The sequence below is a fragment of the Dermacentor silvarum genome, chromosome 5, assembly GCF_013339745.2.
Source record: "Dermacentor silvarum isolate Dsil-2018 chromosome 5, BIME_Dsil_1.4, whole genome shotgun sequence".
Taxonomy (NCBI): Eukaryota; Metazoa; Arthropoda; class Arachnida; order Ixodida; family Ixodidae; genus Dermacentor; species Dermacentor silvarum.
In genome coordinates this window covers 67,258,929-67,378,582 of record NC_051158.1, presented here as the reverse complement: position 1 = coordinate 67,378,582, position 119,654 = coordinate 67,258,929, and the positions used below count along the sequence as shown (strand labels likewise).

Genomic DNA, 119,654 nt, shown 5'->3' with positions numbered 1-119,654 from the left:
GCTTTCTGTGGCACCGTACCAGGCATTGCACCGTCAAGATCAATATAGGTCCCTAGATAAAAGAAGTTTACAAGGTAGCGACACTCTTTGTTCTTTGTGCGTCCTCCTAACTCTTGTGCTTACTCTCTCTCTTCTAGTTCATTCGAACCTGTGATTGGTGCATTGCTTGCACGTGATGTTCTAAATGGCTATATAGAGGTGATATTTGATATAATGCAGAAGGTTCGAAGCTAGTAGGCATGCGCCAATGATCTGGTCAGATTTTTGCCGGAAGAAAAGGCGTAGTCTAGGCAAGACAGCGGACGCTGTTTTAGAGGGTACCACGGCAGCTGGCATAAAAGTGCACATGGCGCGGTATTAATCTGCATGAGAAGCTCGTTCCAGCCTTGTGGAAGCTACTGGCGCCTCGGACAACGAGAAAGGTGAACACATCAAAATGTTTTCGTCCGCGTTTTGTCGCCCGCTACTGACGCCTATAGCGTCTTAAGTGTCCGCAACGTCCGTCGTTGCTCAACAATACGCAAATAGGCATGGTAGCAGACACACGAATTATATTCGCCTTGCGCAATCACCTACCTGCGTTGTCATACATACCTCGCATCCTTTGCTCTGCTAAACACCGCTTATGAGACAGGAGGAGGAGAGAAAGAGAAGGCAGGGATGTTAACCAGAAATGCGTCTGGTTGGCTACCCTACTCTGGGGGACGGGAAAGAGGGAATAGAGACACAGTATACTATACTCCACTGAAGGCAAGTTCTTGCAGCGAAGATGTATATGGCTAAGTTCTGTGAATGTTTCACGTGCGTAAGCAAAAAGGGGGACCGATCCTGGGGAGAGTTCAGAAAGGGTCCAAGCGCAATGGGAAATACACCTGTAGAGTCTGGGTGCGGGGCTCCGCCACCTGTAGCGCGCCCTTGAACTAACCTTATAACACCTGGTACTGGCACAAGGGTACGGATCTTGGGCTGTGATAGGATCTTAGCCCAAAAGGCATACCTGCGTCACCCATGTATACGTTCACACCGCCCTCTCTTTGTCGGCGTTCCAAGCGCGTGCCTGTCTAGTTTCTTTTCCTTCCGCTCTCCCGTGGTGGCGGTGCCGTTAAAACGTCACGCTTGTCTTTTCTCCGGCCTCGGGGCGGCGGTTGCATTCTCGTCTCTGTTCCTGCCATCGCACTTCGTAGGCGCGTTGCTTCTCGTGCGTCCGAACTATACGCGAATATGATGCAATTATTATAAACATTTGGAGGACGCTTAAGCTTCGCCTTTAAGAGTGGAACGCGATAGCATCCAAAGATCCCTGAATGCTTGTCAGGCTTCCCTTCAACTGCAGCTTTTTTTCTCCACTTTCGCCTCTGCGCGCCGCTGCGGTTTTACGCTCCCTACTGCCGAGGAGGCAAGTGCGCCATCTGGATGGTGTTTTTGTAAGAAACGTACCTGGGCGCGCCGCTGTAGGAATGGCAGAAATGCTGGAAAATGGGGTTTGTGTTTGAGTTTCCTCGTAACATAATTATCTTTTCTGGTATATCCGAAGAACAGTCCGACGCTATCATGTCTGTAGGTTGTGATTAAGTCGAACTTTACGATTTTTCTGACAGATTTTACTTTGACAAATTCAATTAGTTCACAACGCCTCTGCGCCACGCCGAGGGCCTGCGTGGTCGGGGTAGATCGGGATGATTAACTGGGGCGCGGACGCCGGCGCCAACGCCGGATTTTCTGCGCCACGGGGCCCTTAATGCTATCGCGTTCATAATAGAAGAGGTAATGCGAGAGTGTGTGTGCGTACCTAACGTCTCGACGACCGCCGATCAGAACCATAAATGTGGTTCTACCTTTGTTCAAAATTCTGTGTCAACTCTGTGTCGAGTACTGAGCAGCTACGCTGGTCATCCGGCATCACAGACTGGAATGTCGGACGATGTTTAATGCAATGAGTATCATGTACTTATCTCCATTGCTCTTCTTTGTACTTTCTAAGCACATCATGGGCCATGTCTTCAATCCTTCGGTCGTTTTCTCTCTCCACTCCTTGTTCTGCGGCTTCAGCCCGGTGCCGTATTCACAAATTTAGGTTTCGTCGACCTTGACGACCGTCTACAACAATCCATCGCTGCCATCTGAAGTTCTCCAATTATTGCAACAGTCTTTTTCTCGCAACTTTTGTTCAGGTATCGGCAGTTTCGGCACCGTCAAGGCGGAAACCTTTATAATTTGCAAATTTTCAGCCAAAATTCGGTGGACAGACGACTTTCCCAAACCAAGTATTTCTGCTATCACTCTAGCAATCATTCTGTGATCACGTGGTTGAGGGGCGTCCTGATCTTTGTCGTCAGCGGGGTCGTTACAACCTTGTCAACAACCATAAAGGCAAAAAAAAAACATAAAGCCATAAAGGCGTTCGGACCCTTCAGATGCAATTTTCTCGTAAACTGTCTTTACTTTGCACGAAACAAACGTTACGAAGTTTCTGCTATGGTATTTAAACAGTCCACGTCGACTTAGTACTTGTCTTTAGTGTCCCTTTCACAAAGAAGCTTCAGAAGAAGTTAACGACCGTGCAACGAGCAATGGAACGAAAATTGTTAGGCGTAAAGTTAAGAGACTGGCAGACAGCGGTGTGAATTAGAAAGCAAACAGGAGGAGCCGAAATGCTAGTTGCAGATGCGTGAGGCAGTATTAGGGCTTCATCAGGAGGTTTAAAAAAAGTAAACCTCCTTGGGCTTCATAATGGGTACCAAGGCAAGAGAAGTGCACTCGAGGTCGGCAAAGAGTTAGGTGATGTGATGACTTGGAATAACTTGGAATCAGCTAACTTAAGACAAGGGTAATTGTAGATCGGTGGGAGAGGCCTTCGTCTTGCAGTGGGCATAATAAACATACGCTGATGACGATCAATAATTTGAGAAAACATTTTCCAGAGCTAACTTGCCAATTTATTTGAGCGACAAATAGTTTATTTCTACCCTTACGTGACGCGTAACGATGTATGAGGTCTGTCTCAAAAGTTCATGCAGTGATTGCGCAAAAAAGTGGGAGACTCAAACAGGGAAAAGTACGGTTGATTGTAGCAATGGCAGCCAGAGCAAAAAGATAACAAAAAAACCAGCCAACCAATGAAACAAAGCAAACAAAGAAGGACGCAAACAATCAAGCGGCAGTTTCCCTGTCATAAGTATGAAAGGTCATTATTTTAACTACAAATCTCCACTTCTCTAGAAGAATCATAGCCGTTTCATCTACGTACATAAAAAACTTAGTCTTTACACCAAATTATGCCACATATTTTCTTAATTTGCATGGCTGCAACGTATTTTGAAAGTTGCACTGAAAAATATTATTTAGAGAACCAGTCCTAGGATGGGGTTTGCTTGTGACAACATGAAGGCATGATGTTCAAGGGTTTGTCTCCAAGGACAGTGCTTGTTGACCTTCAGCGTCGAATCAAAAAGTCGCCGCCCCTATTGTATTTCAGCCAAATTACGGCTGTAAATGGGAAGTCAACATATCCATTACCAGCGGTGAACCTGTCTTGAACCGGCCCGGTCTTATCTGCCGGTAGCTCCGCGTCACAGCGCTGCTAGCAGTCAGTTGTTGAAGATGGCGGTTGGGCTTCACACGACCACGGCGTACGAGCAACGTAGTGTGATTCGTTTTCTATGAAGCAAGGGACGAACCGCTGTCTAGCTTTGAGAAGTGTGAGGTGGTGGGGTTGTGAATTCGCACAAGGCTGTGAAGCCAAGACAGCAGTCCGACGGTTGTTCCTGAGTCAGCCGGGCGAATCATACCACAGGGGCATCGTATTTAGTGCTGTGGTGGGAGAAATGTCTGAACCGGTGAGGGGACTTTGTGGAAAAATAGTGTAAGGCACGTATAATATAGTACGCCCTATTTCAAAAAAACACCGCATATCCACGGGGTGAATGATGATGAGTGGGCGAAGCTCCGGAGGGAATCATTGGTAAACCGTGAATCTTCCGTGTAATTCGCCCAGTCTCGCCGCACTAAATCGAACAATTGACTTCCACCAATGACACGCGCCATATGTGACGTCATTCCTATTTTATAACAGCGCCCTTCATTATAATTGCACCATCTCCCGCTTAAGGGGACGCTAGCACAAACGCGTTAGAAACGTGCAGTGCTCTCTAGTAAGGGGGAGAGGCCACAGCGTCTTACGCAGCCGTTTACACATGCCGGAACGTGCACCGCGTTTGCCGACGCCATCACATGACTGCTGAGAGAGTATAACCCCCGTATTCATAAACGCTCCTCGACTTGAACTCGACTTGCCACCGCCTTCAACGCGTTTCGAACGCGCTGCCCAAGGCGGTGGCAAGTCAAGTTCAAGTCGAGGAGCGTTTATGAATACGGTAAGGCGGAGAGGCCACAGCGTCTTACACCAGCTTCTTACACGGGCCGTAACGCGCTAGCACAAACGCGTTAGAAACGCGCAGTCTTTCGTTAATGTTGGGTATTTATTGTCATCGTGGTGCGTGTGTCCATGTGCGCGTCGTGGCGTAGTGGTTAGCGCCGCGCGTTCGGAAGCGAGGGGTCCCTGGTTCGATTCCGCGCTACGAAGGCAACTTTCGGAATTTTAGGAGCGAAGCTCCTTATAGCGGCACCCGTTCGTCCCCGTCGTAGTAGGTAGCCACGTCTAGTTTTATGAATTGGTCAATAGATGGCGTTGTGTGTCCGTATATGTATGTATACCCACATATACATATATATGTATACGTATAGTATAACCGGAAGCCGACTTCCGCTTCCGTTTCCTCTTCCGGTTCCGATTCCGCTTCCGGTTCCGGAAGCCAGCTTCCGGCTTCCGGAGAACGCTTCCGGCGTTTTATGAAAAAAAACCGAAAGTTGTGTCCGTAGCGCGGAATCGAGCCAGGGACCCCTCGCTTCCGAACGCGCGGCGCTAACCACTACGCCACGAAGCGCACGTAGACAAACGCACCACGATGGCAATAAATACCCAACATTAACGAAAGGCCGCGTTTCTAGCGCGTTTCTAACGCGTTTGTGCTAGCGCGTTACGGCCCGTGTAAGAAGCTGGTGTAAGACGCTGTGGCCTCTCCGCCTTACCTTCAACGCGTTTCGAACGCGCTGCCCAAGGCGGTGGCAAGTCAAGTTCAAGTCGAGGAGCGTTTATGAATACGGGGGGTATATTCTCAGCAGTCATGTGATGGCGTCGGCAAACGCGGTGCACGTTCCGGCATGTGTAAATGGCTGCGTAAGACGCTGCGGCCGCTCCCCCTTACTAGAGAGTACTGCACGTTTCTAACGCGTTTGTGCTAGCGTCCCCTTAAGCGGGAGATCCGATGATTCCCTCCGGAGCTTCGCCCACTCATCATCATTCACCCCGTGGATATGCTGTGATTTTTTTAGGGGCGAAGCTCCTTAGTGTGTGGGTCTGTCCCTCCTCTGTAGTATGTAGTAGTAGTAGTCGTAGTGGTCGTCGTCGTAGTAGTAGGTAGCCACGTCTACTTTTATGAGAAAAAAAAAATTCCGAAAGCTGTGTCCGTAGCGGAATCGAACCAGGGACCCCTCGCTTTCGAACGCGCGGCGCTAACCACTACGCCACGAAGCGCACATGGACACACGCACCACAATGGCAATAAATACCCAACATTAACGAAAGACTGCGCGTTTCTAACGCGTTTGTGCTAGCGCTTTACGCCCCGTGTAAGAAGCTGGTGTAAGACGCTGTGGCCTCTCCGCCTTACCCCCGTATTCATAAACGCTGATGGCGTCGGCAAACGCGGTGCACGTTCCGGCATGTGTAAACGGCTGCGTAAGACGCTGTGGCCTCTCCCCCTTACTAGAGAGACGCTGGTTTCACTGCTATGACGCTGGGGCGCACTGGGGTGCGCTGTACACGCGCTGGAGTTCGCTGGCTCGTACTGGAGACTGCGCTGGTTTCGTTTGTGCCGCACTGCCGGAGTATAGGCGCTGTTGAATATTAAATGCTTGATACAAATTTATGGGCATCTCTTGTCCAAAAAACAGACTCCTGTCCTAAATATAGCGCTATAAGTTGGGATCATAAATGTCTATTTCGTGTCGGCGGTGTTGCAGCTTGGAATAAATGTGCGTGATCGATGCTAGCCCATGCATATGCGACACTTCAGATCACTTTCGCTGTGTACATTTGCTTTTGACTGTGCGGATAGCTGTATCCGTGAACGAAATTATGCAAACGCAGATAACGCGTCGTTTTCTAGTAGTTTGTACGCAATCGATGACTGCGAGTTGTCGCAGTGTTGTACAGTCGACACGAAACCGAGCAGCCGTTCAGACGCGTTCGAACGGACCTCAGAAAGCCTGCCGCTGATTGATATTATCGCACCGACAACAAAGCTGCGGTGATTCGTGTGCTTCCACTTTCCCTGCTGTACTAAAGATAATAGTCAAAAGGTTCTGAAGCTCAAATGCAAACATTTTCGCATTCGCCCGGTACCCACACCGAGATCGTTCGCTTCAACCAAAGGTTAAGCCTACCGTACGTACCCGCCGATTTCCTCTACACTCTATCGGTCTGTCTGGGCTGAGGAATCAACAATTCTAACGAGGATAAATCACTCGGTAGTTCACCTTTCCCGTCGGTGTTTTAGGGGCGAAGCTCCTTAGGGTGTGGGTCTGTCCCTCCTCTGTAGTTGTAGTAGTCGTCGTAGTAGGTAGCCACGTCTACTTTTATGAGAGAAAAAATTCCGAGAGTTGTGGCCGTAGCGGAATCGAACCAGGGACCCCTCGCTTTCGAACGCGCGGCGCTAACCACTACGCCACGAAGCGCACATGGACAGACGCACCACGATGGCAATAAATACCCAACATTAACGAAAGACTGCGCGTTTCTAACGCGTTTGTGCTAGCGCGTTACGGCCCGTGCAAGAAGCTGGTGTAAGACGCTGTGGCCTCTCCGCCTTACCCCCGTATTCATAAACGCTGATGGCGTCGGCAAACGCGGTGCACGTTCCGGCATGTGTAAACGGCTGCGTAAGACGCTGTGGCCTCTTCCCCTTAGAGTACTGCACGTTTCTAACGCGTTTGTGCTAGCGTCCCCGTAAGCGGAGATGGTGCAATTATAATGAAGGGCGCTGTTATAAAATAGGAATGACGTCACATATGGCGCGTGTCATTGGTGGAAGTCAATCGTTCGATTTAGTGCGGCGAGACTGGGCGAATTACACGGAAGATTCACGGTTTACCGATGATTCCCTCCGGAGCTTCGCCCACTCATCATCATTCACCCCGTGGATATGCGGTGTTTTTTTTTTAAACAGACCATTCTTTCGTGTGTACAGTGTCAGCATAATAAGCGATGAGCGCCGATATGCCGTGTTATAAACATACCTATATGTGCTGTCGCCGAAGGCTGTCAGCCGCATTAACCGACCGCTTTTCTTACGGAGATAAGCGCCTAAACATACGTGTCGATTGAAAAGCATTGTCGAGCTATGGAAATGTTGCATTACCTTTGCGCGAAGAATAAGAAACGGCTGTCAAAATCGGCAGTAACGGCCCGTACAACATTCCGGGTCGGCGGTTCATTTAAGACTTTTTTCGTAGTTAAAATACCAATCGCAAAAGCAAATCAGTGTTGCAGCACTTCCAGGCATACTATGCAATACGGACAACAACTTTTTTGTTCTGATAGAGGCGTAAGTTTTAGTTGAAGGCGATATCGCATCTGCCATGTCTGCGCGAGACGTTTGTGCAAAGCTACAACTGTGTCTGCGCGTTGACATGGCAAAATATCAACCGGCAATCACGGATCGGCGTGGCGTAGTGGTACGATGCTGGGATTGGGATCTGTAGGGCCGAGGTTGGAATCCTCGCAAAATTTTTTTTTGTTTTACTTTTTTTTCTTTATTTTATTGCATTACAACGTTCTCTGTTTCTTTCTGTATTCGAAAAAATATATAAGGTAGCCAGGCACCACGTATTTCTCGCTCTAGAGCTGCATTTCGCACCAGTACCCCGCACCCAGCGCCTCCCAGTCGTCCCAGTATTCAGCGCGCGACACTGGGCCCATAATCAGGCATGGCACTGGGCACTGGATACTGGGTTTTGCAATAGGGCGTATATTTGTAATTAACTGTAAGTACCTTATTTTGGCTAATAAAAGATAGGGGCAAATGCTATCTCATTCCCCCTCGTAGAAGGCCTAGCCCAAAATTTCATGCAGTAATTGGGCGAGTGTGTAGCGCTGCCACGCTCTCCGATTGAAAGAACGCGGTTGACCTCTCGTACTGGCCGGTCTGTTGCGCTATTTCTGTGAAGCCAGTTTTATTGCGATAGCAATTATATGGACACTCAAAAGTAGATTTCTGCCGTCGGCGTCGCCGTCGTCGTCGCCGTCGCCGTGAGGTTCCGTATGACGTCAATGGAGATGAAATCGTCGCCGCGCGCCGAACGCTGTATGTGCGAGTGAAAAGGGCGCGAGGGGCGCGCGCTTTCACGGGGAGTGAACGCACGGCGGAGAACAAACGCGCGTTCTGCGCCGTGCTCCCTTAAGCGCTGCAGAAGTAGGCGTCTCTTTCCTCCTTTACAATCACCATATATGTAGAGCAAACGCGCCTTCTTCCGACGCGCGAGAGGCCATGGGGGAGGAGGGGGAGGGAAGGGGAGGGAAGGGAGGCGACGTTTAGCTGCGGCACCAAGTGCCTATTTATATCAGAGGCTCCGGCAACAGTCACCAATGCCTCATGCATTTTGAGCGAACGCGGGCAAAACGCCGACGGCGTCGACAACAGTTCTGCGTGTTGCCGGTGCTGCTGCATGTCCAAGTTTATACAGCTGATAAAGCTAATATCATTACTCCGTATAGCTCTCTACAAATTTGCTATCGCAATTGATGCTTCGCCTTTCAGGTGAAACTGCGACAACTTTTTTTAGTCTTAGTCTAAATGGAGATCGACGAACAGACTACATAATAGCAAAGTCAATTTTTAAATGCGCAAGCATTTCTATGGTTACCCAACGAGAAAACTGTCCGAGCGTCTGTCCGTCCTTCGCGTATGGCGATCGCTTTCAAGTTCGCCAGCTGTGGAAGAAGACAACGACGAACGCGCGAGCGCAATCAGGCATGTACTAGGCACACCTAAATACACCTAAATCTAAGTGAATGCAAGAAAAAACGTGAGAGATTTTTGCATGCCGCCTCGATCGAAAGGCGACCGCAGATGTTGGAATTTGAACCGGCAACCTCGAGCTCAGCAACGCAACATCATAGCCACACCGCTACCGCGGTGGGTTTACTTTTACAGCGTAAGCTGTTATGAGCTCATTCCAATAGCTGTTTCGGTTCGCGATGATGCCGCCGCCGCCCCCGCCGCGTAACCGCTATCGCTATAAATGAGAAAAAAAATCACAGCATATCCACGGGGTGAATGATGATGAGTGGGCGAAGCTCCGGAGAGAATCATCGGATCTCCCGCTTAAGGGGACGCTAGCACAAACGCGTTAGAAACGTGCAGTACTCTCTAGTAAGGGGGAGCGGCCACAGCGTCTTACGCAGCCATTTACACATGCCGGAACGTGCACCGCGTTTGCCGACGCCATCACATGACTGCTGAGAGAGTATACCCCCCGTATTCTAAACGCTCCTCGACTTGAACTTGACTTGCCACCGCCTTGGGCAGCGCGTTCGAAACGCGTTGAAGGTAAGGCGGAGAGGCCACAGCGTCATACACCAGCTTCTTACACGTGCCGTAACGCGCTAGCACAAACGCGTTAGAAACGCGCTAGAAACGCGGCCTTTCGTTAATGTTGGGTATTTATTGCCATCGTGGTGCGTGTGCCTATGTGCGCTTCGTGGCGTAGTGGTTAGCGCCGCACGTTCGGAAGCGAGGGGTCCCTGGTTCAATTCCGCGCTACGGACACAACTTTCGGAATTTTTTTTTCATAAAACGCCGGAAGCGTTCTCCGGAAGCCAGAAGCTGGCTTCCGGAACCGGAAGCGGAATCGGAACCGGAAGTGGAAACGGAAGCGGAAGTCGGCTTCCGGTTATACTATACGTATACATATATATGTATATGTGGGTATACATACATATACGGACACACAACGCCATCTATTGAGCAATTTATAAAACTAGACGTGGCTACCTACTACGACGGGGACGAATGGGTGCCGCTATAAGGAGCTTCGCCCCTAAAAAGTACCCGGTCTCCGCCGGAATCGAGCCCAGGACAGCTGCGCGCGAGTCGGATACTTTACCACTGATCCACGCAAGCGCTTGTGATAGCGGAAAAAAAACCCTATAAATGCAGACGCTGACGATCCGAGCCTCCGCCAGTGTGGTGGCGCCATCTAGTTAACGTGCCTGCAAACGCAACGTGCGCAGCTCGCCATCGACGCCCGGCGGACAGTTCAGATCGTTCTCATCAAAACGAGACGAAGAGAATTTCTCGTGAAGACCCTGGTGCGCGTGGTGCCGAAATTGGAGCTACTCTTGAGCCGCTCCACCAGCTTACGCTGTGACTGTGCTGCGTGTGCCGCGCAGGCCTGTGACCTTCTTTTTTTTTAGTTCTCCTTCGGTCCCCCTTCCCCAGTGCAGGGTAACGAACCGGGGACAGCCTGAATACAAATATAAATTATGTGATCTTACTTCCCAGAACCACGGTCTGATTATGACGCACGCCGTAGTGGGGCACTCCGGATTAATTTGGACCACGTGGGGTTATTTTACGTGCACTTGAATCTAAGTACACGCCTACACGGGCGTTTTCTAAATTTCCCCGCAATGCGGCCGCCGTGGCCGGGATTTGTTCCCGGAATCTCTTGCTTAGCAGCCAAACACCATAACCACTCAGCAACAACGGTTTTTTTTTTATTATTGACTCAGTAACAACGGTGAGTGACAGCCTGCTTAACCGTCATGCTTTGCCTTATCGACTTTTTTCCTCGCTGTCTCTCTCCCCCTTCATTGCGTTTAGTACAGGTTTCTTATCCTACGATAATAAGTCCTATCAGTTCTCACTTCTAGTTGGAGGTTTACTACATTAGGTATTGTGCAGAAACAAAGTTACAGTGACGTTCCACTTGGTGAACGCGGGTTACGCGCAAGCGTATTAATGCCGCGAATACTACGCACAGCGACCACCGCGGGGTCGAAGCACAAACGGAAAGGGCGCGAACGCTACGTTTATCTCGACGGTGCGGCGCCTCGTGTGCCACATGGAAAGCGCATATTACTACACATGCAAAGAGACGCCGCGAACATGCACAGCGAACACCGCGGGGTCGAAGCACGAACGGAAAGGGCGCGAATGCGGCGATTCTCTTCGCCACCTCCAGGCGCCTTTCTCCTCCGGCCCTCGTTTCCCTCGCGGCGACAAACACAATCTCACCGATTTGACAGACATTTCAGCTTGCGCGTAAAAATTCGACAGACACACTAAATACCGCTGTTACACGTACACTACTGATCGCGATCGGGGCCGATCTGGATTGAGCTTGGTACGGATCGGGTGTTGCTACACGGTCATTTGCGATCGCGATCTTGCGGAATCCGGATCCGGGCGATCGACATCCGAGAATCGCGATCAGGCCCCTCGATCGCAATCGCAGGCTGACATCGGCGCCCTCTAGAGCAGTATTCTGAAAAACGCTAAAAACAAAAAAGTGAAGACAGCTCAATAAAGAACGTTTAAAAACCTTTATATGAGCAGTAGTAGTTGTAAACTTGAAATCTTATGCAAATTTAACCACATTTTGCAGAACTGAATTTGTAGCCAAGGCATTATGCACTTCTGGGAGTTGCCGACGACCAGCGGACGATAATAACTCGATTCGGATCGTTGGCCCGTGTAGCAGCGACCACTGCTGATCTCGATCGAGAAATCCGATCCGGATCGGCCCCGATCGCGATCAGAAGTGTACGTGTGACACCGGTATAAGACTGCTTACCGTGTGGAAATGCGAAAGCATTATAGTCGCTTTGGGTGAAATGTTTTCGATTCATGTATTCGACATGCACGTGCCCATTGACACGCGCGCTAGGCCGCACCTTTAGTCAGCCAGATGGCTACGACGTGACGTGTGCAATGACGCAGGAACTAGGCGCACCTTAAATTTAGTCAGCCAGAACCGCGGAGCCACCGTGCCATCGGGGAAGCGTGCTCGTCGAGCAGCCCGGAGGTCAGGATTCGATTCCCAGCCAGACCGGAATGTACCAAATTTTCATCTTAGAAGTCATTAGTTTACTCCGTTTACAGAAACCTCCCTGAGAAATGTGACGTCAATCCGAGCAATTTTTACTTGTTTTTACCCTTTGCGCCGTCAGCCATTTTTTTTTTTTTTTGGTACGATCACTCGGTCACGCCGCCGCCGACGACGACGACGACGATTACAGCAAAACACAATCACACGCTCAGGACGATGCGCAAATAGTTATATTCACCCTCAAAAGCAGCCCCAACTTCTCATCAATACTACGAAACGCTCCTCACCCGCAGTCCGAAACAATCAGCAAAATTTGGAGGTCGCTTAAACTTCTCTTTAAGAGTGTAACGCGATAGCATTCAAAGATCCTTGGCTGCTTATCAGGTTCCCGGCAACTGAATTATGTTTTCTCATATATTTAAATTACCATGCGACGCTATCACGTCTGTAGGTTGTGGTTAAGTCGTACTTTGCGATTTTTCTCACGGATTTTACTTTCAGAAATTCAATTTTGTTCACTAACGCCTTGCGCCACGCGGAGGGCCTGCGCGGTCGGGGTGGTTCGGGATGATTGTTTCCGCCAACGACGCCGACGCGCCGACGCCGGATTTTCTGCGGTACGGGGCTCTTAATTAACGCTATCGCGATTAATTTTACGTACAACAGCCGCGCGGTTTATCTCAGTGCCAGTGGCCATCTCGTATTCCGGGCATGGCCTTCCTTCCGTTTTGGGCTCGGCCGCGCGCGCCTTCCGTAACGGGCACCGGCTCAAAGCGGATGACACAACAATTCGGGTCGGCTCATTACGACGCGTGGGCGAACCGGTTACGCGCATACGCACACGTCCGTCGTGCGCAGCCAAACGCGGTTACGAGCGGCCACGAGCCGCATTGTTCTCGGATCGTTCCAATTTGCCCAAGAAGGGAGGGTGGGGAGAAGAGGAAGGAACGTCGGCACGGATCCAGCGGACCGCCGCTTGGCCGCTATGTTTAGCCAATAGGCCACACACACAATGGTTGTGGAAGTGGACACCGTCGCTGACAGGGTTGGCTTGTTGGTTCTTCATTGAGTCTAACTGTGGGGGAGTCACGACTTTCTGAAGCACAGCAGAAGGCACAGTCGAACCAAAGATGGAACGAGGCGTTAACGCTCAGTCACACTAGATCGACAAGACACCGATTTTGGTCTGCTGACTGTTGGCGGCAGCGTGTTCCTTCCTTGAAGCCGTTGACCACAGCGCTTTCCGTCCTGTAAACTGCTGTCGCCAACAGTCGGCAGACCAAAATCGGTTTCGTGTCAGCCTAGTGTGAATGAGCCTTTAGAAACAAAAGGACCCGCGTTGAGTTTGGTTTGCATTTGGAAAGGTCAAGCGCGTGCGTTGTTGACTTAACAACTATCCCCTTGGAGCAGTGTTAAAATGGAACACCCCAATCGCTTTCAAGAAGTCGTCCCTCACAAAAGTTTACAGTCTGGATAAATGATCACCGGGAAAAGCTTCATTATAAACACGCCACATCGGAAGCCAAAGGTCACGCGTCGTCGCTGGTTTAAAATAGATCTGGTGTTCCCTCTCATATGACAAGTGCAACCCGTGTTCGTGTACAATTCACAATCGCGTTGACCTAACCGTGTGAATTAGCTTCCTTCTGGCTCGACGGCGAATTCGTCATTAGCCCTTCGTGATAGTACATAATTTTTGGGGCGCTTACTTGATATGCCATAGCCACGATGCCTTCAGCTCATCTACATCCGTTAAAATGGTCTGATCGCGGCCCTTCAATATGGAGAAGCCTTATCAACGCTATCTGAAACTTTCCGTATGGTGAAAGTGAATAACAAACCTATCTGAAGGACTCCTAGAGCAAGAGACATTTCAGTCCTGCTTAGAGACATTTCAGTCCCCTTTCGTTAAGATTAATTTGACCGCCTTCAAAGCGATGCCAACCGCGTACATTCGGCTTCCCAAAGGCCAGCTAGTGACTTAGTTATAACGGGTGGGCATGCAAACTTATAAATGCATTTTTTTGTCGGAATACTAAAAACACCACTCTCAAAACTACATTATATCCGACATAATTCTTCGTTATAGCCGAGCATAATCTTTCGTTGCGTTTATTAATAACCCTTCGCGTAAAACAAGTATACATGTATGCACGAAACGAATTCCTTTAAATTATTATATTTGCTCGTTCCAGACATTTTATTTTGTATTGAGAATGATTCAACGATGATAGTATTGTCTGCTCCCGTGCGCAAAGCGACCGTGGCGTCGTCTATAGATGGAACTGAAAGGCTCGAAACTGCATTAATGTTGGTTGGATCCCTTGGTGTACCCCTCCTCGAATATCTCCCTATAGCGTTACATGGTGTTGTGTCATATCAAAAACGTAATGAACGCGATCGACTACAATTTCGGAGAGCTTGTAACTTCAGTTTGCCGTAAAAAAAAGTAACTCCCATTTAACGCGATATCATCACGCGATCCTATCGTTCTATTATTATCTGTCGACATCTGCACGATTTCCATTTCATACCTGATATTCTTCTGTGAGTTTTTATGACATTACGATCTACTGCGGTTGTGACAACCTCATTTGATGTGAAACAGCGCTTCCCAGTTTTACCAGATGAGCGGAGAACGAACGACAAAGCGCGAACGAACAAGAAAGAGATAATTGGAGTTCGCAGGAAGAGGCCTTCGGCCTGCAGTGGACATAAATGATGATGATGATGATCCATAAGCGCCACCTGTTGCTTTCGTCAGAGCAGCCGGCACCAATCTATGACGTGAGTATCAAAGCCAGCGCCCGCGTCACTGTCTCATCTCTTTTTCTCTGCCAACGCGCTGGACCAACATCACCTAGATAGCAGAAGGCCTGTTCACTCCGATTACCTGTTCCGACTGCCATAGAATCTAATGGGGATGCTCCAACACCACCTAGATAGCACAAGGCCTACGCACTCCGATCCATGGCGTCGTGCTACTTGGACCGACTGCCATAGAATCTAATGGGGATGCTCCCGAGTAAGCAACAGTAATTTTGACGTCACCGCTTTCATCACACCAGCCTTGGAAATGGAAATTTCGGGCCAGGTAGCATGATGTCATAGATCGGAGTGCGTAGGCCTTGTGCTATCTAGGTGGTGTTGGATGGTCCCGAGTAAGCAGCGGTGATTTTTACGTCACCGCTTTCGTCACACCAGCCTTGGCAATGGAAAGTTTGGTCCAGGAAGCATGACGTCATGGATCAGAATGAACGGGCCTTGTGCTAGCTATAGGTGGTGATGGTTGGACAACAAGCGCAGTTCCTTCGCGCGTGGCACATTTGGGAGCACCGCGATAGTGACGCGTAAATGCGTTATAGTCACGTGGGTATTTTCATATTTCACGGGCTCTCTGTATGACTCGGACAGAAAAAATAATTGCGTAATGGGGGACGAACTTATGCACCACTCATTCAGACGTTTCCTAGAACACTCTACAATTTTATTATTGGACATTCGTCTTTAAATATAAGACTTATGAAATTATATTGTTCGATGTTCGCTATTACGCATCTAAAGAGACGAAAAACAGTACTGTGATTTGCTTTGTATTGCTTTAGACCTGCCAAGTCTCCCAAATTGTTAGTAAAGTATTCGTAATATAAGAGAAAGAGCCTCACAATTTGGGTTGGTTCTATTATGTTATGAATATTGGGTCATACTGCGTCGCAACACTACAAAAAAATCACGCAAGAAAAAAAAAACACTTATGCCACTTTCATCGCCTTCTTGTGGCCGTGCAAGATGCAATATGCCAGAGGGGCAATTGCCTCGGGCAAGTTTATTCCGTACGTAATACCTAAAGCATGCGAGATTGGCGACGACAATGTCGTTAAACAAGTCTCTGATCTAAAGAACAATGTGTTGCTCGCAAACTCTCTACTGTATCAAGGTTGCTGCTGCTTGTGTGCGGCATCTAAATTTAATCATCGTTAATTAACAGCGTATGCATCGCACAAAATATGGGTGTCTTCAGCGGACGTTTTGTGTTCCGGGCACGTTGTTTAACATACGTGCTACAACACTGAGACACTGCATAACGCTAAAAGACGTCTTCATAAATAAATAGAACATAAGTAGAATTAGGATGATGGTTGTGATGATGACTATTAATATTGGGAAAATTGTCGTCTACCCGCACATAGCACACAGCCACGAAGGAAACCGCTGCGGAGTTCCGAGAAAGAAAAATTCGCTGTTAAAGAAAAATTCGTCCTGGCCCGGGGATCCAACCCAGGACCAACACCTTTTCGGAGCGGTCGCTCTACCATTTCTAGTAACCAGGAGGCTGGCAGGTCGAATTTTTTTTTTCCATCGACGGCTCGACGGAAACCAACATATGACTACATGAGGCACGCCGCGTAGTGAGGTGACTGCGGATTATTTTTAGGTGCGAAGCACCTTATGCGCCCGGGCTGTCGGCGTCTCCTGTCGTCGTCGTCGTAGTCACGGTAATCAAGCAGCTCGTGCTCGCGCTCGTCGTCGTCGTCTTCCACAGCTGGCTGCGTTGCAGCTCATCATTCCAGCGTAGAATTTCACTTCTCTTCTGTCGTCGTAATGCGGAGGCCGCGTTTACGGGGTTACGATCCATTGCTCAAGGCAGTATGAGCCCATTACCGGTGCACCACTGCACACTTCGCACCTCCCCAGGTTTCACGTCAGTGGAGCTGCATTTCACTCAGTGGGTCATTTGACACTTACGCATGAGATTTAATTCACCGCTCTAACCGAGCCTACGACTTTTTCGACACGCCTGGGGTGCTTTAACGTGCACCCAACGCGCGGTGCACGGGCGTTTTCGAATTTCACCCTCATCGAAATGGGGCCACCGCGGCCGGGATTTGATCCCGTACCCTAGGGCTTAGCAGTCGAGTGCCAAAGCCACTATGCGCCGCCACCACTGCGGGTAAGCTCGACGGAAGGTTGTGTACTTCATTATTAGCCATTTGAACCAAAATTATCGCGCTCGTAACAATGCAAATACAGGTTCCTATTCTTACGGGGACGCTAATTCTTACTCTCACTACGATAAAGATGCATTCGTTCTCTGTAAGTCGTGACACGAAGCAACCTACCATGTTAAAGCGGCTTTGTTCAGAGCGGCGCATCTAATTTTGAACCCGAGTGGCACTGTTTTCCGTCTATACTTGCTACCTACCTTCGCTCTTGAGAAATGACTGTATACACTTTCAAGCAGGGTGCAAACAGAAAAATATGTCGGGTTCTTTTCGGGTTCGGGTTCTGGCTTCGAGTATATTTTTCGGTTCGGTTCAGGTTCAGCTCACCAGCAATAAAATGTAATGACTCGAATCAGTTTGAACCGGTTCGTACGGGTTCATTGCGGTTAGGAATGTAAGAGAATTGCAAGTTTCAGGAAACAAGGTTTTCTAGCCTCACGCGCAAGTTTATTTTAGCGAAAGATACTTGGTTTCTAACCATTACGTAACGCGGCCCCGTGTAAGAGCTCCGTCTCAAAAGTTCATGCAACGAGTCAGGAAAAAAATACGGTTTGTGGCAGCAGCTGCAGCAAAAACAGAAGAGGTAAGAAACCAAAGAAGCAGACAAAGAAGCCAAAAAACAAACAAGCATACAATCAAGCGAGGCAGCAAGCAAGCCAGCAATTTGCAGTCTATCGTAAGTGGAATAGACCACGATTTTGAGTACAAATCTAAGCTTTCGAAAAAAAAATTAGAAGAGTTCGGTGTATTTAGCTGAAAGGCTTACTTTATGCGCCGAATACTTTAATGTGCCTTTCTTAATTTGCAAGGCCTCGACGCATCCTAAATGTTACATTGACGAGTATTACTTAGAAAAGTAGTCCGTGTACGTGGTTTCCTTGAGACAGCATTCAGGCATGAGAGCCAAATCCTTGGCTCCGATTGCAATGACGTCGTGGTATATAATGGACTGTCACTTAATCATACGCAATAGAGGATGACGGCGAAAGCACGCGCACTCACGAGACATTCATTGAATTACTTGACATTATCATTCGAATGCGTTGTTATACTTCTTATTAGTTGTTTTCTCCCGCCAAAGGTCGTCGGTTCTAGTGCCTCAATTAACTCCTAATAAACTGTACCTTAATTATTTCGCCTTAACAATAGAGGTGGTGGGTTCGAGTGCCCTAATTGACGCTACTTGAATTACTAGTGCTTTAACTTCGCCATAATTAACACCAAAGGTGGTGGGTTCGACTCCCACCAAAGGTCGAAGGTTCGCCTCCCACCGAAGGTCGGGGGCTCGAGTGCCTGAATTAACTCTATCCTAATTAACTTCGCTTTTTTTGGCATGACAAGTGGCATCGAAGCCAGCTGCGGAAGCAGACGAACGCGCGAGCAGTGGCCCAAGCGCGTCTCTGTGACCACATGACTTTTATTGCGATAGCAATTATATGGACACTCCAAAGCAGATTTCTGCCGTCGGCGTCGCCGTCGCCGTGAGGTTCCGTATGACGTCAACGGCGACGAAATCGTCGCCGCGCTCCGGGCGCTCTATGTGCGAGTGAAAGGGAGCGAGGGACGCTCGCTTTCACAGGGAGCGAACGCACGTCGGAGAGCAAACGCGCGTTCTGCGCCGTGCTCCCTGAAGGGCTGCAGAATTAAGCGTCTCTTTCCTCCTTTCCATATATACAGAGCAAACGCAACTTTTTCCGTCGCGCGAAAGGCTGTGGGGGGACGGGAGGGAGGTAGGGGAGGCGACGTGTAGCTGCGGCACCAAATACGTATTTATATAAAAACGCCGCGCGCGTTCGGTGCGAACGCGTGCAAAACGCTGACGGCGTCGACAAACGTTCTGCGCGTTGCTGCTGCTGCATGTCCAAGTTTATACCGCTGACAAAACTCCTATCCTTACTCCGTATAGCTCTCTACTAATTTGCTATCGCAATTGGTGCTTCGCCTTTCGGGTGAAACTGCGACAAATTTTTTGTACCTTACGCGTAGCCAACGCGTTTTCGCTCAATGACTTTGAAGGTCGACGGAACGATGAGACGTATAGGGCTTTCGCCTTAATAATTGTCTCTTTTTCACATGTTGACCCATAGCAGCTCCCTATTATCGTCTTTTATCAAATCTACCGTTTTCGCGTCTGGACGACCAATTCAAAACCGGACCTTTCTTTGCCGGAATTAACCTGTTTTTACGTTCTCCTCTTAATTGTCCTTGCTATTAATGAATGGAATAACCTACCAGGAGACATTGCCTGTATCACCGACCATGACGAGTCCACTCACAAATTAGAGACATCTTGGAGCGTGAACGCGGATCTGTATATGTAGCATTTTTTACCGACAAAGTTATATCATTATGTGAAAATCTGCATGTTGTTTGTATTGCCTATACTGGTCATTGTGCATTCTTCATTGACATGAATGTTCAGCCTAGCTAGCTGATTCAATGTTCTGGTTTCTCTTTTACTTAGAGCATTGTGTCCTTTTAATAGTTTGTATACGTTCCTGCTAGATTTTTTTTGTATACCTTGCCTTAGTGTATTGATTTCATGTATTCGAACTACTACCCCCCACCCTTTCCCCTATGTAATGCCCTCAGGCCCTTAGGGCACATGAATAAATAAAATAATGCGAAAGCAATATATGCCCCATGACGCAGAAAATCCGGCGTCCGTCCGACGTTAACATCCGATGGTACTAAAATTGCCGCGCGACCGGCCGTTCGAGGCACTTTGCGTGTGTTCGCAGGCATCTTTCATCCTCGGAAAAACACTGTTATGTAGCATGTATTGAGCAACGGAAAGCTGTATCGGGAATTAGTCGCTCTACAATTTTCTCATTGAAATTTTGCATCTAATTTTAATAATTGAGAAGTTGATTATTTATTAAGACGAATTACCTAATAAAGCGGAATGCAAAAAATAATCTGAGTATCTGAGCGACGGCAAACAACATTACCTTGGTTCTGTCCAGCTACGTAGCATTTGCATATTTTTAATGTTTGGCTAAAGTTAAGTAAATCACCCTGTATATAAGATCACAACAAGCCAACAATCATTAGACATGAAGGACAACGTGATAGAAATTATTTTGTAGTTCTTAATTGAATTAAGTATATGATTAATTAATGGAAATGCAATTGTGTGAATAAAACACTGGCCGCAGGTGGGATACGAACCCACGCTATCGCATTACTCGTGCGATGCTCTTACCAAATGAGCTATTTGCGGCGCCGTTTTCCCATCCACTTTCTATTTATTTATTTATTTATTTATTTATTTATTTATTTATTTATTTATTTATTTATTTATTTATTTATGATACCTCAAAATTCCCAGAAGGGGTCATTACTTGAGGGGATAATTAGATCTGTCTCCTAGATCTAACTCTGCGAGTGTTAGCCAGCGCCACCACTATCGCCCATGGCAGTGAACATCCTATCTATACTGCAGGCGTCACGTAGTACGTGAACTTTTTGGGTGAAGGCGACCGGTCAATAAACCCACACATGCTACCTGAAGGCATCAAAGCTGCTGGGTTCGATACCCTCGCTATGTAACGCAAGAGAAGAAAGGAAGCCAAGCGGCCCGGTATTTATTAGTCCAGTCATGACAAGCCAACAATGACACGAATGACAGCAATTTGTACACCAATATAGTATCTCTCTCTCTCTTCCTCTCCATAATCACCTTCGCTCCCCAAGAATCAAAAGTTTAAAAAAAACTGTGTCGGAAAGTACAATTCAGTGGCGATTTAGCGGTAAAATGCGAGAGAAAGACGTTAGCATTACGTCGCACCTTCTTGAGGTCCCGGATGTATGATTTAAATTAAACCGCGTTCACCACATTGAAAAGTGCTGCTCAGAAGCTCACTCTACACACGCCCTGCTTCTTCGAGGGAAGTTCGGGAATAGCAGCCTGCGAGCGCACAAAAGAACGCGTTTCACATCTGTTCGCGTCCGCTGATTCGTAAGCGGCTTCCAGCGGTCTTGGCGAGCGTGGCGGACTTATGCGGGACCAGACTCTAAAAGGACGCATATATGCGGCCCACCGCTTGTCGTTCTTATGTCGGTAAAATGCAACCGTGATCTGGTGAATTTCTATGCGAGTCCCAGTGGTGCCAATATGGTTCCGGTCGCTAAAAGTTGAACACAACTTTTAGTCCCCAACCTGCCAATGAGCTTCAGCATAACTTTGAACTGGAATAAAGTTGAACTGGAACGGCAGATTATCCTTCTGAAATGCGCACGGTTTTGTTCGGTGCCAAAATGTGACTTACAAGTAGAGGAATCCGCGAGTGAAGGCCAAGCTTCCCTTCTTTAATTTATCTCGCATCGGCATTGAGGTGTCGTCACGAATTTCACCGCCCTCAGCGAATCATAAGGTGCACCAACACGTCACCGGCTGCTATGCGGCGTGGAACGGCAACAAAACAATTGTGGTAGTCATGTAGTCATGTGTGTGTATTAGCGCACAGCTTGTCTGTACGTAAGATCAGTATGTTTGTAAGCGAACGGGCGTACAGGCAGAATGAGCAAATGACAAATGTTGACACTGCGCCTCTTCGTCGCTCTTCGCATTCTTGAACGACAATCTTTACAAAAAAACTTTCTCTTACCCTGACGCCTCTACTATTCTTGCCTGCTAAGGAAATTCACTCCAGTAGGTAAAACTTATTGTGGACAGCGGACTCATAGACTGCTTCTGAGCGACAGTTTGTGTTTTGTGTTTGAGTACCAGTTTGCCGTTAAGGCCTTCTTTTTATTGAGTTTATGCGCAAGTTTGGAGGCCACTCGTATTTTCTGTGACTTGTGTTGAACTTTCCCAATGTAATGAAGGGATTGCACCGAATAAACGTATAGTGTTTCCGATGCTGAGGCCCGAGGTGACACGACATGTGCTGATTTCATGTGTATTTGATTTATGTTTCATAATGTATGCACTATTCGTTGCTTTTCGTTTTGTATTTTTAATTGTTTTTTTTCCTTGTGTGTTTCCGTAGCCGAGTAGTGTTTGCAATTAGGAGATAGCTGGCCCTTAGAAGGCTTCTCTTCTAAATTTCCTTCGTTTCCGTTTTCCTTTTCTTTTTCTTTTTTTTTTTTTTTTTTTTTTGCTCGCTAAGGATGTGACAACAACGCCACTGCATGCTTGTGACGTCACGCTCTACAGCTTCTCTATTCCTCGGTCTATATACAAAAAATTATGGGGAGACATTAAGAAAATATAAAGGTCTCGCCTGTGCCACCGAGGTATAACAGGCTGCTCAATATACACAACGATCGTATGCTCGTTCTGAAGCTCCGGGAGAGAACGGAAGCATCACAGCGCGCGCTAACGAGAACGCGGTGACGTACACACACCGCCACATTTATCTCTCTCGACGTCACAGGATGTCATGTCCGGCAGACGACGCCTACTGGAATAGCGCCCTCGCTGGACAGGTCGGGAATAGCAGCCTGCAAGCACACGGAACAACGCGTTTCGCATCCATTCGCCTCCGCTGATGCGTAAGCGACTTCCGGCGGGCTTGGCGGACTTGTACGATACTCTCTATAAGGAGGCGCAGATATGCTGTTCACCGCTTGTCGTTGTTATGTCGGAAGCAAGCAGCGCAGCTGTCTCATTGTACCACACTGCTCGTTATTGGTGGCTCTCTTCTTCTACCGAAGGGTCCTTTGTTCCCGAACAAGGCTCGGGGCTACTCGGGCGACGACTCGTTCTTTGCTCGGGCGCGGCCCCTCCTCTCGGCTTCCGAATCATTATTGGGCGGCGACGTTTGTGTTGTAATGAAGACGTCCTTCCCGTGACCGGAAACAAAAGGGAGTGTTTGTGTACGTGACCGAATACTGTACGTAGGCCATGTAGCAGCTGGAAGTGGTCGGCTAGCTCTTCTTCCGGCGTGAAGAGACAGGTCCGCTGGCGGACGCTAGGAAAAAACAATCGTAGTCGTGGCACCCCCCCCCCCCCCCCCCCCCAATCGGTGAATTAACATGAGGTTGTGATTTCGACCGGTTTCCGGGGGGCGAGGCACCCGTGTTGCCTTGAGTCACAGGTCTACTGCGACGAGGTGATGCTCTGGGAAATCTGCGGCGAAATAAAACAAAACATCTAAAGCACGCCCATTCGACGCAAAGTTGGAATCCGAATGACGCGAAGCTTGTTTGAGATAGCGAAGTAGCAGCGGTAGCGCATGACTCGATCACAACCTCGTCGCCTGTAGCTGTTAGCTGTTTCATTTACGAGGACGAAGGCGATGTGTGCTTGTCGAGTGAGGAAATGTTGACGAGTGGTCTATGCACAGAAAAGTGCGACACATGTACCATTACATTTAAGGCTTCGTACACCTTGTTGGGCCACGCTTCCACTTATGTTCTGGGTGGTTAGCAAAAAAAAAATTCCAGCAGAACCCATCTCACGATGAATGTCGATGCTGACGCGATTAGTATTGAAGCAGTATTAGTATTGAAGTATGTTGCGGCACACCGACAGACCAACGCCGAAACGTGAATGCAGCCGGACTACTTTCCCGTTCGTATCACTGCGCGCGCTTGCGCCATCTACCGGTGCCTCCGCGAAGTTTATTCGGGAGGGCTCGATTCCGTCGAGAACCGGACAAACTTTACGAGTTTTCTTTTTTTTTTTGGCACTGAATGAAGTTTTCTGTTAAAGCAAAGCTTTCTTTGGGCTTGACGTTTGACGTCATTTCCTCGCCTAGTAGAAAATAAGTTTGGGCTACTTGGTATGATGTACGTGGTACGAAGCGACTGGAACGACACAACGCACGGAAAGAGGAACAGACAGGACGAGCGCCGAATTACAACTGTACGTTCACTTGGGACACAATAATTCTTAGATTGGATGCCTCTGACGTTGTTGGTGTTTTCTACAGGCCTCCAAACAGTAATCTTCCTTCTCTTCTAGCCAGTTTTATAACCATAGGTTTCTGAACTAGCTGAAAAGTACAGCGAGCCGCCAGACATTGTAGGTGACGGGAACATTGACCCTCGAGGTGTAAATCAACACTATAGATTTTGCACGTTTAATACGGCCTTTCAACTTCTGTAGCTTGATTACTTCTACAGCACGGGTAACCAGTACATCTGCCACGTAGGTTGATCGCGCACTAACTAATCGGGATGCTGGTGTAAAGGCTGGTGTAAAGGCTGGAGTTTACGACCAACGCATCTCAGACCACTTTTCACGGTTCGTGGTTACTGACAGGAAACAGGAAGTGAAAGGCCATAGATGCAAGTCTATAAGTAGAAGTAATTATGCAAAACTAAGAAATATAATTCTACGCGCTAATTTCAAAGCCTTATATCATAAAATAGCGCCGATGACATCTGTTTAAACCTCATCGACAGTCTTGCACGAGCGATAGCTGATAGTAGTTATATAATTCCAGCTTACTCTCGTAAAACCACGATTTGTCCTATGTTGATGCAGGAAATACTGGAAATGATAAAAAGAAAGAGCTACAGGTATAACAAACGGCCACACAACAAGACAATTCAGTATTATTTAGGACAATTTAAATTGCTTCGAAACAAGACTCTAGCTCTTACGAGGGTTCGAAAAAGGCAGTATTACTCCAACCTTATTACGTATATGCCCTGCAATACCTTGAAACTTTGGGACATTATAAAAGAGGTTACAGGTGGTCTTAGTGGGCAAAATGTGCTCCGTGATCAGGTTGGTCAAGGTAATGTGGAAATTTTTAACGCATACTTCACCAACGCAGGCGACGGCTTAGCAAAAAGCTTTCCGTGCCGTACTCGTCAGTTAGGCCTCGAGAGCCCGGTGGTGAATTGCTTTGTTTTGTTTCTTTCTGTGTTTTTCAGTATCCAGTTAGACGGAATTATAAAGGTTGTAAGCAACATGTCAACTAATAAGGCACGAATACTACATAGATGGTATCACCATGAGAATAATCAAAGAGAACCCTGATATTCTGAGACCAATACTTGGCGGCATTTAACCTTTCTTTAAATAAGTCGCTCTTAGAACGGCACAGAGCTATCGCCAAGCTCAAGTTTCTTTTATTGCTTCACACGTCTGGTCTGCCTTTTTCATGGTAGACCAGACATAGTCATAATCACCACTTCGCGCGTAGTATAGCCTTTTCAAAAACTATTTTTTTCCGCGAACCATCCGCGAATGCCACGCACAGCCTTCGGATGCTTTTTCGGAACGTGGCATTCCTCATTTTGAAAAACACATGTATCGTTCTGTGTAAAATGTATGGTTGGTAACGCGATACTCTGTCATGTACTCTGACAGCTTTTAAGCGTACACTCTTAATTGTGCTTGCTTTTTCTTCGTGCGCACTGGATTTATTTTAGTCTTGTAACTTTGGCTTCCAACTATTGTCAATCACGCTTTTTTTCGTGCTTATTATTTGCGCAAATACTTTGCTTTATTTCCAGACACTTTTGTTCACTATGTTCATTTTTCGACCATCCTGGTTGGTCTTCGGACTGCAGTATCTGCTAAATTCCCGGCCATGAGCTCCAAGATCGGAGAACGCACCGTCCAATCACGAAGGCCATGCATAATGACGGAAGTGGCGCGACTACGACGGCGTAACAGAATGGACGGACGGATGGACGGACGAACCGACACAGCGAGCCCATTTTCGAGCTTTTAACTCCTATCGCAGGAAAAGTGACGACAGGCGCCGAAGTAACGAGTGAAAGCTTATAGTATATGCAGCAGCACCTGAACATGGGCTGCTAAGTGCGTAGTACAGTGACAGATAAAAATTTAACGAAAGGGCTGTGGTGCAATGTAAGTGTAAGGAAACACAAGAGGAACAGGACAGGACACCAGTATCTGCTGGCCTCCTATCCGGTCACTCCTGTGTTTCCTGTGACTTACTTTGCGCCACAAATCTTTCATTAAAGCTATGCACCAACTTGCCCAACATTATACTCTGCTAACAGATAAGCAGCTGAAGCTATATAGTTAGCAGTGCAGCCGCCATTCTCAAAGATTAAGAGGAAGCTGAAAGTAAACACAACGTTGTCACCTTGTCATTTTTGGTGATTTGGTTAACGCACGGAAACCATCACTAAGAACATAATTACACTGTTCAATGCTTGGGTAATAGCGCTGCTCTCTCTTCCCTGCGTCGACTCGTCTTTCTCTTCAGCGCGGTTTCAAAAACGCCTCTCCTGAAGCTGTTAGCTGGACAAACACAATAGGACAAACAGGGCGGCCAGCGCATCCGATCGTCAGCGCCCTCCCTCTCTAACGACCGCGGAACGGTAGCTTCACGCTTCAACGGGCACCGCGAACGGCCTGTGCGAGATTCGCTTGCAAACGAATGGTGCGTGAGAAGAACTACGGTCAATTGTTCCAGACCAAGACGGGCATCTTAGCGCTCTCCTTCTTATAAGTGGTCTCCGATAACAAAGCGGTCTTTAAGGTGAACGATTGGGGCGGCTCGTTCCGCGTACGCTTTAAACACAATGGGGGGGCGAGCCGCAGCTAAATACAGACTGTGAGAACTAAAAGTAACCCCCCACCCCCATCTTCACGGTGTGGCAAAAGGAGTTACGAAACTGTCGCCACCACGTGAGGCGTCTCGTGTGGAGATGGCGGTAACGTTTTCCTCGCACGTCGATGCCCATTCTAAGCTTTACGAGATTGCTGATGCACCTGCCTCTTTCGGTGAACACAGGCCAGTCTCGCAACGCTCGTAGCGCATGCGCTGTCCTTCCGCAAGCGTCGTAACGCCTGGTGTCCTCGCCAGTCATGGTACGCTCGCTGTGGACCCCTTTGATAAACAGCAAGGTTATTCTTCATCGTTATTTAGGTATTTATTCGTGCAAATTGCGTGCAGCACCTAACGAAAGGCGTTATTGCAATCGCCGTCATCGTCGTCGTGCGTTATCCTATTTTAAGTAAACTTCAGGACGAACGCCTCTCTGATATGATCCTCAATTACGTAACCCTGTCCTGCATAAGCCGACTAAATACTATGTCATGGTGAGGTTAAAGATTTCAAAGGATCTTCTCCAAGCAAGAGAGAGCTACACAGGAAGATGGAGACATGAAGTGTTCATAGGTGGTGGAACCTCCAGCTGGATCCGACGCTTCGTCAACGTTCTTTTATATAAACCTCGTAGCACGAGTGGAGTTTTAGCAGCGGCACTGGTTGCAGCCTTCCGCAAATTTAGGAATTCTTGAATATAAAAGAGTTTATTCAAATAAATGTGGCCAATGTTTGGTCTCACATATTCTCTGCGCATTCCCTTCAATCATTTTCAATGTTAACTCCGAAGCACATGGATGGTGAATGGGGTTTGTTGGAACTGATCCCTGATAACTACCCGCCGTGGTTGCTCAGTGGCTATGGTGTTGAGCTGCTGAGCACGAGGTCGCAGGATCGAATCCCGGCCACAGCGGCCGCATTTCGATGGGGGCGAAATGCGAAAACACCCGTGTACTTAGATTTAGGTGCACGTTAAAATTTCCGGAGTCCCCCACTACGGCGTGCCTCATAATCAGATCGTGGTTTTGGCACGTAAAACCCCATAAAAAAAATATCCCTGATAACTGCGCACGCCGAAACGAAGGCACAGAAAGATCGAGAATAACGACGACAAGCGCTGTCTTGCAAATGAAACAATTTCAGTTTACAGACAGCGCTTGTCGCCGTCTTTCTCACTTTTTGTGCCTTCGTTTCGCCGCGCTCAGCTATCATAGTTAACTAGGAAGTGATTGCCCAAAATATTCATCCCGGCCACGACGTTTTTCAAAGCATGCTGAACTTCGTGGAAGTGGTGTAATCCAGTCCTTGCCGTCAGCTTTCGCGATAAATTTACAGAAATTTTATCGTGCACGGTGCGGTCGTCCAAGACGATGAAAAGCCCAGCCGTGAAGTGCGTTTCGAATAACCGCGAGCTGACGTGAAAGTCCGCGATGCAGCACGGGCAACATGCCAACATATATCACACATTCACCTCTGTGCATGGGCCAAGAAAAGTAGTTTTCACTATTAAAAAACATGAGGAGATGATAGCTACTTTGTGTACGTACACGAGAAATGCTGCTTTTTACAAAGTATTTTGTTATTCGCATAGGATCAGCCGATAACGCCTTGTGTGATTGGTGACTGTATAGTCGCGAGGAGGCCTTTCAACACGTTCTGTGCGACTTTCCTCGCTACAATTTACAGAGACGATCACTCGCAATCGCGCTAACGCGCTTTGATCAAAGACCGTTATCAAAGCCAATCATTTTAGAATGCCGACCTCATAAGCCATCGCAACTGAGAGCGATAAAGACACGGTTACACTTTTTGAGGCCTGCACAAATGGCTGTAGCCTGAATTGGTGTTCGTATAGTGCTACAAGTGGTACTGTGCTTACTGTAATATAGTCTACCGTGATAGTGACCGGCTGTGAGTGCGTCTGTACTTCCTGTTTCTCTCTCTCTCTCTCCATTTGCTTATCTCTTTATATTACCCTCCCCCGTCTCCTGGTGTAGGGTAGCAAACCGTATTTTCCATTCTGATCAACCTCCCTGCCTTCGCCCTTTCTTCTGTCTCTCTCGCGCTAAATAATCGTGGTATTCAAACAGAAAATGGGCTTTTCAAGTTCGTATCACACCAGTAAAGAATAATAAACTATTTAAAATGAAAAAGCAATTATATGCCTGGACTGTCTTCACGCCGGGAGAATAAAAGCCGGCAAATAGTGCGCATACGTATAATAGGCGGTGTCCGCTGACTGCTCGCTGTCAAAAACTCTCGCGCGCAGGCAAATCTCTGCGAAAACAATAGACCGCTCGTCACTCCTTGAGGCAGGAATAACTACTTGTTCAACTCCATTTTTCGTCACTTAGTCCTCACAAAAATAAAATGTCAGCGTACCTTTTGTTTCAGGAGCCAAACAGTTGCAGCAAAAACTGGTGCCGCGTGATCGAAGCCTAGATAGCAGTGAGAGGCCTAGTGAGAAGATAGTGAGAAGCCTAGAAGCCTTCAAAGAGCATAGGTATAGAACAGCCTTTTCCAGGCAAAATTTACCTTTTGAAATACGAGTTGAATGCGTCACGAAAGACATGCAAAAATCGACGTTTGTGGTACCGAAACACAAGAACGTAAGCTCCGCCATTACCGCTTGCCGGAAATGACGCGAAACTGGGAACGTTCAGAACAAAGCGTGGGCGCCTGGGCATGGCCTCGAAGATTGGGCGGAGCGCTTCAAATCTCGGAGGCAATGCTCCGGGGTCCGCTTCATATTCACCAACCACCGGCTGCACGCTTCGTCTGCGAAGGCGCTATTTAAAGGCTGCTAATAAAAATTATTGACAATTACGAGCCCTGCATCTTTCCAAGGATTGTTTAAACTTAGCCTTGAGTGAGTGAAACTACTTTAATCGGTCCACAATAGACGCGAGTAAACTCAACGTCACCTGGCTAGGCCCACTCGGGGACCATCAGGTCAAATCTGCACGGCACTCTCGCGGGCCCTCTGGACTGCCAGGATTTGAGAGGTCTGATCCTGGGCCTTAATAAGCTTCATCATTTCCTCTTGGGTGAAAGGGGGACCGGCAGACGCGCATCCCCACAGGACATGCTCGAAGTACGCATAACCACCACACATGGGGCAGTCCGGGCTTGGTAAAATTTCAGTGGTTGGCATGTCGCGGATTTGCACCAGGACACTGGCACGCTGCTTAAGCGATACAACATTGAAATGAAGACCTGCACTAAGTTTCTTTCCCAGCTATCAAAACTAACCCTAAACTGTCATAAATTATGATAATAAAAACTATGAGAGATGGCATGTTGCGCATACACGAGCTAACTATATACGGACACCAGCTGCTGTCTTATGTGCTCCCAACATTCCTGAACTCATTGGGGCGGCAAACGGTAATGTATTTTTTATTTGTTATGTTATTTTTTTCTGCGGTATCTTTTGCAGCTTTGAATTTGTGCTCAATTTGCTTTTATGCTTGGTGTGTTTGCCGTGTCACTGTTATTTGATGTGAAGCAAGGGAGCGTGTTTTGTGCATTATAGTTTGTTTGGTCAAGCTGTACAGCTGTTACCGGTACTTAATTACACTGGCTAACCTCCTTGTCTTTCTTTCCCTTTCTTTCTCTCTCTGCACAGCTGTTAATTTCCTTTTTTTTTTTCTTTTGCATGCATTATCTGTAGACCTATTGAGAATTTTGTTTTTCTTTTTGTATGTTTGATTAGTGCGGCCTATTTGTTTTTAAATTGTTTCGAAGTTGTTTTAGGAATGCTTTTTAATGCAATTATGCGCATCTGTTCTATGGAGCACAAACTCAGTCAGGCTATTTCTTATATGGCTTTTTGTCCGTGATCCTGACATTGTAATGATTGTACACACAGTGTCGAATAAAGATTTGATTTGACTAGTCTCTGTCGCGCATTTATAACGAGGTCACCATCACGAGTAAACATCTAAGTGACGGAATACCCCACAGTAAGCCTCGTACGTGTTTCGGAATGCACACAGACTAATTGGTTAAAGGCATATGGAAACTGACGACTGTGGCCATCAGCTATGGACAGCAAAACTAACTAATAAATGTCACTTTTTTTGGTGCCCCAGAAATAAACAAAATGAGATTAATGAACAATGAGACGCTGACTTTTTTAGCTAGTGATAGGCGATGACACATCAAAGCGAACTTCGAATTTATTGTCGATTATTGTCAATCAACTCCCGCATACTGATGTCCAGAGTTTCACGCGGACTATTGGAACTGGTTTGATTCAAGAACCCTGGCACTGGGACACAAGTGAGTAACCCCTCGTCATGACTAAATCGCTTTTATCGAAATATCGCGTTATTCGAAGTTTGGCGCGGTCCCGACTGCAGTACATGAATCTTGCACCGGATTAGTCGATGTACAGTGGTACCGAACTCCGCTTAGTACGAAGTGCGAAATGGGGAATGCGAACGTACGGGATCACTAGGTGCAGCATACACGAGGACACTTCCTGTTTCCTAAGGCCAGCGTATGGATGCACAGAGCACTGCGAAAGCCGCTCAGCCACGTAGTGGCGAATCCTTGGAACTATAACACGTCATGATTATGACTGACAGGCGATGCAGCTGCTCACGCGGACCAACATTCAGCCACAGTTCATTAAAGCCGCTATCCGGTGCGGCTTTGATTCGGTATATATGTTTAAGAGTTGCCGAGCTATTGGAATGCACATCCTGCAGCGTTACTGTGGCTCTTTGACAGCGATCCGCTCTTGATAATTTACCGGTTGTAACGAAGGCCATTTCCTGCCCTTATGACTTCCTTATAACGAGGGTTTATTTATCCTCGGAACAAAGCGCCAACAAACAAGGAACCTACGTATTTTGCCTGCTTTACTAAGTCCCTAAAAGCGTCCTAAAATTGCCCTCCAACGTCAGCCGTAGGGGCTGACGTTGGAGGGCAATTTTTTGTCTGTTCGCGCTCTGTTATTAAGATGAACGCATACCAACTTGCTCCAGTTTCGGTTCTTTCACAGATGGTCTACTGTGCGTCAACATACGAATCAGTCCAACGCTTCGTCAAAATATCGGATCGCCCATGTCAGCGCGGCCGTCAGTCTGCACTTCTGCTGACAAATGATTCATTCAACCTTCGTAAACAAGAAAAAGAAAGAAAAAGAGAAAAAAGAAAGTCGGCGAAAGAGGGAAAGTTAACGCAAGCCAGCCGGCCGGCGGCAAACGTGACCCGACAGTTTGCATAAGAGAGACGCATGCACGTGCAAAAAACTCCCTGTGTGGTCGCCCTGGCGTCGACAGAAACGCAAGGCCGACAGGGTGGTGCGCTTGCAGACGACAATTTTCAATGCAACGTGTCACCGCGTTGTTGTCGTCTGCGAAACCCGCCGCTATACGCAGACGGCTGGCGTCGCTTTTGTTGGATGCGGCCTCTGCAGCCGCTGCAGCCACCGTTGCGAACGGCAATTTTCAAATTCTTGTCTCAGTTGCGCGCGCGCGCGCAGTTTCGTAACTACCACCCCGCCCTTGTGCCTCTTTCAACGCGTGCGAAAAACCCTTTCTCTCGCAGCGTTCATTTCATTGTGCTCGCGAGTCCAGCGTGCCGACTATACCCGTAACCAGCGCCGCGCCCTCACGCGGCTTCACCCGCACTTACAATGAGATGCAATTTGCATTCAATTACGGGCTTGCGTGCCAACGCGCGCATGCGTCTGCTGCGGGCTTTGTTACTAGACCACTGCTGTGCACACAAAACACCTATATGTGCCTGTACCAGGATGAAAAACAGGTCGCACGTACCTGATGGAGCGTGTTTTAGTTACACTGACGACGTGATAGAGTGATTTAAAATCTCGAACAACGACCTTTATCGCAAAGGACGAATGCGCTTGGAGACCGCTGGGTATACTGCTGTCTTAATAAGCAAAGATAAGGCTGTTCAGGGAGCCATGACTACTCTCGTTTCGCCTTCTAAATTAAACCATGTTGACTCGCACTTGACTTAGCAGAGTATGCCTTCGTTATATCAGGCTAAATAGAGTGGTGGGGGCGTTGCGAGCAAGCGCAGCATGAACGATTAACTGATACATACAGAAAGTGTAATAAGAAAGTAAGTCCGTTTCGACTGCAGGCAGCAGCTGTGCTACAAGTGGGCTCCTGTAAGCGAGGTCAGCCGCCAATACGTGGTATCACAATTCAATCATCTTAGTGGTGTCATTGTCAACAAGCGTTTCTGCTTGCTGCCTCCGTTGGAATGCAGCCGCCGGGGAAGTGAATCGAACCAGCTACCTCCCGGCCAGCAGGGGCAGTGCTTTATAGTCACTACGGTGGGTGTGGTTTGGAATTCCATGCACCAGATGGCATAATAACATTCACGGAGAGGAGCGGAGCAGCTTTGGGCAATCATTTCGAAGTAGGTTCGATACGCCTGCACTTGGTGCAGGCGTATCGATTATATGGTGCACCATATAATCGTGCACCATATAATCGTGCACCATATATCGTGCACCACCGACTATAAGTGCACCAGCTGCTGCTGGTGCACTTATAGCCATTTGCTTCACAAGGCGGCGCGTGGTCATTCGTTTCGCACCGTGCAGGTTTCGAAGAGGGTGAGTTCACGGCGTTCCTGCACTCGTGGGAGGTGGTGCACGGTTGATAACCTAAGAATTACAACGATCCACCCGCAAAAACGCAGTGGACCTGCTCTACAGCTTTGAAAGAAAGCTGAACCAATTGGAATCTGCTAACAGATTAATGCCTTTGGTCGGCTAATATAAGTTCTAAGTTCATTCGAAAAGGAAAGCTAGTTGTTTCAAGCTGAAATATTACCTCTGGCTGAGCAGTACGTGACATCGGGATGCCCTATAAAATGTGCCAAGACGTTCAGGTTTCATCCTGAAACCAGTGACACAGAGACCGATCTGTCCGGAGGAAACAGTCGTTTCTGATGTGTTACAAAGTCAGAGTCAAGCAGACACCGTTTACTAATTTGTTTGCTCATCTGTTTTGCTTATATCAAGGACAATGTAATTGATGTGCGATACGTTCTATTGAACTCTACGTTCATACTACAGTTGTCACGTGCCTACGGTTGAATAAATTTCTTGTCATCTATGCAGAGTTTATATTAGTTGGACAGTGTACATATAACTTTGTAATTATTAGCTTGTAACCAACGGCACTGCACGAGCAACAAGTGGTACGGAACTAACGCAAACAAGTTCGCGAAAAAGAGGGTTAGTCGAATGGACCACTGCATGGCATGGATGTGGCGTAAGAAGCTTGTGGGGACTAATTATACTATGTTTCTTTACTTTTTCCGTGGGCTTAGGTTAATGTTATTTGCGTATGATCAAGTTGACTCATATACGGCGCTGCGCCGTATACGAAGACATCAAGAACGTTCCGCGCTAGATTAAAATATTTGAAATTAGAATGACAGATATCCTTTTAACAGACCTTACCTTCCGAGTATTCTTCGTAATGAATTTTGAACAGAGCACCAAAGCACGAGGACCGAAGAAGAGGACGCACGTCCGCCTTGACCTGTCCGTCTGTATTTGTCCTTTGTCGGGCTGTTCGAAATCCAACATGATCCACCAACAAGTCCAAATTCTATTGCTATTCCTCGTAGTTCGTGGGCTACTATTGGAAATATTAGCGGCGTTTCCTACAAGCCTATCTTTTTCTGATTTTTTTTTTTTGCAAGGGTAAGTAGTATATTGTACAGCAAAACAAAATGGTAATTTAAATGTGAGATACATAAACAGTGTTACCAGGCATAGGATAATTACCCTACGTGCATAATTTCTTTTTCTACGCGAAAGTGTTTTATGCCGGGCTCCAGCTAAAATTGGACAGCTACACTATAGTTCACTATATATCGTTAAACGTACTTACGTCACGGAATCAATATCGCGCTAGTTTCCTACCATCAGCGAGATATGGCGCGACTTTGTCTTTACTAACGTTCGAAAATGTCATTCTGTGCTTAAAATCAGACACCGTATCGTGGTAAGAAGTTAGCCAAAGGTCGGTAGGCCGATTGGCCTTGGAGGCCCACGGTAATACCACAAATGAGGGAGTGCAGGGAGACTTGGGTTGGGCCTGTTCTGAAGTCGGAGAAGCGCAGAACAAAATTAGTTTTGAAGAAAGACTCAGAAACGTGGATGAAAATAAATGGGCGGCTAAAGTGCACAAATATCTCTACCTCACGAGCGTGGACACAAAATGGAGGAAGAGGTCAAGAAAGTTGGCAACCAGATGCAGGACAATTGAAAGTTTAAGTAGACAACCAGGAGTCATCAAACAGAATGCGAAAGAAACAGAGACAATGAATTGGATGCAAAGAATGGAAACAAAGAAGACCATGGAGATTCACAAAAATGGTAAGAGAAACAAATTAGAAAGGGAAATCTGTACAATGACACAAAGGGCAGCCGTGCCTTGCTATTTGAGGCCTGAGCTGGTTGCCTAAGGGCAAAAGCATAACGGAAAAAATATTCGCAACAGGTTGAGGTACCTGAGTGCCTCATCCATAAGTATTCACCTAGCGAGACCCGTAGATAACGTACACCTTCCAGAATGCGCTGGGATTTCAAGCGGATGGAAGCACTAACCGGTCAGCAGTCGCGATAACCAAGTGTCGTTTGAAGTATTGGTGGAAAAAAAGCAGGGAAGAGATTGATAGGACTGGATCCGTTACAGGCATTGATAACTATACACAATGTAGGCATATAGTATATGTTTTAAGGAAGAGAGAAATTAAATATTGGGGAGACATGACAAAAACGCTAGACGGGTAAATATCTATAGATTCCTTGATTAGCTCAAGCAGGGTATCGGTGACTATTTGTCGCCGCCCCGTTTCGAAAGGGATGTCAGTAAATAATTATCATCATAAGCCTAAAGTGGGACAGTTGGAGAACGCCACCAGATGGTGTTGTCCGCGCATCATAGCAGACCTGATTAAATCAAGCAGGCTAGGTGACTATTTGTCACCGCCCCGTTTTAAAGGGAATGCCATTAAATCATCATCATATTCGATCTGCACCATCATCATATCCGCCCTATGCAAAGGGCCCAGCCGCATTTGATCATCGTCATCACCATCATCACCATCATCATCATCCGCGCTCCCACGTCCGCGGAGGCGCGGGCGTTGGGTGCGCATCGCGTTTTAGCTTGATAAAAGCGTTCCATGCGTTAACGACGCAGTTTCTGCGCATACGGAATAACCGTCGCGTCTGATATACCTATGAAGGTCTGGTATTAGCGGCGAGAAGTTGGAGTGGCGCCCTCTACGAGTGGCGTCACGGCCAGGACGGCGCTCGCTCGGCTGCTGCGCGCGCTCGTTTCCTTCGTGCATGCTTGGGGTATTGGTGGCTCGAGCCGTACTTATTGAAGGATATGCTGGCTTCTTTTTACTGTCATGCCTGAACGGCAGTTTTTTCTTCAAAACCGCGAGTCGTGAAAATTTGCGGTGTGGATATCGCAAGCTATGTAGCATTGAAGGGGTCTATTGGTTTGGAGTGCGTATATGGGCAGTGTCTATTCATAAACTTTGCGCAAAAAGAATGTCTGCAATTTCAACACACGAAGTTGTGTATGATGATTAACATTTCCTCAGTGCTTAGCTATAAGAGACATTGTATTTTGCAAGGAAGAAAAAGCTTGGTATTAGTATTTGATGTCAATATTAGAAATGCGTGTCAGAAGGAACTGCACAGCAAATCTTTTATGGTGATTCTTATTACTATGGTGAGTTGCTCTAGTCAAATATGGCTACTTTATTAATGCGTAAAAGAAGAGTTAGGTGCGCATTTTGCATGAAAACGCTTGCTAATACTTTCACTGTTCTTCAAACACGCAATGGGCACCCGGAAAACGCATTGCTCATGGCTGTTAACACGACGGAGCTTCACGTGTATTATGTATATACTTCACGGATACCATAACAGCAATCACCTGAAAGAACAGTTTCGTGGTTAAGATCGAGATCGAACGCGAGAAAATCTTTCATAGTGACCCTCAGTTGCCTTTATCGACATCATGGCACAGCCCTTACGCAACTAAATCTACCGACTGTGGTTATGGCGAGGCATGCATTATTCGCGAAACCCATCAGTTCACTACAACTTCGAATTGAAACCATGAAGCAGTTCTTTAAGCGCCAATTGCAATGCCTAAGGAATACTCGAGGCTATACAGCGCAGCTTAGGCTGCGCTGAAGAGGAAAATTCAAACGCCTTCTGCCTCACCCTGTCTCTATCCTGCGTTGTCCAACTACACAAACTGAGAACTATTCGCTTCGCGAGTACATAAAAGAAAACCTCACATACCCGCCTCATAGAGAAGACACCACAAGCCTTAAATGAATTCACTTGATTTTTGACCTCCACAGAGGAATAATGATATCTTCAATAAGCATCATACTGCTAATGAATGAGGCTTCGGCTTCTTTCTAGCGGCAGCGATACGGTCCAAAAGGCATATTTCACTAAAATATTTGGGCCGAGGAGCCTGTGTCAGTTCGCCAAACAGATTTGTGATGTCTGTTTCTCAAGGAACAAGCAGCAGTAAATTGTCACAAGTGAGTTGAACATGTAACACGGAACAGTGAATAAATATTGGTAAATTCCTTTGCGTATTCTTCAAATAGCTGTAAGCCTCAATTAGCTTTACTTCAAATTACCGCCAGTTGAAATTAACTGGTGAGGAACGGCCTAATTTTGCGAAGCAGTTAAAGCAACAAGTGGGGCTGGTTAAATGTAAACTGCACTGTCAGGTACTCGTGTTACTCCCGTGCGTTTCTGTGAAGAAATGAAAAATTAGATACTATACCATGACCTACTCGTCATAAGCAAACGCGTTTTAATGGGCTAAAATCACGGTAAATGTAGCAGTCATATGTAGAAGACATAGTGACATGCTCGTTGCACCACTACAGGTATGGTGTCCTAACTGTATTCTGTTTATGATTTTATGCTTTTATTACTGACGTGCTATTTATGCTTCGTTATTATTCCCTCAATCTGGAAAGTCTAGATCCGCGCATAAAAAACACGCAACGGGCTGGTCTGAGCTCCTTCGGCTGGCACTGCAGCGTTGCCCTTAAGAAATAAATGGCCGTCTCGGAAATAAGCTGTTTGAACAAGTTTGCGCGAATGAAGACGTCGTAAAATGTATTCGAGATGACCGTCATAAGTATACAAGCACAGAGAACGACAGCGAACAAACGGAAACATTGCAGAAGGCGCCCGGACAGCGCCCGAACGGCAGCAGACGACAGGCGCGAGTCCGTGCCGTGACGTCACGAGAGCGGTGCTCGCAGCGCCCCTGTAGGTCGTTCTCGGGGCTAATAGCTTTCGGAGGGCTATTTAAGTGCGCAGCAGCACTGGCCTCGTGTGCATGCTATCGCTGTCATTGCTCCATCCTTCGAGCAATACTGTAATTAATAACAAAAGTCGGTGCGCAGTTGTGGACTTGTATTTGTGAATGTGCAACGAAGCTGCCCACTGCTTCTTAGAATACACGTTTAACTTCCGTGTTATGACCAATTCCTCTGAACGAGGGAAAAACCTTTTTTTTTTACATTTTCGGCGCTCGCTAGGGCCTTCGAGTCATTTTTCGTCCAAATGTTATTTTGTTTATTTTGCGTTCCTTATTCATCCAAGTTCCGGCAAAATATCTGCCTAAAAAATCCACCGCAATGTGCCAACTCTATGTACAATCTTCATATTAGTGCAAAAACGTCGCGCTCACACGAAACCAAATTATTTCGTTATATAAACCGCGCGGATACGATTATTGGCACCAACATACAATCTACGTGTGCATTCTTTTTTTTTTTAATTGTTGCGAACAGCCTTGCATATGTTTGCGTCGCTTGCTGGCGCACGAAACGAAAAAAAAACTCGCAGGTCTTCACGCTTCACTCGTGACTCCGATCTAATAGCATTATGAGATCCTATCATTTAATGACTATCTATATCGCTGTCGGCACGACTTCTCCGACCTCATCGCCATCTGTGTGAATGGGACATTACGATCCAATTTTGCTGTCTACGAATCTGCAACGTCACCTATTGCCAACGTAAGCACAACGGCATAAAGACTATTTTTTTTTTCTTGTTCTTAAACGCGGTACATATACCCCACAGATATGGTGCACATCTCACCCTCGCATGCTTTCCCTCACCTCTTCATACAGCACGCGGCCGCGATTTTATCGCGCTTGACTTTATGCAGAACCGCAAGGCTACGTCGACGCCGATGGCGGGAATTCGCCTGGCATGTCCATATAATTGTCATTGCAATAAAAGCAACGTCATAATACCCCGTCGTGTCCGAATTTGTCTAAGAGGAGCACCATTTTCTTTTTTTTTTTTATTTTCGATCGCAGCTTGCAGCACAGAGCGCCCAATTTTACTATTGATCATCCTCCAGAATGTACGATCGTAACGCAAAGCAATTTGCAGTTTTGAAGGGGCTATGTCAAGAGCCCCACACCTATCACAAACAAATTCAACGCGGCCTTGACTTTGAGAAAACATAGTCAGGGTCAGTGCTGTGATCCCTTTGGTTGTTAGCACACTCTGTTCTCAGTCTGTCCCTGTTCAGTATTCCTGCAAAGTGCCAGAAACGGCCGAAGTGGTGGTTTTTTCCTTTTTTTTTTTTTCCTAGAAGGTCTTTATTGTGATATGACACTTTTGATGTATTTTATAAACAATCCGTGTTGTGTGTGACTTTCGCTAGCTGGCTTCAAGATTGCGAATTCGAACTGTTACTTGTCTGAAGGGCTGCGTTTCTCGGCCATTTACAGTGGCCCAGTCATTGCGACTAATTTGTGATTGATTCATTATAGACCAGAGACCAGCAAAAACGCGAGAGAGAGAAATAGGGCGGGTCCCGTGACGTATTCGTCACGCAATCGTCCGGCTCCTTTCGTGTGTCCTAAATTGCAGAAAAAAAAAAAAACATGTCTTTCAGCAAGCACCAACTTGGCCAACGAACAGTTCTGTACACGGGGCAAGTGGAAAGAGTCTATATGTTGATGGTGACGCTGGCCTCCTGAAACATGAGTTCGCGGCACTTCAAATATTTATATGTCTGCTATTATTAATCTAATTTGACATAATCTTGCGGTAGGACGCTCCTTAGAGGGCACGTAACAACTTCCAGCGTATAAGCAAAATTTGCTATGTGTCCTAGCATATAGTCCTTTAAAGCTTTTTCTGGTCACGAAACTCCCGTCTCAGTTTAATATAGAGCCAGCGCCTGCCGCTAGGGGCGCGGTAGTTAAAGAAAGGCCACCCAGCCGAGCGGCCGCGGCGGGCGGCGGCGGTATTTTTCTTCTCTGGTCACGTTGCTGCCGGAAGCCCAGCTTCGTTTCCATTTTATTTACATTCTATTTTGTCGTAGCAGTTACAGTATCCAAACTTGAACATCTGAGAGTGTTTTCTAACCGAAATCAAGTCAAGTACAAAAAGTAAACAATCTCAAAGTCAGCTGGCGGCTCCGTGTGTCAGCAGACAACGCGCATAGAATTCTTCTTACTGAGAAATCTGTCTTTAGTATTGAGGGACTATGGTCCTAGTGAGGGGCCCTTCAAAGCAACGCAGATGCTTCGAAAGATGCCGTAGTAGATTGCGCCGGAATAATTTAGACCATCCGAGGCTCTTCAAGGCCCATCCGAAGTTTGCTAAACGAGCGCGTTTGCATTCCATCGTCATCGGAATGCGGCCGCCGCCGCCGCTAGGAATCGAAACCATGACTTTCCAGCCTCGTGCTCACCAGTATAACGGCCGTAGCCACCACTCAGGCTGGGGCGCGTGTTGGTTACGTTTCCTTAGTCCATGCAATGTGCAAAATTTTACAGAATGACACTAGCCCGCACAAATCCTGTGTTCTTTTTGAACTTTTTAAGCGAGCAAAACGCTGCTGAAAGAGCTGCCGTGGTGCGGCAGTGCGGCAAGCCGCACCGGCCACGTCGCGAGCAGACGACAAATGCGAAACCAGCGAAACGACATGACATGGCGTCACACAAGAGGCGTTGCAGCGCAATGTTCTGCCATGCTAAAAACAAGCTGCCTATATAAAATAAAATTAATAAATCAAATTTTATAACGTTTAGAATGGTAATATTGCAGTAATTCTTCGTTTTTATGTCAAAAACAAATGTTTAAAGACTCGAACTTGTTTTACGCACTAGAGGACGCCACGCCAGCAGCAAACATGGCTGCCTCCATTCAAAAATCAAAACGGCGTGCAGTTCCGCGTGTGCATTCCCGGTAGTGGTTTATTTGCCTATATTTATGATCTCAAATAGTCTCCAGTGAGTTGGGGGACCATGGCTAAGCGCAAGAGAGGCAGGAATACTCGGAGTGCGGCCAGCAAGGTCAAGAATGGCGCCGTTACCGAAGACAGAGACATTTCCGATGCTGTCGAACATCCGTCACCAAGCGAAGAGACCTTAGCAGAAGGTAAGACGGCGGATGACTCGATCGGCGAAACCGACAGAAACAGCGTCGTCGAAGACGAGAGAAATTCGGACGCACCCGAGCGATCGCGAATCGTTCAACAAACCGTGGCGAAGCGCAAGCGTGCGGATCTGTCGGCCAGCGAAATCAAGAAAAATGCCGCGTTGATCCTCGAAGACAGAAAGAACATCAACCTCCTCATCGACATCGTCGACTGTCTGTCTTCCGACTCCGAGGACGTCGTGGTCGCTGCCGCCCAAGCGGCCAACAAGGTGTTCTGTCACTTCCTCAAAACGAGCACGGCCCTGTACGAGAGCGAAGCCGAAAAACCCGCCGAATCGCAAAACGCGCTCGAAAAGTTCAACTCATGGCTTCGGCAGCGGTACGCCGACGCGTGGCGCCGCATCGTCGCGATGCTGTCAGACGCCTCGTCCTCCGGCCGCATTCAGAGCCTTGCGCTCCAGGTCGCCATGAAGTGGATCGAGGTGGAGACCGTGCACAAGAAGCAGGGAGAACACCACGTCCCCAGCGCCAAAGTGGCGGACGTCGTCGAAGCGCTGCTCGACCCCGAGCGCGACATGAAGAGCGTCATCTCCAGGTTCAACCAGTTCCTCGACCTGGCCGACGTCAAGACGTACGCGCTCCGGGCGCTGGGCAAAGTGGCTCGGACCTGGAGGAAGATAGACGCCCAGGCGGCTACGAAACAAGATGGCGACGAGGACAAGGCGACGTCGAAAGAGGAAGAAGACGAGGAGGTGAAAGAGTCTTCATCGTCTGCGACGACGAAGAAACCGGAGATGACCGATCGATACCTGTCGAACCTCTATAACCTGCTCCTGGGTTTCGACATGACGGCGGAACCGCACAAGTCGGGAGAGCCCATTCCCGTTTTGGGGGGCGAGAGTGTTAACTACGTCATCAACCGCGAGCAAGAGGTCAAGCGCCTGTCGGCGGTGTGGATCACCTTCTTGCGACAGAAGCTTCCCATGAAGCTGTACCGGGAGCTGCTCATCCTGCTCCCCGACAAAGTGGTGCCATACATGCACAACCCTCTCCTGGTCACCGACTTCTTCATCGAGTCGTACAACCGCGGCGGCTCCTACAGTCTGCTGGCCCTTAACGGCCTCTTCTTGCTCATCCACCGGTACCACCTGGACTACCCCAACTTCTACGAGAAGCTGTACGCCCTGCTGGAGCCGGGCGTCTTCTACGAGAAGTACCGGGCCCGGTTCTTCTTCCTCACCGACCTGTTCCTGTCGTCGTCTCACCTTCCGGCGTATCTCGTCGCCTCGTTCGCCAAGAGGCTGGCTCGCATGGCCCTGGCGGCTCCCCCTTACGCCCTTCTCTATGTCATCCCGTTCATCGGCAACCTCCTGATAAGGCACCGCAGTCTGGTCACCATGATCAACGACTCTTCGGACCGGGACGTTTCCATAGACCCGTACGACGCGCAGCAGACGGACCCGAGCAAATCGCAGGCTGTAGACAGCTCCCTCTGGGAGCTGAAGACGCTGCAGAGTCATTGGTACCCGACGGTGGCCAAGAAGGCAAAGTTCATCGACGACAACCTGCCACGAATGGAGTGGGACTTCTCCGAACGACTCGAGGAGGGATATGCGGAGATGATGAAGCGCGCCAAGTCTGCCAAGCACAAGGAGGCGCCGACGAACTTCCACAAGGTTGAAGGACTCTTGAAGCAAAAGGAAGAGCTTCTGAGCGAGCTGTGGACATTGGAGTGAGGACGATCCTTAGGTTTTCACGAACTTGGCATGATGAAGACCATTCCATTGTGCGTAGATAACAATGTGGGCACAGTGTGTGTGCTCAGCATCTGTTCTCACGTGTGTCCTTGAAGAGGTGTTGTGCCTGCAGGCCATCGCTGTGCCTTTTCATTCTGGGTGACCATGGATGTCTTAAACATTGTTTGGAGTTCTGTAATTTTTCGCTCTTCCAGCAACTCATATACATCCACATTATCAGGACGTCTGCTGTACCTACTCAGCTACAAAGTGCTTGCATTAAAAAAATTACAGGAAAAAATTCCAGAATTACAGAATTGCTTGCGCTAAAAATACACTCAGGAAACTGGGTATGAAAGTACTCAATTACGTCATGTTTGTAAAAATTCTCCAAACATTATTAGTAGGCTACAAAGAGCTGTAACTTGCTCAGTCATGCTGGCACATTTTGAATTTAGTATGGATAGTTGCTGAAATACTGCAACAGTGTCACAGTTCACCTAAGGTTATTGCATATGGGAGCAGCAACACAGGTAAATTTCCTTGCTAAGCAATAACATCGACTGATCATTTTCTAGTGCTCCAGTGGCACTACGAAGGTGTGGTAATATCATTGAAGTTTCTTTGCTAGAGCAAGTTTGATAGCCATTATTGGTGTCTACTTATTTTCAAAACAAAGCTTGCTTTCTGGCGTGCGTAAACTTAGTGATGAAGATGAAGTTGCACTGACTGGCCAAGGTCAAACGCGAGAAAGTAGAGACATTTTAAAAAGAGCCTGTACTGGGGGTCCTTGGTCAAATCAATTTTCATCAAGCACTTGATTTAACCTTTGTAGTACTGTGAAACCAAACTCAAAGAACCGGTCGAAAATACCATAAGCATGTGGCTTATTGCATCTGAGATCAATTGTCGTTGGTACTATAGCTGATAAAATTTATGCAAAATATTGTTTATTCTCCTATTTCGAATATGATTTTTTTTGTTTCTAAGCATCTCATCCGTTAATTTTTTCTGTGCTCCCTGGAAGCAGGAAAAGTAGGATCTCTTGTGCAAGATTTGAACTTCATACCAGGCTGTGGGAAAGTGTTATAAAATAACCTATATTGCTGCTGGTAGACAAATAATTGCAAATAATTCTTTAAACTTTTTTTCATCTTTACCATTTAATATAGGCATTTTAATCTCGTCCTATCGTTATCGAGAACATTGGTGATTAGTTTCCTAAAATGCATTTGACCAGAATTGCTGCAAATTACAATAAAGCCTACATACTTGCATTCTACACATCCTTGTACAAACGAAAGCAGGTGGCAACGCCCCTTCGAAGTTCCCACACTAGCTCCTCATGATGACATGGATTCACATGGTGCCTGCTGCGGGATAATTAACGTTTCGTCGATAAAAAGTTCAACATTCCACTATTGAGGAACTAAACACTCAACATAAGGAGTCTTGAGAATTTTTTCGGCACAGAAACGCAACATGCAACCCGGATATACCAGTGCTGTGGTTTGCGCACAAAATTCAAGAAAGGAACTGTGCCCTTCCATTTTCCCCACTAACAACCAACATTTCCTCGCCATATAAATGAAAACAGTCCTGAAAGAATAGCTTCACGCTTCTAAACTGGTTTAATGCTACTCTTTACTATCCCTTTAAAGAATTACCTTAGACAAAAATGCTGGCAAGCGTCGGAGCATCCCAAGTTTCCTGTGCTGCTTGTTTCTTCGAACCAGTTTCGGTAGCAGTATACGGGAGGTGGATGTGTCACAATCATAGATCAGCATACTCACTCGCGAATACACTTGCTTTACTCGCTCTAAGCTCATTTCGCAGGTGGGAATGAGTGCTAGTGAGCTTCAGTGGATGTGAAGAGGAGCGACATGAGTTTGAACGAAAGTCGCTGACGTGAGTTTGAGTGGGTGACGGTCAGCAAGCGTGAGTAGACATGAATATGCGAGTGACAGGGTGCCAGTAAGTGTCAATGGAGGCAACTGCGTTCGCGAGTGAATCTTGGTGAGCATAGGTAGGAACGTGAGTTAGCGCCAGCGAGTGCACATGGCCTACAAAATTATTGGTGAGCGAATATCCACTTATTCTGCCGACCTATGTTCACAACGTCACGAGACACTGGCTTGATCCTGTGACTGCTGCTGCTGCTGCAACATGCAAGCGCACCCAGAAGAAACACATCCGGCGCTCCATTTAATTATGAGCAAGCATCATACCGAGCCTTATCTCTACACAATGCCAGAAAAATTTGCTTGTTAGTGTCAAACTAAAATATTTCTTAAACATTTCCTAACCTTCACATTTCATAGGTATCATCTTTTTACTTGCGAGAAACATGTGGCAGAATTTCCAGAATTTCAAAAATGTGTTTCAGTACTCCTTCAAGTAGTGCACTTCTCGTTTCTGTGCTACACACTAGGACCGCAAGAAAATTGCCTTCTGTTTCGTGTTGTGGAAACACAGGCTATTGAAGGACCCCTCACCAGGTGTGGGCATTGCGAAGAGACGAGCACAGTGCGTAGATCATGCAGTAATGATGAAGCATCATGACAGGTAATCATGCAGCAAACTGTTACACCGATGTATGCCACGCACACTGCCGAAAATTCTGAAAAAAGCTTGCGCAGTTTTCTCCTTGAAGGAGCAGCATTGGCCATGAGCAGAACGACGTCACGTGCAAAAGCGCTTCTACCTCACGCACAGTGCGTGTACTGCAAAAATTACCAGCAGCAGCGAGAGCTCGGTGATTCACATGACATGCAGTGTGTGCGGAATTGCCTCTGGAAATATGCTATGCAGCATTAAAAGGAGGGGGGAGGTCGGGGGTGAGGGTTATGAAAATGGAGGCGAGTCCTTGGCTCCAATGCAAGAGAAACGTTGCCGTCAGGTGCTGGGTGAGCTCGCCTCATTGCATGATGGCCTCCCAATTGTATTTTGTTTGCTTTTACGTCGGCTACTACTGAAGTTTTTCTCAAAGAAACTTTCGAAGATGTACGCGAATCCAAGCAACTCATACACAAAGGGAAGATGTAATAGGGAGAGAGAGACGGAGAAAGAAAACATTTATTTCTGTTTGGGTGGGCATTCTTGCACCCTTCAGAATTCCCAGAGGTTTGATTTGTCACTGCCTAAAATCTACTCAAAAATTTTAATTATTCACTACTGCTGCCGGTGTCGAGCTGTGTATTCATGGCTTGGTAGGGCTGCGTTGCTGGCAGTTTGCTGGCTCACATTTGATAGCCGACCAGGCTGCTGCTCAAGTATACTTGCTGAAAGTATATATTTCACAGCTTTGCTGTAAAATTCTCTTGGTGCAATGCTCCCTGAACAGGGCCTTCACAACTTCTAGCATATGACCAAAACTTTCAATGGGACCTGGTGAGGGGCACTTGAACCGTTCATATTTTTTTGTTTTAACCAAAAGTGATCTTATTCTGCCTTTGTTTTGTTTTTTTTAATGCGTACTTCCAAACTTCACTCCATCAAAAACCCTTCTGAAGCTTTTTCAACCTATTTGATTAAGATTTTAAGCGAGAAAACCCCACTTTACCTCTTCGCCATGCCGTATATATGTACTTGTGATTTCCGCAAACGATACCAGTATAGATGCTATCGTTCGAAATCTGCCAAATAGTGCAAAATGGCTCGATTCCGAAAACGTGGTCTTTGAGCACCTACGCAGCACCTTTATGTAGTAGAAAAGGGACCGCAATAAACACACTCCTCCAGTGCTGATGAAATGGCTGCCATCTACGTTGCAAAGACGAATACTGAATTATAGTGGCCTTCTAGGCACTGAAAAAGTGCAGTCATCTCTGTAGTAAAACAAAAAATAGGGAAATAACCACAGGTTTCAAACACTGGCACTTTAGCCATCTACATAGTAGAAATATAACTAAGCGGCAGTGCTGAGTTTGTCCAAATCGCTTTGAGAACAGGATTATTGACGTTGACGAGCACACACCAGGATCGTGTTGACGAGCTGAGCTCCTCCAAAAAACTTAAGGGGTTAAAGTGATACTTCAGCTACTCGCTCATCATGTCAGACTGCCTTCTGTAATGTATAAGTTATATGCCATCTTATGAGCACTGTTATGTGGTAACAACTCTGAAGCTTCTCTTGTGTGCATCGCGCTTTGTCTCGTGGAAATTTGGCACCAGTGAATCATGTTCCCCAGTACCTGCGGCTCACTGACCCATACTTCCTGTCTGATACTCTTGCTGAACCCTGAAAAACTATATATTTGTGAAAAGCAGTTTCCTGCGACTCAACTAGCAAGTACTATCTTGGACAAACGTGAAATACGAAAAAGTTAAAGCTAACTACAATCCGTTTGTGTATGCTTGTACGCTCAGCCTGGTGCCTACACCACCTTTGACCCCCAACAGGATACACGGCAGTCCAAACTCACAGATTCAATTTTGCAATTTGTATCTAGCTAACTAGGACAACACTGCAGCAAACAAGATCCATTAGCAAAAAAAAAAAAAAGAGTTGTCCTTATCAGCGCAATACAATCTGTTAAGTATGAACCAGCTAGTTTAGCAGTGTGCATCGTGTAGTCACTAACCACAAGAGAAGTTCTTTACACATTTTCATTCAAATTTCATTTGTCTACAACAGCACATTGTTTGATGGTGTCTTTGCACAATAGAGTTTCTAAATACATACCCTAAAGAGAAATCTGGCACTATAGTCTATGAAAGTTTCTTCTTGAACGGGAATGACGGGAAGTACATGCCTGAACTTCATTGTTTTGGCTTCAAATGACCTTGTGGATTGCTATATTAGCCTTCTTATAGCTCATTCCTCATTAGAAGATCATCTTATGCCAATAATTAGAGTCATTTAACCTATAATTTCTGCCATTTGGCAGGACATTACAAATAAGAATAGTTCACTTGGAATATAAAAAGAAAATCAGCAGGCACGGTGAGAGACTTGCCAAACATTAGCTACATCTAGCGACACACATGGCTAAAACTGCTGAAATTTATTTGTGCTAGAAATCATGCATAAAACATGTTTATCATAAACGAAAAGTATTTAACTGCTCTAAAGGCCTGACTCACAAGGCGCCCATCGTACGTGTCTGTGAGGCTGTACGTGCCTGTTCTACGCATCTCGCGCGGGCAACACGAGTATCTGGCCATGCCAAATATGAGCGTATGCGCCCAAAGTGGCAAGCAGTGCGCCCGACATCACGCGGCCAACATGCAAACTTCCGGCACGGATGCTGAAACAAGTTAGTTTTGGTTTTGAGGATGTGTACTTACAAACTTTGTGTTTCTCAATTTGAAAGCAATTTAGTACCTCTAGTATTGATAAATAGAAAGAAAGCAAAATGAACTTTAGAATAAGCTGTCCTCAAACTCAAACTTTTCCGCTGACGGTGATCTAGCAGCACTGTGCTATGTGCAGTGAAGCATGCATGACAGCTGAATTTATTGCACTCTAGTAATGAAACTCTGTGATACAAGGAAAAACCAAAAGGCTCCAACTAAGCCTTCTATAAGGCAAGTCAGCCACATTGTATCCCCTTCACGTGCTGTGTCCATGCACGTCAAGATAGTGCCTCAAAAGCAAAATCACCGATAAAAATGATATTTAAAGTTCATTGCAAACACCTTGAAGCACTTCCGATTGGACCTTTGCTGCAAGCTTGAATACTATGTGTGGGTGTTTTAGTAAAACGAGTTGAAAGATCTGAGTGCCTGCTCTCAGTATCAGTATGTCATCATGGGACGGGTCCACTTCTTTCATCGTTTTTATACAATGTTTTACATCACGTGTATATTCCAAGTACCTGGACCGGTGCTTTCCAAGTATGCTACACATGAAATAGTTGATGTTCTCACGTGAATCTGACGTTTCTGTTGAGAATTCCCACATGAAGTCCACATCCTGTAAACTTGACAAAACCCGCTAAAGAATTGAAAATTAATATGTCGTGCAGCCGTATGCTTTTCATGATTCTAAAGGTGTAAAAATGTAGGGAAACTTTTAAAGGACAGAATTAAATTGGCACCTGAAGCGGTTATTCAAAGGTAGTCCATGTAGAAGAAGACAAACCGACAGAAATTAAATATTTTATTTCCTAAGTCTGGTTGAGTGATAAAAGCCGCGGAACTCATGTTTAAAAAATTTTGTGACTGAAGTCAACAGGGCCTGTTCAAGGCCAAAAAGTGTTCAATGATGGCAGTGATGATGACAGGGATGATGGCAGTGAAAGATGACTTGGAATGGAAAGAAGGGTCATGTAGTCTGGCGCTGTAAGCTTCAGACACGTCTGCTTCGCTTCTGGCTTGGCACGGCTTGGTTCGTGGACACCCAGCCCTCCTGTGGCTGGGCCACGAGACGGTACAGGTTTCGCGTCTCGGCTTCTAACTGCTCCTTGAAGTCACGCCGCATTCTCTCGAGCACCTGGGATGAGATAAAGGGAAATTCTGTAAGAAAACTAGCAGCACCCTATAGTTTTGCTAGGACTGCGTCTTTTCATTACTGATGACCAGCCAAGGAAACAAGGCTGACAGAAACAACAGATAAATACAGCAAGTGAATGGTGGGCAATTACAGAAAAAAAAGAAACTGACAGACTCCAACAATTCCTCTGGCTGTGAACTCTGGCCAGGGGCTTTAACTACAACCGCATCAACGGCTTGGCAAACTTGTAGAGTACCAATGTCGGGTGGAAACTACTTAAACAGAGCTCAACCACCAATTACTGCTCGTAAATGAAGTGCGTCTCACTTTTGCAAATAAGGTGTCTGTTCACCTATTTGAGCCCTCGAAGAGAGATATGACTAAGTGAAAGATAACTACACCCTTTGTTCCGCTGTTGCAACAGAGAATAAATACAAGGCCGAATTCAGATTGAAGCTGGTGGCTTCGGTGCAGCCATGTTGTCATGTTAGTGACACTAACCACACAAACCCCACAGTGCTAAATTCAAAAGTTAGCATGCTTGTGTAAGCCACAAAACTCATTATAGCTTCTTGCGCATGCGCATTTTCGATTAGCTATATCATAGCATGTGCATGCATTAGTGAGCCATCTGTTGCAATCACTGAAAAAGATTTCATTTTCCTAAACACCACGTGACCTGCTGACCATTTGCTACTGGTTGCTGATTTTTAACATTCCTTGAATGATAAAGCATCACTCTGCAAATGCTCATTTTAGCTATATGGTGTATACATGTACCCTCTATTCCCAAAATAATCTTGAGTTGTGAATAAGTGCTTGTTAACTCTTCCTAGGTCCTTCATATTTTGTGCCTACTGGAGTTCAACAATGAATCATTACCAACTTGCTAAACTTTCAGTTCAGGTTGATGGCCAGTAAACAGAGGGGTTTGTGTATGCTATACAGGCGTGCAAAGTCTCTCCTGCCTTTACAACGAAGCACTCGGGACCTCCAAAAATCCTTCATAACCTCGTAAAGGTCGCACACTTTACCACTTACAACATGGCAGGCTCAGTGGTGGAACAGCCATTTGACAGCCTGATCTTATGCAAGCAAAGAGGTGATTTGAGGCAGTGATAAGCACTTTTTGCACAGTGTCAAGTGTACATCTGTACACCACATGGTCTCGATGTTAACTGATATAGTAAACAAATACGGTATAGACCACTTATAACGTAACCGCTTATAGTGCAGGACCGGATATAGTGCGGTCTTTTCAGACTCCAGTTAATTTTCCCATAGCACTCCATGTATACACATATTGCGTATAGTGCAGTTGCGGGAAACGAAATACCGGTTACAGTGCGGCTGTCTGGGAGTACAGAAGTGCGGAGATGGCGAACGCTCCCCTCAAACGGGTGCCCAAAGAAGTGCTCGAGGAAGAAAGAGGGACGAAGTGGAGCAGAAGGGCACGTGGTGCGAACAAACAACCAGTGAGGCTGAAACCAGAATCTTGAGTGCGAGTCGTGAAATATCACGGCGCGTATAGCGAGCGAGGACCACGAAACTGCTAACGCTTGCCAACGCTCACTTCACGATAACGGCAGTAAACGAAACTTCAGGGAGCGGGCGGCGCCGGCACAGCACGGTGAAGGGCGCACGCGGAGACCATGGAATGTGAGGGAGGAGGGCGGCGGGGAAGCGGACTTCGCCTCAGCAACTCCGCCGCTTTGGTGGCTCCCCTCGCCCTCCCTCGTAGGTCCCTCACTTGCACTGTGCACGCCCGCCGCAGTGCAGGCGCCGCCACTTCAGCCGGCCCGGCGCCAGCTCTCCGAAGTTTCGTTTTCTGCCGTTATCGGGAAGCAGGCGTTTGCCGGTGTGGGCAGTTTCGTTGGCTGGCCTAGGACAGCGCCGCTGCTTCCCTCTGCGCCGTAGCCGCAGCGTGCATGGTCAACACGTGACTAGAAAGTAGAGGAAGCATAAAGGAGAAAGAAGGGTTCACTGCCATTTTCTACGCGTAGCTACGGTAGCGTGGCTGAGACGTCGGCACATACACGCATCTTCCGGCGCAACGCAGAATCGGCGACCTTGCCATTTGAGAGAGAGTGAAATTTCCGCCCCGTTTTTTTTTTTCTTTTTTTTTTTTGTTCGCACGCGAGGCTGAGGGGTCTCTCTTAAGCTTTTACTCTATGGCGGTGCCGGAGCAATGTCGGTCGGAGGCGCCGCCGCGAGAATTATTTAGAATTAACGAGATTCCACTGTAAATTGAATGCAAACGTTCTAGCCGCATTCCTCGACTGTCGCATACACGTGGCGGCTCGGTGCACATGTTTTGCATATGTGCAGGCCTTGAAAATTGTTGCTTTGGTTATAGTGCGGTACTGCTTATAATGCGGATATTCGCGACTCCGGCGGCTTACGTTATAAGCGGTCTACACTGTATAGCAGAGCCTGCTTTAGGCGTATCAACCTGGAATAAGGGATAAAAATTACCAGGCTAGTTTCGTCAATTTTTAATAGAATGCAAAAGGCGATTGCACATTTGCCGTGCTTAAAGCAAGGAAAAACTAAAAAAAAAAAATTTAACATCATGGAACAAGGACACGTAAGGAACGTCAAGGCCATAGGCCATACACAACTACACCAAATTTATACCGAGGACGTCCAGAGATTACTTTCTAACATGCAAAGTCTCTCCTGCGTAACTGTGCGTTGGGTCATGTGAAAGCTGTTTAAATTACAGCCATTGGATATGCTCCTCTGATCATGCTGCCTTGCAGCAAGGAAGGTCCCCACTAAAAGCAAATTATTGGCTGCTGGTTAAACTGCCCTGCCTTCCCCTCTTTTCTTATTTTTCTGCTCCTCCACCTAACCAGGTAGCAGTTGAATACGTATGTTACAAGGTATCTTTAAAGTTTCACTGTCAACAACTATGCTAAACAATGTGTGACCGAACATATTATTCAAAGCTGCTCCATGATCTGACAGCCTCGTTGAACAAGCTCAGCGCCCAGTAGTATGAGGAACAGAGAACTGCAGCGCAAACAGCACAAACAAGACCGCACAGCGGCAGAACATTGGAACCTTCGCCAGAGAGAAATGCAACAAAAGAGTGAAAACAACTAAAAGAGGAGTGATGGCATCAGCTATGGCCACTCGGTTCCCCTCCATGATGATGGTGGTGGTGACGATGTTAGCGTGCTTTAGGTTTTGGTTCCAGTTTTAGTAGTGAGGCAGCTGTTATGCTTCCTTGGCGCAGGCGTGGCGCAACTTTCCACTAAAATGCCATGTTGGAGCACGATGGCGCAAAAGGGCCACTCTTGGAACAATTTGGCGCAGCTGTTCCACCATTGCAGGCCACAAGCACGTTCAGGACACGAAAACCTTTATTTAACATGAATTAAAGTGAGACTAAGTGAATTAAGTCAGTGATTTCTGTGTGCACATTTTGTCTGACAGAATGTGCAACTACAGCCAACCCTATTGCACCAAAGTTCAAAGCATCCTCTGCGGTGAAACGCAGCAGCTATGCAAAGTAAAGCTGCAGATTAGGGAATGCTGCTATCGTCTCTCTTGCCATCAAAGTACTATACTCGGTTCGTTTACAGGATCTATATCAATGTTGCTTTCGGTGACATTCACACTGTTTCTGCCCTAGATGGCTTTGAAGACATCGTCGGTCGTCAGTTACGACTTCATCCTGTCGTCTTCAACTGTGACGTATCTGTCAGCCGTCGCAGCTGCATATGCATCGCAATAAGCAGCATACAAGTTTAGCAATTCCTGGAGCAGTGCAGCAGGACTACTATTGACATCGGCACGATCATCAAGTGCATCGCTAGTGCTGCCGTTAGCACTAGGGCAGAGAGCACCTTGGTGATTTCTGCAGAGGGCAGCGGCAGCACCGCCATGCGTTGTTCATTGTAAAGCAACAAATCAGCTATTGGAGTTGCCTTAACTCCTTCGTTGCACAGGCGAATTTGCTGCAGTGGTCTTCGTTGCAGAGGCATTCAAAATCAATATGAAAGATAGGAATTCTATTAACAATAAATATGAAAGATAGGAATTCTGCCGGGACATATTCAGTCCTTCCTTATACAGGCCATTTTGCTGTAGAGGCATTTGACTGTACTACTCAAGCTGTCCAGCATCTCCCTGGTGAAAATTCTTGGTTCATCTGCAGGCTCTTTATCATTTATATAATTTTATCATCAACCTTCTTAAGCTTCATTTAATCGTTATTCATGGTTAGTTACTGACGGCACAAAGCGCATTTGCAATTTAGCATTGTTCATATGTCACGTATTGCCCCGGCAAGCTGCTAATGGGCCATCAAAATTGACAGGACATCTTTCGCACCCAATTTTGAGGCATCGCACTTGCATCTCTTTCGTATACAATCAATCACACTTTTTCTTTTATCGCTGTTTTCAGTACACGCAGAAGCTCGATAATCTGAGCACACAGCTGCCAGCACTTGTGCCACCGGTGGGCCCTTGGGAAACCGAGCTAATAATGGTACAGTATAGACCACTTATAACGTAACCGCTTATAGTGCAGGACCGGATATAGTGCAGTCTTTTCAGACTCCCGTTAATTTTCCCATAGCACTCCATGTATACACGTATCGCTTATAGTGCAGTTGCGGGAAACGGAATACCGGTTACAGTGCGGCTGCCTGGGAGTACAGAAGTCAGCGGGAGACGGCGAACGCTCCCCTCAAACGGAGTGCTCGAGGAATAGAGAGAGACGAAGTGGAGGAGAAGGGCACGTGGTGCGAACGAACAGCCAGTGAGGCTGAAACCGGAATCTTGAGTGAGAGTCGTGAAATATCACGGCGCGCATAGCGAGCGAGGGCCACAAAACTGCCAGCGCCGGCCAACGCTCGCTTCACGATAACGGCAGTAAACGAAACTTCAGGGAGCGGGCGGCGCCGGCACAGCACGGCGAAGGGCGCACGCGGAGACCGTGGAATGTGAGGGAAGAGGGCGGCAGGGAAGCGGATTTCGCCTCGGCAACTCCGCCGCTTCGGTGGCTCCCCTTGCCCTCCCTCGTAGTTCCCTCACTTTCGACTGTCACCGTGCGCGCCCGCCGCCTGCACGGCTCCAGCCGGCCCGACGCCAGCTCCTAAGTTTCGTTTTCTGCCGGTATCGGGAAGCGGGCGTTTGCCGGCGTGGGCAGTTTCGTTGGCCGGCCTAGGATAGCACCACTGCTTCCCTCTGCGCCGTAGCCGCAGCCAGCTTGCAAGGTCAACACGTGACTAGAAAGTAGAGGAAGCATAAAGGAGAAAGAAGGGTTCACTGCCATTTTCTACGCATGGCTACAGTAGCTGGCTACGGTAGCGTGGATGAGACGTCGGCACGTACACGCATGTTTCGGTGCAACGCAGAATCGGCGACCTTGCCATTTGAGAGAGGGTGAAATTTCCGCCGCATTTTTTTTCTTTCTTTTTTTTTTTTTTTGTTTTGTTCGCGCCCAACATTGAGAGGTCTCTCCTAAGGTTTTATTCTGTGGCGGTGCCGGAGCAATGCCGGTCGGAGGCGCCGCTGCGTGATTTGGATTCGAATTAACGAGATTCGACTGTAAACTGAATGCAAACGTCCTAGCCGCATTCCTCGACTGTCGCATCACGCGTGGCGGCTCGGTGCACATGTTTTGCATATGTGCGAGCCTTGAAAATTGTTGCTTTGGTTATAGCGCGGTACCGCTAATAGCACGGATATTCGCGACTCCAGCAACTTATGTTATAAGCGGTCTACACTGTATACGCTGACGGCGAGAGTAGTTGTGATGCACGGTGACTGCAGTCGGCCCCCCAGCGCTCATCAGTGGCGCAACAAGCGTTGGCCGCCATGCAATTCGAGTGTTGCATTTGAATCGCTTAAAACAGTTAAAAAAATACTTAATATTAGATACTTTAGGGACAATATTGTCATGTTGGACGCAACCTTTATTATAACAATGTTTGAACTACGAGTCTCTCGCAATTAGCTCCCCCCCCCCCCCCCCCCCAAATCAACTCATCGCCAAACTTCAGTACACACTGTCCAAGCAGCCCCTAGGCCAACCTTGGAGGCAAGGTGTTCAGTCACGTCTCACTCACCCTGCTCTGAGCTGCGACTCGCTGCTTCATCTCCACCTTCTCCTTGGCCAGTGACTCCGTGAGCAGAGAAAGCTGCGTCTGGTAGCTGTGGTGTGCGTGACATTACGGGTCAAGGAGGAACTCAACACATCGGCGACACCCTGTGGAGATCCCCAACGATATGCACACCTAACAAATACTTTAATTAATCATATATACAGCATTATTAAGGACAGTCACCGATCTTTGTTCTCGATGCCCACAGAGAACTCCCAGCAGGTTGATCCTGGAGGCGTAAACTCACCGACAACTTTCTCTGCCAATGAAGGGAAAGCTACGGGGACAGAGCTTTTTGCTCGTGTATTACTGCGCCAAGAAGACTGGAGGAGTTTGACAGCGCTTTCGATTTCTCGAAACAAAGACTGAATCAGCGTGGCTTCCACGAGCGACGGTTTCGCATTTGCCCAAATGCAAAAATAACAAGCCGAACAAAGCCATATTTAACACTCAGTAGTGTGATCTGTCTTAATTTGCTGCTGTGAATAAGACGTTTATGTTTTCTCTTCCCCAGCTCAAGCTAACACGTATGGAATATGGTATTTTCTTTAAAGAACTCCCCAACTCGTGTGTTTTTTCACCGTAGCTTTCCCTTCAATGCCATGGAAAGTTGCCCCCAAGTATATAGTGCACCGTACATCTTCTCTTAAGTTTCGATGCGATAGTAATGTTAGATAGCTTGGCAAGAGAATGAGCATTCGGAATGGGCAGTCAACCTTTAGAATCTGAGTAAGGGTGCATTTATCTAAGCCAATCGCTCACAGGGGACCGGGACCATGAAGACTGGTTGGAAAAAATGGGTTGGAAACATGCGGCAGGCATTCCCAAGAAATGACCAGCACCTTACTGCCGTTCTTGAAAAGAAAAGTGTACAAGCCTTGCATTCCACGGGTGCTAACATATGGGGCACAAACTTGGAGGTTAACAAAAAAGTATTTGAAGAAGTTAAGGGCCGTGCAGCGAGCAGTGGAATGAAAAATTTTAGGCATGACATTAAGAGACAGGAAGACAGCAGTGTGGATTAGAAAGCAAAAAGTGGTGGACAATATTCTAGTTGACATTAAGAGAAATGAAATGAAGCTGGGCAGGCCATGTAATGCACGAGGACAGATAACCGGTGGTTTATTATTAGAGTTGCAGAATGGGTGCCAAGGAAAGGGAAGCGCAGTTGATGATGGCATAGAACTACGTGGTGTGATGAAATTAGGAAATCTGCAGGCACAACTTGGAATCAGCTAGCACCAGACAGGGGCAATTAGAGAACGCTGAAAGAGGCCCTAGTCCTGCAGTGGACATAAGGATAGGCTGACTATGATGATGATGAAGTTTCAATGCAACGTAACGTGAGTGACATCGTGTGGAGATCGCCAACAATGCCTACACCTGATAAGCATTCTTAATACGATATCATTGCACAGGACATTTGCCAGCCTTCATTGGTAACATTCACACAAAGCTCCTTGTGGGCCACTCCCGGAGGGAGTGTAATCAAAGGCATGGCTGGGATGATCTCGATTCCAGTGCACGATATGTTTCCTTGAAGGGTTTTAACGCAACAGAGACACCAAGAACTACAAAGTGTGGCGCTTAATCGTGCACCATGCCTGTCAAACTGCAGTTGCCGTGCTGTTTCACACACCCAGTTGCACAATATTTGCACATCTCTATGAATAAATAAATATAAAAGTAATAAACTAACAGGCAAGCAATGATTTCATTGCACCAAGGATACAAGTTTTCAAGTGAAGCCAGGTAGACTTGGTGCCTGTCCTGCTCCCGGACTTGTCGCTCACGCACGGTGGCTTGGATGTCAACAAGGTCCTGCTTCCGTGCACGGATGCTCTCCTTGAATGTTTCTTGCAGCATCTGAAAGACAGACAAGAAACGTGGCAGGCAAGACCAGGCGTCTACTTTTTTAATGCTCTCCCAGAGTGCTCATCCTACGTGAGTCAATACAAATGTTAACAAAATATTAGCACTGCAATCCATAATAGAAAGTTTTAAAGTTTATTAGTCCCCACAAAACGAAGGAGGGAAAGAGACCTCGGAGCAAAAAGCTACAAAGTGTAGCCTGAGAAGGGTCCTCGGGACACTTCTCAGGCTACATGGTGGCAGGTTTCGCGCGCAATCTAGGTGACAATAACCACGGCCGTTCGATAAAAAAAAGGTGCGGCCTGCCGTGTCGGGCGCGTTGCAATGGGAGCGAATGTGACAGCCGTAGTTGCACGGTCGGCCGCTTGGCTGGGCCGAACGGCGCTAGTCATCGGCGATGGAACGCGCTGTCGGCTGGCACGCGCGACGGCGTTCCAAGCGCGTTCCTGACGCATTTGCTATGCCGATGCCAGACAACAGCCCCCGACGTGTGGCGCCGCGGCGGATCACACCGTTTTCGATGCAAGCGGCAGGCCGCACCTTTTTTTTATCCAGCGGCCGTGCAATAACACGTGACGACACAGAAGCACAAAGCGTCTCTTTACGTTTTATTGTCCCCTAGTTTATGTGCAAAGCCTGTCATCATGGGATACAGATACCAACTGTCTCAAAACAAAGAGGGGGGTATTCTGTAAGTGTCCACCTAGTGGACGTATCCATTTCATCTGCTGCTGCAGTTCTGATTGGCTGGGCTGAGGTACATGTGAGAAGGAGACAGGCACCCCCAGCCACTCAGCACTTCAATACCAGACGAAATTGACATGTCCACTAGGTGGACCCTTACAGAATACCCCCCCCCCCCCCCAGTATACCCTGCTTATAACGAACCTCCATATAACGAATTCCTGGATATAACAAAGTTTTTCTATTCCCCGCCGTTACTCCATAGAAGCACATGTATTTGAGACCTCTACGTAACAAAGTGGCAGCGAGAGACCCCCTCCGATATAACGAATTTTCCTCTCCGACAACCTAGAGATTTCGCCCCAAATTTTGTCATTTTTGCGCGAGCAGCAACCGGAAGCACCTTCTCCGTCGTGACAGAATGCAAAGTGGGCACACGTGTGCGTGCGTACGTGTGCAAGGCGGGCCTGCATCCCTCGACCCGGCGATCTTGCCGCCGTGGGCGTGACCTTTCCCCTTCCCTTCATTCAAACCTTATCCTGCCGCTGGCTGCAGCTGGCCTAGCCCGCCAAGCCGGCACTCTCTCCTTTTCCAGTTGATGTTACCGACGCGCTGGTACACGCTGTGATCCATCACACTCGATGAGTGCGGACACGCGCTGTGAAACGCTGGTGGAGAAGCGAGCCAAGTGACCTTCGTGCTGTTGTCTATCGCTTCAACGCAAACTGAGCGCCGAGAACACACAACACGCACAAAGCTACGAGCCGCCGACTGCTAGACTCTGCCCAAACGCAGATCGCTTTCAAGATACGGCCCGCGCGCCGCCGCGCAGGACGCAGTTGATGCCAGAGTACAGTACAACGCCGCCCCGCTATCCCTCCCCCCTCGCTCCCTCGCCGGTGCCTCGAGCGCAACGGAAGAAGGCGCGCTTCCTCCCTGCTTTTCTAGCGTGCGAGAGATTTAGACGCAATCGTCGGCTCCCCTCGCACGTTTTCCCTCGCACATACAGCATACGGCGCGTGGTGACTGCGTTATCGCCCTTGGACTTTATACTGAATATCTATGAGCCAAAACCAATTTGAGGGCAACAACGCATCATAGACACCATTTTTATATAGCAAATAAAGATCTCAAGGGCCATACTTTTGCTGGCGGAAACCGAAAATACGTCATAGTTATCGCCCCAAGCACTTGGGGCGGCCAATGCCATCCTCAAGCTACCAAGCCAAGCAACATGAAAAGTCAAAATGGCCACTCAGGCCGGCGCACAGTTCGCAACGTATGATGCGGGAACGGTCCCACAATTGCGACGCAATAGCGGGGTTACCAATGCATTGGGTTCTATGGGAGCTGTGTCGGGACCGGCCGAAAACGACGTAACAGCCGGGAAAACGTAGCCCCCGGGAACGTAACAGCGGGGTTCTACTGTAACACTATACGATGCTACGACGTCATCGTGGCGCTCGCTCTTCATTTCCGATGCCTTGCGTTTGTGCGAAACGACACACGTCCACGCATCCGGTACCTGGTGTGACATTCGCGCGTTACAATTGAGGGCGCGTTAGAATCAAGTAAACACGGTAAGCGTTTCTTTTCCGAATTTTCGTGCCGAACCTTCATATAACGAAATCCTCTTTATAATGAAGTTTTTCGGGAATTTGTCAATTTCGTTATATCCAGGTTTAACTGTATACCCAATTTAGTCCTGCAAACACACACAAAGCGGTTGACGGAGCAAGGCGTGCTGTCTTGAGGCCACACAACTTTCAGCTACAATCAGTTATTTTCCTGGACTTCTAAAGTGATTGCATGAATTTCTTTGCAAGGGGCTCGTGACGGCCTCTAACGCAGAGAGAAAAACTGTCCAAAGGCAGGAGGAGGACAGTGGTGTTGGCTGCAGATGGATCTAGTCTTGCAAAGGCATGCCGGCACTTGCATGCCTGCCAACCCCTGAACAAAATCATAAAAATCCTGCAGGTACTACGCCCTTTAATGGTCACAATTTTAATGGTCACCACCATAAAAGTAAGGAGGCAGAAACAAATCCTATGTGCTCACAGCCTAGTTTATCCATGTATTCAACAATGAACTGCATACAAAACCACAAACTTTAAAAAAGTTTTGTCATTTTAATGTTGCACAAAAATTTATTCGCTTGTCTTTTCTTTTTCTCGAAATAGGTAACTGACAAATTTATATCTGCCATAAAGAAATTTGGCTCCGGGTGGATGCATTTCTTGAAAAAAAATTACACCATCTTCCCATAGGGGAACCCTGAGTAGTATGCGAAGCAGCCATGGGGTCGACTCAAGTTCCCATTAGTTTTCAGATCAGCCTGTCGCCGCTGCCGTTTCGTGGCAGCGGCTCGAGCCCTCTTCTCCGTGGCGCTGTCCACGGCGCTGACACTGGCGTTGACGCTGGCGCTGTCCGTGGCACTCGTCGCGGCGTTGCGGGAGGAGAATGAGAGGACGAAGTGAATGATGATGAGTGGGCGAAGCACCTGGGGATCATTCGGACAAAACGTCGGAAGCGTTCTCCGGAAGCCGGAAGCTGGCTTCCGGAACTGGAAGCGGAACCGGAAGTGGAACCGGAAGTCTAACCGAAAGTGGAAGTGGAACCGGAAGTGGACACCGCACGGCGGAGGGAGGGAAGGAGTGACATAGCCCCGAGCATAAGGTGCTTCGCATCTAAAAAAAAAAATTTGGCTCTCAAAGTGTCAACTACTGTGGGTCTTAGTGTGCCACAGAGATAAATGTGATGTGATGTAAATATGTCGTGCATCACTAAAGCTGCCAAAAGCGATATACAAGGGGATGAGACACAGCAACGACAGGACGCCTACAACGAGCAGTCCAACTGCATTAATTCTTTCCCTACCGCACCCATTCAGCATTGTTAGACCGCTAACTATGGTTTCAAGCGCCATTTTCGAGACCTTCCGCAGCACTCACAAGTCCACCACGCCATCTAGCTTATAGTATAAGAACTAGTTTCGTTTTCCGTACAGTTAGCTTTCTTTTTGCATGGTGAGGATTTTGAATGGGCTCAAGGGAAGTGGGAGTTTCAAAGCGAAAATGCCCACCCCCACAAACCCTGTGCGTGCTTAGATAAATTGCGAATCTCGCGATTGTGCCGTGTCTGCAGTTGATTTTTTTCGATGGCACGAACAGTAGCAAGTCAGAGGATGTTGCCGTCTTATATGAACTTAATTTAGAGAGCAATGATGCAGGGTGCACCGCAAGTTTGAGCTTTTCCACTATCTCAAGCTATTCCACAACAGCCAGCTAAATTGAATACTACATACCGGAATTCCAAAGAAATGCCAAGTCAGCAAAATTGTGCAAAAGATAACATTTACGGCAAGACTTGCAATGTTCCCCTATGTTTCACATTAAAAAACTGCTTTGCAACATGGCACACACAACTATAGGGCTTTCAGCTAATTTTTTGTAGCGGGAGTATTGTTCAAGATAAAATTTTGATTTCTTCACAGATACTGGCGCTCTGATGGTGATGTATATTCAACAACCTTTATAGCATTTTCTTTTTACAAACAAGTGTATTTTATCAAGTATTGTTAAATTTTACTCTACAATATTGTTTTGGGCAACTAAAATATAATGCTACTGCATACAACTCGCTAATAAAATTTCTATGCCTGGAAAGAACATTTATTCTGGGGGGAGGTATTCTGTAAGAGTCCACCTGGTGGACTGTCCATTTCGGCCGCTGCTGATTGACTGCAGCTGCACGAGCGAAGAGGAGACAGGTGCCCCCAGCCTCCTTCTCGCTCGTACAGCTGAAGCCAATCAGCGACAGCCGAAATGGACAGTCCACCAGGTGGACTCTTACAGAATATCTCCCCTGCTTTCCTTTCGTGTATTGCACACAATTTTGAATTGAATAGTTCTTTCAGAAAAGAAAATCTAGTATAACATTCAAAAGGTCGCCATTTTTCCCAAGGTAGGGAAAGAGTTAAGCGAATGCCACTGATTACCGAGTGGTGGTGTGAAGAAAACTGATGCAAAACAGGAGTAACTGGAAATCGCTGGGCGTGCAGCATTTCGTACAAAATTTACTACAGGAAACTCTGGCAGTGCGACCATTCAGCTACCATGGGAATGATGGATGGCATGCATGAATTTGCCTAACATTTGTGTCCATGGCTTCAGAGCTCTCTCAATTTTCCAGCAAACATATTTTGTCTATACGTATGAAGGCAACGAGTTTCTGAGTGCATGTGTAATCTTTATAAATTGTTACTCTTAGAATATATTGTTCACTGTGGGCAATCTGAATATTCACAATGTCGTTTAAGCCAGAAGAATGAAGATTACACAAATTCGATGTGAGGAGACAGAGGCTGCGTACGCGAACCAAGAGCTCCAAGTGAGGCGAGGCAAGGCACGGTTCTCGGAGGCCACGTGCGGTTGACTGTAGTTGCCAGGGGAAGGACCAGGTGGCGTGAGTGCAGCAGCGAGAGAGAAAGGAAGATGTGCGTGGCACGGAGTGTGTGTGGTGTGTACGGATGGACAGCATGTGGACAGCATTCCCAGCTAGGTTTTAAGGCGAAAGCCTTATATGTCTCATCGTTCAGTTGACCTTCAACGTCCTTGGACGAAAACCGTGTTGTCGACGCAAAATCGTACAAAAATGGCCGACACCACAAAAAGTAAAGACACAATGCCGGGTTGGTGTAGTGACTTACTACACCAACCCGGCATTGCGTCTTACCGTACCTATATGCAAACACTCACGCAACAATTTTGATGGTGTGCGGGTCACCGTCGTCGTAGTCTTCTATGAGTAAGCAAAGTACAAAAACGTGAAGAAATGCTCGGATTGACGTCAGATTTCTCAGTGACTAACTACACCAACCCGAAATCGTGTCTAACCTATATGCAAACACTCACGCAACAATTTTGATGGTGTGCGGGTCACCGTCGTGTATCGTCTTCTATGAGTAAGCGAATTAAGAGGATGAGTAAGGGGGATGACTAAGCGAATTAAGGGGGTCAGTGTTTAGTGCACGGGACTTCGGCTTTTGCCTTCAAATCGTCGTAGGGATAATATAAGAGACCTTGTGAATTTTTTGCTTCCTTCCCCCGTGAGATCCCTACCCATAAGCAGCAGGCTGACTAACCTGCTGCTGCCGATGCTTGTAGTAGAGCCGGCGTGAGCGCATAATCCGGTTGCGCTCATCATGGTGCCGCTTGAGCCGTGCCGCCTGCTGCCGTCGGTCGTTCTCGAAGTGCATCGATGGTCTGGTGCAGTTGCCTTTGTGCTTCGAGCTCATTCTGAAAACAACAAAAATGTTGGGAACATTTCAAAAGCGTGCATTTGCTCACTGGGTAGGCGTCAAGGCAAAATAAGTTCTTTCAAGTGGTTGCACTGACTGCTAGCCTCTCTGAAGAGAAAAAAAAAAATAAAGGAAGGTCTGAAGGTCCCAGCCAGTGCCCATGCATTTCTATAAGCCCAAACTTTCGTTATTTCGATACCAAAAATTTGCCTTCATCAGATAAGCCCCTTAGTGGCAGCTCCGTCTGTCTCGGAGGAGCTTAGTGGACAGTGAATGCACAGATCACACATCATCTCTCTTCGAAAATGCCTATTTTCAGCCCACCCTATGGAAGATTTTCAAGCCATAACTGCAGCTCACAATGCTTGATTACAGTATTTACCCAATTCTAACGTTACCCCCTTTTAAAAAAAGAAAAAAAAATTGGGTTAAGATAGCCTGCGTGGTGCAGTGGGACACAAAACCAAAACAACCTACGTTCGCATGCTTTACCGCATAACATGTACGTACGGCGACAAATCTGACTTCAAAACAAATCGAGTGGCGAAGCTGACTTTATGAAACTGGCGGCCATTGTGCAACAATTTTTCTTGCTAGACAATCGGGTGTGCATCAGATTTCTACTTTGTTTAGGAGCTTTAATCTAATTTCTACGTTAGTTACTACTTTGGACACATAGAAAGCGGGCGCGTGTTTGATTTGGGGGCATGTAGCATTCGGGCAAATACTGCCAAATGAATCGGCGGTTGTTTTGCAGCTCTTTCTGCATCTTGTTTAATTCAACCTGCCGGATAATTCTATCAATTTCGTCGGTCCCATCAGCGTGGAATTAACAGAAGTCAACTGTATTTTTAAAGACTGCCTACAGTCGTCACAGAACCGACTTCAAAGGTCGATGCGTTCGATGTGTTCCACTTTTTAGTTTTTACCAGATACAGCTGATGAAGTCCCAATTGTATGATCCTTCCATAATTCGACCAAAGCATACCTCGAACTAAATTTTCGGTATGTAGCACCTTGGCGCTATTGGCGCAGTTGTACCAGCCACGGATTGTTCAGGGCTTTTTACTCGTTTGCACAACACTGGTGCTGTCTGCTTTACTAGCGTTTCTGAAATATGCAAATAGCATATTCTGTTTAGTTTTTAGGTTCAGTGCTACATTAACGGAATGCTGAAGGCAAATATTAAGTCAAGCTAAACTGATAGATTAGTGCTCGAGAACATCTAAGGTGTCAATATTACCACGAACAGCGCTCTAGTAAATGAGAAATTGAGATAAATTCAGGGCACGATTAGCGACTCCCCCAAGGACATTCAAGTACTAACCCAATGATGAAGGCACTCCTCAATATAATTCTGTCACTAGTACTCAACCACTCGTAATAAAAAGACCATTGTATTGTATTATAAGACGGGAAAAAAAAATGCTACTTGTCCAGTTCTATTTGATTTTTAGAAAGAACAACTCATCGATGTTACCCTTGACAACAACGCAAGCGGTCGAAGGTTTCGTTTTCTACACTCTGCGCCGCCCGCACTTTCGCGTTTCAGTAGTTTCACTATTGCGTAGTGCTGCGCTGGTTTTGCTGGCTTGCGAAACTCATACAAACAGCAAGTAGCAGAGAATGCCACTTCTATGTGATGTCGAGGGATTCCCAAACGGTCCACACCACTTGACCAAGAGCAGCTGCAGTGGCGAATCCAATGCTCTGTCTTGGCTCGGTTTCTCCATGGCCACGCATTTGTGTTTTGAGCAAAAATCCCTTAGCGTCGTCTGTCGGGTGTCGTTTCACTCACCGATGGCGTATGCAATGTCACCACTCCCTGCTCGGGGCGGGTGATTTGAATTGTGCTATAGGTATGCGGACCATTCAGACACGATTTTTTCGTAAACTAAGTCTTTTCCTGGCAGGAGACAAGCGCTGCAAGGTTTCTGAAATGGTATTTTAATAATCCATGTCGACATAGTATTTGCCTTTAGTCTTCGTTTAATTTCTAGCTGCGAGTACATTTACGAATTAGTACTTGATTGTTTGTGTTTGTTGTTACCATTGACAAGCAAGGACGGTTACGTAATCTTCATTTTGCCAACTTGTATTTTTTTTACATACACAGTCGAACATGTTTATAACGAATTTGAGAATTCTGCGGAAAGCAGTCGTTATATCAGTAGTTCGTTATATATGCACTCACCCTTAAAAAAAGCTCTAAAATTAACGGCAATGAAGCTGGTCTCAAAACCAGATTTTCAGTGTCATTTTTGTTCCCGGTACATTCCCGCGCCTCACTGCAAACTTCTATTAGAATCGTCCATCTAAAGAACGAAACGCAGCGTCATATAGCTCTTCCAAAACGGTGCCAGGTTCCAATCTCCTGTCATGTGGAAAGTGTGATCGCAGCCACCAATTTTTATTCAAGTGCTTGAGATATATTTTACGACCAACAGGACATGGCTGTATTCTGCACATGAAAGTGAAGTGTTGTAGTTGGCTGAAAACGTAAACTTCGTAAAACTGCTGCAGCATTCTGCGAAGGTTTCAGACATTGTGGGCTTCGTGTTACGACTGGAAGTCAGCCCCACAAGAGTCGAGAACATTACGTTAACTATGTCGCTTCGGGCGATAAAAAAATTTTAATGTCTGAATGGTAGAACTTCACCGTGAACAGTTATCAGCAATTGGCAATGCGTAAACGAAGCATCGACAAACCGTGATCTTCTGATAACGGTGTAGTAACCGTCGATCCTTTGCAACATTGCGTGGCTGCGGCACGTGGTGCAGCCGCAGCGTTTTCGCCGACTCGGGCCGTGTGAATATCAACAGCAACGCTAGCAATGCTTTAGCAGCCGTTCCCATGCTGGGAGGACATAGATGGTCATTCCAAATCGTTGAAATAGGCGTAATGAAAGCGGTGCCGCACAAACAATTGTGCAAAAACGAGAGTGCCGCCGTCATGGCAGTCGATATCGCACCTGCGCAAGTAGTGCCAGTGCATGCCTCAGCACCATGCTCTGTTTATGCTGTACGCCTCTGCCCCGAAAGCGAGTGACCTTCTCCCACGCTTTCTTTGCAGCTACGTAAATCCGCGCACGGCTGACACTCGCTCATCTTGAAGGCCGGATCATTATCGCAGTTTGTCTGGAGAGTGGCAGGCGCTGCCATGAGCCCGATTTGGTCGCGCTTCCGTGCTTTGGTAATTCGCACGTGCCCTCTTTTTACCATGACCGGATTCGAAGCGTTCGTTGTAAGAGTACGACGATTTTAAAAAATGTTCGCTATATCTGGAAACAGTTTCAATAGGCAGGCTGAGAAAATCGTAAATGCACAGAAATGTGGTCGTTAGAATAGATAGATCGTTATATCTGGGATCGTTATAAGTGGATTAGAATGTACAATGTTTTGGTTACTTTCGCATCAAGGAAAATTACTGTAACCTGCCCACCTTCAGGTAAAACGTCACTTGTTGGGGGTTTTGAGGCACTGTAAATAAATATCTGTGTTCATTCCGTATTGAGGCTCAACTATTCAACTCAGAGCACCTGTAATGTAACTGCTTATAGTGCAGGACTGGATATAATGTGGTCATTCCTGACTCCCGTTCGTCTTCCCATAGAACTCAAACTACTGTGTCTGCATACCACTTACAGTGCAGCCATGCGAGAAAAAATGCCGGTTATAATGCAGTTGCCGAAAAATCCCACAGACAAGCGAGCAGCAAGTGCACTTCTCAACATGGTGCGCCGGTCGAGGGGAGAGTGACGAAGGCGATGGGGAGGGGACGCGGAGAGAGCGAGCAAACAAGGAACGAAGAGAAAAAGAAATGCAGCGACCTTAAAAAGTTGGTCTGCGCAGGGCTTTAGATTCTGCAGTGCACCGTACCATCAGCTAACTCAAACAAAAATAGGGGTATTATTTCGTGCCAACAGACAACCGCCATATTCCTCACCAGGCGACGGGAGCGAGCCAGGTCCCTCTGCAGAGCGTCTATCTTGCTTGCATGCCGCTCTTGAAGCTCCTCATACTTCCGCTGCAGCTGCTCTGCGTCCACAGCTACAACTGAAGCCGATGAGGCCGACTGCACAGCGAACCGCACATGCTGGTCGTGCAAGCGCCGAAGCACGCGCTCAGCGTGCGGAGACATATTGGCATCGGGTGAAGACTCATCTTCTGGGGACACTGAAAAGAGTTCACAGCATTTCTGCTCAAGCAGTTCAGTGCAAATTAGCAAAATTATTGCAGAAAGTGTTTCGGACTTAAACAAAATATATATATATATATTTTTTTTTTTGTTCGCATGTACAAACGAACACTTGGTATTTTGTACTGATCATACAGCATGTTGTCCAGTTCTGTGTTTCCTTGCCAAAGTACCACAAGGAGCCCGTGAATGTGAGAGCGTGTGCCGATAAGTCCAAACTGGGTACACCCAGATATCATGCTCTACACTTCACACGCTCCTGCAGAAAGTGTGCTTTGGGAAAAAAAAGAAGCAGGTTCTCAAACCAAACCAACACCGGAATTCTAGTCGGAACTGAACCCAAACCCGGACCTATATTCTTAGAATGTGCCTGAACACGAATTGAACCTGAATTAAAACTAATAATAACGGATACCAGTTCGGCATGAAATGTTTCAAGCATATAAGGTGCAAACGGGCGCTCAATACATAAGCCAGAATACAGTAGAACCTCGGTGATACGATGCTGTTACATATGATTTCCCAAAGTCAACGTTCGTGATCGAGAACCCAAAAAATGACCCAAAACAGTTACGCTTCTTTTTCACCAATTCATACGTTCCCTCAAAACACGACTTTTTGGCACCATCGCCAAACTGCAATTGTATGACACATTTCCGGCCGCTAGATCCTGTGTAAACAAGAAAAGGCGCAAGGCACGCGCAATTAAGAACAGTAGCTGACCACTGCAGCAGCTTCCCTGCAGTATGCACCCACCCGTCTCATGTGAAAACGCCGGCACTGCTGGCGCACACTAAGTTGCGTATTCCAGTACCAGCAATTTTCCTCCCGGGTCGTTGCATACCACATTCACAGCTATCACTGCCAACCTACTGCAATAAGCATCATCACCTATCTGTTCCACAGCGTGTGTGACGTAGTGCCGTTGTAAGCATACTGCACGCTTTGAACAGGTGATAACTTAAACGCACCACTGCAGAAGGTGAGCGTCATGTTTAGCTCAGCCAGCATCATAAGCATTGTATTCCGGCATTGTCCACCAGCTCAATTTCGTGTTGGTTTCTTAAAGCAAAACGGCAATGTGCAATCGAACGACCACGGTAGCTCAGGAACCACCTGCTCCACACACATTGGTGTCTCATTTTGCAATGATTCGCGCCGAGTGGGCACGTCAAAACTTTCTACCGAAATTCCCCGCTTGAAGAAGCTGCAGACCCAGGCCGAATTCGAGCAGCGCAAACGTAAGCTTGCCACAACAACGCGCGTATCGGGCTGCTTGGTCCACACCAGCTCGGCGCACGTTGGTGTCTTGTACTGCAACGATTCGCACAACGCATCACATTACGTAGATGTCAACTACAGTTAAGTCTGCCAAATTATTCACAAGACTTTGGATCATACGTTCTCCCAGTTGGTAAGTTGTTTCTCAAGTCTTTTTTCCAATAATGAATGAATGAGGTTCTACTGAGTTACTTTTCAGTCAGCGCACCCCACAAGAACATTGTTACCACTCATGAGTTGTGTTATGTGCAGGAATTGAGCTAAACGATAGGTATGTGCTGATACCGCATTTATTTGAATACAAGGCGAGCTTTTTTTCCTGAATTCCTTAGCCTGTCAAAGTCATCCCCGCCTTATACGTGAATTCTGCCTTTAGGTGTGGCTTCACGGCATTGCTAATTTCTCCTTACAGTGTGGCTTTACGGCAGCGCACGTCACTATGCTGTGAAGCCCCACTTAATGGCAAAATTAAATTTGCAGATAACTCGCACTCTGCGTGGTGAAGCTCCTTTCCCCCCTATTTCTTGTTCGCCATTTTGCATTCTGGCTGTGCATTGCTAATTTCTCCTTACAGTGTGGCTTTACAGCAGCGCACGCCATTATGCCGTGAAGCCACACTTTAAAGCAAAACTTGCAGATAACTCGCACTCCCACATGGTGAAGCTCCCTTCCCCCGATTTCTTGGTCGCCATTTTGCGTTCTGGCTGTGTTAGTAATTCAGCATTTCAGGCAATCCCTGCAGAGTCTGCATAATCCGTCGGCTACTCTATGTCGCCTTGTATTAGTGTGCATAATTAAGTTTCTTTTTTTTTCTTGGGTCATCGAACTGAACCCTTGCCTTATATTGTGACTGCCTTATAATCAAATAAGTACGGTAACTATACGGCCACCTCAGCAGAGATGCTTGCACTTCTGAGCTCAGTCATGCCAGTTGCTGTCAAGGTGTGGAAGCTAAGGCCACACCATGCAGATGAAGGCATTCTCACTAATTAACTCCGTCCGCTTCTCACTCATTCTCACTAATTACCCATCCCTTTGTAAACTACACTTTGTAGAGAAAAACGTCACTTCTCTTTTTTATCAAGGTGTCTTTGCCGTTTCTCCCCAGCCAAGGTGTCTTGGCTGATTCACGTACACTCCTGTAACATCAAGCCGAAGCACCGAAGCCATTATCGCAGCGCTGGCAACGAAAGCAGCCACCGCGCATGCGTGTTCAGTGACGCACCGCTTAGACAACGCTGCGTCACTGAACACACATGATCAACTTACACGCTGGGAAACACGTCTACCTCCTCCGTTTCTCCAGTGCCGCTCGTTTCTCAAGCTCCAAGCACAGTTCGTGTCTCCGCAACACGGTGGAGGGGCTTGAGAGAAAAAAAGAGGGGGGAGGGGGTGGGGGAGCCTCGCTAGCGAGTGCTAAGCATTGGCACAATGCGAGAAGTGTATGCCGTGGAAGCGTTCGCTTTCTGGCCATATGACGAAGGTCAAAATGGCCAGACCCAACAACATCAACAAGGTCGTGAGAAGCATGGCAGATCCTCGCCGAATCGAGGGCTGGGTTTGGTTGGTTCAATAACAGTCGAAACTTCTGCTCGGCACTCAGTCAGCCCTTCCTTCCATTCTCCTGTTTCTCTGTAACGTGCTTGCTGTCTGGACTGAGCGTTGATGCTGTTGCTTTACTCGGATGTGATGGCTGTGCACTAGCCATGCTGCCTATCTACGCATGTCGCAATTCCTATCATGGTTGGCACTCATTTTGCATCTGCGAAGCATCGTGTCCTTCAAAATGCTCAGTGTTCAGTGCTACCTTCGAGAACAACGAAGTGAGCCGGACATTCATCGGCGCTTTCTTGCATCGCCGTTAAGTTAGGTATCACGTTACTTTTGACTTTTTCATGCAGAATTCAGGCCACATCCTATATTGCTTGACGAGGCAAACTTGGGAGCATGCCCCACGGCGCCAGCAAGTTATTTATAAAATCGAGCGACAGCAACTATTTCTGTGGTGCTTCTTCCTTTACGTTTTTTTCTTTCAGACAAACTTTATTCTTCGTGAGGTACTTTCAGCTGTGCACTTGATGATCGCACTGCATGCTCATTTTATGCCCATTTTTAGTTTATTTGCGGACATTATGATGCATAGAAAATAAGGTGCTTTGTTGTATGTCTGAGACCAGTTTACATTGTTTTACTTCAAGATTGTCACTTGTAATCCCTGTGTATGTCTTATACTAGTATATTAGACTTAATGATGTCTTTTATTTTTCAATATAGTACTATACTTGAAAAACATTATTTTTTTCTTTTTTTAGTCGTCGCTAATGTCCCAGTCGCGAAATTGCAATGTGCCATTTACGAAGAAAAAAAAAACCTTACGATAATTCCGCTTTGACCATGAGAATTTGTGTGCAAAACATGTGCGCTTAATGTCTTAGAGAACTACCATTTTCTACTAGATGTGAGTGTGTGTGTGTGTGTGTGTGCGTGCGTGCGTGTGTGTTGTGAGTGTGTGTGTGTGTGTGCGTGTGTGTGTGAATACTGAAAATTTCAAACAAGTATTGAATAGTCTCGATTCAACAATTCCCTATTCAAGGTTGTCGAATATTCGTTTTGTTCAAATACTGTGAGGGACTTATGCACAATGTAACCAGTTGAGTAAGCATGCTTCATCTTAGGCAGCATATGAATTCGCTGTTTCGATTTCCACAAATAAATTGATTATTTGAGCAGTCTCATCATGTCTGGATTTCTTCAAAACAATGTGCGGCACTGTAGTATTGTCCTTTCCTCTCTCCATGAGCACTATACACTCTACTACAGTAGACTTTCATTATTAGACTCTGGTTAAATTAATTTTTTTTGTTAATTCAATCCCGACCGAAAGTCCTGGCCAGTGCCCATACATTTCTATGGGCCCAAACTTCCATTATTTCGATCTCGAAATTGGTTTCCCCTGAATAATTCAAACTTGACTAGTCAGCTTCGCCGCAATACAGCTGTGTTATGCGGTGAAGCTTACCAAGATTGAAAAGGGGCCACTATCAAGGGAAAAGTACTCACTTCTTAATTACACAGGCGCACACGCGCTGTCTATCGAAACAGTATGGGCACCTAGGCACCTAACAAGCATACTGGCAGCCATTCAGAGCTGTTTCTGACGTTTCTGTGGCCATTTGAGCCCTCACTTCGCACGCCTTGCATGTCTCGTATCATCACCAGCCTATATTTATATCCACTGCAGGACGAAGACCTCTCATTGCGATCTCCAATTACCCCTGTTTTGCCAAGCTGCTTCCAACTTGTGCCTGCAAATTTCCCAACTTCATCACCCCACCTAGTTTTCTGCCGTCCTCGACTGCGCTTCTCTTCTCTTGGTACCCATACTGTAACTCTAATGGCCCACCGGTTATCCATCCTACGCATCACACGGCCTGCACAGCTCCATTTTTTCCTCTTAATGTCAACTAGAATATCAGCTATCCCCGTTTGCTTTCTGATCTACACCGCTCTCTTCCCGTCTCTTAACGCTAGGCCCAACATTTTTAGTTCCATCGCTCTTTATGTGGTCCTTATTGCTCTCGAGATTCTTTGTTAACGTCCAAGTTTCTGCCCCATACGTTAGCACCGGTAGAACGCAATGATTGTACACTTTCCTTTTCAACGACAGTGGTAAGCTCCCAGTCAGGATTTGGCAATGCCTGCCGTATGCAGAGCTGCTGGTGTAAATTTTCGGCAGCGGCATAAACGTGTTGCTGACGAAAATTTGCACTAAGAGCAAAGTGAAATACACTTAGTCACTGCAATATTAGCTGTGCTTGTCTGACTGAGCTCTGCGCCACCAGGTGGCTGCACCATGCAGGCCGCTCACGTTTACGCCTCCGCTCCTTCGGAAAAATACCCACTCCACCTGCATTTACCCGAATACCGGACACGATAAAACTCTCTAATGTCATCGTGCACGATCATGATCGTACTGCATCACAGTGTATATGTATGAAATAATGTTAACAAGCCCTTTGTTGCCAAACAGGCTATGCGAAACTTTTCATCACGTGTGTTTAGAAATTGCAAAGATTCAATATTTTATTCGACATTAGTTTTTCTCGAGTACAGTGGAATCTCGTTGATATGATCTTCACGGGATCTGGAAAATAAAGTGTATCATCCGAAAATCGTATCATCCAACCAAACCGTATTATCGGGAAAAGAAAAAAAAGATGTATCATCCCGAAAAATGTATTATGCAGAATCGTATCAATTAAGTTTCACTGTACTCGTATTCGATTAGAAAACATTTTCTCGTAATCAGTATGGATGACAATAAAAGGAAACGTGCGAAAAGGGGAGGATGCGACGAGGCACCGCATTCCATGCTGCATACTTTTGCGACGACACTGCCAAAGATGACCGTCTTCATGTGTATGGCTGCTGCATAGCTGTACAACATTAAACTTCATTGATATTCATCTAAAAAAACATAGAATCTCCTGAGGGAGTTTTCTGAATGATGCATAAGCATTTCATAATAACGACGTGGTGTTGAGTGCTCACACTCAATACTGCTGGTACGTAATCATAGCAGTGCTCAACGGCTGTGGTCGTCTTGGCGCCATTAGGGTAAATGCGACAACGCTGCAGCGACACAAACTACCACGGAAGACAGCGCACTGTGAACTGATGAAGCAAGCAAACTACTGCAGGTAGTGACACCAGGTGCGCTGATGACGTTCCGATCCGAAGCCACTGCCTGCTCCACAGTTCTAGCTTCCTAAAGGTGTGCCTAGTGCGTGCATGATTGCACAAGTCCCGTGGTCACAGAGACACGCTCGTGCCACTGCTTGCACGATTGTCGTCGTCTTCTTTCACAGCTAGCGAACTTGAAAGCGATCGTCTTACGCGGAGGACGGACGCTCGGACAGTTTTCTTATTGGGTAACCATATAAATGCTTACGCATTTAAAACATTGCTTCCTGCCTCCTGTGTTTAAAGCTTCCCATTTCTTCCACCTTCTGACAAAGACTGCAAATGCGCCATGCGGACAAGTCGATAGCACTGCACAGCATTTTGCCATATAAGGCGGGATAAAGTTACTGTGCTGAACCGGTTCCCAAACCATTTTAAACTTTTATTTCCTCAAACTGGAATTGAACTGGAACGAAATCGGAGCATGCTTAACCCAAATCGAACCAGCATTTTTTTCGGTTCGACACCCTGGAAAGAACTTACCTTCAGTTTCGGATCGGTGCCGCTTTCTGGAGGTACCACTGCTGCCAGCACGCTTGATGCCACGAACAGAAGGCGAAAGGAGCACTGGAGCAGGAAACAAGAAAAATAATGATGCAACCAAGAAAGAAATGCACAGAAACAGCAACGAGTGGAGCCAAAACACTGATAGAGTGTACACTTAAAAAAAAAAAAGAACAAATGCCAATTACTTCCACACAAATCTTGTGCTGATCTGTCCTAATAACTAATAAATACAGTGTTGTTTCTTTTCATATCCCTGGCTGACATACAAATTTAGAGCCACTTTCAGCAAGTGAACTTCACCACTGGTCACACTGAAAGGATCAGTGTAGCAAATTTAGCAACTGCCCAAATCGGGCACTGCTAACCACTGCGGCTAGTGCAGACGCTGTGCAAATTGTACAGCTGTTGCATTTCAAAGATATAGAAGCTTTGTCCTGAACATACTATTTCATTATTTTAACCCCACGCTAAGGTTTCATCAAGAAAACATTATTTAACCACTATAAGACAAAAGGTAAATTATAGTTGTCAAGTTTCAGACGAATGTGAAGCCAGTCAATCAACACTGTACCAAAACGTGCTGGAGACGGTGTCAGTACAGTCTTCTGTTCAAAAACTGTGCCGTCAAATCTCTGGCATGCTTTTTGGACGTGACAATGATGTGACAGGTGATGGCTCTGTGAATGACGCCTAAGAATGTGGTCCACTCTTAAAAGGACGGTAAGCTAATAGAAATTCGATAGTTCAACATTATGACCAAGAAGTATTTCATATGATGCATCATGCAGGCACCTGCATGCATACAACTGTAACATTCTACAGATAATCACGTTATATCTAGTGTTTTTCGTTTTCGGGTAAAACCTGATTTTACACCCCGAACACGTTTCAGGAGAATCGGGTTAAACCAGATTTCTCCCCGAATTCCAAAAAAAAACCACATGCCAACCTTTTTTTTTACACTGCACAAAGTTTGCGGTGTGCATGCGCTAGCTACCCTGTCTCAGGACAACGAAGTTAGATCCTGTTGGCTTAAGTGATCTCCAGTGACCTATAGTTGAGTGACTCCAGTGACTATTAAACGGAACGTCTCAGACAAAGACGAAAACCAGCTAACGTTAAGAAAATTTTGAGCCTTCTTGGATCCATTCCAGAAGCGTCTGCTGAGCCAGTCATTTGATGACTACCGACCTCTCCATTTCCGTTACGGACTAAAACGACTCTACCACTTGCTACCCCAGGCTGGCAAATGCTGCACTGACATTGCTGTGCCTAGCTAATGGAAGCTGTGATGTTGAGAGAACTTTCTCTCAGCTGAGATACATTCAAAGGTCGGACAGGTCACGGATGGAGACCGACATGTTGCGCATGCAGACGATAACGTATGTTAACAAAGATGGGTAACCAAATCGATGAACAGCTTTTTGTGAATAAAATGTTTAATTTCGTAAAAGTTATCAATGCTCTTTACTGTCATTATTACTTATTAATTTCCAGACAAACACCGAACTTTGGAGTACTTTCTAGATAACCCTGATGTCCCCCGATTACCAGCTTGACACAGATCCACAGTTTTACCACGTTAGCATTAAGGAGCTCACGATACCCTTCGATAAAAAACAAAACAAAAAATGTAATGTAGTAGTACATTTGTAAATTTAACCCCCCCAAAAAAAACGAATTTCAGTATGGTTCCACAAAAAACCTGATTTCTCCCCAATCACTAGCTTGAAATATAGCACCCGATTTTTACCCCCCAAAATTAAAAAAATAGAAAATCCGGAAACAAAGAACTCTAGTTATATCATCTGCAATCGATGGTGAAGTACAAAGACAAAGACAGGTGAAGTACAAAGAACAAAGGCAACGTGCACCTTTCATATGGCACAGCAATTACATTTGTTTGCAGGCTGAATGTCTCATTGACGCCATGTACAGGAACTCATTAAAGGGGCATTAAAGAGAAAAAGAATGACTGAGCTATACTATCAGTAAATTCCTTCTACAAATGCCAAAAAATCCACTCTTATCCTGTGAAATGAAGCTTAAAAGGGGCCATGACAGTCCTCCAACTATTCTCAGTTTATCATTAACTGAGAGTTGAACGGCCAATATATTTATACACGCAAAAAAAAAAAAAAAGACTGGGCTCTAGGCACACATCTTAACTGGGAACTTCAATTTGTCATCACTGCCTCCAAGCCCCTCCCTGACAGCGGGAGTGGGAATTTTTAATTCCCATTCATTTTGCCCATTGTCATTGGCTTGCACGTAGCCACACCTCCGCTACCATCATCCCCTCAGCAGGACAGGTGACAAGAAATGAATACAGAACCAGACAAAAATAATACCTTACGAAATATGACCTCTGCACAATTTTCAGCAGCTGTGCTCCATTTCATACACAGCGGGCAGTGCTACAAAGGCTAGGGAGGCTCCTCTCACTGGTCGCATTTGCGACCAAAAAATAGTGCCCCACATGGAAGAAACTTTCACACTATAGGCATGCGTCGTGTGATTCAACGTAACATTAACAGAGGTAGAACAAGGAATGCCGCTGAGGTAAACGTTTCGACAAGGAGACTTGTTGAAAAGCCTCCTCCTTGAAATGCTGGCTCCAGCGGCATTCCTCTTTCTACCACTGTTGATCGCTTCAAGCCTCCATCTTTCTGTGAGCCACTCTCTTGTTTTGCATGTAACATTAAGGCACACATTTATGCCAGGGACTATCACGTAGTTATTACATGTAAGGCACCATAGATCATAACCTACTTACCACAGAACAAGCAATGTGGCACGTTTCTGCAACCAGCAGTTGCAATGCATCACTTGCACTCACAACCAGAATGTGGCGTGCCCTATACTGGACGCCCGTAAGGGGCACGAATAAATATGTGATCTGACGTAGCCTTACACTCACAAGTTATGGTTGTAATATATGAAGCAGCTATTCCGTAGAAAGCATTGCAGACAGAAAACCTCCCTTGCTTCGATTTTAAAGCTGTCCCCATCCTCACTATCATCCCCGTTAGGCTCGGGATGATGATTATGAACAGCATCTTTTGTTTGATTACCGATCAACACTCTCCTTCATCTTTCTCTTGCTCTGGTGTCGAAACTTTCCCTCTTCGTGCTGCACTCATCAACTGCAACACGAAACAAAAGACTACACTCTTGCCTTACATCTTTTCTATTGCTGACTGCATGTTCAAGGTAATGGCACCGTCCTGAAGGATGTAAACGACAGAGGAAGTAGCAGAAGAACTATACCTGACTTCTTTACCTGACGCGGTCGCTTGCGTAGTGGCCTGTCGTCATCAGCACGCTAGTAAGGAGAAAAGAAAAAAAGGAAACCTCCTTGTAGCGAATTAAACAGTTCTGCTACTCCAATACACTTTGAACTCCCATTCATACCCACCACTCGCAAACATGCACACATAAAATGGGTGTTCTAGCGACACCTGCATCAGATTGGCAAAAGCAGAGGGCTTCAAATGAAATTATTTTCGCTGACCTAAAGCGGCAGTGGCATAGAGCTGAAGTTACAGAAAAATTGCCAATACGCTTCTCAATTATGAAATTATACATATTATACTTTAAATTCATAGCTTTAGCGTACGTACAGAAATACTGCAATTTTAAAAAGCATGTTATGCGAGAATGCAGGGCTGCATGCAGCGGAATAAAACTTGGCTTGCACGTTGATAGCAGCACCGTCTACAGATTAAAACGTTTTCTCACTGTGTTCAAAGTTTATGCAGTGCCCCTTTAAATCAAGTCGAGTCTCCATCATCCTGGGACCTTTTTGGTGATTGATTAATGATTCATGGTGCTTAACATCCCAAACAAAATTTTGATCGCCCAAAGTCATTTAACAGGTGCCTAAATTTGAGTATATACAAGCACTCTCTCATTCCTCCACCAATAAAATGTGGCCACAAATTGACACTCCTAACTTTGTGGTTAGCAGACAACCACAGCCACAAAAAACGACCTAGCCGGTGACCTCTTTGTCAAGCGAGCATGAAGTCTTTCCTGAAATGCATAATTTTAATTAACAGCAGAAGCATGGTGAAGTTAGTAAAGTAAAACTTATGCACCTTAAGCAGCACACAAACGAGAATTATTTAAGTAAAACACAAGAGCTGGTGTCTAAGCCACGTGCCTTGTGTCAATGCCAAGCTTTGATTTTTACAAAAGAACTGACTTTCATTCGATGGCTCCTGAGCTTTTTTTTTTTTTTCCTATCACCTTAGAAGGCCTTTTCTTTATTTGTCCTAAGTTTGCCATTTGTGTACAGTCAGACCTCGATTTAATGAAGTTGTACTTGCATCGAGAAACTTCCGTTATATCGAGAATTTCGTTATATCGAGGTTTCGTTAATTCAATAGAACTAAGATGGGGAAATAAAAATAGTTTGTTACATCAAAAATTTCGTTAAATCGAGGTTCGTTATATCGAGCTTTGACTGTATCAGCACGTTTTTCTAAAGGCAGCACTCACTTTATGGTCTCCCCAAGTTGTCCTCATCCACTGTCATGCTGCTTACATTAAATAATTTTAACTCGAAGTAACAAAAAAGCCACACCTTGTCGGCTTCTGCCAACCGCTGCCTCAGCTCCGCCAGAGTCGCCTTCAGTCTTTCCTCCACGCTGGTGTCGGATTCCGTCGACTCCGAGTCTTCCCGCTTTGGCGTACCACGAAGCCAGTACGGACTTCCCTGCCTCCTACCCTCGAAAGCAGTCTTCGACCTAGAGTAACCCGCGGCACCGTCTGCAAACCTCCTCGCGTCGACATCGTCTAGACCAGATTCCGCCGTCACATCGCTCATCGGGGGAGATGGCGTATCAGTGCTGGGCAGGTTTCGTGGCGGGCACTCGGGATAGGCACGCGACGTAGGACGAACAGCTGCGCTGCGCGCTTTTGCAGCGACGTAGTCGCAGAGAAAGCAGGAGCCCTCACTGTACAGGGTCTCGGAATCCTCCGAGGACGACTCTCGTGGCGTCGAGTGGCTCAGTTGCGCTGCCGTTGGCGCCACAGTGGTGGCAAGCTTTACCTGCGTAAAAGAAAGTAAAGCGCAGGCAACGTTGGAGAGATGCGTGAAAGCGAGCTTGCACCAGAACATCCGGCGTCTGATTCATTCAGCACACAGCACCAGCGGGAGGCGTGGGGAAGTGCACCATGTCCTTCCCTCCTAAAATAGTATCTGCTAAAGCAATAAGTAAAATGCTGTTTCCTGCTGTATTATTATGCAAGAAAACATTTTATCAGAACACGAAGCACTCGTGTCAGGTTGTGAAGCTACATAGTACCAGCGGGCCCGCTGGAGTTGGAGGAAACATGACAAAGTACGCATTCAATGTGCACCGAATTCAATAGCACGTATGTGTTGTCGTCGCTAGTACTATACAAAAGTAAACATTAATTGAAGACGTGTTACCAGGTTAAGTATCTATTTTTCTGGAATTTCATTCTCAGAAAGCTTTATTTATGCAGTTACGACCATGTTTCAGCACAAGTCACACCTGAGACAAGACAAACCACCCATACCCCAGCATTCATATGGTGACACAGTGTTCATTGAGAAACTCGGCTAGACAGTGGCATCAATTTTCCCGTATGAGATAATTAAAAAAACTGTATAACGAAAAAAAAAAGCCAAGTGGCACCTTCCGGACAAACAGTGTGACACAACTCTGGTGACCCTGAAACAAACTACGAAGTCGAGTACAGCTGGCCAGAAAACTTTACGGGACATGGGTTGAATTTATGCCCTGTTAAAGAACAGTGCTTCTAATTTACTTGCTAAAAAGCACAAACCACCAGCCACATGTGCAGGGGCCAAGGCAGCTGTTGCGCTGTTACATAAGATAAAAGAATAAAAAACTGCCGGCAAAGCTGTCTGAATGAAAGCGAGAATAGATACAAGATCAGCATTGAAAAACACGCAACCACAGTGAGCGTAGTGATGAATCAGTGTGAATTAGTATAACAAGTACATACTAATGAAGCTGAAATGAGACACTGGGAGAAATTAAAAAAGACAGGAGAAAGACAACAATCCAAAACCAATGATCGTCACTGTATCTGCTCTCATGAATGCATACATTCAATTCTATACGTAAGTGCATCCATAGTACCAACGTTTACTACCTCAACCGGCATTCAATTTCATTCGGCTCACTGATGGATAACTGTGCAGATAACAAAAGTTACTACAGATCGAGGCTCTTTAAGTTTGAGGCTACGCCACCCACGCTTCACGAGAGTTTGTCTTTTTTGCAACTCCAATGTCCCACAAACTTTTGTGGCCTGCTGTATATAGGCTTGGGAGTGCAATGGACAAAGCAAAAATTGGAGAAGTAAGAAAACGTACGGCGTACGCCCCGTTCCGACGAGGATGCGGGAAGTGACGAGTCCGGTGACGAAAGCGTCGAAGACGTAGACGACGAGGAAGCTCCCTGCAGGTCGAGACACCCAACGAGAATCTCGAGCAGGTCCAACACAACATGGGGGTTGCACGCAACGACATCGCGGCCGTCGATGTGTGGCAGGGACGTCAGCAGCACGCGATCCACGAGTACGTTGAGAGCTGCCTGCACGTTCAGTGCTTCTTCTTCACGAGTCCGCGGGTTTTCGATGAGCCCTGCAAAAATGTTTTGTCATCACAACTTATTGCGCCGGCTTGATTTTGGTAGTGTTTCACCAGTGTTGACTAGGGACCAGGAATCGCTAGAGTGTGAACAGCCTTTTTCAGAATAGTATATAGTTTGGTTTGGTTTCATGAAAGCAGTTATTTTTTCTAGGTTATTTTTTGAAACAGTTACTGTTGCCGCTGCACGTACATAAGCGAAATTTATTGGACCTGTCCTGTTTCTTATCATTATCTGTACTCAAGTGTACATAAAAAAATGTCCAACGATTACGACACTCTCTAATGTGAAATTTGAGCGCATTTGTATACGTGTTTTCATTTCACAATATATTGAGGCAAAGAATTTGAGACCGAAATCACTGCACTGACTGGCAGTGGGCCAGTGCCGTCAGCGCCTCCGCAGAGGGAAGGGCAGTATGGGAACGTTAGCATGATGAGCGGTATTGGAGCCAGCTGTGGAAGACGACGACGACGCACGAGCACATTCAAGCGGTTACGCCGCGGGACGTGGACACTCAAGCCAGGATCGCACGCCTAAGTGCTGCACTTTAAAACGTGCTTTCAGGAGTGATGAAAAATGTGATGTGCCGAGATATGTGTTTTAAGGAGACAAACCTGTTCCTCACACAACCCCCTTGCTCCACTGGTCTTCTATTTGAATATTTGTATAACATCCCAAATGTAGGTCACCTCTGCATAGAACAAACACTGCAGTTTCTAGGAAGGTAATCTAACAATCCAGGTTGACTCAGTGTTTTTTTTTTTCACAGTCCCCCTTTTCTCAACCAGCCAACCTTCGCGGCTTTCAGTGGCGCGTATGCCCACCTGGCACTTCGAGGCCACAGCAGGCCCGGAACAGCATGAGGACCAGCTGATGGGAGAGGGCCGACAGCTTTCCAATCCGAGGGTGGGGCAGCTGGCATTGTACGATGATCTTGTTGACAAGCTCTAGACACGCTGTGTTTTGAAGAATGAGGAAAGAAAGTACAAGAAGAGGTTTCAGAAACTTGGGAAAATAACCATTTTTTTTAATCAATATCTGGAGTTTTGCGTGCCAAAACCAAAATTTGATTATGAAGCACGCCGTAGTGGAGGGGCTCAGGATTAATTTTGACCACCTGAGGTTCTGCAACGCGCACCTAAATCTAAGTACACAAGTTTCTTTTAGCATTTTTGCTCTCATCGAAATGCACCACCACGGCCAATATCAAACCCGCGACCTCGAGTTCAGTAGTGCTACAGCCACTAAGACAATGTGGCGGGTGTGTCAGCAACTTGAAAGCACCAGGTTGAGAAGTACCAATCATTGATGACACTGCCACATGTTGTGGTTCAACTTTGTGCTGGTGTTCGTTTTCACTGCATTATTACGGTTGCCATAGTGTCGCACGGCACGAGACAGTTCTTGAATGTTGTTGGCAATTCTCTAGCAGAGGAGTGCCTGATCAGATTGTGCGCACATCGCGATTAGTGTTTTACATTCTCTAACATATGCGAGCACCAACGACTAGTCGAGAATGTATGCTGAGACATATGAACCGCAGATGAACTCTACTTGCGGGATTAGATTCCAAGACTGACAACTTCGGCTTGTCACTATCGTTGTGATTTGAGTGTGGCCCATCTTTCTCCGCCCAAGTTCGCCCGATAAAGAGCAAGAGGGCAAGAGCACTGATAATAATTGTTTAAAAAGTACCACATACATCCAGACACACTTCTGATTGGACCTCTGCTACCAATGTGCAAACAGTTTTAGTGAAAACGCCTGGATGTTCGCTGTTGGTGATAGTATAATTGTCATTAAAGCAGGTTCACTTCGTTCGTTGTTCTTGACAATGTTTCACAATGGGTGCATTATTCAAGTCACTGGATAGCTGCTTTATTAACACAGTTGACAAATAGCTGTCAATCTTAGATTTTATGTTCCTGTAAGGCATTCTTCTTGCATGGAGTCCACATTCTGTAAGCAGCCCTTTAAAAAGGACCTTAGCAGACGGCACATGCACCAGGTGGTTAGTGTATGTGGTGCAACTCCGAGCACACATTTGAGATAATTAATGCACCACGAGTGCCAGCTAATCTCTGAGGCCATGCTGGTTCTCAATGTTCTAAGTTCCTGTAGTGATTTTCTTCACTTTCGGTGTCAAAAAACATTTACTTTTGCTAGCTTTTCGTAATGCATCCACTCGGATTTCGAATGTAAAATTTTGCGCGGAGGCTGCTATATGTCTACATTATATGAAACTAGGCTTTTTACGCGTCCATAATTTCATTGCAGATGGCCTTTAGGCGCGAATGCTGTTTACTGTTTGAACAATAGAATCCGATCTTGAGAACACACAGGCTTACGAAAAAAGCAATGTGCAGAGGCCAACAAAATGCAACAGTGCGTAGCCACTCGTCTGTTATAACACAGGTTAGCAAAGTGCTTCATTTTTGGAGAAAGTGCGTAAAACAAAGGACAAGCCTTCCAGTGTCGAACCTTGCTCAGGCCAAACAGGCCCCCTGTCTCAACACTACGTATGAGCATAGTAACATTTTAAAATGATCCTGCTTTGTAAACATTGCAGGTGCACTTCGAAGCTGACATAAAATTCTAGTTATTTGATGTAACCATGATCATAGAGCAAAAATAATCACCTGAGGCCTATCATATCCAACTACCGTACTTATTCGAATATGGCTCAACCCGTTTCTTTCAAAAATGCTACCCAAGATGAGCTATCAACTTATATTCATTAACAAAGTTAGCAGAGTTACCAACCTAACAGAGTTCTTCCTTCCCGCCTGTCCTAAAGCCAGTCTGGCTTTGTGCAATGCTGCATAACCAATGCACTCGACAGCACCCGAAGATGACATAGTTTGGGATGGCAAGGACGCCTGCAAAGCATCCGACGAGGACTTCTCTGGCAGTTCTGACAAGGATGCAGCTTGTGGCACCAACTAGCAAGATTTAGTAGCTGAGCTTACGTTAAATAAAGGTCTGTCATGTTCAAAGTTCTTAGTTTTTCTAAAAAGATATGGGTCGACCTATATTAAAATTAGAATTTTTCATTTCTCGGCGAGGTCAATATGTAGGGGTCAGCCTATATTTGTGTTCGAGTTATTTTCGAGTAACTATGGTAGTGTAAGTTAACTTGCACGCTAGCCATGCCTTTCTAGTGCAGCACAACAGTGAATTCAAGCTGTAAGCCACCTGAAGCTTCAACCTGTTTTAGTCATGTTGCTTTCACGGTTTATATGCACTTCCTAAGGGTGATGGAGTGGGAACGACGCCCACGTGACACAGGTGCAGTTTTTGACGCACCACTCCTGTTTTTTTTTTCTTGCAAGTTTCAGTAAATGTTCAGCTGTAGTCCTTTCTATTGTGCACCTTTCACAATATGAACACGGTATTATGGTATGAGGGCTCAATTCCTCATGCAGCAACTAATTGATTATACCATCTTTTAATGCCACCGATTCCAAACATGTGCCAAATGGAGAAGGACCTCAGGCATGCTGAGCAGTACTCCTTCATACATCAGAGAAATCAGAGGTCGTGGTCACCTGGCCTTACAAGCCAGTTACGCAGAGATCAGTCTGCCAAAATCTGAGCACATTAGGTACCAGACAAGATAGTAGGCGAGAGAAGTGGAGAAAGGCACACTGCTATTTGAGAGAAGCGACAGCATAGCAGAACTCAAACATATTCGAGTTATAACCACCGCTTGATCCCACAGATACCTTGCAAAGAATAATAATATAGTCACTCTCGAAACACGCAGAAAACTCGCCTGAGTGAAATTTCTTCACCAGCTACAGCACCGTGGCCTTCAGCTCAAGCACACTGCTTATCTGCGACCGTTGTCAAGGTAGAATACCAGGCATCGGCATTTGCAACTTTTAACTCCTCTATTCGCTAGCACAAATAACTACAAGTGATTTTCTTTCCCAAAACAATAACAGATTGGAATAACTTACCACACAACACATTTTTGTAACACACTGCATGGGCTTCAGTTGGAGAAATTTTTTTTTGGGGGGGGGGGGTAGTACTTTGTTTAGGTGACCACCAGCTGTTCACACACATTTATCTGCCTACCAGCACACGTGTGTGCTTTTATCAGTTTCCACTGAGTGCTATGTATATTAGTACTATGTAGGTATTATGTATTTACCATTAACATGCAGTATAATTGTTTGACTCTGTACAATGCTCCTATTCCTGCTTGGGCCATGCAAAAGTGGCCTGCAGTATTTTCTAAATGAAACAATAAATAAACAACGCTTATCTGGTGCGAATGCAAATAAGTGCAAGGTAAAGAACGAAAGAATGGTCGATGAGGTGCATGCCCGACATTTCGCTCGACAGTCATGGTGCGGCTTGCAACAACCGTAGCAGGCCAACTGACGCATGTGTCAGTGATCTACAATCCCAAACAACCACCACTTCAGATTTTCGTGATCTAGAGAGAAGTTTGGCTCAGCATACCCAACACCGCAAAGCGGTGCACACGTTTCTAACTGTTCACGTTAAAATATAATTAGTGATTCTGTGCACACTAGAGGAACTGAAGTCCCGTATTGTGGTTACGAAGTCAGCAGCCATCTACTAAAGCAAGCAAGAAAGTTTCGTGTCAATTACCCTTCGAGCAGCAGCATAGCCTAAAATATTACGCTAGAGAAGTGAGGTACATTATATTCCGACAGATCCTATGAAGTGAATGATTAGCAGCAACATTTTAGCTAACCCTGGCGTCAACAATTTAATATTAGCTCGCAGGCAATTCGTCTTTGCATTGGGCCCCCAGATAAATGGCGCCGAGATTGGAACCCTCGACTTTAGGCACATCCTTAGGATGCTACAGCCACTCAGCCACCATGACGGGTTGACAAAGAATGAAGTCACGTCATCGCAGACAACAGTACGCCAGCTTATGTCACAGGAGGAAATTTTTGACGTGTCATGCAGAACCAGCGGCTGCAGAGTGGTCATTGAGAAGGTACAGTGTAGTGTTCATGTTGTCGATGTTGGCAGCCTACAAGCCGAAGTCAGAACTCGCTAGTGAATCTGAAGGAAAGGTTTGTCTACACACAAAAACTACGTTGAGCAAATGCTTCACATTTGACCACGGACACAGTACTGCATTCAAAACTAACACTTGCATACAGCTATAATTAGAAATTGGAAGTTAATGGGTGTTCTCAAGACGAAGTGACTTCATTTAACCTTACCATAAGGATCAAAAGAATCGGTTTTATATTTAAGAAAATTGATACCTTGCAGTAAACTTCTAAAACTGTCAGCCATGTCGACTTATGTGCGAGTTATGACGATCGCACTCTTTGAAGGTGGAAGGAACCCGCAATGCGTGCAATCTAAGCAGTGGCCTTTTCTCACTCAATAACGGAAGTGTGGATGGATGGCCGTGATGCACGCATTAAGATGCACGACTTGCGCAAGCGTCTCAGACCGCACAAAACAAAATGGCACATATCACACGACGCAACGTACGGGAGGAAGCCATAACCTTGGCGAACTGGCACGTCAAAAAAATCAATTCCTGGCGTTATCTTCGCATTCCCAGCGTCGCACTGTTTCAAAGTGAAATTAATTTTGAAACGGCGCGCGCTTTCGGAACGCAAAAACACGCCGTCGTTCAATACACCATTCATCACACGGACCGCGTCACAGCTGGCGGGACGGGGAAAATGTCACGGCCAAGCAGTAAACAAACACACATAGGCGTCGTTTGACGACGCTTTCAACGCACCGCCGTAGTAGGACCTCAATAAAAAATGCAAAGAAACCAATCGCACCTCTTTCAGCGTTCAAGTCACTCATACCGCTGAAGCGATCGGCGATGACTGGCGTTCCACTTTGAAGCAATGCCGGGATTGGCGGGAAACTAAGGTGCAGAACAAATTCGCTAGGTCGTCGCTAGCGATTTCAAGCTTCCCTCCACGATCGCTGAGCCATTGCGCGCTGCCGTGGCCTAGTCGACCGCTCCGCCCTCTCGGGCGTTGACGTAATCCCACGCTGCGGTGCTTTTCCACTGCACGTTTCGGCGTCTACGGGCGTTTCCACGTCCCGTACTTCGCTGCAGAGGCGATGTACCCGAGCCGAAACGCGAGTCGTCGACAAAACCGCGACTTTCGAGCTCGTCGGGGCCCCAACACAGCGCACCGACCGCACACGCACAAGGGTCACGCAGGGGCTGGCCTGGCCCGACGCGAGCTTCGCTCGCCGGCCACCGCATACCTGGGCGCTGCATGTCTCCAACTAAAAATAAACCGAAACCATTTTTCCGGTTGCCAAACGGCGCAAATGTTCTGTTTGCCTACGACACGTGAGATATCCACGGCAAGCGGTGACGTCAATCTACGTCACGGCTATGAGAAAACAGGTTGCGCCCTGTTTGCGCCCCCTGAAGAACTGACGACATGCACCGGTTCGGCCAATGGAACGCGCCAAAAAGTATGGTGGCGCCATCTGTCGTTGGGCCATGAAAACCGAGTCGCGCCGCCTGCCTCATTGTTCCCGGAAAGGCCGCAGCCAAGTCACAGAGAAGTGTACGTGTTCAAGCTACACACCATGGCCGAACCGAGCGACACGACTTTAACTTTCTTCACCAAGGCGACGCCGAGTCAATGGAGTTACGTACTGTCCCTGTACAAAGAAGTCCTCAAACAGAAGGCCGCACTGCGCACCAAGAAGGGAGGCCCCGAGGAACTCATCAAGCTCGACGCCTGGCAAGTGGAAAAAAACTTTTTTATTCGCTTTCCTCCCTCCTTGTCGCGATGGTGCCGAGAAAAAAACGCCAGCACCAAGGCCGTCCGGGTGGCAGAGAAAGCTGTTCTTTGTTGGTGAACGCATGTCGAGCGTTTGCGAACCGGCAAACGGTGTCCCAGCGATGTTTTAATTCCCTGCTCGAACAGTAATACGTGTGCGCGTGTCCGATGCCAGAGCGTCGAGAGCCGCGGCTTGTCTTCTATCGAAGCGAGCGAGCGAACGAACGAAACGGCGCCCGCGATCTCGACACGCACGGTTCTGCCCGCCGCGGCTTTTGACAGCGAGCGGACGCCGTTCCGAACCCACTGCTCGCGCGAAACCGTCTCTACTGCTGGCCCGTTCGTCGCGTGCGGCGAACAGCCTCTTGCCCAACGCGCCGCGCTCCGTTTTTATTATATTTTTTTTCTTTCTCCTTAGCGGGCGCTGTGCGCGTTTTGTTTTGTTCAAGTGTGCAGCGGCGGCGGACGGATTGCCCCTGTTCGCCCCCCCCCTCTTTCCTTCGTTCTTCCCCCTTCCCCCCATCTTCGACGGTGTCGTCGTCGACACTTCCTTTCCACCAATCGCTTCCGAATCGCCCCGTCTCAATCCCGCTTTTGTTTTGGGGGCGCAATCCCGCGCGCGCGGCGTTTTCTTGGTTTATTTTCTACTCCCGGCATTGTATGCTCACGCTTATTCCTTTTTCTCGTTTGCCCGCTTCGCTGGCGTCCAGAGCGAGAAGGAAATAACGTGGGTGGCGTGTGAGGCGAGGGAAAGAGGAAACGGGCACGGCCTGCCCGCCTGCCTGCTGCACGGCACATCGATTCGCGTTGGGACTAGACTAGGCCTAGCGAGCAGCAAAGCTGGGTTCACGCGGCCGCCGCAGGGAAAGAAAGAGATCGAGGCTGGGGAAAAAAAAGAAAATGAAAACGGAACCGGCGAAGGGAAAGATTCCCCCGCGCCGGGAACGTGAAAAAGAGGCAGTCAGTAAAGGAAGAAAGAAACCAAAGAAAACGAAAATCGACGCTGCGTGCGTCACGAAAGAGCCGGCAGCGTCTCTCCTTCCCTTTTTTTCCGTCTCTCCCTCGCCTGCCGTCTCTGCTGGCTCGGAACGTTCTCGGCACGGCCGCACGCTGGCAGTGAGCTCGCTCGTTCGCGGGGCCGCCGGTGTTTCGTGCAGCTCGACCCGCCTGGCTGGCTGGTGTGTGCGTGTGGATGATAGCGCGCCTGCCAGCGGGAGGGGGCAAACAGGCGAGGGTGCGTGCAAGTCTGTCGGCGACGGCAGGCGGGCTCGCCGCGTGCGGTGACCGTGGCGGAGAGGGTAACGAGGAGGGGAGGGAGACCGGGCTTGTGACAAGGAAAGAAGCAAAACCGAAGCAACAAAGTCGCAGCAGCGGCGGTGGAGCTGCCGAAGAACGTGAAAAACAGCGCGAGCTGCTAGAAGCGAACGAACCGAGAGCCGCACTCACTCCAAAGAGCGCGCCGAGCGCCGCCTATCCTCTGAAAGCCGAGGCTAGCACGGCCTGAAGCCGGCTTTGCCTGGAGGTTTTTTCGCCACCGCTCGATGCTGCTGCTGCTGCTCTGGCTGCTTCAACATTTTTGTTGTTGGGTGGAAAATTTTTTTCTTTCTCAACATCCGGCGCAGCTGAAGCGAGGCGCTCGCCGCCAGCGAGGAGGGAGAGAGATTTCGCTCCGGGGCTGCTGCCGCGGTGCGAGGTTCGATGGGGACGCTCTCTGTCCTTTTTCTTTCTTTTCTTTTTCTTCTTTCTCATTTTCACCGCCGCGGCCGTCGTTCGCTTTGAGCGGACCGGCGCGCTGTGGTGTTGGGTCGGCGGATAAAAAGCGATTCGCCGCCGGTTCAAGCGAGTACGCCGTCGCTCTCTACTCAGTGGCTCACTGTCTCTCTCCTTTTTTTTTACGTCACATGCTTTCGTTTCTTTTCTGTCATGCCTCTTAATCTCGCTCGGTCCTGTCCACTCGTCGCCCGGTGCGCTGCCTGGCGATTTTCGTTTTCTTTTCGTCGCGCGGGCGAAAAAAATCGCTCGCCGTCCGGCGAATTTTTTTGCGCGCCCGCAGTATTCCTGCGACCAGAAAAAAAAAAAAAAAGACAAGTACGTCGACGCCGCTCTAAGCCTAAAAATGTCGGGATTTGCCGTCTAGCGTTTATTTTTTATTTTCTTGCATTTAGGCGGTACTGTCACACGCGGTCTGCGAATCTGAGGAAAAAATCGATGCGATCGTTTGCTGCGCGCTAACGAACGGATCGTTACGAAATCGAGACCGGTGGAGGAATGCGCTTTCTTTTTGTCAAGAAGGACCCCAGCTTTGCCACTATATGTATTGCTTTTCAATTGGTTGGAAAGGCAGTTAGAAATGATAAATTTGATTTCTGGTGGGGAAAAAAAAAACTGCTGCAGCAGCAGACATTACAGAAGATCGATTGATTCCGAAATATGTTAGCCGGTGTTAGATGTTAGGGTCCTGACGGGAGAATCATCTGGCAAAAGGTCGATCTATCTTAAAACTTCTCATGTAAATAGAGCCTCTGATGTCCAGTTATGAATAGACATCTGTTATGTTTCCTGGGTCTGGTTCGGCAAAACAAACAAACACAGCGTTCAGTAGCTTTGTTCGTTTGTTTGGGAAAGAAAATTCTGGTTTGGTGCGACACGTTTGAACGTATCTGCTACTCGGTACATGCTGTCTTTAACACAGTACTCAATGACCTTCAGTGTCTCCACCGTTTTTGAAGACAATGTCATCTTTGGCGAGTTTAGATCAGTTTGGGGTTTGTGGGATCTGAACACTTCACCACTTTTGTCTCGTCAAATTGGACAACACAATGAAAAGGGCATCAATATGAAGCTTAGCACAAAAAAAAAATGTTACTGTGCAGCCATGACGGAGCAGTAATGACGCGTAATTAGCACGAAAAGGCCGAAATGATACCCAGATGCACTAGTCTAAAGCAGGAACAGGATGTACGGCTTTACTCAGCAATAAATGGTGGCTGATCTCGAAGATAGTGCAGTCTAAGAAAGACAGTAAAGAAAAGTAATGGTGAAGTAAGGGGCCATATATAATCGTAAGATGATACCAAAGCAGGGTAAAGCGGTGTAGCTGAAGATAATGTGACTCAAGAGCGGTTGACATGGATGAAAGAAAGACAAGGAGCCTCTTTTCCCTCCCAAATAACAAAGATGGAAAAACACAGAGCACCAAACCACATGCTACACTGATGCGTCCCAGAAGGCCTTGTCTTTTTTTGATGTCAACCGCTGTTGAGTCGCCTTTTCTCTTATTTGGGAGGTGAAAGTTCAGAAGTGTCTCCAAGGAACTTGGCCAAACAAATGCCTGTGGTCATTCCACCTCATAAAGTGTCTTCTCTGATGAAAATGAATAAGTGTGACCTCCTGATGACTGACATTGTGGATGCGGCCCCGGCGGAAAGACTTCTCTCAGATATTTTAAAGGGACACTAAAGGCAAATACTAAGTCAAGCTAAAGTGGTGGATTAGTGCTCGAGTATCTGCAAGGATGGTATATTGCGAACAGAGCCTTAGTAATTGAGAAATTTAGGTAAATGCAGGCAAGATTAGGGGGGGGGGGGAGAGACTCCCGGGACATTCAGGTGCTTGGCCGATGATGAAGGCACTCCTCATTTAGATTCTGTCACTAATACTCGACCACTCGTTATAAAAACATCATTGTATTGTATTGTACTATAAGACAAAAGAAAATGCTACTTCACCCGTTCTATCTCATTTTTAGAAAAAAGAACTCATTGACATTACACCGTTGACAACGACACGGTCGCTCGAAACTTTTTGTTTTCGCTGACTCTGCGCTGCCCGCACTTTCGCGTTTTAGTAGTTCCGTTATCGCGTAGTGCTGCGCTGGTTTTGCTGGCTCGCGAAACTCTCACAGACTGCAAGTAGCAGAGAATGCCACTTCTGTGTGATGTCGTGGGATGCCCAAACGGTCCACGCCACTTGTCCAAAAGCAGCTGCAGCGCCGCACCATACTGCCATCTATCGGGCGCCGTTTTACTCACCGACAGCAGCAAAGGGCGCTGATGGCGAATGCAACGTCACCACTATCTGTTTGGCATGGCGGGAGGTTTGAATTGCCATAAAGGTATTCAGACCTTTCAGATGCAATTTTCTCGTAAACTAAGTCTTCTTTGTGCGAAACAAGCGTTGAAAGGTTTCTGGAATGGTATTTAAACAGTTCACGTCGACTTAGGATTTGCCTTTAGTGTCCCTTTAACTAACGTTGGCTGATGGGACAGGTGTGCACATTTATGAAAGCTCCTCTGAGCCTATCACACGGAAAGGCAGATGTAGAGGGGGGCTTTAGTGAAAATAAGTGCAAGAGCGAACCATCCTTTCAATATCTAGCATCAATGTACACCGCTCTATATTGTCGTATTCAGAAAGGTGTCGGCAGGATTTGTGTGATTCCCCTGACCTAGAAGCAGTGAAGAATTCAAGTAAATGACAGCTTGAACAACTGGAAAAAGAGGCTTTGGTGCTGGGGGGGGGGTCACATGCAAATAAGTTAGCTCACAATCTTTACGGCGAACTTGGCATTTCAGCAGAAGAGAGAGTTCAAATTAATGCAGCCAAGAAGATGCTAATCAAAATGAGTTTTTGACATCGAGAGAGATCAAGCTCTCTTCCAGGACAGACAGAAGAAGCCGTCAGACGGTCTTGCTAACCAGGAGGCACTTAAAAAAAGGAAAAATTACACTATACTAACATCATAAAGGCGTCGACAGTTATTCCCCATTTATGTAATGCATGTGTAAATCAATATATTTCTATGGTCTGCCAGTTCCTAGATTTAATTATTTTGCTTTTTATAGCATTCTGTATCCAGCTGAAAAGGTTTGGGGCCCTAGATAGTGTTTGCACCTTCTTGTGTAGTGACTCAAAGTATGTGCCACAAAAGCTTCTCCAAAAGGCGTTTCCCTGTTCCACCACTGTAATGTATAATTTAATAGAAACTGAAACCGCGGGAGTCTCGAAAAGTCGGACTCTGTACTTTGCTTGTTTGAGAGTTCCGATTGATAAACGCTGCCAATGTGTTCTCGAAAGAGAGGCAGGGAAAGAGCTATTCAGATAGTAACATGCATCTGTTATTGTTCTTTGTGGCTCACTTCTGTTGTCGACTAATATCTGTGGCAGTTTCCTACAAGAATCGCCAGAGGGCAATGTGGTGCTATTGGCTATGAGAGCTGCAAGCATAGGAATGATCGACAGTGCAAGTGCAGACAAAATTAAGTGGAACACAGGATCTGTGGTTGAACCACATCCCAATGCCCTCTAGCAGCCTCAAGGGGAATCAAGAAGTTATATTACGCATTCACGCAATTCCGGCGATCATAGAAGTTCAATCCCAATTAGCTCTAGCAGGCTCAAGCATGCAGACGCTCTATCTAGCAAGGCTGCTAGAGGGCATTGGGATCCAGTTCGGCCACAGCTCCCATGTTTCAGTTACTTTTGTCCACACCTGTACATTGATTTGCCTAATATTTGTCCTCTGACCTCAAACGGCCTTGTGGCCTTGCGAACCAATTGTTTCCCACTAAATATTGCGTTACACGCAACAATTTGCGGTGATTACGCATGCATGCAGTCTCATTGCCTTCTAAGTTTAGAAGAGTAGGATCTTTTTTCACAATTTGTACCAATAAAGGCAGATACAGTTTAAAAAAACTTGGTGCCCTTCCACTCTGTGAAGGATGACCAGCGAAGCTGTTGTGTGTTCTTCTAAAATGACTAAATTATGTACGACTATATATACCCAATTAAAGCATCAAGACAAAGACACCGTAATCGACCTTAATTCTCTTTCCTCTACCTTAATTTACCTTAATCTACCTTAATTCACCCTAGTCCTACTTAATTCTCCTTCATCCACGTTAATGCACTCTAATCCGCCTTAATCAACCCTTATCCTCCTTAATCAGACCTTATTGGTAGGTAGACTGTGACGTAATGGTCATCCATCTCTGGTTTTGACACTTATGTTAAGGAACCTACATACATAGGGCCTATCTATTGTGGATTCAGTTTGGTCGACGTGACTTTTTCCTACACACCCTGTCGACACATGCACTTTTGATCAGAACCTAGCCATATACAGCTTCGCTGTAATAAAATAAAGCCACAAGCACAAAGATCACGCATATGTACTAACGATCATTCCCTTGCAAGCTTAATTATTGCAGCGCCAGAGCTTCCCCTAGTAATTTTAGTGGGAATCTCTATGCTGACATATTGTTTCTTGGGGCAGTTAAGTACTTCACATTTAGAATTCATTTCACAGGTAATTTACAGTGCATAAATCTTAGCTGTTTTAGTTGTGTGTTGCTAAATCTAGGTGAAATTCTAATTGGCATGGATACTGATATTCTAAATAATTGCTCTTGTTCATGGTAACCTGAAAACCAGCTAATAGCCAATATTTCAGTGCAAGCACAAAGGCACTTTAGTCTTTAGTCGAGTGGCTGTATTTGTTGCAGGCAGTCATGCCACACTGCGTACATCCGCAGTGCATATAAATAAACTGAAAAAAAAAAGTGCGTCAAGTTGTCTTAATGTGATTGAAAGCTTCGAGCGCCGCTTCGGCATTCTCACGCTTAACAATGGCTTAAAAATTCTAGGGCATTTGCGCACAACTTCCCAAGCAAATTATGTGATTGTGTAATCGAACTGAATGAAAATTTGTGTGCACGTCGTGTGTAACAAGGGCCATGTTGTATTTATATGCTGTTAGTGTTTTCCAGCCTTTCTTGTCATTCTTTGCCTTTTGTTGGGAATGGCTGAGGCGCTTGGGGCAAGCAGTGTAAACAAGGAAACTGCACCTGACCTTTTAGTCATTTCGCAACGCTTCTTGCGAGCAGCTGTTGCAGCCGTGATTCCCGTAAAAAATAGAAACTGGTGGGGATATTACCTTTTTTTTTTTCTGCCGTGTTTTGAAGCATTCTGTGTGTAACCTTGTTAGAAGTAGTAAGTGGCTTACAGTTTTTCTTTCTTTTTGTCATATTGCACAGCTGCGTCGCTGTGGCTTGCTAAGAGCAGTGTGTAGCATAAATCTGAAAGTGGCATTTACACCACTTCGTGATTTACGCAGAGGCTCATGCTTTCATTGGTTCATTGTGCACTTTAGTGTTCGTAACCCATGCACTTGCAACTTGTGAAGTGTGCGAATAGATTCTATCTTTTCTTTTTTGTTTCCTATGGCATCGATGTTTGAAAGCAAAAAAAAAAACTGAAAATTCACCTTTGACCTAAATGTTTTGATTGTCTTGTGTTATTAATGAAGTCAAAATCGACATTTCACTTGTTTTGTTCACAACAATCCTTGATATTTGCTTTTGAGTGTGTTGTTAAATGATTGCAATTTGATTGCAATAGGCACAGAATGCAAAAGTGCTTGTGTGCTTAAATTTATATGCTTGTAAAGCAACCCCAAGTGGTCAAAACTCATCACCAACTGCAATATCTCCATAGCTTGTGGTTTGCTTTGCGACATTTAGCCTTGTGATTTGATTTGCATAGTCGCTCTGGTTAATGGAAGCAGTATGTTTAACTTCTCTCATTCCTTTGTTGCAGGTACCAGGAGCAGCTTCCCAAAACCATACAGGCACGCAAAGACAAGCACCTCGTTCATGAAGAGCTTGTTAAAATAATGAAATGGAAACTAATGGTGAGTCTGGCATGCCTGCCAACATTTACAAAATCATCTTAAGGTACCAATTTTCAGAGCTACAGTCTTTAATTTTCATCCAGTTTGTGCGAAGACTGGTTTCAAAAGAACCCAAGTACAGTCGCTGGCTGATTTTTCCAAGCTGGATATCTCAAATCAGCTCGATTATTTGAACTTTATCTACTGCTCCACCCCCTGCACCATTGGAGTAACGTATAACAGCTATTGAAATTTCAGTCACCGTTAAGTGAATATCTCATAAACTTAAAGAATATTTCTGTTTGTTTGCAGAGTATGTCATTTATTCTGCCAGCAACTATAGAGCAAAGTGCTTGTTCACAGCGCCCTCACAGAAAATTCTCTAAATGTTTTTTGTCAATATGCAGTCAATACCTCGAGTAATCAAACAATTTTTAATATTTTCACCAAACATTGGTAGTTTCTGTCCTCAGCTATAATAATTTTCTCACTTTAGGTTTGTTCAATCTCGTGCCCACCAGCTTCCCGAATCGCTGAGTATGTAACACTGTTGAGCAAACCTAAAGTGAACACCTAATCAGTGCAGTCAAACCCGTTTATAAATATCTGCCCTTTTTAAGGATCACATTTGTTGGGTACACTATGGTGAGCCCTGATAACTTACTGATATAACGTACTCTTCACGTTAATATCAGTCATTTTCAGTTTGAGTACATTCAACCACTTAAAACAGCTCACGTAACATTTAAGGGCCTGCCATTAGAACTTTCTTTGACAGAAGATTGCTTGACATGTAATGCTGGTCGCTTTTTCTCCAGTAAAATGTGTGTGAAGGAACTTCCATTTAAATGCCAAAGAGGTGTTTTCTCTGTGTAGTCTGTGCTGTACGGGCATCTACACTCTTAGCAAGAGCGCTCCAGCAGTCCGAGGCGAAGATGGTATTTTTGAGCTGGAAGGGACTATGTTTGTGTACAACTTACCTAGTCACCCAAACCGCGTAAGTTGCACAGTGTCCTGAACCAACAGTTGCTTTGGTATTAGTTGCTTTGTAGCACTGTACTAGAGGGAACTAGGCATGATTGTTGAGATCTGTACATCAGGATGACTGAGGTTCTAATACAACCTGCCTCTTGATGCAAAAGTGTCAGTCGCTGCAGTTTCAGGTCTGAGCTGTCCTGCTCTGCTCTCGATGGCTCACGAACCACCGCCTCTGCTCCGTTACAGAGGGGCAAGTACCGGCCGCAACTGCTGGACCTGGTGCGCATCAACACAGAGCTGGCAGTGAAGTCCACAAGCAAGAAGGCATTCCGCAAGCTGCCCAACCTGTCGGGCGCCATCACAGCACTGACCAACCTGAAGGGCATCGGGCCGGCCACGGCGTCGGCCATCCTCGCGGCGGCCTTCCCTGAGCAGGCGCCCTACATGGCCGACGAGAGCATGCTGAGCACACCGGGCGTTGAGGCCACCGACTACACCCTAGCTGAGTACCTCAACTACGCCGAGCGCATCAAGACCTGCACTGAGCAGCTAGCAGAGAAAGGTCAGTTGTGTGTACCTGGTGTTCTGATGTAACACAGTAGTTGCCAAGGGAAGGCAAACGCAGTACAAGACGCCAGTGAAGTAGGTGGTGTGATGAAGTTGGGAAATTTTGCAGGTATAAGGGCAGTCTCTGCTGGTGCAAAATGGGCAATTGGAAGGCTAAGATTGGGGCTAGTTGGGGTGTACATGTTGAAGTGAACTGTGCTACTGATCAATGCAAAAGATGTACAACACCTGCACAAGCGTGTAATTGAAGAAGCCTTCAACCTGCAATAGACATATATTAGGTCGGCAGTGATAATGACTGTTGTGATAGAACAAAAAGCGATACTTGTAACACTGTGTGAACAGAGACAAGATGGCAGCGTGGATTGGAGAGCGAAAATGAGTGGCTGGTGTGCTAGCTGAGGAATAAGAGGAATTGGAAATGGGGAAGTCATGTAATGTATGGAGCTAGGTTAACGAGTCGCCTATTAAAGTAATAGAATGGTCGCCAAGGAAACGGAATGCAGTCGAGGATGGCAAATGATTAGGTGCAGTGGTAAGCAAATTTTTAGGAATAGGATGACGCAGGACATGCACAACTGAAGATAGCTGTGACAGGCATTTGTTCAGCAGTGGACACAACTAGGCTAATGTAACCGTCATGACCTGGCAGCCAACTGTTGAATTCTACCCAGATGAGACTCGCCAAATAAGTTTTAAACCTGACAATGTTCAAATTAAACGAAGTATTTGTAATGTGCGTTTGGGCCTTTCAGCACTTTCAAGCACAGCCAACTTAAAAGCTGGGTCAATTTGACTGGTAATAACCAGAGACGGTGCCCAATGCTGTCGGCGCAGCGCAGGAGCCCTGCATTGCGCCGGCAACCTCTTGAGGCCGTGAAATGCATGGATGATGCACTGATAATGTGCAGATGGTACCGTATTTGAATAATTCTTGCGTGCCCCCAAATCTAACATGCACCTGAATGTAATATGCGCTCGATTTATAAAAGAAAGATATAGTATGTCCCCACATTCACGGTCAGAAAAAACGAGACAGAATTTTTAAAGGGTAACTTTTCTTTTTTAATGAGCTTTCATACTAAAAGGTGTTTGTTGGCACCGCCATTTGCGTTTCATTTCCCACAGATACCAAGCACACGCGGGCGGGATTCTTAAGTGATCACTTTTAGAGAATCTGATATCACTTTCACGAAATTTTACGTGACTCAGCATCAGATTTGTCGCAATGTGCGGCCGAGTGCGCGGTGACACTCCGCGCAGATAGCTTGGCACAGCGTCTGAAATGTTGGTGGTGGTATACACCAACGTATCCGGTGCTGAGTCGTGCGAAATCTCAAGAAAGGGATATTATCTCTGAAAGTGATTGTAGTCGAGCACAAAATAACTCCACAGCTACCTTCAAGAAAATGTTATCTGCTGCCATCTCATAATAGCAAAGACGCTGCATCAGACAGTTGTTGGCTGTTGCCAACACCACGAACACGGTTTTGGTTTAATATCTGATTGTAACATGCAGACATCTTTCGGTCCCCCTCTCCCCCCCCCCCTCAAAAAAAAAAAGGGAATAGTGCACCTTAGATTCGTGCAAGTACGGTATTGAGGTGATTGCCATTATCAGGCTGCAACTGTATTCAGCTAAGTCTGTGACTAGTGTCCAGTATGCACCATTGAAGTAGTCTTGTGTAATTCACCGCCGTGGTAACTGCATTGTTTTTTAATAGTGTTAAACAGACCATTAGCAGTTGATGCAAGCACCTTGCAGTGTGTGGTGCAAAGCAAACACAATGGGGAGAGTAGTTCGAAAGCAATATTTGGCCTAGGGAGTTACATTGACACTTTCAGCAGTGATCACATTGCTGAATGTGTGAAGTACATTTACACTGTCTATAATGGTATGTGTTCAGATTTTAAGAACGGACGACCTAGAGGTATAGCTGGAAAAGTCATGTATACTCGCCGACCGATTTTTCCGACATGGGCAGGGTTGTAAGATTGTAAAAATAATCAGATAGCCCGAGAAAAAAAACTACGGCATGCTGAATGGCGGCAATTTTGTTTAGGACCCACCTTGTGCAATCTCACACTTTGGTCGCTGTTTTACATTGGTCCTATGTTGTGAGTGGGCAGTACCAGTCCAAACAATTAAGCAGGTGCAAAAATATAATCATCTGGCAACTGCATACCTGTCTTTCTTATGCATTCGACAGCCCCACACCCCTACAGGTGTGCCTGTTTGTCTTGTTGGTCGTGGTGAACATCTTGCTGCACGAAAATGCGAAAGGACAATGAGGGTAAAGCACACAAGTTCTGACATTACTAATGTGCGAAGCCTTCTTGTCCTTCGTTTCATGCTTGAAATTGTTCCGTGTGTGTCCCTACTCTCCCACGAAAAGCCACTCTTGTCTGCAGGGTCAAGGATTGCTTCGTCAGGCTCAAACCCTGCTTTTGCCTTGCTCTCTTCTGCAGACCCCAACAGCACGTGGACACCGCACAAGGTAGAGCTGGTTCTCTGGGCACACTACGTGGCACGGGAGCTGAAGCCATCACTCCTAGATGACCTTTCCAAGTACAAGGAGCCTGTGCCATCCGCCAATGGCAATGGGCCCTCGGCCACCACCACCTCAAGCGACGCAGCAGATGACCACCACAACGTTGCCTCCAATGGCGCAGCCGAGGACGCGCCCTTGTCATCACCGTCGGACTCGCGGTCCAGCGCGGACCTGGGCCAGGTCACGAATGATGAAAGCTGTAGCCAGGACGGGCCAGCGGAAAACAACGGGACGGTGACGACAGAGCGAGCCGGCGAATCAGCAGAAGATGACAGTTCCTCGTCGGCCATCATCGCCACAGATGACGCAGTCGTGCCAGACGTGACGGGGAAAGGCGCGAAGCGGGACCTTGAAGAAGAGGAGGAGGAGTCTGCTGAGAGCGACAAGAAGAAGGCGCGTGCGTGAGACTTCGCCATCGTGCCCCGTCCCACCCACCTCCTCGCCGACACCACCTTTCAATGAAGAGAGAGAGAAAGAGGACTTGTTTATTTCTCACCTCCCACACTTCCCTTTCCCCATGTCACTCTTTACGCTATTTTTTTTTCTTCATTTCGTTTTCTAACTTCTTTCTGACCTCTTTTCACCATTCTTTTTTTCTTTCTGTTAAACTTATCTGTGTAATTGTGATTAGTTTAATTTTTTTCTACTGACTCTGTTTACCGTCTAATTTCCTCCATTACTTCAGTCTTTTCTTTCTTCCTCCCCTCATTCTGGCAAGAAGCTCATGTTCATTTATCCTTTCCTTCGTCCTTCATTCACCCTTGCCCCCCCCCCCCCCCCGCTTTTTTTTTTCCATCACCGCTTTTAGAACTTTTCCTGACCTCGCCATGTGAAACGTTTGGCACAGGCATCAGGATGCCCCACGCAGCCGCTGCCGCCGCGTCTGTTTTTTGCCGGAATGTCAACCCTAGGGACCTTAGTCCTCTGCCCAGGCTCTTCCTTGTTCAGAACTGTCGAGCACTGTGCAGATGGATTTTTTTTCCTTGTTGTATGTCACTACCATCTCGAAGAGTTGGTCAATATAAAAAAAAATGAATTTGGGAAACCAGCAATGCCCTTGGCTCTTTATTACCTCTGGTGCAATGTCTGCAGAACTTGGGGACATGTGTAGTTTCTTACTATGCCTACTAGAGGGAAATGTGATGCTGCTGTCAGAGCCTTTTTTTTTTAAAGGGTACCGTTGCAGTACGAGAATGCTGGGATGTGGAAGGTTCAGCGATATCTTGGAATGTCGCTTGGCTCAAAACACTATTGCCTGCGAAAAGAATGCGTTCTTGGAATCAAGTCTGTAGCAAGTCGTCATTCTACTTACTGCATGTATACTTGCTGACTTGTGGTCTAAGTAAAAGAAGAAAATGAAGACACTTCAAATCGGCACAATGATCACAATCCTCATCCTCGGTACTGCTGGCATTTTATATATTTTATAGTTGCAGGAAGATGGATCAAGATTTCAACTGAGAACTGAGCAACACTGTTTGCAAAAGAGAAAAGCCGTTTTTACAAGGACGAGTCCCCTTTTTTGAAACCTTTGGCTCTGACCTGAGGCTTTTCTTCTTCAACCACTGTTGACAAGTTCTTGTGTAGTCCATCGTGGCCACAGGATGCATCTACGATGTGTGTTGGCTCTCTTGGAAAGATGTCTGTCCAAACCCTCCACATGCCAGCATTCACTTTCATGCATCGAATTGCCGCTTTTGTTGTGTGTGTAACTGTAAGAAACTCTTGGGGAAGAAACTCTTCCACAAAACTTTTCTCTTTTTTTCACATTGATACTACAAGTGCTGCATTCCATTGGGAAAACGGGTAGTTGAAAGTGGGTTGCAGTGCCTTAAACCAAGCGATGTGCCCTAAATCTTGTGGCATTCCGCAGTTTTGCGTAAACGGGAAGGCAGATATCTGCGGCCAGTTATGTTGCTACGCACAAGACGGATGTGACCAAACTTAAAAATCTAGTCGCGTGTAATGGTAGCATGAATAACGTCAATATAACGAAACTGCTTCTAGGCTCTATCTGATCCACGAGAATTGCCTTCTTGTGCTTCCGTTTTGTATCCCCTCATTGTAACTGAAAGTTGCACATGTGAGGTCTGCGTTTGTTGCTTGGCAAACAGGCAGCACGTCGAACTTGGTACAGAGTTGATGCTGTGTTGCCTCATAGGGCTTTTCCCTAGCACTCTTTTGACAGGTGCAGTAAAGTTATTTCCATTTCTACCCTTCTATAAAATTACCCAGATTCATGTACCTGGTGCGGAAGCACTGAAAATGACGGGCCATGAGAGTTGCTAGTTTCCTTCAGATATGCTAGGCTACCTCGGCACTAGTTCCTCAGGTAGCCTTCTTCTGGCTTACTTCGAGGCAACTGGAAGGGCTTGCCACCTGAAAAGCGCACAGTGGTTTCTTACTTAATGCTTTGGCTTACTGTAAAATGGCGCGGGCCGTGCGTCGACTCAGGTCCCTAGGCTGCTGACGGCTTACGGCTGCAGCTCTCCTAGAGCAGCAGTGCGGCATAGAAGCCTGGTCACATGACGTAAATGTCTTGTATCTTGTAATCCGGACCGCCTCGTGTCGGCACGGGCGGCTTGTTCAGGCACGACGTTTTCCTGTTACTCCGGGGTATCCCACACACTAGTTCCCCATATTTCCCTATTTCGATAAAATTGTGGGAGCGTGATCTTGCCTTAGGGCTTTAGTGTTGTTGAAAAGGTCGTTTTTTGTAAGCTGACAGGGAATGAATTGTCCACATTTATTTTTTTCCCTTTCCCAAGACTATTCTCTAGCACACATTTTTACACACTTCCAACTGTTCTTTTGACACTCCTCCCCCCCCCCTCCCAATTTACAAGTGTATTGATAATTGCATTCAGGTTGGAGTGATTACTTTTTTTTTGCTCACTTTTTACAATAAATGAAAAACAGGCAGGAAGTGTGCGTTCTGCATCTTCAGTCTTCCTTTGTCGATCATTGCATCTCATGCAACTCGGCATCCTTCAGTTAGTTTGCACCACATAAGTTGGCCAAATTGCTAGTAGTCCAAACGGGAATAAGCAGCGCACACAACTGGTTTACTCACCATCCAAGGCAGACATACGTCAATGTGCCAGACACACGTGCACCTGCATAAATCCATATTCATGAAGTCCTTATATGCTTATGTGACAAATGTGTTTATGTGTATGGACAAATGATTGCCCGCCCCTATTGTGGGTCCTCCCACCTGTCCGCTCCCTCCCCGGCGCTGACTCGGCACCCTCACGTGACCCTTACCTCGCCGGTAGCCCACGTTGGAAATATGCTATGTACAAAGTGTTTTTTCGCACGTGTGGATTGAGCTACGATACTTGGCATTGTTTGGCAACTGTGAGCAGTCAACAAAGATCCATGATGAAAATGTCAGGGGTGGGACTCCTGCGCCAAACACAGAAAATTGACCGAAATTGCGCCACGCTGTGCCAGAACGGCTTCGGCCGCGAACAGCGAGCGGAATCGTTCTCCGTAAAAGAGTGCAGCCATTTACATAATGCACACTGTGTGGCGGCACTTCCAGCAGAGTTTTTCGTAATTTTCGCGCTTATAACATTGCACTTTTCGGCGCTTCTGCCCGGCGCGCGCGCGGTCACTGCCGAATGTTGCCGCTGCTGTCGGAACGGCTTTTTAGAGTGTACTAGAATACAGGCCGAGCGGCGCGGCGCTCCTTAGCTGAAGTGCAACACCACATAAAGTAGGCTGAGAGCGCTGCGAGCGAACTAGTTATTTCTGAGGCACGTGCTGTAGCGGGTGCAGAGGGCGGGCGTCTGTCTCCCCAAGGGCGGTATAACAAAACAATTTCAATCTGTTTTTATGCCCATAGGGGCGAGGCGTGAGCCATTTTGACCTAGCACGAAGGGCTGCTGGCGGATTTGGAATTAAAAGTCGCAGTATCGCCCGAAAGGCAAAGCATCGATTGTGATAGCAAATTAGTAGACAGCTATAAGAAGCAAGGATAGCAGTTTTATCGGCCGTGTAAACTTGTAAACATGTGTTCACTCAATGAATTAACAAGCATGGTGTCGCGCGCACAAGCAAACATGAACACATCTCACTTGATTGCTGCAGAAACTCGCTGTGAAAACGCTGGAGTGAGCAAGCGTTGCTTTATACATTGAAGCACAAAATTAACTGCAACGCCAATGCATTTCTCCACAAAGTTTGGGAATTATTATCTCGAAACTGGTGTCATCCTCAGAATTAATTCCAAGTGGATCTGCCTTGCGAACTCCACGGCTACAATTTGTAAATTGCAGTATTGGCCATCAGGTAATTAGTCAAAAAACTTAATTAGTGAATTTTTGTTGATTAGTCAATTATGCATTTTAATGTTTTGTTTAAGTAATGTCCGCCTTTTCGAGTAGACCAGATCCTTAACTAGAACTGGGCTATCTGCCACAGGCAACCTTAAATAAATCTTGAAAATGTTCGCCGAAACACCCTGTACAGTGCACGGCGCGCGGCGACGATGTAATCGCTCCCGGGCTTTGTGTGGAACATCACTGCGACGGCGACGGCAGAAATGCGCCTGGAGTGTCCATATGATAGACCTCTCCCTGTTTGCAAACAGCGTGACGTCACTTCGGAGGCCCCTTCCCTCGGCCGCGCCTCCGAAGCGGGCGCTGGCTGGCAAAAAACGTTCATGCGAGCTGTTCCCTGCATAAGAGCGCTGCTTGTAATCAACTGCCGCGATCGTAAGTCCGGCGCATTGCTATTATTGCGAAAGCAATTATATGGACACTTCAACCGGATTTCTGCCGTCGCCGTGAGGTTCCCTATAGATAAAATCTTCGCCGCGCGCCGTATGCCCGAGCGGAAGCGTGCGGGGACGCGCGCTATCACGGAGGGCGAACGCACTCAATCACCCACGCGCAAGCAAGGAAGCGGGAAGCCAGCGCCGGAGGGAGCGCGGCGGGGGGGGGGCTTCTACTCTGCCAACAACCGCGCTCGTCGTTCGCTCGCCCGCACTGTCTCTTATCTCCACACGGCTCTGACCTTTATGCGCCGTGCATTCGCCGCTCAGTTTCCGTTGAAGTGATAGACCGCACGTACCTTCGCCCGCTGCGCGGCGTATGCGCTCGCTGCCAGCGTTTTGACAGTCGTTGGCTGCAGTCATTCAGTGTGATCTATTCATGTTTGTGCGCGCTCACACCACGCTGGTTCATTCAGTTAGTAATAGTCGGGCCACATTTTCCAACGCACGCTACACATGCAATGCTGCCCAGATCGGCAGTGCAGCACTACAGGTGTGCCCCTAATTCGCACGCGCTGCCCACGGTAAGCGCTTCTCATCAACACCACCGTTTCACACGCGCCTTCTCGTGGTCATCGAGTCTCTCTTCATGTCGGTCTACTTACGCCGCAGCACACCTGCTTACTTAATCAGCTCATGTTTACTACAATTCATATTGCTACCAAAGCCGCTCACCTTACTTCGTATGGCATTGCTGTGTTGCTATCGCATTCATTGCTTCGCCCTTAGGGCGAAACTGTGACATTTATTTTTTGAAGTGACAGCATTTACGAACTGTGCTAATGAAGTATAATGGTATAATCGTCCCCGTTTTACCGGTACAACAACGTAGCGTCGTTACCAAGTGGATGGTTTCCCTTTTGTCAGCGTGTGGTGATTTCGTAAAAGTGCGCCTCTTCCGTAGATCAAACATCCACAAAAATGTATTACTCCTCGAAAACGAACATTTTATCACAGATGATGCACATTTTCGCAGTGACAAAGTGATACTTCGCTAAATGACTGGTTTTCGAACACAAATTTGTATTGCATTGTCGTGAATGCACTGATTTGCGCCCTATTTACACTGTAGCTTTAAACGATATACAAGATGAACTTCGTGTACAACTACACGGCGGCTCAGTGGAGCCGTACCAAGTAGCGGCGCCTAAATGCAGATGAGGGAGAAATGCAGAAAAACTTATTACCCTGCTTTAGGAGCATGGCAAAATAACCTAGGCGGACGAAATTAATCTGGAGCCTTTCGTTACACTGTCCCCCATAAGCCGCTGTGCAGCTTAGGGATGTTAAACACCACAATTTAATTTAATTATTAGTCTCGGTCATGTGAATGTACAAAGCAAAATCTTGTATAAGTACATAATCCGTTGCGCGGTAACTTCGCTGTGTCTGCTGCCTCCTTTGCTGCTCTTAACTTTACAAGACCCAACTTTTGCATGTTTATGTGCATCATCACGACATAAATTCCGTGCCATAAAGGTGAATACACCAATAACGAAAAAAGAAAGAAAGAAAGTTCAGTTTTACTTATAACCCGGTGAGACCTGCGTTAAATCACAATAATTTCAGTGGTTTGCGTTTTGGTTTTGCCTCGTGGGTTTGCCTCGTGGTTGAATATGTACACGCAGCTTCTGTAGTGGTCTAAACATCATAGGAGCTCATTTGTAGTCATACCTATCAGTCGATAAATTATGCTCAAACGAAGTGTTTTTTTTTTTGTTTTTTTTTTTTTGCACACAGCGCGGATGGCCCTGAAATACATGCGTTCACTAATCATCGCGGCTCATTCATTCTCACCTGTTCAATAATTACGGGTCCTGAAGTTCTATCGGCGCCTGGTCACTACGACTGGTTTTATTACATTTTATTACACGCAACACGTGTCCACAGTCTCGTAGGCGAGATATATTGCTAATCGCGTGGTACGTACCACACGCGCGCGCACGAACACACACACAAACACACACACAATGTGGTGCGTTTTCCCACGCAAAGGTAAGCCGATATTGTCGCTGTTTTCGCCGCACACTTTACCACAACAAATGTGGCACACTTCCATGGAAAAGCCGATATTATTCATTCCACAATCCATCACAGACCCCCACCACGTGGTTCACGTTCGCAAGTAAAAAAGGTCAGCGCGTCACCACATTTTCATCACTCACTTTACCACGCACCGATGTTCTCCGACAGACATTACTGCTAATCTGGCTGGCAAGAGAATTGTGAAGGTTCAAGTAAAAATACGCACCGTACCCAAGACAGTGGTCACTCCAAAAATTGATTATGGTGTCGGTGAGCAGAGAAAGAGGTGTTACTGAAAAGTATAGCACCGCATTTCGTGGCAACACTGCAGTGAAAGCACTTCATCCGTGGGTATTCCGAATCGTGACCCAATGCACCACTTTGGAGACGAATAGGACATCCACCGGACGTCCAGTTTCGGATATCCGTAGGATGTCGCACATTGGACGAGTTCGGGTATTATTTTGAGGCATACGCCTGAATATTTGTCCCCCAATTGAGGCTTTGTCTCTGAGTTTCCTCGTAACAGAATTACGTTTCTCGCATATGTTCGAATTACAACCCGAAGCTGTCGTGTCTGCAGCTCGTGTGTACGTCGTAATTTACGATTTTTTTTTGACACGATTTACTTTGAAAACTTCAGTTCGATAAGCTACTTGAGCGTGGCAGAATGCCTATGAGCGTGACATAGCCTTGAGCGTGGCAGAATGAGGAGTATGCTGCCATTCCGCACACGTGCGTGCGCGCGTAACGTGAGCACGAAAAAATCACCGCCCCTTCCACACCGTGAAGATGATCGAAAAGCGGAGCTGTGTTAGTTACACCGAGTGTTCTCTGGTCGAAACCTGCCGAGCCGCCGCCAGAGGCATCAGCTGTAGTCACGGACACCACGCGCGTTCGGCAGCAGTTCTAGGCGTTATCCGAAAGGGTGCGCCGCACAGAAACACCTATTATCGCCTCTCCTATACTCGCGCCCAGCGCGGCCTCTCATTGGTCGCCACCTCCGCCAGCGCGGCTCTCGTCCTCTTCTGCTCACATGACCTGCGTAAAGCCGGACAGACGGCGAATGGTCGACTAAGAACAGCTTCTCTGTTAATATATGTCTGTTTTACAGCGTGTGCTGCAAACGTAATACACATTATAGCAGACACTGAAAAATTCTCTGGCATGTATGATGGATGGATGGATGGAAAAACTTTATTTATTGAGGGAGGGGAAAAGGGGAATAAGGAAAGTGGTTGGGTGAAAGGGAGCTGGTGGGTGGGTCCTTAGTCCAGGACACCAGTGATCCTTGCTACCCTCTGCGCCTGGTCCAAGAGGCCCCTTTGGGCCTCCAGCTCCGGCTGGGCGAGGAGGATCTCCCACGGCTCCCTACTGTAGGTAAGGATGTGACGCGAGTTTGCTTCCTGCGGTCTATTCGTGCATTCCCACGTCACATGCGGTAGTGACGGCCATGCACCACACCATGGACAAGCGCCGGCATGCAGTGTGGGATTCATGTGGTGTGCTCTTCCTAAGTGTGGATAGGTGTGTGTTTGTATTCTTCTGTATGCGCGGGCTTCTTGTAACCCCAGTTGCCGATGCGGGGGGGCAAGGCGCTCTCTTGTGCGACGTTGGTGCTCGAGGATGTCTCGGGCCGTAATTGGGCTATCTTGGCAAGGGCTGTGGTTCCCTGCTCGGTTTGTGAGTTCTCGAGCTAGGGAGTGTGCCCTCTCATTGCCTGGGATGCCCTCGTGTCCTGGGCACCATATGATTGCATGTTGTTCTTGGAGTGCGTCGCCTATTATTCTTAGCGCGATTCGTGGCAATCTGCCTTGCATGTACATTCTGCATGCTGCTTGAGAGTCGGAGATAACCAGTGCCGAGTGCCCGGCGCTGTCGCTGTGTTTGATTGCCATCGCGATTGCTGAGGCTTCGGCAGTGGCTGTAGGCAAGTTGTTTTATTGAGGCCGTTATATCGGCTCTTTTTCGCTGTGTGTTGCGAACTGCTACTATGACGTGTCCTCTGGTGGTCCGAGCGGCGTCTGTGTATTGCACATCTTGATTGTTTCCAAAGCTTTTGATAAGTTGCTTGGCTCGGGCTTGTCTTCTGCCTTTGTGGTATTCGGGATTCATGTTCTTTGGTATCGGTGTGGCTTGTATTTGCTTCCTGATTTGACTTGGGATCTGGTGGATTCGGTCACTGCAATATTGCGGTCTCACCGGGTAGCTTAGTTCAGTCAGTAGTTGTTGTCCTGCTTCTGTGAGACATAGGCGCTCCATCTGATTTATCAGAACTGCTGCCTTGAGCTCTTCAAAGGTGTTGTAAACTCCTGTGTCGTGCAGTCTTTCATTTGAGGTGTTGACCGGTAATCCTAGTGCCGCTTTGTACGCGCCCCGTATGATCTGATCCACCATCTTTGTTTCTGTGCGATTTAAGTTTTGATAGGGTAGAGCGTATGTTATCCTGCTGATGATAAAAGCTTGAACGAGTCGTATTGTTTCGCTTTCGTGAAGGCCTCTCCCCTTCTTTGTGATTCTTCCGATTAGTCTTGCTATTTGCTTCATTGTCGTTTTCAGGGTTGCGATAGTGTGATCCGCTCGCCTGTTGCTTTGGATCCAGAGGCCCAAGACACGAATCTTGTTCCTTTCTGGAAGCGTGCTGTTTTCTAGTTGGAGGTGCAGGTTTGGTCTGTTACGGTAGTTTCGTCCATGGACTCTGATCCATTCGGACTTTTCTGGTGCACAGGCCATGCCGTATTCTGCCACGAAGTGTTGGACAGTGTTGATGGCTTCTTGCAGGGTGCTTTCTTTGTGGCCTAACGAGCCTTTGTGCATCCATAAGGTGATATCATCCGCATAGAGCGCGAATTTGAGGTCTTGGATTAGATGTAACCTTCTTGCTAAATTGTTCATGCCAATGTTAAACAATAATGGCGAGAGTATAGCTCCCTGTGGAGTTCCTTTGTTGGGGAGGTTTAGCTTGGGTGATCGTATATCTTCCAATCCTATCGTGGCAGTCCTGCCAGTTAGGAAGGATTTGATGTAGTCAAAAGTTTTTTTCCCACACCCCATTTTTTCTAGTTCCTCCATGATGAGCTTATGAGACATAGTGTCGAATGCGCTCTTTAGGTCTAACGCCACCACTATGTTTTCTTCTCCAGTCGCCACGTTGTTAATTACTTCGTCTCGGAGTCTGAGAAAAACATCCTGTGTTGCAAGATGTTTGCGGAAGCCATACATGTACAGCGACAGGAGGTTCTGTCTTTCGATATAATCGGTTAACCTCGTGAGTATCACTTTTTCAAACAGCTTCCCGAGACATGACGTAAGAGAGATTGGCCTCAGGTTTTGAATAGTTTTCTGTTTTCCCAGTTTAGGGATAAGGACTATGGTTGCTTCCTTCCATTGCTGTGGAATCGTACCAGTTTCCCATATGTCCTTGTTGAAGTAGTCTACTAGTCGTACGAGTTGATCATTGCTGAGGTTGTGCAGCATTGCGTTGGTGATGCCGTCCTCTCCGGGTGCTGTGTTTCGTCTGATGTCCTGTGCCGCTGCATATAGTTCCGCAACCGTAACGGGCGCATCTAGTGGATCGTTTGTTGGCCCTTTGTAGTTGAGAGATTCGACGCTATCACCCCCTGTTTTGATATACTTGTCCCTGAGGGCTTGGATCAGTGCATCGGTGCTACTTTTGTATTCACCTACTATGGTGCGTATTGTTCTCGTTGTTGCCGTTTTTGTAGAGTCCGGGTCTATCATACTACGTAGGATAGCCCATGTTTTAGCGGTGGATAGCGTCCCTCTTAATGAATCGCAAAATTGAAGCCAATTTTCTGCTTGCAGCTGTCTGGCATACTCATTTGCTTGTTCCGTTACGGTTGCTATTCTTGCCCTAAGTTTTCTGTTCAGTCTCTGGTTTTTCCAGCGCTTGGTTAAGCTGCGCCGTCCCTCCCACAGGTGTAGCAGGTGTGGGTCAACTGCAGGGGTTTTCGCGTTAATTGATATGTTTCTTGTTGTGGCTTTGTGCGCGACTTTGAGTTCGTTTGCCCAGTCCTCGGCAGTGTTGGGGGGTGTTGTGGACATTGGATATTTTCTGTACGCCGTCCAGTTAGTGACTTTGGCCTGCTTTGGTGCGCGTTTTAGCCGGGGTGTGGTCATTGAATAGCTAATAACATAGTGGTCACTACCCAGATTTTCGTCTAAATTCCTCCATTGTCCATCCGCTATGTTTAGCGTGAAGGTTAGGTCGGGGTAGGTGTCTCCGCACACGCTATTTCCTAGTCTAGTGGGTGTTAGTGGGAGGGTTGCTAGCTCTAGATCATATTTGTCTGTAATTTCTACCAGGCTTCTGCCTTTGGGCGTATCTCGTCGGTATCCCCAATTTGTGTGGGGAGCGTTGAAGTCGCCTAGGAGTATAAATTTGTCTTTTACTTCTAGGTGGCCGAGTGCGTATTCAAGAATATCCGCAAACTCTGGTCGACGTTCCTTGGGAGGGCTGTATATGTTGCAAATAAAGGTCTTCGCTCTCCCTTTCTTCGTTGTGTGTATTTCAATGATTTGATGCTCTGTTGTGCATTGAGGGGCATAGTGTGCGCTGACCGCGATCCCTGTGTGCACTAATGTAGCAACACGCGGGTATTGCTGATTCGTAACTGTGTAGTAATCCCTCAGCTTGACTGTCCCCTTCCCTATTTCTTGGAGGCATATAATATCAGGTTTGCTGATGGCCGAATCGATGTATATCTGTAGCGCTGCCGCTCTTCTTTGGAAAGAGCGGCAGTTCCAGTGCCATATCTCAGCGGTGTCTGCGGTTCTGGGCGTTTTACTGGCCATTGTTGATCACACTTTCGACGTCCGTCGAGTCCGAGATTGTACAATTCTTGGCTTTTCTCGCCGACGGTGCGTTGGGGTTGCTATTCGCTCTTTTACGTAGTGGCCTTTGCCGGGCTAGCGTTTCTTCTACGTATCCTTTAAGTCCCTGTAAATCAGCGTATAATTGTTGTTGGAAGTTTTGGATGCTTTGCATCTGTTGTACCAGGAGTTGTAGTGTTTTGTCCATAGAGGGCGTCGCTTTCGTGTGTTCTTGTTGTTGTGACGCATGTGTGGGCTTTACTTGTACCGCCTTAGTTGTGAGTTGGCTTTTAAGCGTGGTGATTTCCAACCTAAGTTCTTCTAAACTTAGCTTGAGTTGTTTGTTTTCGCATACGATTTTTTGGTATTCTGGGTTGGATGTTATGGGAGCCGTGGTAGAAACCATCCCCGCCCAGCTCACCTTATTGTTGGTGGGTTCCTTCCTCCTTGTTGGAGTGGAAGATCTTTGCCTGGACCCTGTATCCGTGGGTTGGCGTTTGGAAGTGGGGTAGTCTGAAGAGTCAGAGTCCTTATCTCGTCTTCTTCGTCGCTCTCTTGATCCAGATCGCTCTTGCCGTGGCGATGCCGCTTGTAGGTCTTCCTGTCGCCTTAATGGTGGCCATTCGTCGTCTTCCGTGTCGTCCGTGTCGTACCAACGTGGCCTCGGTGGAGATTCCTTGCTCGGAGCTTTGGATATTCTGGATGATGTTTTCCTTGGCGTTTTGTTGTTCTGCTGCGGCTTTTTGAACCGTTTCTTGCAATCCTTCGAGCCGGCAAGATGCTCCTCTCCACAAGTGGTGCAGGTGGGTTTACATTCGTGCTCCGGCTCTGGCTCTTTAGTGCCGCATCTGTTGCATACTGAGGTATGAGGTTGAGGGCACACGTCCGTCCTGTGGCCTGTTTGTATGCACGCCTTGCAGAATTGTACGGTATTCTTGAATGGGTAACAGGGCATTTCTCCTCCCATGTAGTAAACAAAGCGTGGTATCATGGGGCCATAGAAAGTTATAACTGCTGTCCTTGATTCCCCGAGCATGCGCGCTCGTAGTATCTCCACTCCTTGCGTTCGGATGCGCAGGTTGGCTTGGAGTGTTTCCGGACTCGTGTGCGGTGACAATCCGTGCACGACGCCTTTCTTTGTGTCTTCTCCGGCCGTCACGTAAGCCTTTACTGCGTGTTGTTTGCCGTTGATAACGAGCGTCGTTATCTTCCTGACTATATCTGCTACCTCTTGTTTGGGGGTAGATATGATAAAGATGTTTGATCCTGGCTTTAGTCGTAAAAGGAAGTGTTCCCCTCTCACCTTCCTTTGCGTGGCGATGATGACCGCTTCGGAGATCTGCGGTGCCGTCAACTCTTTGATTGGTAGCCCTTGATGTGGTCGGACTATTATTTTGAAGTCTTCCTTTGGTAACGGAGGTAGTCTGTTGGCTCGTGACTTTTTCTTCAACGGCGGTTTCTTGGGTGGTCCGAGGTGCTGGCTCGACGAGTCATAGCCACCCCCTGCTCCCACGGTTTTCCTTCCAGCTCTTGCCAGAGCCTTCTTCTGGCGAATGGTTAACACCGTTTGCCAGTCTCCTTCTTTGTCCTCGTCTTGCTCGATGCGTGTAGTAGGCGTATCGGTGTCGTGTGGGATGATGTCATCCCCTTCGTCGGTGTCTTGGCACTCCATTTGTTCCCGGTCCAAGTCCGAGAGCGCGGCTTGTGCTTTTAGTCGTTCGAGCGAGCTTGTAGCTTCAGCATAGCTTGGTTCAGGCGCGTCCGTCGTAGCGTTTGCCGCCGTCGGCGTCGCAGCTCCGGCTGCAGCCGGCGTCGCCATCTGTCACGGCAGCGCGCCCGGCGTCTCCCGCGCAGCAGCCGACGCCGTAATGGGTCTAAGTGTTAGCAATCCGCACACGTGTGGCGGGCACGTCCTGGCCCGTATTCACGAAAAGGCGAAGAGCTCACCGGTAACAGTGGTGTCCGCAGAGTCCTTAGATGTTCCCGAATCACGTATCCCACACGAAATTCAGCACATCGTAGGAAAAACTGGTCAAAAGATGGAAAATCGCGGAGCTCCATGCAGAGCCAACCGCTCTGCTCGGCTCCACCTAGGCGTCTCCTGTATGATGGAAGGGGCAGCGCCTAAACCGTCGACTCAGAAGTAACACTTCTAAACTCAATACAGCCATCGAGGAGCATTGTCAAACCCTCAGCCGGCAACAATGGACTGAGCTGTATAACACGGTGGATGGACAACTTCATCGCCCATCCTCGTGGAAACTCCTCAAACACCTACTTGACAATACTACCACCCGCACTGCCCAACAGGATCGGCTGCAGAAACTCCTTTATACGGACTCACAGAGACCCTTAAGCGAGGCCCACGAGTGCTTGACTACCTCTCCACCAGATATATCTCCAGGGGACAAGTGTGATGAGGTTCTTTCTATAAATTACTCGCTGCTGAGGCACAGCCTCAGCGCATGAAATGACGAAGCCGTTCGTTACCACAACAAGCCATTCATTAAAGAAAATACAGCGAAAAGAGAAAACAATCCCCGGCAAACTAATCACAAAAAATAGGATTAAGTCTAGAAAGAAATCATAAAAGTCGTAAGGGGGCCTACAGTATCATGGTTCGCACTGGAGCAGTGGGATGGGCTAGAAGCGGCGACAGAGGCGGAGCTCGAAGTGGAGTAGCGGTGACGAAACTAGAAGCAGTCGAAGAAAATCCTGGTCGCCCCCAGGCGAACACCAGGGATCCAATAATGCAGGAGAAGTTCTGCAAGTTTCGCTGTGACGTTGGGAACCTGGATGGGTCATCCTAGTACGGTAGAGGTCTTGTCACCGGATACCGGTGACAAGACCTCCACCGTGGCGCAAGGCGTGCTCCCTGAAGGGCTGCCTTTAGAATCACCATATATAGAGAGCAAACGTGACTTCTGTCGCGCGAAAGGCCGTGGGGGGACGGGAGGCGACGTTTAGCTGTGGCACCAAATGCGTATTTATGTAAAAACGTTGCGAGGCGAGGAGGTGCACGTAAAGACTTCCGACGCTGCTCGACGAGTTTCCCGTTCTGATCTCGTCGAAAACCTCCGAGCCGCCGCCAGAGGCACCGGCAACAGTCACCAACGCCGCGCGCGTTTGATGCGAACGCGTGCAAAACGCCGACGGCGTTGACAACAGTTCTGCGTGTTGCCGGTGCTGCTGGATGTCCAAGTTTATACAGCTGATAAAACTACTATCCTTACTCCGTATAGCTCTCTACTAATTTGCTATCGCAATTGATGCTTCACCTTTCGGGTGAAACCGCGACAAATTTTTAAAACTAAATATCAGAACAATTTCCGGTGGATGAAACAATCTGGACATGGACATCCACGGGCCATTTGTGGGATTTTAAATGTGGACATTGACTACAGAAACGTCCATAAGATATCCAAAGGACATTCATGATAAATCCGGAATTTACTTGTTAGATTTTGTTGGTGCTCCGCTTGCTCATACTTCGGCTTTTATTGCGATAGCAATCATATGGATACTTCAAGTGGATTTCTGCCGTCGTCGTCGCCGTGAGGTTCCGTAAAAGTTCAAGGGCGATAAAATCGTCGCCGCGCGCCGTATGTGCAAGTGAAAGCGCGCGGGGGACGCACGCCTTTACGGAGAGCGAACGCACTGCGGAGAGCAAACGCGGCTTCCGTCGCGCGAAAGGCCGTGGGGGTATGGGAGGAAGGGAGGGGGGGCGTCGCTGTGCTGCGGCACCAAATGCGTATCTTGCAACCGGGCGCAAGGGTAACTGGCGACGCAATCTCCCACGCGAAAGGAGCAAAGCGGGAAGGCAGCGCGGGAGGGAGGGGAGGGGGGGCGGCTTCTACTCTGCCAATTGACAATGCGTTCCTGTACTTTGCGCCGGTGCCGGCTGTCGGTGTTGTCGCGCGCACCGTATAGTAAAGCGATCTCCACGCAGCTCTGACCTTTGTATGCGCTGTGCTTGTGCCGCTCAGTTCCCGTTGAAGCGATAGACCGCACGAACCTTCGCTCGCTGCGGTGGCTGCGCTTGCTGCCAGTGTTTTGACAGTGGTTGTCTGCGGTCATCGAGTGTGATGTATTCATGTTTGCTTGTGCGCGCTAAAATCACGTTTGCTAATTCAGTTAGTAGGCGAATGTGTCAAGTTTATGCATCCGATAAAACTACTATCTCTACTCCTTATAGCTCTCTACTAATTTGCTATCGCAATTGATGGCCGCCTTCCGGGCGAAACTGCATCATTTTTAATGCTTCGGAAGCGGTACTCTACCTGAGAACCAATCTACCGTAATATGCACCATGCTGCAAAGCTTTACTGAGCGCTTGCGTCCACAGCAAGTGCCCCCAAAGCAAAGCAACTGGGACCGTCTCAGTAGCGCACCCAGGATCTCTGCCAGGGGGGGGGGGGAGGGGGTTGACAGTTTGCCAATACCATCTAAACAGCACTAATTTCAATTTCGTCACGGGAAATTGTAAAAAAAATGCGCTTTTTACGAGTGTGCAGACGATTGCGCGCCTTACATCTTAACTGCAGTCCTCAAATGCGCAAGGAAAAAAAGGGGTTAAACAAAGGGGGGGGGGTTAGGTCAGCCTCAAGGGGGGGAGGGTTACAAGCCCCCCCCCCCCCCCCCCTTGAGGCTGATTGGTCGCGCGCGTCACGTGATCCGGCGCAGCTTTCCCCCTCATCTGCTCTTCCTTCCTTTCTTTCCTTCTTTCTTGTCCCAGGCTCATACCCGCATATCCTGGCTCATGCCCGCATATGCAATGCGGCTATGCGCCACATGTGAGTTATTGCGTGATTATAACGCCACCGAAACTTGTGAGCAAGCTTTGCTTGAAAACTCCCAATACAGCTTTCTGTTGCTGAATACGTGCTACATAAAAGTGTTTTTCCGGGCGGGAAAGAAACCCGCGAATATACACGCGAAGTGCCTCGAGCGGCCAGTCATGCGGCAATTTTGCGTGCATTCCTGGGCTTCTTTCACGCTCGGAAAAACACTTTTATGTAGCACGTATTGAGCAACAGAAAGCTGTATCGGGAGTTTTCGTGTTGCTCTACAGTTTTCTCAGACACTTTTAATCCAATTATAATAATTGAGAAGTTGACTAATTAAGACTAATTATGTAGTTAGGCGGAATGCAAAAAATTGCCTGAGTATCTCCAAGCGACGGCAAACAACATTACCAATGGGTTCTGTCCAACTACGTGGCATTTGCATGTTTTTAAATCTTGGTGCATGATAGTTGGGACACCCTGGTAAGGACACTCGCGAGACGCGATCGACCAGATAAAGTAGCAACGGCGCACGTCGATCGGCCAGGTGACGGCAGCGGATACATATCGACGGGACGACGCAACTTCAAGACAGAAAAGGTTGCAACCGGCGCTTCGCGGGAAATCCACAATGATTGAGTGATGAGCGAAAGAATTCTCCCTATATTACCCCGCGACTCCAGAATGTTCTCTTGCAGCATGCACAAGGTTATAACTATAGTTATAGGACATATATCAGTGATCAACTTGTAGATCAGGGCAAATATATATATAAAGACACTCCGCAAGAACTCTTCTTTCCAAGTCAATAAAAGCAACATTGGATGCCACCGCTGCAAAAATGCCACAGAAGACCGACAGAAAATTAATTAAACAAGTGTGACACGTTTGTAATTAACACGTGAAGGTGAAAGCCAGATTGCACACGTGGCACATTCTTTGTCCTGATTCAGATACGTTTGTGCAGCATTGTGGCAACTGTCCATCGGAGCGCACGACCGAAATCGCCGCACCTACTGGTAGTGGGCCAGTGCCGTCAGCGCCTCCAATGAGGGAGGGGCCGTATGGGAACGCTGGCGTGATGAGCGGCGTTGGAGCCAGCTGTGGAAGACGACGAATGCGCGAGCAGTGGCACGAGCGCGTCTATATGTGACCACGTGACGTGTGCACTCAGGCACACACTAGGCCCACCTTTAGTAAGCCAGAACCGTGGAGCAGCCGGGGCTTCAGGGAAGCGTGCTTGTCTCGCGCCCCGGAGGCCTAGGCTCGATTTCCCACCCAGAACGAAATGTACCAAATTTTATTTTCAAAGCCGCTAATTTACTTTGTTTACAGGTTGGCTATAACATCACAGCAACGTCACATTTCCCTGAGAAATGTGTCGTCAATCCGAGTATTTGTTGACGGGATTTTACTCTGTGCTGCGTCGGCCATTTTTCGTCACGGCGCTTTCGCTAAGGTCACTGCTAAAGGCACCGCCGACATAGACACATAAGGGTTTCGCCTTAAATATCGCTCGGCTGACACCTGTGCTCCTCCCGCAAAACCACTTAATTCACCTCAATTAAAGGGAGCAAAGCAGAATGACAGATGGCATGGCATGGTTGCCAATGTTGGAAACTGTAGGATACCTTGGTAAACTCCGTTGGAAACGTATGTGTGAATGCAATTGGTATGACAGATTGCACACACAATCGTACCATATATATGTCTCCTATTGTTTTGTGTCCTCCACTAAGTAATTCTTCACGACACTGAAGGAACGGCACAGTGTAAGAATTATTTCTACCGATACTTTTGCGAATGCATTAGCATAACTGTGTCCGCAGTCTTGCCTTGAAGCCCGTTTTAGACGATATGCCGTTGACTATCTGTCATCAAGAAAACATGTATCTGCTCGGCAATTCGCTTGACGGACATGTTGTAGTCGACTTCCGTTCATTAGACCTTTATGGCATTGTCAAAATTTATCAAAGGAAAGCGAAAAAAAAAAAAAAAAACGCCAGGGCACCACCAATTCATTTGGCACTATTTGCCAGATTAACACGTCCCCGAATTGAACACGCAACAAATCTATATGAAATAAAACTAGAAAACCAACATAGAAATTACATTATAAAGCTTCTAAACAAAGTAGCACTCTTGAAGGAAGAGTAAAAGAAGAGTCACCCCCTACTTCGACTCTCTCTTTTTCATACGCTGGCTACCTTTTTTTCCAATGGTAGTCACAAATCGAGGTCGGCACTCACGTATGAAATAGAGGACTCCCCTGCTGCTTGAAGGGAGTCAGCGATAACTCCCTACATTAGGGTGTTCAGTTGAGATGTTCGGCACCTTTGTTACAATTAACCTCTGGCCAGCAACTTCCGACCAACTGCGCCGATCCCCGAAAAGAGGCCCGGCGATGAAAGCTTTTTAAGGAAAGCTTTCATGCAAATTTTGCGTCCACAGAATAAAAATTTATTGACACTTAATGCGCATTATCATCCCTCTCGGGCAGCGCTTCATCGCTATGAACTGCGCGGTCGACTGCGCGTTCAAAAAATGTCGCAGTTTCGCCCGAAAGGCGAAAGCATCGATTGCGATAGCAAATTAGTAGAGCGCTATTCGGAGTAGGGATAGTAGTTTTATCGGCTGCATAAACTTGGACACATTGGCTTACTAACTGAATGAACAATCGTGGTGTCAGCGCGCACAAGCAAACATGAATAGATCACACTGAATGACCGCAGCCAACGACTGTCAAAAACGCTGGCAGCAAGCGCAAGTTCGCGCGGTCTATCGCTTCAACGGAAACTGAGCGGCAAATGCACAGCCCATACAAAGGTCAGAGCCGTGTGGAGATAAGAGACGGTGCGGGCGACCGCCGGGCAGAGAAGTTGTTGGCAGAGGAGAAGCTGCCCCCCCCCCCCCCCCCCCCCCCCCCTCTTCCCGTTTCTTGCTTTCGCGTGGGAGATTGCAGTGGTACGCCTTTGGCGCCGGAGCACAGCGCCGCCTCGCCTCCCTCCCTCCCATACCGCCTAACGCCTTTGACTGGACGGTCGCGTTTGCTTTGCGCCGTGCGTTCGCCCTCCGTGATAGCGCGCGTCCCCGCACGCTTTCGCTCGCGCATACGGCGCGCGGCGACGATTTTATCGCCCTTGGAATCTATACGGAACCTCACGGCGACGGCAGAAATCCGGTTGAAGTGTCCATATAATTGCTATCGCAATAAAAAAACTCTGCGCTCGCTCTCCTGTCAGGAATGCTGTGCCACGTTGACAAGCGCATGTCATTCGTGACCGGAAGGTACGGAGCGCGCCGCGTTAAAGGGACACTAAAGGGGGAAATGATTTGTTCTGTATCAGTAGATTACCCTTCCGCAATACCGAAAACACTACTCTTACCGCGAGAAGCCGCTTGGTAAGCCAGAAAGAAACGAAAAACAGAGAAGGCGGGTGCCGACGCCACCTTTGAAGTTCCCGCACCAGCTTACCGTGACGTCATGGATTTGGACAGCGTCATTCTAGATCCCAGTTAATTCTTTAGCGGTAAAGATTGACTACATTGTGTTCTAAAGGAGCCCAAGACTGAATGTGGCAAGTTTCGCGAACTTTTGCTGTGCCAACGTGGCCCAAATACGACGAATTACTTTAGAAGTCGTGACGTCATACTGACATCGAGGTTTCCGCGCGAAATTAAAAAAAAAAATTAAGTTTCACCTTCATTTTTTATTCTAATAATTGACCTATTGCAGTGTAATGAAAGACAGCAGAGTTTTCAAAGAATACTTTATCAGCCTAAGTTGATTTATTGTTTTATTTTACTATCCTTTTAAAGAACTTTAGGCTGGCAAGCTAGCGACGATTATTCACTCTAAAAAAAGTTTCCACCCTTTGGGGCGTATATTGTTCACAAACAATAATGGTCATCTGTTCGTGCTTGCGTTTCCTTTCTTGAAAACTCAGCGCTCGCTACTTTATATATGCTGTGGACGCGCATGCCATGGATGTCCATGATGCCATGGACGCGCATGCCAC

The 119,654-nt window shown here is 47.0% G+C and overlaps 4 protein-coding genes across 5 annotated transcripts; 2 read left to right on the top strand and 2 right to left on the bottom strand.

The window, feature by feature from the left end:
* The first annotated feature begins 40,879 nt into the window (after positions 1 to 40,879).
* Positions 40,880 to 44,151, top strand: LOC119453457 (nucleolar complex protein 4 homolog). Its single transcript, XM_037715490.2, has one exon. The coding sequence runs from the start codon at positions 41,006 to 41,008 to the stop codon at positions 42,872 to 42,874; it is 1,869 nt and encodes a 622-aa protein (XP_037571418.1). The 5' UTR covers positions 40,880 to 41,005; the 3' UTR covers positions 42,875 to 44,151.
* Positions 44,152 to 48,962: 4,811 nt separating this feature from the next.
* LOC119454156 (centrosomal protein of 95 kDa-like) lies at positions 48,963 to 63,172 on the bottom strand. The gene is made up of 4 exons (XM_037716152.2): positions 63,131 to 63,172; positions 57,164 to 57,297; positions 55,396 to 55,480; positions 48,963 to 49,310 (listed from the first exon to the last, which is right to left on the bottom strand). The coding sequence occupies exons 1-4, from the start codon at positions 63,170 to 63,172 to the stop codon at positions 49,167 to 49,169; spliced, it is 405 nt and encodes a 134-aa protein (XP_037572080.2). The 3' UTR covers positions 48,963 to 49,166.
* Positions 57,164 to 86,923, bottom strand: LOC125939705 (uncharacterized). 2 transcript variants are annotated; one of them, XM_049668161.1, is made up of 9 exons: positions 86,473 to 86,923; positions 81,496 to 81,627; positions 80,392 to 80,661; positions 78,604 to 79,071; positions 77,286 to 77,340; positions 73,992 to 74,075; positions 67,233 to 67,462; positions 63,131 to 63,284; positions 57,164 to 57,297 (listed from the first exon to the last, which is right to left on the bottom strand). In XM_049668161.1, exons 3-8 carry the CDS (start codon positions 80,545 to 80,547, stop codon positions 63,189 to 63,191), a joined length of 1,089 nt encoding a protein of 362 aa, XP_049524118.1. In that variant the 5' UTR covers positions 80,548 to 80,661; positions 81,496 to 81,627; positions 86,473 to 86,923; the 3' UTR covers positions 57,164 to 57,297; positions 63,131 to 63,188. The 2 variants fall into 2 exon arrangements, with proteins under 2 accessions (XP_049524118.1, XP_049524119.1); XM_049668162.1 differs by lacking the exon at positions 86,473 to 86,923 and adding an exon at positions 83,435 to 84,630.
* A 237-nt stretch (positions 86,924 to 87,160) lies between these two features.
* On the top strand, positions 87,161 to 102,153 carry LOC119453455 (uncharacterized). The gene is made up of 4 exons (XM_037715489.2): positions 87,161 to 87,405; positions 95,044 to 95,137; positions 96,341 to 96,656; positions 99,131 to 102,153. The coding sequence occupies exons 1-4, from the start codon at positions 87,248 to 87,250 to the stop codon at positions 99,616 to 99,618; spliced, it is 1,056 nt and encodes a 351-aa protein (XP_037571417.1). The 5' UTR covers positions 87,161 to 87,247; the 3' UTR covers positions 99,619 to 102,153.
* The last annotated feature ends 17,501 nt before the right edge of the window (positions 102,154 to 119,654 follow it).

Coding starts and splice junctions, on each gene's coding strand:
- LOC119453457 (XM_037715490.2), top strand. CDS start 41,006: ATGGCTAAGCGCAAGAGAGGCAGGAATACTCGGAGTGCGGCCAGCAAG.
- LOC119454156 (XM_037716152.2), bottom strand. CDS start 63,172: ATGCGCTCACGCCGGCTCTACTACAAGCATCGGCAGCAGCAG. Junction 57,298..63,130: donor ACAAGCATCGGCAGCAGCAG/GTTAGTCAGCCT, acceptor TCTGTCTTTCAG/ATGCTGCAAGAAACATTCAA. Junction 49,311..55,395: donor GAGTCGCAGCTCAGAGCAGG/GTGAGTGAGACG, acceptor ATCTCATCCCAG/GTGCTCGAGAGAATGCGGCG.
- LOC125939705 (XM_049668161.1), bottom strand. CDS start 80,547: ATGTCGTTGCGTGCAACCCCCATGTTGTGTTGGACCTGCTCGAGATTC. Junction 67,463..73,991: donor GCACCGATCCGAAACTGAAG/GTAAGTTCTTTC, acceptor AACTCTTTTCAG/TGTCCCCAGAAGATGAGTCT. Junction 63,285..67,232: donor TGGCTCGCTCCCGTCGCCTG/GTGAGGAATATG, acceptor TGTTGTTTTCAG/AATGAGCTCGAAGCACAAAG.
- LOC119453455 (XM_037715489.2), top strand. CDS start 87,248: ATGGCCGAACCGAGCGACACGACTTTAACTTTCTTCACCAAGGCGACG. Junction 87,406..95,043: donor CTCATCAAGCTCGACGCCTG/GCAAGTGGAAAA, acceptor CCTTTGTTGCAG/GTACCAGGAGCAGCTTCCCA. Junction 96,657..99,130: donor TGAGCAGCTAGCAGAGAAAG/GTCAGTTGTGTG, acceptor TCTCTTCTGCAG/ACCCCAACAGCACGTGGACA.